Raw genomic sequence first — 121,896 nt, 5'->3', positions numbered from 1 at the left:
TATATAGTTTTGTAGGATCCTCGTGCTCTGTGCAATTGAGCCACAGTTCCCTCTCCATAGAGATGAGAGATCTGCTCCTGAATTGATTCAAAGAGCCATATCCTTCCAAGATGTGAATAATATGTGATTCGGAAAGAAAGGGTGTGCTAACGCATCTGATCTGAAATGTCTCTCTGGTAACAGCAATGAGTAAAATGAAGATTCTGCAGCAATGTGTTGCAAGGGCACCTCACGCCATATGCTTAATTGAATGAATGCTGAACTGATTCAAAGAGCCACATCCTTCTAAGATGTGAATGATACACGATTTGGGGAAAAAAGGCGTGGTAACGCATCTAATCTTAAATGTCTCTCTGGGAACATGGTTAAGAAAACTTTTCTTAAGCTAAAAAAAAAAAAAAAAATAAAGAAAGAAAGAAAGTCCCAGAGACCATGTGCACCTATGGAGTTTCATACCTTACTGATGCGTTCAGCTTTTCTCAGCCATGAAAAAAATAATAAGTGAAGAAAGATTAAGTCTTCAGATTGCTGTTTTAACACAGAAATCATTTTGCAGCAACATATTTCCAATCTTGATTTGAAAAGAAAATATCAAATTTTAGAAGCTCAATAAACATTTACATACTTTCGAGTGCGTTATTGCTTCTTAGCTTTTGATGTGGCATCACACTTGGAATGTGTTTTTAGCAATCATGTCAGTTGCATGAGCTGCTGTCTTCAGCCACTGCACTCACTGTGGATCACAAAGTGACCCAGGACTCACACCCTGCCCCATGGCTGGCGTAGACCTGATCACAAAGTGTCTCAGCAATCACTTTATAGCTTTGTACAGTTGTTTTTTGCAATATAATCTACCACAAACAGATGAAATACAACAGTTCCAAATAAATGTATTCACTTTTATTTTATGGGAGGAATTTTATTACATGCTACCACTTCTAATACCCAGCCTAAATGTAAGATATCTACAAAAATGCCTTTTTTTAAGTTGTTCATGACCACACCTCCCTGAGATCAAATGGTTTTGGTACACAATTAAGAGTGTGTATTAAAGGCACCAAGACTTATTCTGTAAACATTTCCCTTGAAACCAACGCACCATTAATTGATTCTCTGGTGTTAAATCTTCCAGATATTTTCCTGTGCTGACAGCTGCCTCGTCCTGAAGTAGAAGAAGACGTATTACATTAATGACCATGTATAGTTTTGTATCTTAATACATATAAAAAGCTTCTTTTACTGAAGGTGTACAGACATTCACGCAGTCTGAAAAGTAAATGTATTTAACATATAATAACACAAAATTAAAACAATATAACAAATAAATACAAAAAATTATTACAACTATATGCATCAGAAAACACAACAAACTTATTTTATAAACCCAATGTAAAATGCAAAAATTGAAGAGAAGGCCCACATCTCGTGGTCGTGTGGTAGCGTTCTCGCTTCCCACGGCCGGGTTCCCGGGTTCGATTCCCGGTGGGGTCAGGGATTTTCTCTGCCTCGTGATGGTTGGGTGTTGTGTGATGTCCTTAGGTTAGTTAGGTTTAAGTAGTTCTAAGTTCTAGGGGACTGATGACCATAGATGTTAAGTCCCATAGTGCTCAGAGCCATCTGAACCATTTTTGAAGAGAGGGAAAATATTTAATGACGAAATGTGGAGGCTGCATAGGCACACATGACAATCGAATAACTATTGTCCTTGGAACTTTTGATTTTTTCTTCCTTTATTGGGGCAAGGGGAGGTTAGAGAAATATTGGGAAACATGAGGAGCAAACACATCTTATAACTGGTAAGGAAACAGAGGTGACAAAGTGTGTAAGAGGAAAAAACCTGGGAACCTGGACACCAGAATTAGAGATGGTTGCGAGCACGGGTGAATAATGACAAGAACTGCAGATGGTGAAAGCATAAAATGAAGTAAAGACAATTGAAGATAAGAATTAATAGATAATTTAGGAAAGGCACATTGTAGGAATGGAAGATGTGATAGAGGGTGTAAGTTCCCTCTTTTGTAGTTCAAAATGGCTGGTACAGGAAGAAAGGATCCATATGGTAAAGGAATGGAGTTTGCAATTAGCCGCAGCTTGGTGATGGGCACTGACATGGGTAGGCAATTTGTTAGTCATCATACTCACATAGAATGCTGCACAATAACTGCAACAAAGCTAGCAGATGATGTTTCTGATTCCACACTTGACCCTACCTTTGATAGAGCTGTAGTTGGAGGAGGCATATGACACAGGTCTGGCATCTGTGTCAATAACAGAGTAGTATCCTGTGCAATGTGGAGTGTTGTAGAAGTGAAGTAGGATGTTGTTTACAGGCTTTATATGATATATGACAACAACATGTAATTGAAGCCTTGGAATTTCAAGGTCTGGGATGGCTTTGAATGGTTGATGAATGGAGGAATGTCTTTGGTTTTGACACGATTATGGGAAGAATAGTGAAGTTTGATATGTACAAAGTTTTTGTGGAGCCAATGAGTGGGTGAAGAAACTATAAAGGTAGATCATAACGCTCACTGTAGACAAATGAAGTAAATCTGGGAGTATGTATTGATGTTCTACAGGAAGGGACAGAAACTGTCCAACCATGGGTCCAGATCAATAGGACAAGGGGTTTAATGTGCAATATGAATAGCAAGTGGAAGGTTGGGGAAGGAGGGATCAAAGCAGTTCCACAGGTTTTTTGTGAATTTTTCCTTCAAATGAAAAGTAATTGTAAGTTACAATATGATTGGCCAAGCATGTTAGAAAAGAGATGGATACAATATGATTGGTTAAGCATGTTAGAAAAGAGATGAACTGTCACCAGTGTACCGGGAAAAGTTGTCCCCCATAGCAGCAAGGCTGTGTGCATAGATAGCAGTGGGAGGTGGAGGGGGGTGGGGGGAGGGGTAATGGGAGAACAGTAAAAGTGGTGTGGGATATGATTACCGTCTTGCATACAAGAAGGTAAAATGAGAACAATGGCTGGAATATTAGTGAATAAAGTTAGCAAAGACCCTGTTTAAGGGGGCTTCAGAACATCCACAATGAGACAACCAGTAGAGAGACCCAATGATTTATGTGCATATCAGTTTTGGAGCAAGTAAAACGTACGTGGATAGCTAGAGTGATGGTGAGGCTGCATTCAGATTGTGGGTTTCGGGATTGGTACAATGTATCAGACATTATGTTACACTTGTGTGTGGAGATCATTGTTGTGAGATATGCAAGAGAAGTTTATATATATCATTTCCAGCATAATATTTCAGTTATCTACTATTAACATTTGATTTCCGAATAACTGGTTGGTTACTAAATTACAGAAATCCACAGAGACGGATACAATTGAAAGCTCAGAAAATGTTGCTTTGAGGCACACATAGTAGCAAAATTGGTAATTAAATAAATTAATATATTTACCATAGATGGAGGAAACAGTCGGCGACAGTCTCTCCTGAAAACATGTTCTTTGTAAGCGCTCCGTAATACGTTAAGTGTCCAACCCGTCAGGCAAGGTCTGCATAAAAGACACTCATGGGAATCACAGCTGCTACATTTCTTGCAGATTTCAGGAAAAACAACAATATTTTTTAGAGATGCTTGCATCTCTTCAGTTGCAGCTTCCACATCACTATTTTTTCTGTAATTGTAAGACATATAGTAACTCAGTAAAACTACTACAGTGTTGGTAACTATCCTTCCTTTTGTCCATTTTTCACCATGAGTGGACGAAAATGTCAGCAATATAATAACACTTGCACAAAAAAAATAACATTTACAAGAATAACAGAAAGAACAACTTAACATTAAAGTTAATATTTCAACTATTGCCTCAATTGAGAGCACATAAGAAGAACAGACTCCTAAGAATATATTAAAATTTGTTACAAAGAAAGGACCAGATATGTACAATTTGAACGAATTCTTGTTCAGCTGAAGCCAGAATTTAGGAATAATATCTAAACTAAATTTTTTTTGTCAGAATTGCTGGAAAAGGGGATGAATATTTCTTAATATAATTACTCTGCCATAGTTGTAAGGATAATGTATCTGTCTTTTTCTTTCATAAAAAATCTTAATAATTAATCAACATACATAGGGCAGAAATGCTTCCACTACACTAAATTTTACAAAAATCCATTTTGAATTATAATTTACTCATCACAGCCCTGGAAAACAACTCTATTGACATTAATGACACATGTTTTCTTTATAAAACCACGGCTTAAACTGCACCATAATATTTATTACTAGGTAAATCAAAAGAAAGTTTTTTTTCTATAGGTTAATATTTCTAAACACAAAGCAAGCTGAGTTACTTTCTTGATCAGCCTATCAATAAACTTAAGCCATTTCATTTAGTGTTCCTATATTAATTGATTTCTATAGTTGGTGTTTCAGGAGGAATGGTCAATATTTTAGGACACTATAGTATAAACTAATTCAAATAAAAGATTCCATTTTATATGTCTCCAGTTTTTATTGGTTACGGAGGTATGGCTGTTACAACGTAAAACAATCAAATACTTACAGAAGGTTTTAAGGAAAGGCAAATGATTAAGTTCAAAGTTTATTTTCATAAATCCCACCTCCAATGTCAGTGCAGTTTCAAATTCTCTTCAAGACACTATGTGCACCCCTCCTGAGGTTGTCTTGGTGTTCTTTTATGGGGCAGTACTATTCATAAGCCAAGCAATAAATTCAGCTTGTGTTTTACTTTTTCTAAACAGACTTTGCCTTTCAATCATCCCAACAGGCAAAAGTCTAAAGAGGTAAGGTCTGGGGACCTAGATGGCCAAGAAAGTGGCTGTGTCTGGCAATCCATCTTATAGGAAAAATTTGGTTTAAACAATGTGTCACTTGACAACTAGAATGTGCAGGAGTCCATCATGCTGGAAGAATTTACCCACTCTTGTAGCCAAAGGAACCTCTTCCAATAATTTGGGAAGCTTGCTTCCAAGAAAGTCTAGTTAGGATTGTCCTGTAACACAACAGGCCCACTCAACTGACTCTTTATCATACCACACCTCATCACATATTTACAGAGTAACACACTCGAAAACTCTTTCCACAAAGGCATGTGGGTTTTTGTCAGACCATCAACATGGATTATTAGTGTTACTGATTCCATCACAAATGAAAGTGGCTTCAACAGAAACGGTGTTAGAAGATTACTTGGCAATTTGCAATTAGCCAAAGAGAAAATTCCAATTTCCTATCTTCATGTCCTTCTCAAAGGTGCTCATTCTGCTGTAATAGATAAGGATGGAAGCTGTGCATATGTAATGTCAGCCATATTCCTGTATACAGAACACTGATACATGTAGAAGTTCAGTGTCTGTTTATTGAATGACTATGTTCTACCAACTTCTTCTTTTTGCATCACATTCTGTTCATTTGCACATTCAGATGAAATATGATTCCATCAGTAAATCATGTCTGTAAGCAACAGCAGTGTTTCCATCACAAAACACATACGTAAATATGATATTGGTATTTGTAATTACTTGTAGCATGCATAAATGATACTGTAAAAATGGCCAACAAATCAATATCACAGTTGAAAAACTCAGTTGTGTTAACTAAAGCACAACTACACAACACGAACTTCAAAATATAAATGGCAATTGATATCTACAACTGTAGCAAGTGCAGTACCAACAAACAAAACATAAACTTCTGTAAACAATAAAATTAGACACATTTTGTGAGGAATGTTTAATTTGTATTAGTGTAAACTACTACTTCCTGGAATATTAACTACTCTCTCTGAGATATCTTTTACATAATATCTGCAAGCACTTTTTATTTGCTTAAAAATACATGATATTAGTTTTTGTAAGACTGAGGCTTAAACTGTATTCTGTGAAAGACTGTACACCTGATTGGGTACTGTCCAGTAATAATTTACTTCCTCCACCCATAGAGTTAATATAGTTTTGTCAATAGCAAACTTCCCAGTTTTTTATTATTTTAAGTTCCAATTTGTCCTCTTAAATTATCCAGTGGATTACTGTAGCTAAAATAAATAAATAATGCAAAATAAATAAATAAATAATGCAAAATAATTAATAAGACGCTGTATAAAGTGGCAACCATGTATCCTGCAGAAATTTCTTCAATCACTATCTCTTGCACAACTACTCATTCCAGTCAGGCTTTTGCATTACGAGCACATAGCTGCGTACTTGTGCTTGTATACCACATTTGTTTGCTCTGAGGAAGAGTGCAAGTTCGAAAGCTGAACAGCTCTTTGTTTACAAGCTAAATACTCTTTCCATACAGTGAGCAGTTATCTTTCATCACATTACTGCAGGAAAAGTATTGTTTGTTGTTGTGGTCTTCAGTCCTGAGACTGGTTTGATGCAGCTCTCCATGCTACTCTATCCTGTGCGAGCTTCTTCTCCCAGTACTTACTGCAACCTACATCCTTCTGAATCTGCTTACTGTATACATCTCTTGGTCTCCCTCTATGATTTTTACCCTCCACACTGCCCTCCAATGCTACATTTGTGATCCCTTGATGCCTCAGGACATGTCCTACCAACCGGTCCCTTCTTCTTGTCAAGTTGTGCCACAAACTCCTCTTCTCCCCAATTCTATTCAATACCTCCTCATTAGTTACGTGATCTACCCATCTAATCTTCAGCATTCTTCTGTAGCACCACATTTTGAAAGCTTCTATTCTCTTCTTGTCCAAACTATTTATCGTCCATCTTTCACTTCCATACATGGCTACACTCCGTACAAATACTTTCAGAAACGACTTCCTGACACTTAAATCTATACTCGATGTTAACAAATTTCTGTTCTTCAAAAACGCTTTCCTTGCCATTGCCAGTCTACATTTTATATCCTCTCTACTTCGACCATCATCAGTTATTTTGCTCCCCAAATAGCAAAACTCCTTTACTACTTTAAGTGTCTCATTTTCTAATCTAATTCCCTCAGCATCACCCGACTTAATTCGACTACATTCCATTCTCCTCGTTTTGCTTTTGTTGATGTTCATCTTATATCCTCCTTTCAAGACACTATCCATTCCGTTCAACTGCTCTTCCAAGTCCTTTGCTGTCTCTGACAGAATTACGTCATCGGCGAACCTCAAAGTTTTTATTTCTTCTCCGTGGATTTTAATACTTACTCTGAATTTTTCTTTTGTTTCCTTTACTGCTTGCTCAATATACAGATTGAATAACATTGGGGAGAGGTTACAACCCTGTCACACTCCCTTCCCAACCACTGCTTCCCTTTCATGCCCCTCAACTCTTATAACTGCCATCTGGTTTCTGTACAAATTGTAAATAGCCTTTCACTCCCTGTATTTTACCCTGCCACCTTTAGAATTTGAAAGAGAGTATTCCAGTCAACATTGTCAAAAGCTTTCTCTAAGTCTACAAATGCTAGAAACATAGGTTTGCCTTTCCTTAATCTTTCTTCTAGGATAAGTTGTAGGGTCAGTATTGCCTCACGTGTTCCAACATTTGTACAGAATCGAAACTGATCTTCCCCGAGGTTGGCTTCTACCAGTTTTTCCATTCGTCTGTAAAGAATTCGTTATAGTATTTTGCAGCTGTGACTTTTAAACTGATGGTTCGGTAATTTTTCCCATCTGTCAACACCTGCTTTCTTTGGGATTGGAATTATTATACACTCCTGGAAATTGAAATAAGAACACCGTGAATTCATTGTCCCAGGAAGGGGAAACTTTATTGACACATTCCTGGGGTCAGATACATCACATGATCACACTGACAGAACCACAGGCACATAGACACAGGCAACAGAGCATGCACAATGTCGGCACTAGTACAGTGTATATCCACCTTTCGCAGCAATGCAGGCTGCTATTCTCCCATGGAGACGATCGTAGAGATGCTGGATGTAGTCCTGTGGAACGGCTTGCCATGCCATTTCCACCTGGCGCCTCATTTGGACCAGCGTTCGTGCTGGACGTGCAGACCGCGTGAGACGACGCTTCATCCAGTCCCAAACATGCTCAATGGGGGACAGATCCGGAGATCTTGCTGGCCAGGGTAGTTGACTTACACCTTCTAGAGCACGTTGGGTGGCACGGGATACATGCGGACGTGCATTGTCCTGTTGGAACAGCAAGTTCCCTTGCCGGTCTAGGAATAGTAGAACGATGGGTTCGATGACGGTTTGGATGTACCGTGCACTATTCAGTGTCCCCTCGACGATCACCAGTGGTGTACGGCCAGTGTAGGAGATCGCTCCCCACACCATGATGCCGGGTGTTGGCCCTGTGTGCCTCGGTCGTATGCAGTCCTGATTGTGGCGCTCACCTGCACGGCGCCAAACACGCATACGACCATCATTGGCACCAAGGCAGAAGCGACTCTCATCGCTGAAGACGACACGTCTCCATTCGTCCCTCCATTCACGCCTGTCGCGACACCACTGGAGGCGGGCTGCACGATGTTGGGGTGTGAGCGGAAGACGGCCTAACGGTGTGCGGGACCGTAGCCCAGCTTCATGGAGACGGTTGCGAATGGTCCTCGCCGATACCCCAGGAGCAACAGTGTCCCTAATTTGCTGGGAAGTGGCGGTGCGGTCCCCTACGGCACTGCGTAGGATCCTACGGTCTTGGCGTGCATCCGTGCGTCGCTGCGGTCCGGTCCCTGGTCGACGGGCACGTGCACCTTCTGCCGACCACTGGCGACAACATCGATGTACTGTGGAGACCTCACGCCCCACGTGTTGAGCAATTCGGCGGTACGTCCACCCGGCCTCCCGCATGCCCACTATACGCCCTCGCTCAAAGTCCGTCAACTGCACATACGGTTCACATCCACGCTGTTGCGGCATGCTACCAGTGTTAAAGACTGCGATGGAGCTCCGTATGCCACGGCAAACTGGCTGACACTGACGGCGGCGGTGCACAAATGCTGCACAGCTAGCGCCATTCGATGGCCAACACCGCGGTTCCTGGTGTGTCCGCTGTGCCGTGCGTGTGATCATTGCTTGTACAGCCCTCTCGCAGTGTCCGGAGCAAGTATGGTGGGTCTGACACACGGTGTCAATGTGTTCTTTTTTCCATTTCCAGGAGTGTATTCTTCTTGAAGTCCGAGGGTATTTCACCTGTCTCATACATCTTCCTCACCAGATGGTAGAGTTTTGTCAGGACTGGCTCTCCCAAGGCCGTCAGTAGTTCTAATGGAATGCTGTCTACTCCCAGGGCCTTGTTTCGACTCAGGTGTTTCAGTATTGTATCTCCCATTTCATCTTCATCTACATCCTCTTCCATTTCCATAATATTGTCCTCAAGTACATTGCCCTTGTATGACCCTCTATATACTCCTTCCACCTTTCTGCTTTCCCTTCTTTGCTTAGAACTGGGTTTCCGTCTGAGCTCTTGATATTCATACAAGTAGCTCTCTTTTCTCCAAAGGTCTCTTTAATAGCTTAAAATACACTATTTGACATTTGTAATATTTAAACATATTTAGTGTTTAGTACATCATAGTCTCACCTGTTGGAGGAATATAAAATTCTCCCAACACCAACCAAGGAGAACACACTGTACAGTACTTGCTCATACAGTAACTGGTTTGGTGGAAAATGTGCAGATGACAAGTTAGGTGACATATTTGCCTACAAAAAAAGAAGTGTGTGTTAGAAAAATGATCAGAAAAAATCAAGAATTTCTTAATAGTGTTATTAATGTTTTCACACATTTGTATTACATCTTAAATCAACAAAATGAAATAAGAAGGACAGGTAAGATATAATATAGTTGAATTTTGTTGTGTGTGTGCGCCTAATAATTTTTATTTATTTCTTGTTGATGAACAAAATACTTGTAGGTGTGACAGTCAGACATACTAAATTTTTTTCTTTTATTGCCAATGTGAATCTGTGACCTGGAGAAGTATGAACAAATACTGCAGTTTAACATACCATTGACAGTGAGGTGATTACAGATGGAATACAAGCTAAGAATGGATTAGGATGGGGAGGGAACTGGCCATCATTAATTGAATCAAAGACACCAGAATAAGCCAAAAGTTGATTTTCTAGACTGAACTTCACAAACTGTGAGAGACTAATTTGTAGAAATAATTCAAAAGCCAAGATTGCTTAGATACTGTTTACTGGATAACTGGTTTCAACACATTAAAGTTCCATCATCGGATCTGAATGTAGATCAACATTTATAAACCATTTGGATGTAACAATACGTGAGCCAGACCAGCTGATATAAAATCATTGTCACAAAAAATAAAAAACAACTGCTCTCTTGGTCATTCTTTTCCATAAGATATGTAAAACCGCAGCCACATGATAAAACTATTTGGTACATGACCGCTGCTCGGGCAACAACACTCGGCTGACCATTGTTAACCTAACAGTGGTCGTGTACCAAATAGTTTTATCTTGTGGCTGCGGTTTTACATATCTAATGGAAAAGAATGACAATGAGAGCAGTTGTTTTTTATTTTTGTGACAATTATTTTATATCAGCTGGTCTGGCTCATGTATCGTTATATCCAAATGATTTATAAATGTTGATCTACATTCAGATCAGATGATGGCACCTTTAGTGTGTTGAAACTGGCTATCCAGTAAACAGTATTTAAGCGATCTCAGCTTTTGAATTATTTCTACAACAGTGTGATCACCCCACTATGCACTATGTGTTCACTACAAAAATTTAGGATTGTAGTATCTTTGTGCCTCTTTCAGTTCAGTGTATATGAACAATGACAGTTTCATTGTGACTCAGATTCCATGGTAAATTACAGATCTGGCTATAACTCACTGGATGAGATAGTTTTTCACAAGTGAAAAGCAACAGAACCATGCCAGTGAAGCAAAGCATTGTGCAAACGAATATATAGGTTGATGACCACTTACATGCCTCTGAAGGTACCAATGAAAAGAAAATGTTCAATTTCTAAGCTGTATTCATAACCAAAGGGAACAACAAAAATGAAAATAACTATGAGCTCATAACATCAATAAATTTCAATATTTTTGAAATTATGAACACTTTTCTTAGATATGCTTGGGTAGCTATAGGATACAGAAGTATATCTTACTGCAATATTACCTGTAAAGTTGTAGACGCTATTGTCTACAGAAAAGTATATATCCTGGCTCTAGTCTTGACCAGGTCACAGAAGATATGAAAGCATTAACTAGAAATTTGAAAGAGGAGGACCAGGTACTGACATTTCAGGGGACAGGAGTACAGGGGGGGGGGGGGGGGGGGGGGGGGGGTGCTGAGCAACAAGAAGGCTACAAATAAGGCAATAGTCTACACTTCACCAAATCTTCCATACTTGCCCTACCTGATTACCTGACCAGGGAAGAACTCTTTGACTTATAGAACACTGAAAAGAACACGGTCTTACATTTAAGTTACAAATTTCTTTTTCTATTTGGAATATTTGGAGGGGAAGTTGTACAGTTTTAACATGTGGAATGGCACACATGACTATGGCTAATGTGAGAAATTTACTAATTGTCAAAGAGACTGTCACTCAAAGTGATATGACGGTAGCTGGAGAACTTAGTTGTGTCAAGGGCAGATGATATTCTCCCGAATGAACACATATAATAATACTGAATAAAACACAGGATCAACCTATATGTAGTCTTCTGGTGTGAAGCATCTAGAGTGCAAAAAATTATTTATTCTACAGAAGTCCACAATAAAAATAATGAGTAATGATGATAACTAAACATCTCACAGAAGCCTCATCAGGATCCTCCAGCAATTCACAGTCACAATACTAGAAGTAAGACTAATTTTCAAATACACTGTGCATCGCTCTTTTGTGCTCAGAATGGAGATTTACACTATGGGAATTTTCAATTTCCTCCCTGATGCCTACTCGCAACCAATTACAGGCTTCTCCACCAGAGAATAAAACTCCATTCTGTACCCAACATAGGGATATGTAGTCTACACAAAAATTAATTTTACTTCTAGTATTGTGATTGTACACTGCAGCGCTCACCCTAAATTCACTCTTTTTGTTGACAATAAATACTGTTAGGGAGTATATGTATGTTGACGATCCCTAGGTTCCTAAGAGGCTTCTGCAAGATATTCATTTATCAGCTTATTTCATGCTCCTGTTGAAGATTATCGATAGGAAGGTACTGAGTGGACATATGCAACATATACTACAATCCCGTCTGCAGACCAACACAATGAGAGAGATACCTATGTCCACATCCACAGGCTGGTGTCACCTCAGTTTACTATTCATTAGATGCCTAGAGGCTTTGTGGAGTCTCATCCAGTGCATACCCATTGTTTTCTATTTTTGGAACCTGTAAGTCATTTTTATTTGTTCAGAATTGGGTAATATGAGTTTTTGTAAGACTGGAGGTCAAGATTTTTGCTGCAAACCAGTTTTAAACCTGTTTCATTATTCTTCTGTCTGTATCTGGCATGGTTGTTTTCAGGCCATTTACCAATATACATGTGTGATCAGCAAACATCATAGTTTTTTGAATTTCTCAAATGTTCCTAGAGCAGGACAAGCACAAAATCTTCCAGAACACCATGTTTAATGTTTCCCAACTCAGTTTTCTATTCTTAAGATATGACGCCATCCATGGAAAGTGAATGCTTAATCACCATACTATTTTAATTTCCCCAGTACAACATTGTCCCACACAATCAGTTACCTAGGCAAGATTGTACAAAATGCCAACAAGGTAATTTCTTTCATTTAGTTTTAAAAGAACTAAGTTTTCAAGATCGTACACTATCTGCTCAGTAGGAAAGTCTTTATGGAAGCCAAACTGAACAGTTGCTATAAGGTTATTCTTAATTAGATGATAAGTTACATTCTCAAAAACTTTTGAGAACAAATTTTGGAGGAAGATTGGTCAATAATTAGAGTTCAATTGCTTGTATCCACATTTATAAGCAGGTATTACTGCTGCATATTCTGGGAAGGGAAGATGCACTACCAGCTATCAAGATAATATGGCAAAATTGAAGCAGGAGCAGCAGCGGTGGCAGTAGTAGTAGTTGTTGTTGTTGTTACTGTTTTTGTAGTAGCAGAAGTAACAGTAGTAGTTTGTTCATCGAGAGACACTGTACATTGTGTGGATATTGGTGGAAAATACACAGAATAATAATAATGATGATAATTATTATTATTATGATTATTATTATTATTATCGAAATATCCATACCCACTACAACAAATATACAAAAGAAAACAGGAGAAAAAATTGAAAAATACATCCAACTGGCTGAGGAAGTCAAAGACATGTGGCATCAGGATAAAGTTGACATCATACCAATTATACTATCAACTACAGGAGTCATACCACACAATATCCACCAGTACATCAATGCAATACAGCTACATCCAAACATATATATACAACTACAGAAATCCGTAATTATTGATACATGTTCAATTACCCGAAAGTTCCTAAATGCAATATAACACATACCGTACAGTTAAAAGGAAGTGACGCTTGATCAAGGTCCGCGTCACTCCATTTTTAACCGGACTTAACGTCTGAGATAGTGAAGGAAATAATAATAATAACAAAAGGGTGGCTCTGAGCACTATGGGACTTAACATCTGGGGTCATCAGTCCCCTAGAACTTAGAACTACTTAAACCTAACTAACCTAAGGACATCACACACATCCATGCCCGAGGCAGGATTCGAACCTGCGAATAAAAGGGTGTACAGCATCCTACATAATACAAGTATGCATCATACCCTTCACAATATCACATTCAAAATTGCACATACAACTTTAATTATACAAATGCATGAAAAAGATGTCTTACATGGAGTCTATAGCTAACATTTACATACAAATACCTAACAGTTCCAACACCTTTGTTCAAAATGGCAAGCACTTAATTAAAAATTGCTATTGACACATAATACATGAATATAATTAGTTACTACATGGTTATTTCAGGTATTCTTCTACACTATAACTGCAGTTAGTTATCAAAAATGTGAATACTGTTTCCTTAAACGAAAACAATATTTTTATTTCTTTAGTCTGTGCCATAAATTTGTTGTACAATCTAGTGCCTTGAATGTTTATTTGTTTTGTGCTAAATCCTTATTTACTCTTTTTATATGGATATCACTGTACATTCTTGTAAGAATGAAACTCTGAGCTCATTTTGAAATTGTCACTGTACCTTTTTGTATTAATTACACGTTTTATATGTAGATGTGTGGTAAGGATAGAATATTTACATGTTGAAATAACTTCTTGGAGGGTGTTAGCCTTGAACTGTTGGTAATAATTCTATTAGCTTGTTTCTGTACAGCGAAGATGTTTTGCATATTTGTCTTACTATGGCCCCAGAAGGTCAGGCCAGAGGTAATAGCAGAACACATGTAAGCAAAGTAGATAATTCTGCTACACTTTCTACTACACATGCTACTAATTACACATAACACAAAGCAAGTAGAAATTAACTTGCTAGTGAGATAGAGGCTGTGGGCTTTTTACAGTCTAAATTTTTATCTATACGGACAACTATAATTTTTGTGACAGCTACTCTCTGAATTACTTTATTTTGTATTCTGAGATCCAGGTTGGGATGTGACTTTGTTTTCCTGTAATGAATATAATACTGTAATATTTCTTGAAATTATTAAGGTCAACTTATTCATTTCAAATCAATTTCATAAATATTCTAATACTGGTCACAGATGTTGATAATATCTGGTTTATATCATTTACAACAACATTTGTATCATCAGCAAATACAGTTATGTGAGTGCCTCTGGTTGGACTCTTGTTATTATTAAAGAAATAAGAAACAGGAAGGGTCCTATAACACTTTCCCGTGGCACCTCAAATGACGCAGTCTGAATATTAGATCTGTAAACAATACTTTGTTTTTTAAAGTTTGCTGAAGTAATTTCTACTACCTGTTTCCTATTATGGAGATATCACTGAAACCATTTTTTTTGCCACTCCTCATGCACCAATAGCTTATAACTTGTCTACAGCTGAACAGTATTAAATGACATCAATAACACAGGCAAATGAAAAATTTTTTTAAAACTTTTTTTACTTTGATAGCTGATCTTTATATATTTTTATGAGCTGAATCCAAATCTAGCCTTAGCTTTTTGGATCACCCATAGTTTTTGAGCAATATGCTTTTTACTATATAGTATAAAAGTCCTATACTATACGGTAAACAGGGAAATTAATGAAATGTTTTGTTACAACATGGTTTGTATTTACAGTAAGCTACTTAACAAAATGATGTGTGTTAACAGAGGTTTCACTTGTCAGCTGGAATTGGTTTGCATTTTCTCTCTCTTTTTTCTTTGAAGCTTCTTGTGTAGCTTTTTCTATGATGAGTCACTTGCTGAACTCCTTCATGAAGTGACCAACAATAGTCCCCCATCATGTTGGTGTTCCAGCAGCCTTTACAGTGTTTTTCCATCACTATTTTTGGATGAATCAATAAACAGCCTCCAGTCTTCCTTTTTGTATCCAATACCAAATTCATTCATTGGGCTGGGGATGTCTGAACAGTACACTAAATCACCTTCTTGTTGAAAAAACTTGGAGAGTTGCTGCACTCTCTTTCTATACATGTATATGCTGGTTCCAACTGCCAATAAGTTTTTTTCTTTTAATGTAGAGCCAAGCAATTCCGCTTTTTCTTTCATTAAGCCCAGATCCCTAACCAAATTGTTAAGCTCGGCCTGTGTACACAATTTTGGCTATAGACTTTCTGTATTACAATGGAATTCATCATCATCTGGTTCAACTAAATCAGATTATACATCAGAAAATACATATGTTGGAATAGAATTTAAATCATCTGGTGGTTCAGGAACTGGCAAATCTACACCATGCCCTACTGGTCAGATGACAGACATAAGGTTATGGTAGCTTATTATTTTCTTGTTTTTCGAATTATGACCAGTAATATCAACACTGCAAAAGTAGCAATCATTGGAATGATTTCTTGGCTCCCTCCACATCATAGAAACAGAAAAAACTAAAGGCTCTTTTCACCCTTTTGGACCATTTTCTCAGTTTAGATCCAAAGTATGATAGATAAACCTTTTTCACAAAGTCTGTAATGTTTTTTTGGTGTTTTTCAATCAAAAATTCACCACAAATATAAAAAAAAATTGTCAGCAGAGTCTTTACAACCATGATTAGACATTGTACTGACCACATGTACAGGAAATGGAAAAGTGAGCTTAGGTTGACAGTAGACAAAACACTATCTGTTAACACAAAAATAGAATCGACCTTTTTTAGCCAGCAAATTTTTTCAGCAGTGCTCCCAACGTCATCTACATTCATTACACCTCCTTTTTAAATTATTTTAACTACATAAAAGCTGTTAAATTCTTTAAAAAATTACTTACTTTAATAAATTTAACTGTAAAATGTGAAGAAATGGTGGATGATACAGCTTTTTAAATATCATATTTGGATTTCCCATCCTAAAAAACATAAGAATAAGGTATTTTCAGCAAAAAAGTTTTTCCATCATTGGCCTGTGTAATTCGAAGTTTATTCCTATTGTATTGGTTTACAGACAGGAAACTGAATATTTCAAGGTAACTTGTAATTCTGTGTTTCATGACTGTCTCTATTACTTTTGAAAATACAGATAACACAGATATTGGTCTATAGTTTCCTACTTCCTGTACATTGCTCTTTTTAAAGAATGGTTTTATTTTTGAAAATTTTAATCTTTGTGGAAACACTCCTTTTGACAATGATGTATTTATGATACATGATAGTGGTTCTGATATAATACAAGGATATTTAGTTATGACTGAACCAGGTACCTCACCAGTCCCTGACGACATTTTATTCTTCATTGTTTCTGGTATTTTAAGAAGTTTTAATTTGTTTGTGAAACATGCCACTATTGATTTTACACGTTTTTCTCTTGGAGCTGGGGTTCTGCTATTCCTAAAGCAATTTTTACTCAGGTTGACTGGATTATTTACAAAGTAGTCATTTATATAATTTGCAAGAGTAAGGTTTCTGAGTAACACTCTGTGTTCAACTTTTAAAAAGAATGTCATCTTGATTTTTTAACATTTTTGTTTATTTCTTTTTTCTGCTACATTCCTTTTTGCTCTCAATTTGATTGCTGTCCCTGTAATTACTTTGTCATTGTGCATTGTCTTAGTGTGGTGTTAGACTATTCACAATCCATCTCAGTAAATGTAACTGATCTGTCTCTGATGGACCATTTCTTGTTCCCGTGGTTTCAGCTAATGTTAAGAATAAGCCACTGCATTTAAGTATTTTAAACATAGCTGCGCAACAGCAACGGTTCCACGTAATAGGATTAAAAACAGCCGACCAGTTGCAAAGGATAAAGTAATCTTTACCTAGGTTTCGATAGATTTAAATCTATCTTCTTCAGAAGGCGGCCTGAGGACAATGAACATCGTAATTTATATTAAAAGGTATGAAACATAAGTCAAGAATAGAGTTTAATATATATTGGGAGAATCTTGTATTACAAAATATGAGAAGGATTCCTGGTACTTACAGTATTACATTACCATGGAGTGATATGTCATTGTCGTTTTTACAAACATCTGCATAGCTCCATTAGTCCAAATAAAATATAGCCCTGAGAATAGGGTTTGTCAGACAAATAAAAATAAGTACATGGAAGTTGGAGAGCGCATAAGCGACTGGGTAAAATCGGCCAGCGTAGTAGCACTGCAGCCAGGGCAGGTGGCGCTCAGGTCGCGAACTATGTGCCGATTGGCGTACTGAAGCAACATGTAAAATATCCATATTAATTGCGACCTTAGATAGAGTGACAATAAATAAAAGGAAAGCATTTAACACTCCCGTTATGACATTGTGGGAGCCTTAGGAACAATAACGTAGATACATACATCAAAAAGGCAGGTGGCGCTTACGCCATAAGTTACATGCAGTGGCATATACAGCCAGAATATAAAAGTTATATTATCATATTAGTGAAGCACGTAGATCGTATATAAATCAAAACTTTAAGAATAATCAGTAATGGCTCTTAAGACATAAATTACGAAACCTGGTCAACAATCCAGTTAATATACATTCTCAGGGAGCCAAGGTTTTAGAATAAGAGAAAATTATATGAGGGCCGATGTAGCGGCAGCCATACATCGTGAGAATACCACATTACATAAAAGGTAGTGAGCTTAAAGATTTGAAAGTGCATTATAGCTTCCTGAGGAAATGGACTACTGAGGTTACCAACATTAATGTTATATATTAAACAGTATGGGTTTAAAGCCTTCGAAGAATTGTCTACAAGCAAGGTTCAACTGATCGTTCAGTATATTACCGTCTTTGGCCTCTAGATGTTTAAAAATAAATAACTCTTCCCACAGATCTAGTCTCCGTCCTTTGACTTGTCTGTGTAGGATAATCGTGTCTTCTAACTGTTTGGGCGTATGGCCTGCTATCAAGAGGTGTTCAGCAAAAGTAGAGTTGTGGATATTCGCTCCTTTTTTACCTAATAGATGTTCTTTATATCATGTTTTCACAGTTCTGCCTGTTTGACCAATATAGTATGAGGGGCAGTTATTACAGGTTAGTTTGTAAATACCTGAATTAGAAAACCAATCACTGGCAATCTCTACTGACTGTATAAGATTTCTTTTTAAACTGTTATCTGTAGAGAAGGAGACGTTACAGTTATATTTTTTATTTAGAAGACGTTTAATCCTATATGATATGTTACCCAAGAATGGGATGGAAATAAATTTTTTAGTTTCTGTGGTATCTGTGGGGAGGTTATTGCTCAAAGTCGAACATTTTTGGGAAATTTTCTTATTGAGCACGTAATCGATCATATTCTGGTTGTACCCATTATTAACAGCGATTGCTTTGATGACATTCAATTCCTTCAGTTGATCCGCAGGCGATAAAGGAGTGGTTATCATTCGGTGAATGGCGGAATGAAAAAACGCCAGTTTATGAGATTTTGGATGAGTTGCGTCAGCAGGAATGACATTATCTGAATATGTTTCTTTGCGGAAGATATTGAAATGGAAGGTATTATCTTGTATGGAAATTGTTAAATCGAGAAAATTAAGTTCACATTTATCATTTTGAAGTTCTTTTGTGAAGGAAATTTTTTCATGTAAACCGTGAAAGTATTGAAGAGCTGCTCTAACTCATGATCAGTGCCATCAAAAGCAATGAAAATGTCGTCAACATAACGTGCATAATAGCAGATATTGTAGCGTAATTCTGAACTTGAATTGAAGAATGTTGTTTCCAGGGCGTTGATGAAAACCTCTGCTAGAATACCGGCGAGGGGGCTACCCATCGCTAGACCATCTGGCTGTACATACATTTTCCCGTTAAATGTGAAATAATTGTATTTTAAAATGACCTTAAGCAAACCAATGAGTTCCGCAATCTGAGTTTCACTTAGCTTTTTATGCTTAAGAAGATTCTCTTTTACAAGGTCTATGGTGTCCTTCGACATCGTCAGCCTTTATACAAATGTCCCGGTTGATGAAACCATAGACCTTGTAAAAGAGAATCTTCTTAAGCATAAAAAACTAAGTGAAACTCAGATTGCGGAACTCATTGGTTTGCTTAAGGTCATTTTAAAATACAATTATTTCACATTTAACGGGAAAATGTATGTACAGCCAGATGGTCTAGCGATGTGTAGCCCCCTCGCCGGTATTCTAGCAGAGGTTTTCATCAACATCCTGGAAACAACTTTCTTCAATTCAAGTTCAGAATTACGCTACAATATCTGCTATTATGCACGTTATGTTGACGACATTTTCATTGCTTTTGATGGCACTGATCATGAGTTAGAGCAGCTCTTCAATACTTTCAACGGTTTACATGAAAAAATTTCCTTCACAAAAGAACTTCAAAATGATAAACGTGAACTTAATTTTCTCGATTTAACAATTTCCATACAAGATAATACCTTCCATTTCAATATCTTCCGCAAAGAAACATATTCAGATAATGTCATTCCTGCTGACTCAACTCATCCAAAATCTCATAAACTGGCGTTTTTTCATTCCGCCATTCACCGAGTGGTAACCACTCCTTTATCGCCTGCGGATCAACTGAAGGAATTGAATGTCATCAAAGCAATCGCTGTTAATAATGGGTACAACCAGAATATGATCGATTACCTGCTCAATAAGAAAATTTCCCAAAAATGTTCGACTTTGAGCAATAACCTCCCCACAGATACCACAGAAACTAAAAAATTTATTTCCATCCCTTTCTTGGGTAACATATCATATAGGATTAAACGTCTTCTAAATAAAAAATATAACTGTAACGTCTCCTCCTCTACAGATAACAGTTTAAAAAGAAATCTTATACAGTCAGTAGAGATTGCCAGTGATTGGTTTTCTAATTCAGGTATTTACAAACTAACCTGTAATAACTGCCCCTCATACTATATTGGTCAAACAGGCAGAGCTGTGAAAACATGATATAAAGAACATCTATTAGGTAAAAAACGAGCGAATATCCACAACTCTACTTTTGCTGAACACCTCTTGATAGCAGGCCATACGCCCAAACAGTTAGAAGACACGATTGTCCTACACAGACAAGTCAAAGGACGGAGACTAGATCTGTGGGAAGAGTTATTTATTTTTAAACATCTAGAGCTCAAAGACGGTAATATACTGAACGATCAGTTGAACCTTGCCTGTAGACAATTCTTCGAAGGCTTTAAACCCATACTGTTTAATATATAACATTAATGTTGGTAACCTCAGTAGTCTATTTCCTCAGGAAGCTATAATGCACTTTCAAATCTTTAAGCTCACTACCTTTTATGTAATGTGGTATTCTCACGATGTATGGCTGCCACTACATCAGCCCTCATGTAATTTTCTCTTATTCTAAAACCTTGGCTCCCTGAGAATGTATATTAACTGGACTGTTGACCAGGTTTCGTAATTTATGTCTTAAGAGCCACTACTGATTATTCTTAAATGTAACTTATGGCGTAAGCGCCACCTGCCTTTTTGATGTATGTATCTACGTTATTGTTCCTAAGGCTCCCACAATGTCATAACGGGATGTTAAATGCTTTCCTTTTATTTATTGTCACTCTATCTAAGGACGCAATTAATATGGATATTTTACATGTTGCTTCAGTACGCCAATCGGCACATAGTTCGCGACCTGAGCGCCACCTGCCCTGGCTGCAGTGCTACTACGCTGGCCGATTTTACTCAGTCACTTATGCGCTCTCCAACTTCCATGTACTTATTTTTATTTGTCTGACAAACCCTATTCTCAGGGCTATATTTTATTTGGACTAATGGAGCTATGCAGATGTTTGTGAAAACGACAATGACATATCACTCCATGGTAATGTAATACTGTAAGTACCAGGAATCCTTCTCATATTTTGTAATACAAGATTCTCCTAATATATATTAAACTCTATTCTTGACTTATGTTTCATACCTTTTAATATAAATTACGATGTTCATTGTCCTCAGGCCGCCTTCTGAAGAAGATAGATTTAAATCTATCGAAACCTAGGTAAAGATTACTTTATCCTTTGCAACTGGTCGGCTGTTTTTAATCCTACCACTGCATTTAGTTGCCAATGATTTGAATTCAATATCATGTCTCACTGTTACTGTCATCTGGTAGCTAAATATCATTAGCCATAGCAAATTCATTCATTTCACATTTAATAATGCTCCAAATTGTCCTTGGTTTTGTTCTCAACTTTTTGATGACACAATAAACAATTATGCAACACTTTTGGTAGCTTATTGTTAAGTCTTAATTAGAGCTAGTCCTTTACAATATATAAAGTTCTCTGCCTTCCATGCAAAAGACACCTTGACCTCAGATGTCAGCTACTTTTTCTCTGGATTTCTACACTAATTGTTTCTGACTTCTTGTAAACAAAAACTGGATTCACAGTGCCTTATGAATCTTTTAGGAAAGAACTAAATTTCTCACCTACTGCGTATTCCTGGCAATATTCTTCCCATTTTTCAACCTGCAGATTATATCTGAATAGTGTAGCTCCTGAGCATTTACAATTCTGTGGAAGTTTACATTTCCCTTTTTAGTTCCATCTAATTGATACCATTTAACCATCACTATCAGATAAACCATTTATTATAGGGTTTGCATCTATTTCATGAAAGATTGTTGCATTTTGAAACAAATTTTGGAGCACTGGTGCACAATGTCCTTCTATCCTTCTTGGGAATGTTACTATGTGGACCAAACCAAGTATGGACATTTTTTAACACTATACGTCCTTCATAAGAAATAACTGAGATTAAATCACTATTGAAATCTCCATGTACACTCACTTCCCAGTTACTTCTACCAAGTCTTACTAGCAGCCTCTGTAACTGCTAAATGAAATTTTGTATATATCCTGTTGGAGTCTGTAGACAGACAGAACTGCTATCTTGTATGTACCTGCAATTCTATTACTGAAACACAGCACTCACTGTCTGTAACTTTATTCTGCTTCCTCTCTATTTCCTTATATTATGCCTACGCTGATATGCTGATTCATCTGTATGTTGCACATTGCAATGTGATGCAGTTTAGTACCAAAATTATTTTAACAAAACTGCCAAGGGCAGCATACATTTGTGCTAACACAAAATGCAATAATTTGAAACAGATTTTGTTGTTGTTGTGGTCTTCAGTCCAGAGACTGGTTCGATGCAGCTCTCCATGTTACTCTATCTCTGAGTAACTACTGCAACTTACATCCTTCTGAATCTGCTTAGTGTATTCACCTCTTGGTCTGCCTCTACTATTATTACCCTACACAATACCCTCAAATATTAAATTGGTGATCCCTTGATGCCTCAGGATGTGTCTTACCAACAAGTACCATCGTTTAGTCATGTTGTGCCACAATCCTCTTCTCCCCACTTCTGTTCAGTACCTTCTGATTACTTACATGATCTACCCATCTAATCTTCAGCATTCTTCTGTAGCACCACATTTCAAAAGCTTCTATTCTCTTCTTGTCTACTCTATCTCTCGTCCATGTTTCACTTCCATACATAGATTCACTACGTACAAGTACTTTCAGAAAAGACTTCCTGGCACTTAAATCTATACTCGATGTTAACAAATTTCTCTTCCTCAGAAACGCTTTCCTTGCCATTGCCAATCTATATTTTATATCCTCTCTACTTCAACTATCATCAGTTATTTTGCTCCCCAGATAGCAAAATCCATCTACTACTTTAAGTGTCTCATTTCCTAATCTAATCCCCTCAGTATCACCTGACTTCATTTGACTACTTTCTTCCATTATCCTCATTTTGCTTTTGTTGATCTTCATCTTATAATCTCCTTTCAAGACACTGTCCATTTTGTTCAACTGATCTTCCAGGTCCTTTGCTGTCTCTGACAGAATTACAATGTCATCAGCAAACCTCATAGTTTTTATTTCTTCTCCATGGATTTTAATTCTTGCTCCAAATTTTTCTTTTGTTTCATTTACTGCTTGCTCAATATACAGATTGAACAACATTGGGGATAAGCTACAACCCTGTCTCACTCCCTTCTCAACCACTGCTTCCCTTTCATACCCCTCTACTCTTATAACTGCCATGTAGTTTCTGTATAAATTGTAAATAGCCTTTTGCTCCCTGTATTTTACCCCTGCCACCTTCAGAATACCACCTTCAGAATTTTAAAGAGAGTATTCCAGTCAACATTGTCACAAGCTTTCTCCAAGTCTACAAATGCTAGAAACATAGGTTTGCCTTTCCTTAATCTATCTTCTAAGATAAGTCAGTTGTAGGGTCTGTATTGCCTCGTGTGTTCCAACATTTCTAAGGAATCCAAACTGATCTTCCCCGAGTTTAGCTTCTACCAGTTTTTCCATTTGTCTGTAAAAAATTCATGTTAGTATTTTGCAGCCATGACTTATTAAACTGATAGTTCAGTAATTATCACACCTGTTGACATCTGCTTTCTTTGGGATTGGAATTATTCCATTCTTTTGAAGTCTGAGAGTATTTGGCCTGTCTCATACATCTTGCTCGCCGGATGGTAGAGTTTTGTCATGGCTGGCTCTCCCGAAGCTATCAGTAGCTCTAATGGAATGTTGTCTATTCCCGGGGCCTTTTTTTGACTTAGGTCTTTCAGTGCTATTTTTGAAATTCAATAAGATGTCTAGCTGCATGTAGCCATCAAAGCTATAAATAAACCAAATAACAGAAGATCATGGAATTAACTAAATTCACAGTAATTGCATTTGAAACTGGACCTCATACAAGAGTCTTTTAATTTCTTGCCTTTCAAACAAAACAGATATACAAAAAACACATCATGCACTCATAAACACTACATTACTATTAATTTATACTCATGTGTGGGTCTTTAATTTATATTTTTCTAGTGAAATGTTATAACTTCTTTACCTCCATTAGATAAACATTTAAATCCTCATCCAGCACAAGATCAATCCGCACCATTTCAAAAAAATTTGACGTAGATTTGAATTTTGACGAAATCTGTATTATTAATGCTTCTTTCGCCAGATATATATTTCTAATTGCTTCATCAACTTGATTCCAAATTTTGTCTGTGTCTTTCCCTGAAAACAGTACACAGTAATGTAAATCAGATTATTTTCTCTTTGTTCCTTATTTGAAGTTAGATGGCTACATGTCAGAGATATTTATTCATTCAAGAAGTCTAGTTGCTAAATATTTCTCCTTTCTGAGAAATTCGTTTCCCACTTACCTTTAAATTTTTCTTATGAATGTATAGCAGTAATGAGATCATGTTAGTTGTTGTCATATAATTAAGACAGAGAAGGCTATTAATTGAAATATTTCCAGCTGATTAGTAAAGACAGCACCAGAAGAATTAACAAATAGGTGAATTATAAAATACTGTAATGTCTCAGATTTTTCAAGTAGTTTCAGTTTTCTCGAAACTGTTGTGTGAATTTTACATTTTCACATGATTCAAAAATATTTTATTTGAATTCAATGTAAACCAAGTGCACACCAAGTACACCTAATGCAATGGGGAAAAGGAAAGTGATATAACAGATCTTACACCATTGGCTTTATCTAGAAGACAAAAAATATCCGCCAATCAAAATTATAATACACTCTAAGGCAGATGGATAAATCATGTGGTGCACAAGTAAACACAAACATCAGCAGGCTGCTCTAATTTTTTAAAATTTTGCTCTTCTTCCAGTTCTACTTTTTTTCAGGAGGACGGGGGGGGGGGGGGGGGGGGGGGAGTTACCTAAAGAAGAAGGAAAACTCCATAGTTAGCGTCATTAACTAGCCTTTCAGTGTGTATATGCACCATGAACTATTCACCTGCAGAATTCCTGTAGTTGCATATTTTGATTTTTTTATGTAGTCTCTATCCTGCAATTCCATTGCCAAATACACAGTGATCCAAAATAATGGGAAATTCTGGAATGCATTGTGGCAATGCTGTGAGGTAGGTGGAGCTGAATGACATATAAAATGCTGCTCGCACTGTCTTGCTGTTTAGTAAACTAAACATGGAGCAATGGAATGATGTCTAGCATGCCTTTGTGGTACAAGCTTATTGCAAGAACATAATTGTGGAGGCTGTATATCAAGAATTTTGGCATCATTTCAACATTGGGTAGCATGGTCATGTTCTCTCGCTCAGGGCATGCAATCACCACCTGGGTCTGCAATTTTGAAGCAATGAGTTCTGCATTGAAGAAGCTAACTGCAGGGAGACCCCCCAAAGCACTCATATGGGAGACAATGTCAAGGCTGTGTGAATTGCTTTGATAAGAGCTCCACAGTGCTCTGTTTCGATGTCATGCAGAGTCTCTACAATTGCACCACTCAATTGTTCAATGAATACTGAATGTGGATTGAGAGTGCCACCGGTACAAGCTGCACATCATTCAGCAACTTCAACCTAACAATCCGCTAATGCACAGACAATACACTGAACACATGTTAGCAAAAGTGCACGACAATGACAATTTTGTTAACAACCTATGGATGTCGGTAGAAGCACTGTTTCACCTCAGTGGCTTTGTGAACAGACAGAATTTTTATTTTGATCTCATCAAAATTCACATCAGCTACACAAGCATCCACTGCACAGCAGCAAGGTTACTGTATTGTACACCATATCATCAAGTGCTGTTTCAGGCCCCTACTTTTTTGAAGATGATGATGGGTGCACAGTCCACTGTAACATTTGTTCAGCATATTTCCATGATGAAAAGTTCTGTTGTGAATGAATTGCCCCATTTTCCTGCCAACAGTTGGTTCCAACATGACTGAGTAATGACACATACAGCATGGATATCAATGCAATGATTGATTGGTAACTGTATCATTTCAAGGCACGGTTACATTGTGTGGCCTTCAAGATCGCTTGACCTGACAGTGTGTGACCTTATCTTCTGGGGTCACCTTAAGAAGACGGTTACCATACTCAACCAGCTACCACCAAACAACTTAAGGCAAGAATATGAGAGGAAATCAGAATTCCTATTGAAATGTTAGGTTGAACCATACATGACATTCCTATCAGGCTGCAGGAAGGTCTACCCCAAGGAGGACCACATCTATCAAATGCATTATTCAAGAAATAAAAATCACTGTGAAATACGATAATGGCATACTCTGTACTACACACTGACATAAACAAATATGTAAGTAACTGTGTTCGTCTATTAATCTCCATTCTAAAATTTCCCATTCTTTTGAGCCGCACTGCCCTGCACTACTACTACAATACTGTAAACATAGTACAATCAAAACCTTTTTGTATAAGTGACAAAATGATATTTTAACAATTATTAATTTAATCCTTTTTTATTTCCATAAATAATTAAAACAAACTTTCAAAAAATTATCAGTGTAATGTTAAAATGAGATCTTATTACAGTAAAATTAGCAGTGCAGATTAACTTAACGGTATTGAGTAAGACACAAAAAGAAATAAAGAGCATGCAAATAAGTGTAAGTGAATAGAAGCTGTGAAGATGACCTCCTCCTTTACCCCCATGTTATCTTATACAACGTCCTATTTCGTTTAGTAATTCTTTCATCTTACCAATGCTCTTCATATATGCATCAAAAGACTCTTTCATGGAAAAACCCAAGTCATTATAATAACTCTTGAGTGACGGTACCTCCCATATGGGAAGGTAATCATCTCCCACAACATATTTATCAAGTACAGTTGGATCAAAGGGATGATACTTGACAGGACAAAACCTGAAGCAAAATTTTTGGACACTTCAGAAAAAAACAATCCTTATAAGATAAATGGACTCAATTAGGACAAAGATGAAATAAATTACAATTACTGCATACTGCATTTCAAATATGAAAATATCGATAACTGATGCAGGTTAAAATGCACATTTTTTTAAAAAATACAGTTGAATACCCAGCTTCTAGAACTTCCATATAGTTTCTCTACATGGATATCAGGAAATATGTAAAACAAGAAACTAAAATGAGAAGTTATGCTAAGCCCATGAGTGGGAATACAAGTGAGAGAAAAGGGGGGAGGGAGAGGGGCAGAGTGGGAGGGAGGGAGGGAGGGAGGGAGGGAGGAAGGGAGGGAAGGAGAGTGAGGGGCAGGGGAGAGGGGAAAGGAGAGGGAAGGGGAGAGGGACAAAGCGAGGGAGGGAGGGGGAGAGGGAGAGAGGGGGGAGGGGGAGAGAACCAAGATTCAGAGCACAGAGTATCAATAATAAGTTGCTGGAAATCAATGGACCAATAGAGAAGCTAAATCTTTTTTTTAAAAAAAAAAAAAAAAAAAAAAAACCCTAAAGGATGCACTGGGAAAAAACTACACAAAGTCAGAAAAAAGCATCATGGAGAAATACACAAGAAAATATGCAAGCAATACATTGAAAATATAAAACGGGAGACAATAAACAACAGACATTTGGATAATATGCAGAATGTAAATAGACAATGGAGAAAGACAGGTTGTGGAAGACAATGAGAAAGCATATACAGTGTAAACTATGAATATTGCGACCAGATGGCTCTGAGCACTATGCGACTTAACTTCTCAGGTCATCAGTCGCCTAGAACTTAGAACTAATTAAACCTAACTAACCTAAGAACATTACACACATCCATGCCCGAGGCAGGATTCGAACCTGCGACCGTAGCGGTTGCTTGGTTCCAGACTGTAGCGCCTAGAACCGCATGGCCGCTCCGGCCGGCATATTACAGCCAGATGAATGATTATGGTGGTTCCATAGCAAGTTCAACAAAAAGTTATGGGCGGATGCTGATAAAAGTAAAAAGTTTATGAGAATTAGCTCTCACTGACAACTTGGTAGTAAAACGAAACTACAGGGTTCCTGTGACCTTTTCAAGTCTCAGTTGTCTATGATGTATATAAGCAGACTGAAGAGACGAATGAAAATTTGTACTAAAGCCAAAATTTTGACCTGGGTTTTTGGAATTACACAGTTTCATTTGATTAAAATAACTAGGTCTGGATTTCAGGCATTATCTCACATTTCATTCAATGCTGAGGTGCTATTCCAATACAGTTGGAGAACCTCTGCAATGCTGTTCAAGTTTATGGGGAATATGAAGTGGGCTGAGGCATGAATTGGAATTTGGATTGAAGAGGGAGGCACACTAAGATAGTTCGTGCAGTTGTGCAAAGCCACTGTTCCAGGGCAGGATAATGGTTTGCACATCTGCCTCATGAGCAGAAGACCCAGATTTGAATCCCAGCCTTGGTACAAATTTTGATTTGTTGCTTCAGGCTGCATGTATACAACTTGGTGGAGTTATATCAATATAAAGTGCCGGACCAAAAATTAGAAGTAACTTAATAAATCACAAGTGCTCCTTCAAAAGTCCTCCTGTAAAGTGAATGGTTATCTTTACTCATTCCATCCACAGTTTTCCATTAAAAGTATCTGACTGAACACTGTAATGTTACTGAAATCAAGTACAGGCATTCAAAACTGCAACACATCAGGGAAATAATTTCAGCACTTCCATTAGGAAAACCTCTGATCTCCATTAATGACAACAGATATTTCTGCTTTCAGCTTACTGATTTATATTATGAAAGGTCCATTTTTTCTTCAGGTTAACCAATGCTACAAGACTTAAATGTTCTAGTAAGAAAATCATGGTAAAAATAAGATCTCCAAGTGGAAACAAATTCAAATAAAAGTTTCTACTAACCAGACAGCAACACACTTGGAAAAGAACAAATGCATATGCAGATACTAGGTGTCTAACCAAACACTTCTTCCTCTGGCCAGAATTTAGAAAATAGTTGAATGAAGCAAAACTAGGTATTACCAGAAAGAAACAATATTATGAGAAAGGAGATGCTGAGTTGCAGATAGACACAATAAAAAGACACTCACAATTAAAGCTTTCGACCATTAAGGCCTTTGTCAACAATAGACACACACAGACAAACACGCAGACACAACTCACACACACGACTGCAGTCCCAGGCCAACTGAAACCACCCTGCGAGCAGCAACATCAGTGTATGATGGGAATGGCGACTGGGTGGGGGTAGAGGAGGCTGGGGGGAGGGGGAGGGATAGTATGGTGGGGGTGGTGGACAGTAAAGTGGGGTTGGTGAGCGGGAGAAGGGGGAGAAAGTACCAGAAAAGGAGAGAAATAAAAAGACTGGATGTGGTGGTGGAATGATGGCTGTGTAGTGCTGGAATGGGAACAGGGAAGGGGCTGGATGGGTGAGGACAGTGACTAATGAAGGTTGAGGCCAGGAGGGTTACAGGAATGTAGGATGTATTCCAAGGAAAGTTCCCACCTGCACAGTTCAGAAAAGCTTGTGTTGGTGGAAGGATGCATATGGCACAGGCACAGGCTGTGCAGCACTCACTGGAATGAAGGATGTCATGTTTGGCAGCATGTTCAGCAACAGGATGGTCTGCTTGTTTCTTGGTCGCAGTTTGTTGGTGGCCATTCAGGTGGACTGACAGCTTGTTGGTTGTCATGCCTACATAATGCAGCACAGTGGTTGCAGCTTAGCTTGTAGACCACGTGAATGGTTTTGCAGGTAGCCCTGCCTTTAAAAGGGATAAGCGATGTTGTGACCAGAGTGCAGTAGGTGGTGATGGAAGGATGTATTCTCCTTTGAAAGTATTACTTTAAAAAAAATCCAGGGTATGGCTATGGGCACCCGCATGGCACCATTCTATGCCAACCTATTCATTGGCCATCTACAGGAATTCTCCTAAAAACCCAGAATCCTAAACCCCTCACATAGTTCAGATTCACTGATGAAATCTCTGCTATCTGAATCGAAGGTGAGGGCATCCTATCTGCATTCTTCCAGAACCTCAACAACTTCTCCCCCATTTGCTTCACTTGATCCAACTCAACGCAACAAACCACCTTAAAGATGGCTACATCAGTACCTCCGTCCATAACTTTTGTATTCGCAGACCCAACCGAATAGCATGCGCGCCCTGCCGTTGCCTCGCTTGTCACAGTTTCCCATGGTGTTGCCGCCGACTAAAGCCGACTGAAGACATTGCGCCATTGCTAAACTGGGGCCTACAGTGCCTTCTGGCTACTTGATATAACAGGAGCACTGGCCCCGAGTCAGGGAGTCTGCAGACAGCTCGTTGCAGTCATCAGTGCCATCGTTTGTTGTCTGGTTAGCTAGCTCGCTGTGTGATTCAGTATTGTATAACGACGTAGGCCACGAATCAGGAATATTCTTGGACACTAATTGGAACTGTATCTACGGTACACTGTTCGCTGTCAATAAAGCTAAGTAACTGTTTTATACTAGCTGGTGCTTATTTGTCACTAATCGTTTTCCTGCCACCAGATTTTAGTCACAACCTGGTCACATCCTACTCCGTATCCAAATTATGGTTGCCACATCCAGGCAGCCCATAAAAGTGGCGACGTGGATTTTGGTTTTGCTGAGCAGCGGGCGGACTCTGCCTCCTGCCACCATTGTGAATCCTGCTTGCCTCAACGTTTGCTATTGCTTGTGCACCATTTGCTAATTGCTTCTTGCTTGCGCCTAACCAAAACTAACCGAATTTCTTGTGGACATTTTTGGATTTCAGTGTGGAGCACTTCGCATCTTTGCTTCGTTTATTGGTATCTTGCTCTCAACAGTTGCATTGTACTAACATGGCTACTCCCACGCCTCCACACCAGGCTCCTCCCAATCCTGCGCAAGCGTCTACTACCTCCACAGTCACTCTTGAACAGATTTTGCTTTTGCAGACACAGCAGATGACTCAACTTTTGTCCGGCATGCAGCAACTAATAACAGTGCAGCAGCAATCAATGACGCCTGCTGCAGTTGGCCCCACGGACTTACCAACCTGCACGTCACCGTTCAGGGCCTTCAATCAGGATGAAGAAACATGGAATGAATATCTAGCTCTATTCGAGGCACACATGGCGGCTCACCAGCACCCAGGTCAGCTAAGACTTGTTTTTCTATTGGCCTCCGCGGGTGTTGAAGTATACCGACTCTTAGAAAAGTTGTTTCCGGCCTCCCACCCAGAACTTTTGCAATACGAACAGTGCATTCAGGCTTTGTCACAATACTTTGACTCTCAAACCCTAGTTGCTGCGGCTAGGTTCAAGTTCTTTCGCTATCATAGACAGCCGGGTCAAACCTACAAACAGTGGATTACCGACCTCAAAGGATTAACTTGTGATTGTCGATTTACGTGCGACTGTGGTAAACTTTTTGCAGACACTATGATTTGTGACGCCATCACTCAGAATGTGCAGAACGTTCATGTTAGGAAGTAGATATTGCGGATCCCCGATCCCCTCCCTCGACCAAGTTGTCACTATCTTGGAAAGTAGAGATGCATGTGAAAACACTCAAAACAGTTTTGACTTGCCATCCGTTTGAGGTGTGTCGAATGACCCTAGTGTACGACAGACCAACCGTCATAGGGAAAAGTTGCCACGCACACTGCGGATACACAAACAGCATGGTGGCAGTAGCTTGCAGTCCCGCCAACAGGCTTTGCATCAAAACAAACAATTTGCTTCCTCGCAGGTGCCTTTGAAATCATGCCGGCAGTGTAATGTGCATCACAAACGCGAACATTGTCCATCGCGTAACTATTCTTGCTACATGTGTGGGAAGACTGGACATGTACAATCCGTGTGCCAACAGCGTAAACTGAATACATTTGCTCCTCGTGCTTCTGGACACGCACATTCAGTCCATGTTATTGGCTCTACCGTCGACAGTGTTGGAAACAGTGTTTTAGCCAGTGGCTTGTTCCGTAGTGTCAATGTAGTTAATAGTGGTAGTGCGTTGCCGTCCTCTGTACACCAACGGGCTCACAAATTGAACATTGACTTGCTCCTGGCTTCGCATCGTGTGAAATTTCAATCGGACACGGGCTCTGACGTTACACTGATTAATAGCCATGTGTATGAACTGCTAGGAAAGCCTAAACTTGCAAAGCCCTCTTCTCCACTTACAGCGTATACCGTATTTACTCGAATCTAAGCCGCACTCGAATCTAAGCCGCACCTGAAAAATGTGACTCAAAATAAAGAAAAAAAAAATTCCCGAATCTAAGCCGCACCCAAAATTTGAGACTCGAAATTCAAAGGGAGAGAAAAGTTTTAGGCCGCACCTCCAAATCGAATCAAAGTTGGTCCATTGTAATATGAGACACAATTTAGGTTGAATGAATGACGATACGGCTGTAGTAGTTTGGTTCGAGTCGTAAGCTTAGCAGTTAAGCTTTACCAGGTAGCCATTGCTATGCGTCAGGCGCTCCGTCCGTATTTATACGGGTACCCTTCCTTTTTCACGTGCTTCGTCTGGTTTGAATCTATTGCTTATTTTGCTTCGATCTGATAAGTGCCGTTTTCTTTGTTATAGATGTTTACGTCACTCTAAGCTGAAAATGCATTACTGTACTGTGTCATGCATTGTTTGTCGCATTCTGATAGTGCGTGTTTATGGTCTGTCGCCGCTCGCGACATGGCTTGCTTTTGTGCGCGTTACTGCCGCTAACAATAAAAAAATAGAGAGGAATCGTCTCATTAGCGAAACAATGGCATGAGACTGCTATTTGTTGTTACTTACACTGCTGCTTTCTTTGATAATGATCAACAAGAACCAAATAATAGACTGCGTATGATAGAACATGTTCTGAACGAGAGTTAGGCGAAAAATTTTCTCCGTTTGAAAATCTTTGCGGCCGCTTCTTTAGTACATCAAATTCTGCACATAAATTAGAGTCATCTTAGATTTGAAAATCTAGTCAGCTGCCGTGCTTCAGTTCTGACTGTATCACTTAATACGAATATAAACATGACACGATACGTATATTCTTCCGCGTTTGCTGTTGTCTCACTCTAGTTTCGTAGTTTATTAGGCAGGCAGGATTTAAATGAGATAGCAGCAGACACGAAAGAAAATATGGCAAAATGTTTATATTCGTCTTATTCTTATGGTGAAGAGAATACTGCATGTGATTCACAATTCATACAAGTTCCTATTAGCAACCATCTCTTGTCACAGGTAGGAAAAGTTTCAGAACGTAGAGTTGGCCATATTGACAAACATCCCAAACAGTCTTGCCAGTCGGATTTTCGTAGTACATTGAAATTCTGCTACATTCGAAGATGAACAATACGGAGTTGTATTTACTTCGTTGGATAATGTGTGAAAATGCAGTTGTCGAAACTCTGGGCGGAGAAAAAAAGCTCGTCTTCCACCTTTCTTTTTTTTTTAATTTATTTACTGATGCAGAGGTTTTGGCGCCAGTATTTATCTTTGTGTCCACAAACCATGCCTGTGTAGCGCTACATATATTCGAGGGCAGTTAGTTGTGGCGGCACCTACCAACATTTTTCAGAACTTCCACTTGTTTTGCACCCGATTCTAAGCCGCAGGCGGTTTTTTGGATTACAAAAAGCGGAAAAAAAGTGCGGCTTAGATTCAAGTAAATACGGTAGAGGCGAGCGTATTTCAGTTCTTGGCACATGTAGTTTACCAGCACAATACCATAATGTGACCAGGACAATTCTGTTGCATGTTATAGCTGCACACTCATGCGAAAACATTTTTGGACTGGACTGCTTCAATTTGATCGGACTCAGCACCCAAAACAATGTGTTAGCAATTAGTGATTGTCCTACTAGTGCTGCTGCTGCTGTTGCCCCTCAGTGACAAGTTCCCAGAATTGTTAAGCGATGGCTTGGGCTGCATCCGTGAGTATGTTGCGCACGTCACGCTGAAGGCAAGTGCCCGGCCACGTTTTTGCAAAGCACGATCAGTGCCTCCCGCATTGCGCGATCAAGTGGCAGCCGAACTCTGTTCCTTGCAAAATGAGGGGGTGATTGCGCCCGTTAGTGCTAGTCAGTGGGCCTCCCCATTAGTTGTGCTAATGAAGCCCAATGGTTCCTTGGGTCTGTGTGTGGACTTCAAGAGTACAGTGAATCCATAAACGATTGCAGATAGCTATCCTCTCCCTCGCCCAGAGGAACAGATGGACAAATTGGGGCATGGGCAGATACTATTCCAAGACTGACATACGGGATGCGTATTTGCAAATTCCTTTAGATGAACCACCCCAGGACATTTTTGTGATCAACACTCACTTGGGTCTTTTTAAGTATTTACACCTCCCCTTTGGCAGCTCATCAGCTCCTGCTATTTTTCATCATTACTTGTCGCAACTGACTGTCAAAGTCCCTTTTTGCTCCAATTATCTGGACAACATCATAGTTGCCGGTCGTACTCCAGATGAACACTTGCAGAATTTGCGTTGCCTATTTTCGGTGTTGTCAGAGACAGGCCTCAAAGTGAACAAAGACAAATGTGTGTTTTTCGTACAGAAATAGAATATTTGGGACATGTAATCAATGCACAAGGTGTCAATCCATTGCAGTCACACCTTTGTGCCATTGCCAACCTTCCCTCACCTAAAAACTTGTCCAAATTGCAATCTGTGTTGGGCGAGATTAACTATTATCATCGGTTCATCCCCAATGCTACACAAATAGCTGCACCGTTGCACCAATTACGCCAGCGCAACGTTCCGTTTGTGTGGTCTGCCGAATGCGAAGCGGCTTTTCAGAAACTGAAAAACGCCCTCTTGAGTGCTCGTTGCCTAGTCCATTTCGATCCCTCTCAACCAGTTGTGCTTGCTGTGGATGCATCATCCTATGGTTTACGTGCTGTGTTGTCGCATCATGTTGGATCTGCTGATCGACCGATAGCTTTTGCTTCTAAATTGCTTACCGCCGCACAACAAAACTATTCGCAAATTGAAAAAGAAGCCTTTGCAATCATATATGGGGTCATGAAGTTCCATGACTATTTGTATGGCTGAAAATTTTTTCTAGTGACGAACCATAAGTCTCCAAAGTCGTTGTCCATCCTGCCAAGCCGGTCCCCTCCCCCACCTCTCACCTGCCCTCCGTCTAACCTGCAGCACTTCACTGCCCGCCACCCCCCTCCCCACTCCAGCCTCCTCCTTACCCCCCACCCAGTCGCCACTCCGATCATGCACTGATGTTGCTGCTTGCAGGGTGGTTTCAGTTGCCTGGGACTGCAGTCGTGTGTGTGTGTGTGTGTGTGTGTGTGTGTGTCTATTGTTGACGAAGGCCTTAATGGTCAAAAGCTTTAAATGTGAGTGTCTTTTTGTTCTGCCTATCTGTGACTCAGCACTCAGCATCTCCACTCTATGGTGAGTAGCAACTTTCTTTCTCATAATATTGTTATTTCCATTTTGGGTTTTCCATTGTTTCATTATTACTGGAAAAAGACATACCAGACCTAAAACCAATGAAAATATAGCAGGATAGCTATTTTATTTATTTTTTTATCTTATTCAGGTTCCATGCTAGTCTAAGATACTTGGTCAGGGAATAAGTCAATACATGGTTTACAGAATGATAATTAGTAAATTTATAAGGAAAAGAACTGAAGAATTAATAAAACACAAAATTGTAAATGACACATTACAGAGAGTATTTCTCAACTACTGGGAGGACTCCTCTGCACAACAGAAGAAGTGTGTCACAAGAAAACCTATCACCTTAATATCGGTAGATTTGGGGTTTATCAGTCAACTTGTTCAGTTATGCTGGAAGCTTATTGAAAATGAAACCTGCTGAATGGTGGACGCTTAACTGTACAATGCTTAAGGAAGTGTTAGCCATGCTTAAGGATGGTTGGTTGGTTTGGGAAAGGATACCAGACAGCGTGGTCATCGGTCTCATTGCATTAAGGAAGGATTGGGAAGGAAGTCGGCCGTGCCCTTTCAGAGTAACCATCCCGGCATTTGCCTGGAGTGATTTAGGGAAATCACGGAAAACCTAAATCAGGATGGCTGGACGTGGGATTGAACCATCGTCCTCCCGAATGCGAGTCCAGTGTCTAACCACTGCGCCACCTCGCTCGGTCATGCTTAAGGAAGTGTTAACCAAGTGTAAATGGTTTTTTCATTTAATGTTCACTGAATTTATGTTGCAGTTTCCTCTGAATGAGTCAACATTGTCAACAACAAATCCCTTCAAGCAGCTCAGGAATGGCAGAGATAAATTTTGAGACATCTGAACAATGGCCAATGCAAAATTCACAAACTGGCATCATAGATCAGCCCGACTGCCCTTTTCTGGACTACAAATACTCCTGATGGGTGCACAGAGTTGCCTCAAAATATGATAGCATAAGAGATAATAAAGTAAAAGTAAGGAAAAGTAAAAAATCCTTTACATTTCAATGAAGATTAGTCTTATAGTGAAAATAGCACCATTCAGTTTCTGCACAAGATTTTTAATGCGATAATTCCAAGAAAGCTTTTTGTCTACCCTCAGACCCAAGAATTTAAAATGCTTCACTTTACTGAGAGCTCACCTAGGGCCAATAAAATTTCTTTATTACAAGAATTGTGTGTTAGAAACTGCATGCATTCATTGCATTTTGTTACACTAAAGCATTAATTTGTTCTCTGAAAACCACATTCTGATACTACCACATACCTTATTAACTAAATTACATTCATTCATTGAATGTCTTCCATGATAACAGTTGTGATTTTATAATATGCATATACCAAGAATAGCAATGGACCCAGAACAGAATCTTGTGGCACCCACCACCCTTCTCCTTCTCCTTCTCCTTCTCCTACTCCTCTTACTCTTCCTCTTCCTCCTCCTCCTCCTCCTCCTCCTCCGCCTCCTCCTCCCTCCCATTTCACATGACTGCAATCAGATTCAAATCTATTCTGTGTTTGTTGGCACTGGTGGAAACACTTCTCTTTCCTACTTTCCAGATATGAAATCATTGGCTTCCCTTTGCATTGTTGCATTTCCTTCTTTAATTAATAAACTGGAGTATTTCACAATTATTCATAGGTATTTGACTTCCTTCTTTTCTACATTTATTGTAGCCTTTCCAAATTTAATTATTTCCTGCTTTGATATGTTACGCCCCACACTTCCTCTACCGAAATTCCACCACCACTTTCGCCAAGTCCATTGGTCACTGAGAGAAACTCCTCTTAATCTGTCTCCCACAACTACATTTTCAACCAATTAGGTATCCAAACCTGACAACATCTTGCATTTTTAACCATGATAAGGTACAGGTAATTTCTTCTTGTGCTTCTTGCTCTTTTACAGGCATTCTTTCTTCTCATGTGATTTTGGGAAACGATCCCGAAAAAAAACTGACTGAAACTTATTACAGAAGTCTAGGAGAGTCTCAGTGAACCTTTCATTCTACAGTGGCTTGTCTTTTGTGTGTAAATGCTCTTACTGATTGAATCATTCAGTTAAATCTCAAGATCTGCTCCAAAGCTTCAACTGGCCAATAACTCTTGACTGCTTTCCCTACTTCACAAATGCTCTCCTGCATACCTTGGAAACAAGGGCCTATGATATGAAGTGCAGCAGATGGGAATGTGTCTGCTAATGTATAAGAATGGACAGATAGATGGCAGTAGTTAACCAAAAATCTGTATAAAAGACAATGGAGATGAGGTGTCCCTTAGCATGAAATAAGAAAATGAAAGAAAGAAGTTAAAGTTATAGGTTCCATCAGTTTTAAGGTTTTTAGAGATGTCATATATGCTCAGACTGAACAAAGATGAGAAAGGAATTTGGTGACAGCCCGTTTTGAGGAACAATCCCACCATTCACCTTCACTAAGAGAAATAATGGAAAACCTAAATCAGGACGGTAAGATAAGTCATCTGAGTCCCAGTGTTCCAAAATAGGTGGCTGTGCCAAATCAGTTGGTGAAATGATGAGAAGAAGAACAGATCTGTGCTGAAGAATCAGGCGATACTAGTAATTCATCATAACCCGAAAGATTTGAGCAGAAACACGTAAAAATAACTTCAGAATGACTGAAATCAGTGTGTAGTATAAGAAGTAGAATTTACTTTGAACTAGTGTCAAAATTTATTGAACAGGAGGACTGCCAGCAGATTTCCAGAAAAGAAATCTCAAGGTATTACTAATAAATGAATTAGCAAGAATTATTAGACACCGACTCTAGCTTCTGTATAGAATAATATTTTGGGGGAGGGGGGGGGGGAGACAAAGAGATACAGAAAGAGAGAGAGGGGGGGAGAAAGGGGGGAGGAGAGAGGGAGTAAGGAGGAAGGGAGGGAGAGAGGGAGGGAGAGGGAGAGGGAGAGGGAGAGGGAGAGAGAAACTAATCAAGAAAAAGATATGTTTCAGAAAAGCACAAATGGTCCGGCACAACAATTTTAATCTTGTAATTAGTAAAAGTGGAAAGAAGTATAAAAGAAAACCAGAATACAGTCATCCCACTTATGGACTCACAGAATGCATTCAACACAGGAAAGCAGAAGAAATGTTTGAAATTTAAAGATGAATTGAATAAAGTGTAAGAAATTAAAAGGATCAAAAATCAAAGTTCATATTAAGAAAGGTGTAGCTTATCACAACAGCATACATCAAGAACCAATGAGAGAAACTAAGAACAAAAACAAAAATAAAGTATCAGAACAGGATTAGAAGTGCATTTGCTACACAATAAACGATAAGGTTCACAAATAATTTAGTACTTCTCACTGAAAGTAAGGAAGACTTAGAAGAATTGTGCACTGTAATGGATAGGCTGTTTAGCACACACTTTACACTATACACTAAAATAAAGGCAAAACTGATTAAGAGTAAGAATTCGATGAACACTGCAATTAGGGATAACACAGAAGCATAAATGAAATAATCCTGCTCTAGAGAGCAGATTACGCAAGTTAGTGGAAGCAATGGCGATATCAGAAGCAGATCAGCATTGGTATAAAAACATTTCGTCGCTATAACTATTCATGTATTGGCATATAAATATTAAGTATATATGTATATACTATATATGTAACAAAGATGATCTGAATGGCAAAGATGAGGACAGAATCCAATGGAAAACTCTCGCCAAAGGGATGGTAATGTTACTAAAACCAAATTGCCTAAGTTGTTGGGTGCAGTAAAAATACAGAGGCAAAAACACTAATACAAGATATGAAAAGTTGGAGGACATTCTAAAACCAATCAGGATTTCATGACTCACGGCAGTTAAATTATAAAAGGGAATGAGATTGAAATGGCTAATTTATTGTTAGTCAGTCTTGATCATCTTCACACCCATGCACTTTTGTCTCTCTTTAACACCGTATGCCTGACTTCACTAGTATACATCTCCTGTTAGCAATGAATATATTCGATATTTCTATAATACAAAAGATTACAAATGTACCAACCTGAAGAGAATGTCTCCACCATATACATACAATCGAAGTGGATCAACAGAAGTGAGTACTGTATATACACCAATATCAAACTTGTAACCATCAATAAGAAGTGGATTGCTTACATACTCTTGTACAAAAGTACCATCATCATTAAGATTCATCTCATCAAGTGAGAGAATTTTAATTCCTCGGTGTTGATTATGCTTCTGCACAAACACAGCAGCAGGCTTGGATGCAGCCTGTAACAGAAAGGTATTACTAGGTTGTCACTAACAACACTTCAATTTTACAAATTCACAACTGCAAAGGTTTCTGAATGACATCCCTATTAAAAAATAGTAATTTAAGAGAAGCTTCTAGATGGAGAGTCTCAGTTTGTAGACAGTAGGTGACAAAATCTAGTAAACACTTAACAGCTTTAGATGCTAAATCAATCAGCCTAGTAAAATTACATCCAACTGTTCATTTGAGAGACAAAATCTATATCTCAGATTATTCATATTCATTATAAGTGGGATTGAGGGAGGGAGGGAGACAGAACCACCATTTTAGGAACCCCATTTCTGCAATAGATTTTGCCTTGGCCTTACTTCAGCACTGAAGCTTACTGAGTCGATCAGTTAAAATATAACCTGAAAAATATTTCCTGGCAAGAGTTTAGTATATCATTGTGAACATAGCTATGCAGAAGGCATTCTAAGGTAATATAGGTTTGAAGTGAATAAAAGCTACACATAATGTGTGATTAACTATTTGTGTGGAGCAATTACATATTCTCATCACTGACTTATTTGGGATAGAAAAATGATTGTAATCTGAGAAAGTGATTAACTTAAAGTATTAAGCGCAAGTTTTTGTAATCCTATCTGGGAGGCTAGAATTTCAGAATTGATATTCAGACTATTTTATTTTGCTGTTAGATGAACCCGCTGCAGGTGTCAATATTAAAGATCCAGATTATTCAGTTAAAAGCTTACAATAAATAGAAAGTTTATCCAGTGCCCTCAGTCTCCAGATAAGATGAGTGTTATTATTGTACTGAATATCAGCACCTGAAACTAAAGTACCATTACATATACATTATACTCATATATTTGTTGAAGTGCTTTGCACGCACTACTACAACCACTTCCAGAGCAGGGCTGTTCTACGGGATGCAGAACAAGAAATTGAGCTAGCCAGTCAGTGGGCTTAATTTATTTACTGCAGAAGATAGTCAATCAAGAGAAGAACCTTGTGTAGTGGAGCACTGAAACCTTCTAGGATAAAAGAAATCCCTATTATACTCACATAAAACCATAGATAAGCATCAATGGTGCTATTTCTATAAATGAATACACTACAATGCACACGCGAAAGACATGGCTGTCATGTGTTTTCACCTACAAGAATACCACCTTCATTATGCCTCACCCAAAGTTATCTCTTTGCTGACATGTGATAATATGTCCTAACTTCTTGTTAAATTAAAACATATCTTACACAGACCAGGCATACTGACTTATGGAAAAACAGTGACTGTCTTGTAATTCTCTTCATTTTATGTTTCAGCCTTAGGTGACACAAGTGGTATCATTACTAGTTCTGACTTATTATCCAGTTATCATTACGATTCATTTAAAAAGAAAGAAAACAGGGAGTAGTAAAATGCAAGGAAACTAAACCACAAATCAAACTAACTTTTATGCATGATTCCATGTTCTTGAATCCTCTCCATGGACTACTACCTTAACGTTGGTGGGGAGGTCTGCATGTCTCAGTGACCCACTGAGCTAAGGTGGTGGGAGCTATGCTCCTGTAGGGTCACCCATGTCAGACAGGTCAGTTGGTGAGATTCCAGGCAAAGTGTAGTCCCACCAGGGGGCTCCTGTATTGGGAATATGTGGGTGCAACCACATGGGCCCTTAGCTAAGTCTGACATTACTTCCACTTACTTGTGTCAGGCTTCTTCTGTTTTCTTTCCTATCAGCCTCCCTTGGCCAACTCTTGGTTTCTTTCAATGCCAACAGTATTAGGTTTCAAGGCCCAAGGGTGTCTTTCACTTTCCTCTCTACTATCCTAACCTCGACCCAATGGTGAAACAAGCGGAAGAAGACTTTTATCTCTCAGGTACTCAACGATCTTGGAGGCAGAAGAGGTCATGGCAGACGGACCAACTGTAAAGGCGCCGCTCAGCCATCATTAAGCTCACAGCAGTCCGTTGCAATTCTGGTACCTCTAGTCATATGTTTTATACATATGTGCCGTGATGAACTGTTCCAGAATCATAGCGTGTGGGTTGGGCCTACTCCTTGCAAGCTGTAATCCACTGTAAACAAAATCATGCAAATGGCAGTTTCTCCTGTCATTTTCTTTAAAGCCCAATGGCGATGGTGTGAGGACAGAGGTATCAGGCTTTGAGTGACGCTGGAAGCTACTAGTCTGGACCTGAACATTGGCAGCAGGTGTGCGATGGTCACCTCCCTGAGAACCCGTGTGACTACTCGGGGATCTGGTCCTGCATCTGTGACTGGGTAGGCCTATTTGGGATGACTGCTGCCCACCCTGAATGGGGAAGGCCCTAGAAAATGTGGGCTAAACATCAGAAGTCACACCTGAACCAGGCTGGGAATCCACACCCAGGTGGTCACTCCTTATACTGCAGATGAAAACCAAAGAAGAATGAAATGATAATGACTATAGGAACATGGAATGTCAGGACCCTCCTGGACATGAACAGTAAGAGACCAGAGAGAAGAACTGCTCTTATCAGCCATGAACTAGCTAGGCTAGATATAGATATAGCTGCCTTGAATGAAACTAGACTATCAGGTGAAGGACACATCACTGAGGCAAGTTCAGGGTACACCATCTACTGGAAAGGAAAGGATGCAGGAAAGCCACGCATCCATGGGTAGGACTTGCTGTAAAAACAAAAATAGTGAATGCACATCAACTCTCACCCATTTCAATTAATGAAAGGCTCATAACTCTTAGAATACCCCTAGGTTCAAACAGCTTCATCACCTTTGTCTCTGCATATGCTCCTACTTTAGATAATGATGAAGATTCAAAGAATCAGTTCTACCACTAGCTGAACAGTACCCTCTCTAAGATACCTGTTAAAGATAAATTAATCCTACTGGGTGACTTCAGTGCCAGAGTGGGAAGGGACAAATGTTTTTGGAGAGACATCACGAATACACAAGGGGCCGGAAACTGCAATGCAAATTGGCTATTACTTCTTGGTTTATATGCTGAGTACAAGCTCTTCATCATCAATATGCAATTCCGCTTGCCTAACTGCTATAAGACCACATGGATGCACCCACGCTCCAACACTAGCATCTTATAGACTATGTCATCATTTGACCATGTGACAAGAAAGACATTCTCATCACAAAAACAGCTCGAAACATCGATGATTGCTGGACTGATCATATACTTTTAGTTAGCTGTCTGAGGTTACAAAAGTACTGTAAGCTACGATTCCACTTCTCAAACCCACCACACAGAAAACTCAACATCAACAACCTGCAGAACAAATACGTTCACTCACACTTCCAAGACAAGCTGTCAGAACAATTCCACAAATCTCCAGCAATCACAGATTATGTCGAACAACAATGGACCACATTAAAGATCATCATCAAAGGGGCTGCAGAGAATGTGCCATCATCACTGCAAAGTGGGACGCTTGCTCCAGATCTGTCCTGCACAGAAAAGAAAACACTTTAAGAGCTCAAGCAGAAATGTCAGAGTGAAATACAAGCAATCAAGAACAAATGGTGGCAACAAAAAGCCTCTGAACTCCAAAATTTTGCCGTCTGCTTCACATCTGCTGTGCAGCGAGCTACGTTAATTTAAGTATTAACTGTATTTTTCTTACTTGTCACTTCTTCTTCCGTGTGTTTTTGCTTTTAGGAAGCTTTAATTGTTGAGTGCTAGTAATAGTGTTCCATAGATTTTGTGTTTGTTTTGAATACAGTCAGAGAGAGTCCCTTTAGTCAACCATAGTGCCAGTAGTGCTAGTGCTTGTTTTCAATACAGTCCAGAGACAGGTAGTGCTATTTTCATTGTTTTCTACAAGAAGTGTCTAGCAACCACAGTTTAGTCAACTATCAGCCACCTTTAGTGAATTAGCAATCTAGTTAAAAGTTGATTAGCTCTCTACAGTAAATTGATTTCTTAGGATGGATAGGATGTGTGACTGCTGTGTACGGATGCAGGAGGAGCTGGCCACTGTTCACGAACAGCTGAACATGTTGATGGCCGCGGTCAGACATCTTCAGGCTGCTGCCTCGCAGTGTAGCGGCAGTGGGGAGTCTGATGCATTGCAGGGTACACCCCAGGTGTTACATGCTTCACCCACTGTCCCCGCTGTCGAGACATCTTTGCGGGTACCGGGCTCGGTTGGGCCACCCTCTCCCCAAGGGGAGTGGCGGGTTCAACGGCATTTGCGGCGCACGAGGCGGAGGGTCAATGTGGAAGCTGGCCGTGTGGCATCGCCCGCTCTGCCTGTCAGGGGACATGTGGCCGCTCCTTCAGCAAGGTTCGAGCAGGCACACAGGGAGAGGGGTTTATTAGTTATTGGGAGCTCCAACATTAGGCGGGTGATGGAGCCCCTTCAGGAAATAGCAGAAAGGACGGGGAAGAAGGCCAGTGTTCACTCTGTCTGCTTGCCAGGGGGTCTCATCTGAGATGTGGAGGAGGCCTTGCCGGCAGCGATAGAGAGCACTGGGTGCACCCGACTGCAAATTGTTGCTCATGTCGGCACCAATGACTCCTGCCATCTGGGTTCAAAGGTCATCCTCAGTTCGTACAGGCAGTTGGCGAAATTGGTGAAGGCGGAAAGCCTCACTCGCGGGGTGGAATCTGAGCTAACTATCTGAAGTATCGTTCCCAGAACCGATCACGGTCCTCTGGTTTGGAGCCGAGTAGAAGGCTTAAACCAGAGGCTCAGACGATTCTGCGGAGATCTGGGGTGCAAATTTCTCGACCTCCGCTATCGGATGGAGAAATGTAGGGTCCGCCCGAATAGGTCAGGCGTGCACTACATGCAGGAAGCGGCTACAAGGGTAACAGAGTACGTGTGGAGTGCACATGTGGGTTTTTTAGGTTAGAGAATTCCCTCCCTAGGCCCGACAAGATGCCTCCTGAGATGTGGCAAGGTAGTAGAGTAGGCAAAATGCAACAGGGAACAACAATATTAATGTGCTAATAGTAAACTGCAGGAGCGTCTATAGAAAGGTCCCAGAACTGCTCTCATTAATAAACAGTCACAATGCCCATATAGTACTAGGGACAGAAAGTTGGCTGAAACCAGACGTAAACAGTAATGAAATCCTAAACTCAGATTGGAATGTATACCGCAGAGACAGGCTGGACAGTGGAGGGGGAGGCATGTTTATAGCGATAAGAAGTGCAATAGTATCGAAGGAAATTGACAGAGATCCGAAATGTGAAATAATTTGGGTGAAGGTCATGGTTAAAGCAGGCTCAGACATGGTAATTGGATGTCTCTATAGGCCACATGGCTCAGCAGCTGTTGTGGCTGAGCACCTGAAGGATAATTTGGAAAATATTTCGAGTAGATTTCCCCACGATGTTATAGATTTTAATTTGCCGGATATAGACTGGGAGACTCAAACGTTCATAACGGGTGGCAGGGACAAAGAATCCAGTGAAATTTTTTTAAGTGCTTTATCTGAAAACTACCTTGAGCAGTTAAACAGAGAACCGACTTGTGGCGATAACATATTAGACCTTCTGGTGACAAACAAACTTGAACTATTTGAAACAGTTAACGCAGAACAGGGAATCAGCGATCATAAAGCGGTTACTGCATCAATGATTTCAGCCGTAAATAGAAATATTAAAAAAGGTAGGAAGATTTTTCTTTTTAGCTAAAGTGACAAAAAGCAGATTTCAGAGTACCTGACGGCTCAACACAAAAGTTTTGTCTCAAGTACAGATAGTGTTGAGGATCAGTGGACAAAGTTCAAAACCATCATACAATATGCGTTAGATGAGTATGTGCCAACCAAGATCGTAAGAGATGGAAAAGAGCCACCGTGGTACAACAACCGAGTTAGAAAACTGCTGCGGAAGCATAGGGAACTTCACAGCAAGCATAAACATAGCCAAAGCCTTGTAGACAAACAAAAATTACGCGAAGCGAAATGTAGTGTGAGGAGGGCTATGCGAGAGGCGTTCAATGAATTCGAAAGTAAAGTTCTATGTACTGACCTGGCAGAAAATCCTAAGAAATTTTAGTCTTATGTCAAAGCGGTAGGTGGATCAAAACAAAATGTCCAGACACTCTCTGACCAAAATGGTACTGAAACAGAGGATGACAGACTAGAGGCCGAAATACTAAATGTCTTTTTCCAAAGCTGTTTCACAGAGGAAGACTGCACTTCTCTAGATTGTCGCACTGATGACAAAATGGTAGATATCGAAATAGATGACAGAGGGATAGAGAAACAATTAAAGTCGCTCAAAAGAGGAAAGGCCGCTGGACCCGATGGGATACCAGTTCGATTTTACACAGAGTACGCGAAGGAACTTGCCCCCAGTCTTGCAGCGGTGTACCGTAGGTCTCTAGAAGAGTGTAGCGTTCCAAAGGATTGGAAAAGGGCACAGGTCATCGCCGTTTTCAAGAAGGGATGTCGAACAGATGTGCAGAACTATAGACCTATACCTCTAACGTCGATCAGTTGTAGAATTTTGGAACACGTATTATGTTCGAGTATAATGACTTTTCTGGAGACTAAAAATCTACTCTGTAGGAATCAGCATTGGGTTTCGAAAAAGACGGTCGTGTGAAACCCAGCTCGCGCTATTCATCCACGAGACTCAGAGGGCCATAGACACGGGTTCCCAGGTAGATGCCGTGTTTCTTGACTTCCAGAAGGCGTTCGACACAGTTCCCCACAGTCGTTTAATGAACAAAGTAAGAGCATATGGACTATCAGACCGATTGTGTGATTGGGTTGAAGAGTTCCTAGGTAACAGAATGCAGCATGTCATTCTCAATGGAGAGAAGTCTTCCGAAGTAAAAGTGATTTCACGTGTGCCGCAGGGGAGTGTCGTAGGACCGTTGCTATTCACAATATACATAAATGACCTTGTGGATGACATCAGAAGTTCACTGAGGCTTTTTGCGGATGATGCTGTGGTATATCGAGGGGTTGTAACAGTATTCAGTTAAAAGCATACAATAAATAGAAAGCTTATCCAGTGCCCTCAGTCTCCCGATAAGATGAGTGTTATTATTGTACTGAATATCAGCACCTGAAACTAAAGTATCATTACATATACATTATAGTCATATATTTGTTCAAGTGCTTGGCATGCACTATTACAACCACTTCCTGAGCAGGGTTGTTCTAAGGTATTCAGATCAAGAAATTGAGCTAGCCAGTCAGTGGGCTGTCCCATAGATACTCCTACCACCACCTACTCCAGTCTGGTCACTAATATCACCTATTCCATCAAAGCCAGGGCTACCTGTGAAACCAGTCAGGTAATCTACAAGCTAAGCTGGACCCACTGTGCTGCATGCTATGTAGGCATGACAATCAACAAGCTGTCTGTCTGCATGAACGGCCATCAACAAACGGTGGCCAAGAAACAAGTGGATCACCCTGTTGCTTAACATGCATCCAAACATGATACCCTCCATTTCAGTGACTGCTTCATAGCCTGTACCATATGGATCCTTCCCACCAATGCCAGCTTTTCTGAATTGCGCAAGTGGGAACTTTCTCTGCAATGCATCCTACGTTCCTGTAACCCTTCTGTCTTTTTGTTGTGCCTATCTGATACTCAGCATCCCTGCTACTTGTTGAGCAGCAACCTTCTATTTCATAATATTGTTTCATACCATCCTGGAGTTTCCATTGTTTGAACAGAAGAATATTTATTTATGCAAATCTAAAATTTAGAACATTTTACGCCAACAATGGATGACACAGCCAGTGAGCAACACATGTGAACATACACTGGGAAATTAAGCCTAAAAAGCAGTCCAACTAGTTTACTGTTTGGTTTAGTCTACTTGATGAAAATATTGTGATTAAGCAGCTGCAACAAATTGTAGTAACAAGTGAACGGAAATGTTTTGGCTAGTAAAGATTCCTCAGAGATTGTCTGTGTGAAAACTGCAGTTGGTGACATAATTACAGCATTGCTATAAGCAAACCAGAGCTGCATGCTGTTTGGTTAGAGATGTGTCAGACTGTTGCTCACAAGTGGTATCCAGATGCCCCATATTGGTTGGGCAACCTTAGCAAGCAGAAAGAGAAAACATGGTGATATACTGCAAGCTAAGGCAGTGGGGACTGTGGATGTCCCTCAGTTGGCTGTTACAGGAAATGTGATCTTTTAGACACAGCAGTGAAATATGTGTGCATACTGGTTAGCAGATAACACAAAATAGAGCAGCAGATCAACAGAGAGTAGAATTTAAAGACTCTGACCAGCAGTCATTGCTTCAGCTTGGTTTTAATGTTGCTCTTACTATCTTCTGCAAGCTCAAAGCGCCAGCAGCACTTTAGTATTGGCCTCCATCACTACCTGACTGTTCATATCACTGTTCTTGAGCAATATCATAAACAATTATGTTTCTATTTCTAAATTAAATCTAAATTATCAATACTTTATTAAACCTTTTTCCTAACAAGGGAACCACACAGCATTTTTTTATATTTTTGGCATGTGACTAAAAAAATTCTCAGATTTGCTGGATGACATGCTCTATAGATAGTGCTCAAGACTATAAATTCTTGGATTATTTCTTCGAGCCCGGTTTGCTACTTTTCTTTTAATTTGTTTAATTCAGTTTGAATATCTGTGTTATTTAAATATAAAATGCATCAAATACATGATAATTAACTCATATTTAATTATCATTTTGTACGAAAATTGCATGTGAGTTGAGGGGAAGAGAGGGCCTTATACAGAGAAAGCAGTACTCATTATCTCCTGGGCTTATAAAAATGCTGATAATGGTTACCAAAACCAAGATCTCATGCCACTGGCCCAATGCTTACACCAGTAAAATTACCTGTGAAGTGAGCTACAGCTGTTTGGGGCTTAAGCTTTTGATAAATTCAACAACAGTTAGTAGGGATTAGACTTCTTTTGAAAGGGGCAGCTGTGGCTGTAGTAGCATTTCTACATTCACTGTTGAAGCTGCAGATAGTGTTCTGTCGCACTGTGCATGAAAATCTTCAATTGTATGTCAGACATGCACTTTTCATAAAATATGTTAATTATATACACATTAATTAGTACAGATTTGATTAATTTTAAATTTAAATTTTATGGTATTTGAACTGAACAAAAACAACACAAAAATTATCCAAACACCACTTGAACCAGCAATTCGGCTATGACCTGTCTAGAGTGGTATCGATAGAGCTACATGGCAAATCAAAAATTGTCCTACCTTTAGTGAGTTATAGTTTCTCAGACAACATCAAAGTTGATTATCCTGAGAATTTCTGAGAATCATATTAAATGGCATAGGCAGGCTGATATTCAAGTTCTGAACTTCATGTATCATAAACATAAAAATTTACAAAAATCTGATAGCCATGTGCCTGCTTATAAAAATTAAAAATATGCATATTAAATATGTGTCTATCTATGCTGTACAACACACCTTACAGTGTGTGGTAGGGGGTAATTCATGCACCACTATTTTTCTTTCTTTCCTGTTACATTTGCAATTGGTGAATGAAAAGAACAACTGTCTGTAGGCCTCCCTACAATCCCAGATTCCTTCAGTGGTCCTTTGTGAGATATTTGTGGATGGAATTAGTATGACTCTTCTTGGAATGTGCTTTCTAAGAATTTTAATAGTACACCTCTCTTTGATGGACAACTACTTCTCTGCAATACTCTTGTACGTACTAAACAAACCAGCGATAAAACATGCTGTTCTGCTTTGGATATTCTCTGAACCTCCAGTAATCTTACCTGGAATGTTTCAATATGATAAGCAATATTCAAGAACCATGCAATTGAAAATCCATTATACTAACAACAATTAGACTTTAGTGCCCGAAGACAACAGTAGCCATGTCCGTGAGGGATGTGCTTGTGTGATTGTGTGCTCAATTTTCTATGTCTGATGAAGGATTTGATCCATTGATCCACTACCTAAATATACATAGCAATTTTTTCATAGTGCCTGACTGTGACTCAACACCTTCTCTATTGATTGAGTAGCAATCTTCTCCTTCCAATGTTCAAGGACCAGTTGTACAATGGTTTTGTAGGCTACTACCTTTGTACATGAACAAGGACTTTATAAGCTACATCCTTTGTGCTAAAATAATATTTTATTAGGATTTGTTCTATGAAGCTCAGCCTGCTATGAATCTTTTATACAATGTGTTTTATGTGGACATTCCATTTTGAATTGCCACAGATGGTACTGCTAGATACTTTTTGCTTGTGATTCTATCTAATGACTGATCACTAATATTGTAATGAAAAAGTAATGGGTTCTTCTGTCTATTCATGCATTACCTTGATGGTCCCAGGGGCCACATGGTAAAGAAGAAAGTATCAGAAACTAGTTGTCAAAGCCAGGTTCTCGTTCATACATGATGTTTAAAATTGTTTTAAAAGCTGTGAAAAAAAGTTATAACACCAGATGTTATGATTTAGAAGTTATTACAATGACCATATGGATACTCACATACTGAAGAAACTTTTCCTTATCCCTAGGCAATCTGAATGCTGCAGGTATGTATGGCAGATTTGATGTAGAAAGGTCTACTTTATTCGTGATATATCCAGAACCTGGAAAATGGTTCACCTGCAATATACACATATTTACAAGTCATTGCATTGTAGATGACAGTTATCACAATACTTTTAATAGTGGCTAACATATAGTTTGAAGTTAACAGATGAAAGAAAGAAAGAAAAACAATGTTACAACTGCAGTTTATATATCCAAAACAGATTGTTGATCATTACACAAAATTAATTTCACAGCTGATTAATAAAACAGAGTTATGCAAATGTCAATCACAGAAGAAGATCCTGTGCAAATGAAATCAATGAAAGGACTAAACAAATATTGAGGTGCATTCATATATCTTCAAAAGGCTTATGAGTATGTAGCTATGCTAAATCTATAGAAAACTCCATAAGACTTTGGAGCAGATAAGAGAACACAAAATCTAAAGTAAAATTCATTGGAGAAACATCAGACTCATTAGAGAGTAAACAAGGAGGGAATTTGCCAATATGATGGACTTTCTCTAGTCGTAATTACCCGCATATTTGAACAAGTGAGCAAAGAATGGAGGAAGAAATTGGCAGAAACTATTTCCATTTATTCATTATTTACCCATCATGTTTCATAAATCCCATCAAGAAGGAGAACCTTTAGTTAAGTGGAAAAGGTCAAGGTACACATTAACATAAAACAAGTAAACTATAGAAACTTAATCTGTATATTACATTAACAAAAAAATACCACTAAGTTGCTTGATGCTATTCACACTTATGTCAATTAAATTTAATCAAGTAAATCAGAAAGAAAACAGCTACTTTGAAAGCAGCTGCTGCCACCTCTGTTATACTAAAAAGCTGTGTTTATCTCCTTATGGTAGCTTTAAGTTTGCTTGATAAAAACTGCTATTTTTCAAAGAAAATAGTTACCTACATCAATAAGTAGTGAGTGCTGCATACAGTACATCATTACTTGTCGTGCAGCTTTAACCTGAACACTACTACTTGCCATGCAGCTAACAAAAGTTTCAATCCTTGAATCTAAATAATCATATAATTTGTAGAAAGAGTAGGCAATGAAGTATGTTTGTAACTGGTTGGGGTCTCCAATTTTTTGTTTTGTTCAGGATGGCAGCTAGTTAAATAGTTTGCACCTGAGTACATATCTCCATTTTGAACACTACACAAGGAAGCCAACTCTACTTGAAAATTATTTTTGTGTCATACATTGTAATTGTGTACACTACAGTTCAACTGAAACTGATTTTTATTGTAATGCTGAACCATGAATAAGTATAGGCATTGACCTGGGGAATTCTCGAAAATTTTGTGCAGTAATGGCTGGAAGGTAGAAGTTAAGCGACTGATTGACAAATTGGGTAGTGTGCACTGCTATGTTGTTATTAAGCAAACGTTTCTATGAGACAGGTTTACAACACCACTTATAGGCAAGGAAGCACAGCCTGGTGGACACTATAAGTGGGTGTGGAGTAATCATTCGCAACACAGGGCACTCATGTGCTATGAAAAATCCATACGTTACAGTTACAACAGCGCCTAATAACCTACATTTGGGGACTGAAACAGGCCAGAAAAAGCTAACATTATAATTATTAAGCAACACTTCATTCATCCCCTCTAGAGGGACTGCATCACAGGTTTAGGAAAAGGAGTACAAACAAAGGAGTCCAAAGCCTCAAGGCAAGCAGTCATGTTGTCATTCTGTTCATATCTGGAAACAGAGGATGACAACTGTTTAAACAGCAGGCCAACCACGACAACCATCTGGTGATGGATTTCAATTGGCAACCAGCCCACTGAATCAACACCATGGTATGAACACACCACAGTCACGGTGAGGTGGATCCAAAACTTGGTGTTGCATGGGTGTGGACAAATCTCAGGATGACATCATCTGACGGACCTCAAACTGCCATATGCAAAGGTGGAGCCGGGACATGATCTCACAGCCTCCCGGGTCCAGTGCTGTCCTCTATCACGAACTGAGTCACCCTGAGTGAGCAACTAGAGCTGCTGAGGCTCTACTACAATGGCGGCTGGCGGCTGCTGGCTGTTACCCTTTTGTACTCTACATGGTGACAATGAGTAGCACTTGAGGGACTAGCTAGCAGTACTGTAGAGGGCAGATGCAGGACTTCTGGCTCAGCCAACACACACTGCCAGCCATGCCGTCCAGATGAGGACAGGAACTGTTACATCTTGAGTACAGAGTAGCTGGATGCTGTAGCAACAGATTCCGGCACCGGCTTTGCAGTTACACATGTACACAAGCCAAGCTGCCATTGTTTGGATCAGCAAAGACAACATGTGTTCTCCAGTGGAATAAAAGTCAATGCAACATTTGTCTGTGTATCTCTGCACACCCTGGTGTTATTCAGCCTTCTCTCCCAAACCAACCACATCTCTCAGTCATCCTGCCAAGTATTACACCCCCTGAGGTGGGGTGTCATAATAGTAAGAAACAAAAACCAGGATAAAGCTGTCCCCCACCATCTGGCAGCCAGCAGAAACATAATAAAAATTCAGATAAAATTATGCACTCTGAGGGAGTCAGTCAGCCAATTGTGAAGTTCGCCATGTAGCAGCAAAAGTGGGGCACTCTAAAGGAATATGGGTGATGTTCAAGGGGACCCCACAACTACCAACTGGGTGGGGCGACATGTCACAGGATGTACTCACATGTCAGACTGGTTGACCAATGTAGAGGTGGCAACGGATTATGGATTCATGGTGAGATAGTGAAAGAGAAGGCCATCACGAAATCGTAAATTCTTTTACAGGCTGTTATCTTACTGTTTGTGGCCATGGCACTCCACTTACTGTGCCATGCCACTAAGAACCTGTGATATAATGTTGTTTCTGGGGTGTGTTTCCAATTAGTATCCTTGGTGAGTCAATCAACAATTTCCCTCCTGTTGTCTTAGATGAGATCTTGAATGTGCATAACCAATGGATGCAACGACTAACCGTGGGTTAGAGTCTGTAGGCTCATGGAGTCACCGCATGTCAGGAGAGGCTTGTGTGACTGAATACCGATACAATGAAGAGCACATGTCATGGCCACCAATCCCATAGCAAACACACCGCAGTCAACAGGCAGGGAGTATTGCTTGCTACTCCTAGTGCAAATAAAGGGAGTGTGTCTGGTCTTCAAAACTTGAACCATGTGTACAAATGTTATCTGAGTTGAGCTACCAAGAGTAACAACTGAGTGAAAACAGAGGGGTCTATACATCCTTTAGGCCAAGAGAAAAATCCATGGAAATTTGTGGATTGTGCATGTGCCATGGGAGTTCTCACAAGTGTGACAAAGTAAAAGGAATGAGAGGAGTTAAGTAAAAATCAGGTCAATATCAGAATTCCAGACTAAGGCAGTTTTCTGGAGGTCATACATCCATATTAGGAAAGAGGTGTTGATTTGGACGTTCTGGATGGTTAAAGACATGTATGGTACTGTTGAGAAGTAATGGGGGCACCTAACCCATGGGAGGAGAGTTGAAGGGGGGAGGGGGGCAATCCCCACCTCTGTCAGGAGGCTGTCTACAAAGCTCGTCTGGAAAGCGACAGACACAAGTCTGATCTCGCAATGGTGGATCAGATTTATCAGTCACAATGCCAAGAGTACCGCTGATCCATTGGCCAGGCTTCTATAACCTAAAAATTAATAAATGAGAGCTCTGTAGAGTCGTACAGTTTTTGAATGGTTTTCATCTCAAGAAGTATTACTGAGATTGCATAGGACATTAAGTTTTAACTGGCAAATCTGAGCTGTCACATTGGGATAATGATACAATTCTGGATTTGGATGAATGCTTCTATGTTGACAAAAATGCATTATACACATCTTGGTAGCGGTAAATTGGGAGCCATGTTCACATGCCCAATATTCTGCTTTCCTTACAGGCCACTGTACTTGATGCTTGATGATCCTTACCTTAGAAGAACTGCAGTAGAGGCAGAAGTCATCAGTGTATAAGGTTGGTGAGACTATAGTTTCAGTTGACTGTGCATGTCTCCTTCTTCCTTTTGGACTTATCCCATGTCTCCAAGGGATTGGTATGTTACATCAATGCGGAATTTTTAGTGGTAATGGGTGGCAGGGTGCCCTTCCCGATGCTGCTACTTCTCCTCCCTCCCCCTTAACTGGCATATCCTACTTGTCTGTACCTAGAGTTACCTCACATGCAAGTAAGGAAAGGTTTGCAAATTGTGCAACTTAGACAGGATGCAGGTAGCTGCATAGTATCAACCTAGTCAGATGTGGGGAAACTGTGTAAAAAGCACATCCACGGTGTCTGGCCCACTGGTCCATATCTTTAATCCACTGGGCAGTTTCGGTCAGAGGACACTGCACCTCCCTGTGTCCCAGAAGTGGACACAGGCCCTCTGTCTCAAGAGTCCTTGACAGTCATTGGCTCACCATGCACTTAAATCACTTGCAAATGACATTAGTATGACAGATTTGCTTGTACTTAATGGCTCTCATTTGTGTGTGTGTTTTTTTGTTATTTCAATTGGGGGGAGGGGGGGGGGCTTGGCTCACCCTCAAGCCAGATTCAATTAAAAATAGTGAGATGTGGCTCTTGCATTTTATATGAGGATTTCATTACACATTTCATCATGGTCTAGAGCTGTATTTGGGTATCTTTTTAGTGAGGACAAGAGATCCCACTCAGAAAAAAAATATGTTGCAGGTCTGCAAACATTGTGTACTGAAAGACAGTGACATTCTCTGACCATTTGAGGTGGAGACAGAAGGCAAGAAGATAGTTGTCAGACACTGATTCTGATCTGACTTCACTATGCCCCCCTGATATATGCCTGGAATATCAGTCACTTTTTGTTGACCACAAATACACCATAATTTTGTCCATGTTTGTGAGAGAGGTGCGAGTTACAACGGTGGATAAAGATCTATACCAAAATTCCTGAGTGTAAGATGTTAGTGGTTGTATGCCAGAGTGTGTCTTCAATAAATGCATGGGGAGGTAAATTGGATGTTACAGAAGTGCTGAAAATGTGCTAGTCAGGGGTTATCCATTTGAATATCAGTCTGAGGGATAAAATAAACAGGTAAACCACTATCACAGATACCATCATATCTCTTCCACTGAATATAATGTTAACTTAGGGCTACAGACCATAAGAGCAGTGACTGAGTAACATCCATGTGCTGTATTGCACTGAATGGCGGAGCCATTGCTCACTATATAAAGAACGGATTACAGACATTAAAGTCACTGATTTAAAAAAAGAATTGGAGTAGCTGGGAGATAAAATCAGTGATCTCATATTATGTGATCTCTCCCTTGTGAGGGTGAGAGACAATGAAAAGGATGAATTCTGTATCTATTCATACGCACATTGCCACTGCTTCCATTGTGCTATTCAGTGGTATTTGATCACTGGAGGTGGTCTCAACTGCTGGTGTCATACGGCCACCAGTGTGGTTTAGCTTGATTCTCTTTATTGCAATTGGTCTGCATTGACGTCATCAACTCCAAACAGGGGCTCTCTCTATGGGATTTGCAACAATACTGGTCAGGTCCCAAGTACATCCAAGTTGCTGGGTCCTCCTACAAGCAACTGACAAGTATTAAATGTTCCGTGTAATTGCTAGAATTCCTTATCATTTTCTAGACTTTAGTTCTCAATCAATTTTATCGTCCAAAAGTTAGCTGTGAAATTTGGAAATTGATATTTGTAAAAATATAAACACATCCAATATTTCTTTTTTGTGAGGATGTCATGTTGGCCTCCCACACCCCCATTCTCTCAGTTACTTGTGGGCACTCACCACAAGAACAGGTGCAGATTTGGAAATGAGTCCAGCACTACCACCAAATTGTTCAACTTGAACACAGAGGAAGTGCTTTAAATGTCAGATAACTATTAGACATAGGTGTAGTACTACGTGGAAAAGAATAGATGCGGTGATAGTGTAACTATTTTAGCTGCAAGTGGAGAGAACCTTGAACCTAAGTTAAGTTGAATGGATGATTTTGTGTGAAAAGAATATAATTTGAAAGTAAATGAGCCTGAAACAAAGATGATGCTTCATGACAAACGTGGTGTAGCAACTGAAAGCAGAACTACAAGTCACACATGTAATATCACTGTCAGTCTCTGAATCTGTCTCAGTATTGCCTGAGGGTAGGATATCAGATAATATATATAATGCAACCCTGCCCAGGATTTCCATATGAAACTCATGTATTGTCTCAACATTCACTGATAAATATGGAATCGCCTCTGACACTATACGCTTTCAGTTAGTGTATTCAATAATTAAGCCAAAGATCCTGAGTTTGATCCCAAGCATCACTAAAATTTTGAATAAAAGTTACAAGCTCTGGTAACAACAGAATTCCTATAAACACATTTTGTTAATTTTTGTGCAGCAAGAATCAGTTGTTATAATACTATAACATCTGCAGCTTCATTAATTACCTACCTCCCTGCATATATATTCTAACAGCTAGGTAAAGGCAAAGAAGAAATCAATATTTACTTTTTGATGTGGCTTCAAATTTCTCAATTCTGGCATTGTTCTAAACGGATAATCATGGGCCCAAAGCAAATCCCATTCAGAAGAGTTAATAGCCACAGTACGGCTGTACCCTAATCGACGAAGTACTGCCTCCACATGCCGAAGATAGCCTGTTTCAAGCTGTAAAGTAAAGAACACAATAAACAATTAACAAAATACACTGACTGAAAATTTCTATCATATGGACTTACTCTCAGACTTACATCACTGACCGAAATATCCAGTAAAGTATAAGATCCTCCTGTGTTTAGCTGGGCTGAGTTATTTAGACAAGGATGTTTCACTTCCAAATGTAAATCACTCAAATCAGAGACAGAACTTTATTGTACGGTTACATACTAATTTAAATCATTGATGTAATGTACAGGAGACTCATTAAGTGCAAGCAATACTCAGTTAGTTTGAGATAACTTACAATATTTTTAATGCAAATAATCAAACTGAGACATATCAATATCCATAACATATGACTAACTTAAATTAACATTTAATTAACAGCTGCCAGCATTAGCATATCCACATTATTCACTGAAAATAGTACTACTATCATTTAAAAAATATTTGTACACACAGATCACACAGAAAATGGACACAAATAGTTCCTCAACAAACACTGTACGCTTACCCCACAATGTGCTGAAGAGTTTGTATTGAGTAAAAATAAGAAAATCTTATCTCAGTAACAGGAAACAAATTGTAAGCTACAATGGTCAAAAGTCACAGTTTCTGAATGTTACTTAGGCCACCGCTGTTTATAATATTTGTAAATGACATGTCCAGCAATATGACATGCAAATCAGTTCTTTACACAGATGATAAAACTTACATCAGTGTTCGAAACAACATAAATAAACTGAAGGAGCAAAATAAAGATTTCCTCAGATTAGCAAATATGTGGTTTGAAGACAATGAGTTGTCTGTTAACAATGAGAAGACTGTAAATATATCTTTCAGCTCTTATCCAGTTTTGATATTGAACCCACTTCTACCAAACTCCTTCGCATATACCTACATACAAAATTAATTTGGGAGAATCACATGGACTATGAATCTCAAAAGCTTTCAAGAGTTATCCATCCACTGAAACAATTATGCACATCTGTTTCTGAGAAACTTCTGATTAACTCCTATCATTCCTTCTTTCATTGCCTTCTAAGCCATGGCATCTTCAATGGGGTAACTCTCCAAGGCCCAGGAAAATTTTCATTTGGCGGAAGAAAATCATCAGAAGCATCTCTGGCATTATCAAAAATAACACATAATGCAGGCAAGAATGAAGTCTTTCACAATGGCACTGTTGTATAAAATATCCTCAGACTTCTTGCCATGTCAATTCAGGGTAAACATCAAGCTTTCAACAATTACCTCCATCATCTTTATCAGGAGCAGCAACTGTCAAAACTGCTGCTGTGCTGGCCTTATATAGCCCATAGATGGCTTCTGATTAGTCAGTAATTAAGTAATGCTGGCACAGATCGTGTCAGTGTCTGCACTGGTGGCGCCACTGCTTCCATCATAGTGTAAACATTGCAAAGAATATCTCTGACTCTTCTTGGCATTGAGAGCTCACTTCAATGCACTGGTAAGATTATATCCTCTGTCACGGTTGAAGATCTTCTTGCACATTCTTACTTCTGCAGCCCCTTTAATTATAGACTCTCGGTATGCAGTAGCCTGGGAAAAAATTTCTGTTACATCAAATAGTATTTTGTGCTCAACAACTGCAGATTTCTCCTGTTCTTGCTTTTTAATATGCCGTTGATGTTCTGCACATCAGTTGCAAATGCAGCAGACAGACTGATCAGTGTAATTGCTTCTGCACTCACAAGCGATGGTATAAATCACAGGGATCTTGAGCCAAGACTACCATTAACAGGATGTAGCACCTCCTTTATCTTCCCAGGAGGTTGGAAAATAGATCTTATACCTTGCCTTCCTATGAGTCTGCCTATTGCTGGGTGTAGTGCCGCAGAAAGGAAGGAATGCAATTGGTGGCTCATCACCTTCCTTTTCATGAAGAGCACTGACTACGAATCAGGTGACCCACAGCCATTCTTTCAGATCAATATACTTCAAATAATTAATTTCAGAATCCAAGCGGCCATCATCAAAAATAGTTTTTGCTCTGTGTACCAGTATTTCTAAAACTGCTCTTTTCTGGACTGGGTGGTGAAAACTCCATGCAGTAAGATACAAATCAGGGTGTGTCAGGTTGTGATACACTGAGTGGCTGAGACATCCATCTGACTTTTGTTGTATCAAAACATCTAAAAATTACACCCTTCCTTTTTCTTTGTCTTGACAGTGAACTGGACCTTTCTGTGTGCACTGTTCATATGTTCATGGAAATACTTAAAGAGTTTCTACACCTTGTAGCCAGACCATAAACATGTCATCAACTAATAATAAAAAGAAGATGGATGAAGGAGAGACAAATTTAATACACATTCCTCAAAATGTTCCATAAAAAAGTTGTCAGCGGAGAACCTATAGCCATTCCGTCTGTCATTTCATAAAATTTACCACCATGCAAGAAGTAAGTGGTCATCGAAAAATGTCGGAACAACTCAATCGTTTCAGGAGGGAAATACTCTGGCAACAGTTTAAGTACGTCCTCCACAGGAGCCTTTGTAAACAGTGAGACCACTTATAGGTTTACTAAAATATTGTTTGTGCCAATTCTTGTCTGTTTAACTTTCCCGATGAACATCTAACAGTTTTTGGTGTGATGTTCCCAGTGGCCAACTACTGGAGTAATCAACTTGGTTAAATACTTGGCCAGCCTGTAGATAGAAGAACCAATAGTGTTAACAACTGGTCTCAATGGAATACCTTCCTTGTGGGCTTTAAGTAATCTGTACAGCCCATGGAGGGCTAGGAGCTTGTGCTCTTAATATTTTTGATGACATCCTCTGAGCTCAGATGGATAGAGCGTCTGCCATGTAAGCAGATCCCGGGTTCAAGTCCCAGTTGTGGCACACCTTTTCAACGGTCCCCATTGAAGTATATCAATGCCTGCCAACAGCTTAAGGTCTTGATTTAATTATCATTTCATTCTAAGAGAGCTGCATGGTCACCAATGGTATCTGTTCAAAATAACAGATATCATCTTCATATAGTTAAGGCTAACCGGCCATTGACCTTCTTCTCCTGTGCTGGATGCACACACATTGCCCAAACTCTTACGGGACTCGGTAAGATTGTCTGCCACGAGTAATGAGTGTAATGGGCAGGAGCACTGTGAATGTAGTGTGTGGACATTAAGTTGGAATGTGGGTCTCTCAGGGAGCATGCAAGGAATAAATCACTGCAGTCACACTATCCTCTGTGCCCTCAGTGCTCAGATGGATAGAGTGTCTGCCATGTAAGTAGAAGATCCCAGGTTCAAGTTCCCATCAGGGCACACATTTTCAACTGTCCCCGTTAATGTATATCAACACCTGTCGACCGCTTAGGGTCTTGATTTAATTATCATTTCAGAGAGAGAGAGGTGTGCTTGCTTGTTTGTGTGAATAATGTGTGTCTCTCTTTACTGATGAAGGCTGTGGCCGAAAGCTCTATGTAAGTTTCTTTTAATTGTGCCTGTCTACAACTTAATATATCTTCTTTACAATCTCGTCTTTTTTCCTGTTGTTGAATGATGTTGCTATATTTTCAGTTTCCTCTTCTGTCACAGCATCTCTCCTTGAGTAGTCATCACACACCTTTCTGTCATGATACACAGCCTTTCAAGTCTTTTAATGTCACAACACAAAAAGCTAATATCACAACTGTAAATATAAAGTGACTACAAGGTGCAGTGGTTCCCATGTTTGGCTAATATTACTCAGGTGAAGGGTTCAAATCATGACAACCATTTCAAATTTTTTTCTAGCAGGAATGTCTTTATTTATTAACAACAAAAACATTAGCTGTTATTTAAGTGGGTTAGAGAGTGATATAATACAATTATGGATCTTATTCTTTGTGAGAATCCAGGCCAATTTTATAGGATTTAGATCTAGATAGTACAGTGGCAGTAGATTGGGAATCATTGCATTGCATAGTTTTGTCATTACAATAAAGAGCAGAAGGTTGGTGCTCCTCAGTCAATGCCAAAAGTTTTACTTTTCTTATCTCTACATATTTTAAATTTTTTTCTGTCCATTTCTGCATGATAGTCTGAAGATACCTGTTATAATCACAGGGGCAAAATAGCCATGAAACAAACTCTACATTCACAACACTTAAATACTGCCTGGCACAGATGTTTGTAATACTCTTCGGACACTGTCACTGTTCAAACATCATTCACAGTGGTATTGTGTATGAAAAATAAATAATGATTTGTTTATTCATGCGTGTTTTAGAATCAAATCCCATTGCTGGAACAGTTTATTTTTGTCTCAGAGTTTTGTTGCTAGGCTGGAAGAAGACTTTTGTGTGACAAAAGTTGTAAAGTTTTTGCAGACACAGTTTTACATGTATTGTTCATAATATTGCAGAAATTGCTGTCTACAAATAGGCCTATATTTATCTGTCTCATCAGTGAAGTATTTACTGCATGCATTTTTCTTGTTTTGCTTAGTGACAGACACTTGAATCCAGCTCAACTTGGCCTCCTGTCTCTCTTTTTATAATTCATACACCACTGACTTACATAACTATTCCTTATCAACAGTTGTTTGCTCCTCCCATTACCTTCTCTGTTGGCACTGTCACATCTTTCTCTTTCTCTTTGTCAGCAAAGTTCATGACATTGACAGCAAGTTGTCACGGCTTTCCATAGCTCCTACTGTTTGATAACTGTGGTTATATAAATATTGAGCAAACAGTAGAGATAAACACGAGGTGCTTAAAATAACTCTGTAAGAAGCAGGTTCTTTTCATGGTAGTGACATTCTTGTTGATATTTTGTTTTCATCTAATTGCTGTGTAATCATAGATAACAACACATGAGGTAGTATATTTGTTAAGACACCAGCCTTGGAATCAAGAGGATGAAGCTTCATGCTCTGTCCACTATCATATGATTTAGGTTTTCCTAACTCATTTCAGGAAAATGCCTGAATGGTTGCTTCTACAAGGCCATTACTAACCACCTGTCTTTCATTAAAGACATCTGCGTATGTTTACATGTCTGTACATATGACCTGCTTTTTCCTTGTATTAAACTCACAAATACCATATTATTGTAAAATGATCTCTGGATTACTACACTACCAGACTATACTATTGAATACAGCTATTTAGTGGAAGAAAAATGTTAATATAACCTACACATGCAGTTTATGATAATTGTTAGTTAACTAATGCATTCGTTAACTCATTTCACACTACTGATTGTGCTTCTTCATGCTGGGATCTGTGTAATACAGTGAGAGAATGAATTATCAACAGTAATGAAAACCCATTCACAAATTTATGATCCTTTTGAGGCTCACCAGTGATTCACAGTTGCAATCCCATTTTATTATAACTTTTTAGCAAGTAACACATGCATCAAAACAATATTGTCTTGACATTAAATGAATCAACACCCCTCCACATACACCAAACCTGTCAGTTTCTTGATCATCATTCATCTGTACTGACTGGACAGACTTTCAGCCGAAAATAAGCAATTTAACAACAGTATTGTATGAAGAAAAGATTGCTACTCACCATATAGAGTAGATGTTGAATCGCAGACAGGCACAACAAAAAGACTGCCATGCATATTGAGCTTTCAGCCAAAAGGCCTTTTTCTTAAAGCTGACAACACAAATACATTGATGCAAACATAACTCACATACACATGACCACTGTCTCTGGCAATGAGGCTGAACGGCAAGCAATTGTGCCTGATCAATGTAGGTGACGGGAGCATGGAAGGGTATAGGTGGGTGAAGGACAGGGATTTATGAAGGTTTTTGTTGTGGCTGTCTGGGACTCAATACTTCCTCCATGTGCTGAATAGCAAACTTACATTGTCATAATATTGTCGTTCTTACATACTGGATTTTCCACTGTTTAGTAACTGACTTTTCATAGGAAGTTTTGTAATAGATCGCAGTACCTTTGTTGAAACTGGGATTGATCAGAGTAGCATGTACTGTGAGCTCTTCCACAGACATTACAATGTGAGCTACCTCCATGTAGCCTGGGAAATCACCAAGAAGAGTACATAATCATTGCTGCACTTCATGATTCAGCAACACACATCTCTCACAATATTCATGACAGGAAAACATGATAAATTTTGGCTTACGTACAGGGACAGAAACATGTGAAGCATCGTCATTTCAATTTACATCACTTCTACATTAATTAAATGCTTTTTCTTTCATTTTTGCAATGTACTTGATGATTAAAAGTACCTTGCAAATATCAAAATCATTTCACAGGGTATGTTTCCCAAATAATTTATGCTTAGGTTATTACTATAGAATAGTTCATTTTGCTGATGAAATTATATTTTGCAGAAGAACTTGACATTTAAAAAGTTAATATTACCATGGGCTGTAAAAATTTCAACTTCGCTAATCATTTTTTGCTGATTATTAACTAATACTGATTTCAAAAATCAAACTTCCAGATTACAGAAATGTGTTGCATTTTGCATAAAATGTAATAGTTTTGAAATTACTTTAAATTAATGATTTCACTGTTTATACAATATGAAAACTTGGTAACGAATAATGATTTAATTTAACTTCAGTAGAGTAGGAACTGATTAATATATATTTAAAATGCATATGATTTACTGAGAGAGATGAAGAAATGAGTGTTACTAATATGTTGTTATCTAAAATAATATCACCATGAATTGTATGAAATAAATCTATTAAATAATCTGTCTAGCATTCATATAAATGCACTCCAACTCAGACAATATATAGAACCATGAAAGAAGGCAAGAATGGAGCTGTAGTGGTGGCAGCTGTTGAGTGAAAGAGGACTTGTTAGATACGGTATTTAATTGATGCTTGGTGTTTCAGACTGTTAACATAACTTGCCACTCAGTGAACTGCAAATTTTAAGGCTTCATAACAGTACTTGTGATTTTTCTGGCTGTATATCTATACAACAATCATGTGAAGCAAAGTAATGATTCTGTACAGACTACAACTCTTTCTGCATGTTACATGTTTGGGCAATCATTGACGAATATGCCTATCATTATGAATAAGTGCCAGTGTGCTAAACATTTACTTCAATATTAAAAAAAAAAAAAGCTTAACCATGAACAGAATAGAATAATATAAAAAGGCTGGAACATAACAAGAGACCAACAACTTATTTTCCAAACCATTCATGAGCTGAATAGCAAAGATGAAGGGGGGGGGGGGATGATGATTCTTGTATACTGCATATTCTCTGTCACATACTGTGTGGTGGTTTGCAGAGGGCAAATATGCATATAGATTTATCTGTGAAATACATATCACATTAGTAGCAAATTTAATTAACCAAAATACATCCACCTTTTTTCGGTGTGGCTCCTTTTTCATAAAATTGTTACATCCATTACAAGTCTGTGTAGAATTTCACATCTGCAATTTGCATAATTCTTATTTATTTGTAATATAGTATCAGGAAAAGTTTATCTGAAATTTTAAAGTGTGATTATGTATCTCAAAATATTGTACAAGCTCACCCTCTGTCCATACAGTGCATATGATGGTCCAAAGCTAATAGAGGTATTGGCTTTGTCATCTGTGCTGACACATTTTAGCTGTTTGTCATGGTGTGGTGTTAACAACAATGGAACAATATAAGCAGCAGTAGCTACCAAGACATACGAAGCATACAGCTTGTACTGGTGCCATCCTGTGGGCTCATCAGGTGGAAGTTGCTTCTGTAACTGCTGCCAAAAATATGAATTACTGTTAAACTTACCGTAAAGAAAACATAGTGGATACAGTCTTATGAAAAGGTTTTTTTTTTTTTTTTTTACTTTTCAGAGGTGCTATGAGATTATATGAACCAAAGCTATTTGCTCATGATACAAATCATTATGTAACTCACACTACGCTTAAAAAAAACATAAAGAGTGACAAAATACAAAAACAAACTTTGCCTGCAGTAGTTATTGAAAGGTTTAAGTTGCTCAGTGGCTGCTGTTACCAGCCACAAGCCCGAAAAAAGAAGGATGATTCGTGTACCATAAAAAAGTAGTCAGCCAGAGGATACTAGGAGCCTTCCCTCAATCTCAAAAACCATGTTGTAATTTTGGCAGCACACCAATTGATCATTCCTTGCATTTACTTTCAATGTGCAATAGTAGCTTGATGGAATATACACCATTACAGCAGTTACCCCTCGCCCCCAACTCAAGCCATTTGTTTCTCTTAGTTATCAGATTCTGGCAGATCAGAAATATCATGCAGAGAAGGACTGGAGCTTCTCAAAATCTCTTTGTTCCTTTCTAAGTCAGTCAATGGCAACACACTACTGAAAACTAGTGTTATTAAATGACTAACAAACAATTTGAATAAATTCCAAATTCAAATCATAGCTCTGCAGGATGAGAAGCTGTTTAATTCTGAAAACTACAGGATATGTATGGGTACATCAGGCGCAAGGATCAAAGACATAGCCCTAACAGTAAGAAAAATGGTTATTAATCCATTACTGGACTTTCACATCTACATAGATACTCCACATGCCACTGTACGGTGCATGGCAGAGGGATCCTGTACCACTACTTGTCATTTCCTCTCCTGTTCCACTTGCAAATAGAGCAAGGGGAAAACAACTGTCCGTATGCCTCCATATGAGACCTAATTTCTCATATCTTATATTTGTAGTCCTTGCACACAATGTATATTGGCAGCAATAGAATTGTTCAGCAGTCAGCTTCAAATGCCAGTTCTCTAAATGTTCTCAATAGTGTTTCTCAAAAAGTTCGTCATCTTCCCTCCAGGATTCCCATTTGAGTTGCTGAAGCATCTCCATAACACTTACATGTTGTTTGGACCTACCGGTAACAGATCTGGCAGCCCACCTCTGAATTGCTGAGATGTCTTCCTTCAGTCCAACCTAGTGCAGATCCCAAACACTCAAGCAGTACTCAAGAATAGGTCACATCAGCATCCTATCTGCAGTCTCCTTTACATGTGTACCACTTTTTCCTAAAATTCACCCAATAAACTGAAGCTGACCATTCACCTTCCTACCACAGTTCTCAAATGCTCATTCCACCTCATATCGCTTTGCAATGTTATGCCCAAATATTTAAATAACTTGACTGTGTCAAGAAGGACACTAGTAATACTGTATCCGAACATTACAGGTTTGGTCTTCTTACCCATCTGCATTAACTTACATTTTTCCACATCATGAAACCAACTGGAAAACTTGCCACATTCGCCTTGTATCTTCCTGCAGTCTCTCAACTTGGACACCTTACCGTACAACACAGCATCATCAGCAAACAACCACAGATTGCTGCCGATCCTGTCAGCCAAATCATTTGTGTATAAAGAGAACAACAGTGGTCCCATCACACTTCCCTGGGGCACTCCTGACGATACCATTCTCTCTGATAAACACTCATCACCAAGGACAACATACCAGGTTCTATTATTTAAGAAGTCTTCAAGCCACTCACATATCAGTAAACTTATTCTCTAAGATTGTACCTTCATTAACAGCCTGCAATGGGGCACTGTGTCAAGTGCTTTCTGGAAATCTAGAAATATGGAATCTGCCTGTTGCCCTTCATCCATACTTCTTAGTATATCATGTGAGACAAGGGCCAGCTGTTTCACAAGGGCAACATTTTCTAAAACCATGCTGATTTGTGCACATAAGCTTCTCAGTCTCAGGAAAGTATATTATATTTGAGCTGAAAATACGTTCAAGGATTCTGCAGCAAACAGAAGTTAGGAATATTGGTCTGTAATTTTGTGGGTCCATTCTTTTATGTTTCTTATATACTGGAGTCACCTACGCTTGTTTCCAGTCAGTAGGTGCTATGTGCTGGGCAAGAGATTCATGATAAATACAAGGTAGGTAAGGGGCAAATGCCATAGAGTGCTGTTTGTAAAATCAAACTGACATTCCATCCGGACGTAATCATTTATTTTCTTTCAAATCTTTCAATTGTTTTTCTGTGTGAGTTATGCTTATTACTATGTCGCCCTTAAGGGAGTCTGTCCAATGGTCAAATGATGGTATGTTTGTACGACTCTCCTGAGTGAACAATTTCTTCAATGTGACATTTAAATTTTCAGCTTTCGTTTTGCTATCTCCAGCTGCCACACCAGACTGGTCAACAAGGGACTAATGGAACCCTTAGACCTGGTTAGTGATTTTACATATGACCAGAATTTTCTCGGGTTCTCTCCCAGATCTTTTGCTAAGGTGTGACAGTGGTAGTTGTTGTATGCTTCGTGCATAGCACTTTTCACAGATGCGTGAATCTCTACTAACTTTTGCTTGACGCCATTTATGCATTCCTTTTCAGATCAAGAGTGCAACAGCCTCTGCTTCCTCAGCATCTTCTGAATTTCGTTATTAAACCATGATGCGTCTTTTCCATCCTTTATCCATTTACTGGGCACATAACTCTCCAGACCATGATTCACAATCTGCTTAAACTTTGCCCATAATTCATCTACATCCATCTTACTGGAACTAAGTGATGGCAATTCACTGTCTAAGTGAGATGTTAATAGACATCCCAGTCTATATTCGGCAGGTTAAAGTCACCTCCAACCAGTATTACATGACCTGGGTATTTACGTGCTATTGACCGTAGACGTTCTTTCAAATGGGTCAAATGGCTCTGAGCACTATGGGACTTAACATCTGTCGTGCGGTTCTAAGCGCTTCAGTTTGGAACCGCGTGACCGCTACGGTCGCAGGTTCAAATTCTGCCTCGGGCATGGATGTGTGTGATGTCCTTAGGTTAGTTCTAAGTTCTAGGGGACTGATGACCTCAAAAGTTAAGTCCCACAGTGCTCAGAGCCATTTTTTAACTTAACATCTGTGGTCATCAGTCCCCTACAACTTAGAACTACTTAAACCTAACTAACCTAAGGACATCACACACATCCATGCCCGAGGCAGGATTCGAACCTGCGACCGTAGCGGTCATGCGGTACCAGGCTGAAGCGCCTAGACTTTCTTTGAATGACTCTACAACTGTCACAGCAGAATCAGGTGGCCAGTAGAAACACCCAATAATTACCTAGATTTCACAAGCACCTGTTATACATAACCATATGACTTCACTGTCACACTCAACTTCGACCTCAATAGACAGAATATTTTTGTCACTTGCAATGAACACTTCCCTTCCTGTGACCTCTAATCTGTGTTTCCCACATACACTCCACGACTCACTAAGTATCTCAGAGCTTTCCACTTTAGATGCCAGCCAGCTCTCAGTCCCAAGAATAATTTGATTGTGAGAGATTCCCTGGAGGGCAGCAAATTCGGGAACATTATTACGAGTACTCCAACAGTTCACTGATAAAATGGCAACAGTTGATGTGTCTTTATTCTAAATGTCATTTGACTTCCCCTGCTGCATATCGACTGCCACGTGTTCATCAGAGCCCACTACACTACTGCCTAGCTTAAATAACCCTCATGTGCACTCCGCAAGTACTCTCCGGCTGAGTAGCTACTTCCTTTGCATAGCGCACCCCTAACCTATCAGCCCTATCAAGGGGAGTCCTACAAATCCACACATGATAATGCAGGTTTAGAAACCTGCAGCCAAGACGATCACAGAGTCAACGAAGCCTTTGGTTGAGAGCCTCCACTTGGCTCCAAACCAAAGGACCTCAATCAACTCTGGGAACGATGCTGCAAATTTCGGGCTCTGCATGCATCCCACATCCATCACAATTCCCTGGAATTGACACTATTTTGCAGGGAGAATGTTATAAGATTCCCTTGAAAGCCATATAGGACCTGAATTTATTCACTGTGAAATGATTGAAAACTGTTTTTAATAACAACAGTTTTCATAAACGATATGAAGCATGGTAATGTGTTATGTTTGTAGTGTTTCCATATTTTTGTCAACCCCCTGTATGTAATAATAAAAATGTAATACCTTCTTACACTACTAAACACACCATTCACTGCCAGAACAAGACCTATTCTTCAGGCCTCTGAATATGTTTGCTTGTGCCTTGACAATGAGAAATTAGTCAGTTTTGTGAGGTATCCTATACTGAACTATAAAATGTTGAAACTGACAATCATAGTAAACATCCAGCATAATAATTAACTTCATTGTACAACAACTGATAATGAGTAAGATGCCAGCCATGGAATATCACTTAGAACTGTCCTATCATTTGACTGAAAGGATATAGGAAAATCAAAGAAATACAAATCAGGTAAAAATGTCTGAGTGCTCCTTACATGATCCATTATTTCAGCTTCTCAATTTGGTAACAACTACCACAATACAATCAAATGACCTAATCTCTAATGAAGAGTATTTCACTATACTGAAATACTTCAGTCAGTCAAACTAATAACAATTGCCTACATCTTCATCATGCATGCGTAAACAGGGCATTTTAATTTCCATTTTTGTCAGTGAATTAAATTGGTGGAATACGTTTAAGGATTTAAGGTATACTACTCATGGGTAATAATGCAGTTCAAACTTAGCTGTTTTTCAACCTAACTTCCTTCGAGCCTATTTTTTTCTTTTTTTCATTTATTTCACATCCTTGAGAGCCATTTGACTTGGGATCTATAGAAGGTACATTAGCATATTTGTTTTTCCTTGTAAATATTTATTGTATATTCTTGTTTTTTTTCTGATATGTTTTACATCCTACAGCATTCCTGTCTATGGACATATCGGAATTACCATTATAAATTTCTGAGCACTACATAAGAATGTGTCCATAGCACAACAGTTTTTTTCTCTTAGTAGCAGCTGTTTGTTCTTTGTAAACAAGTTCATGTTGTCACTATAACAAAAGCGACTAAATATTTGTCATATCAGTCTAAGAAGTCCCAGCTTTTTAAATACAGGAGGCCTACATGACGTACAGGATTTAATAGACTGTGTGACCTTGGTGATTCACAAATTTTTCATTTGTAGGCAAAATATAAATTTTCTACCTGGACTGAGCTACCACAAAATGTTATTCCATTACATCATCAAAGCACAAAATCATGCAATGTTAGCATGTTAAATTTTCTTTTCATGAAATGTTCAGAATATGCACTCAGATTTTTCAAGTATTGAATATGTGCCTCCATAGTCAATCTGCAGTGCGACTACAATGTGATCGGCCGTGACAAATTAGCCATGTATACTATTATATAAGTACTGGCCCAATAATTGTCTAAAATGCATGTATACCAAAGTATAATAATTGTATACAGATATTTATGCGAAACACATTGTGGCAATATTTTACAGTACAATAACAAACTTTGGTTGAGGTACTGAGAACACATCTCTTCTATTGAACAAGTGCTCATAGCTCAATAGGCACACATTTTAAAGCTCACATTTATTAGACATTTTTTTCCTGGTTTGGTTCGCACTAACTCCTCCCAAAATATGGTAAACAAAGAGTTTGGATTCAAAAATGGTAAATGGATGCAATTTGTTTTTCTCATTTAGAAAAAAAAGAAGCATTTATTTTCTATACAGGAACTTAAAGATATTGGACATTATCATTCCCATCGGGTCAACCCAAAGATACCACAATTTATAGTTTTCCTAAAAGCTCACTGCCACTGTAACAGAACTAAGTCTATGGGGAAAGCCAAGACACACGAATAACTGTGGTGAAGCCTCAGTTTTTCATGATCTTTCTGAAACTAGAGCTGTTCATGTCAAAATCAAATGTAAGACCAGTTATTCTGGGTGATAAAGCATTAGTCTTTTGTTGTTTGTCAGATGATGCCAATGAATTTTGCATTTGAAGGGAAGTATGTAATGCAAACCTGGCTCAACAGCAATATGCCTACACAGACTACAATGTCAGCAAATGAACGAAGCAGATAAAGACCACGCTATTTTTAAACTGGTTCAAAGATATCTCTTTAATGGATATTGGCTCACAGAGGCGAGCATTGTTAATTTATGATGGACATGCAACCTACATTTCAAGTAAATTGATCCAGATAGCTCCAAATACAATGTTACTGTCAAGAAGCTGCCACCTCACACCATCAATTTTTTACAACCCCCAGCTGCCTGTGTTTCATTGTTGCAAATTGCACGTCCTCTGAATCGACAGGAAAAACTGATTTAAGTGTGTTTTAATGACCATAGAAAGGAAATGATGAGTCAAATCGGACTAATAAATCTTATATGTAGTATACACTGGCTTGGTCCACTTTCCCCAAAATCTTTACATAACTGGGTATATACGATGGGATTTTTTTCGTTTCAATTTTCCTTTAACTCACACACTCGGATAACTTCTTAGATTATTTCAATGAAAATGTTTCATTCCATAATAAAACACTATTTTATAGATAATCTTCAATCAAACACATCTAACTATAGGATTTAACGCAAATCCAATAAGTTACTGTTGTACAATCGTTAACAGTTACTCCGTTCTTCCTTACCAAGATTACTACGAATGTTCCTAGACCGCAGTGTTTTATATTGGTTTATAAATTGGTGTATACTGGTGTTTCACGGGAATGGTTTGTGGATTCATGAACCTCTGTACTGTCGTCTTTCACCTCAACACACAATGCTGCCTTGGTCTCTTTAAAGTACAGGTCATCCCTTAACAATTTAATACCAGTGAACAATTGCCTCCGATCACTACCAAATCATGCTCTGTAAATTGCTACATCTAGGTTCCAAAGGTAGAAGCAAAAATTGCTGTCGGAATAGTTTTGTTAGTCGATGAAAACATTAAAATTGTTAGATGATTAACCTTTCCAACAGCAACCTGTTCTGCTCCTGTAGCAGACGATTCCTTGTCGCCTTTTGAGGGCATACCGGATACCTATATAGTTGCTAATGTGGATACGACGGTGCTATGATTTGTAAAAGTACAAAAAACTGTTCGCGGCGCTCTGGGGTGAACAACAGCACATTCTTTCAAGAACAGTTTTGCCTGCGTGCCACAAATTCTGTCCCCATTCCCCACTTCCAACAACATAAAAAAAGCGTAAGTTTGGCATTCGAGAGACACAGGTGTTTTAAGCAATCGATCATATGGGATGTAGTTACCGATATCGATAAAATAATCGACTCGGTTATTGAGAAAGCACATTTAAAATAATGAAGTCAATCCATACTGGTTTTAACTGAATGGCAGCTTTCATCACCTCAATTCGCTATATTTGAACATGAAAAATGTTCTACATTTTTATAACAGATAGATAATCAGTGACATTCCACGTTCGTGACTGAAACGCTGGACATCAACCGAACGGAAAGAAAGACAACGTAACCGTTAAAAGGAGGCATGTCTGCTCTAGAAGGAAAATCAGCACAACGTCACATCATCTAGCCCAGAACCGACAGGGCAGAGTGAGGTTACAAGATACTATGCTTGAGATTAAAAGTCGGAATGTAATGTTAGAATTAAGACCGATTCACATATGATGGAATGTAATGGGAAGGAACGCCCAAATATTCCAAAACAATACACATTGTACACATGTCGGTGTCTTCAATATGACAGCATCGCGTTGCTGTGAAGTACTAGGCAGCCAACTCGCACAATTGCTGCTGCACATTAAAAGCAACGCTCTTTTATTGTATGATACCTGAAATTATGTGTTTAATATCGGTACACAATAACGAATCAGTGAAATATCCCCCTTTAAATACCCACAAATGTAGCTTTGACAAGACATATTACCCCATTTACATGGGGCTCACAAAACCGGGTTTCGTAAACTGATTTTCGAATAGCGCTTCTGAGTTGTCATGTAAGCATTTCAAAATCGCTTCTGGAAATCCGCTTCTAGTTGCCGGTTTTCCAATTCCCATGTAAACGCAACCGGTTTGGAAACATGCTTGGGCTGTCAGGTTTTGTCTTGTGTTTAAATTTTTGGCTAACATGGACGGGGTGGCTTTTGGTATTGTGACGGATAAATAGAAATATTAGACTGAATTTGTTTACACCTCGTGTAACTGAAGAGAAATAGCGATTGTGATGACTAAAACACAAACTGTTTTCCAGGTGCGATATTTAACTGGGCTAGCAAATCCGCTTCAGACCTTAACATGCAAAAGCGACAGCGAAAAACGGTTTTCGAAATTCGGTTTTCGTCTTTCGGAAAGACGTGTGGCATGTAAACGTAGTGTAGAAATCAAGTTCCATATACGACAGAGCGTACTCATACATAAACACAATGCCAGGATCAACACAAATGCGCAAGAACATGTCAGTAATATTATTCCCGTTCACGAAAGTGTACCGTAAGTCTCTAGAAGAGCGTAGCGTTCCAAGGGATTCGAAAAGGGCACAGGTCATCCCGGTTTTCAAGAAGGGACGTCGAACAGATGTGCAGAACTATAGACCTATATCTCTAACGTCGATCAGTTGTAGAATTTTGGAACACGTATTATGTTCGAGTATAATGACTTTTCTGGAAACTAGAAATCTACTCTGTAGGAATCAGCATGGGTTTCGAAAAAGACGGTCGTGTGAAACCCAGCTCGCGCTATTCGTCCACGAGACTCAGAGGGCCATAGACACGGGTTCCCAGGTAGATGCCGTGTTTCTTGACTTCTGCAAGGCGTTCGAGACAGTTCCCACAGTCGTTTAATGGACAAAGTAAGAGCATATGGACTATCAGACCAAATGTGTGCTTGGATTGAAGAGTTCCTAGATAACAGAACGCAGCATGTCATTCTCAATGGAGAGAAATCTTCCGAAGTAAGAGTGATTTCAGGTGTGCCGCAGGGGAGTGTCGCAGGATCGTTGCTATTCACAATATACATAAATGACCTTGTGGATGACATTGGGCGTTCACTGAGGCTTTTTGCGGATGATGCGAGAGGTTGTAACAATCGAAAATTGTACTGAAATGCAGGAGGATCTGCAGCGAATTGACGCATGGTGCAGAGAATGGCAAGTGAATCTCAATGTAGACAAGTGTAATGTGCTGCGAATACATAGAAAGGAAGATCCCATATCATTTAGCTACAATATAGCAGGTCAGCAACTGGAAGCAGTTAATTCCATAAATTATCTGGGAGTTCGCATTAGGAGTGATTTAAAATGGAATAATCATATAAAGTTGATCGTCGGTAAAACAGATGCCAAACTGAGATTCATTGGAAGAATCCTAAGGAAATGCAATCTGAAAACAAAGGAAGTAGGTTACAGTACGCTTGTTCGCCCATTGCTTGAATACTGCTCAGCAGTGTGGGATCCGTACCAGATAGGGTTGATAGACGAGATAGAGAAGATCCAACGGAGAGCAGCGCGCTTCGTTACAGGATCATTTAGTAATCGCGAAAGCGTTACGGAGATGATAGATAAACTCCAGTGGAAGACCCTGCAGGAGGGACGCTCAGTAGCTCGGTATGGGCTTTTGTTGAAGTTTCGAGAACATACCTTCACCGAGGAGTCAAGCAGTATATTGCTCCCTCCTAAATATATCTCGCGAAGAGACCATGAGGATAAATTCAGAGAGATTAGAGCCCACACAGAGCCATACCGACAACCCTTCTTTCCACGAACAATACGAAACTGGAATAGAAGGGAGAACCAATAGAGGTACTCAAGGTACCCTCCGCCACACACCGTCAGGTGGCTTGCGGAGTATGGATGTAGATGTAGATGTAAATGTAGATGTAAATGGGCAAGGAATTGCGATTCATTACACTTGTTTTGAAACGCTTTTCTTGGGAACAGTAGGTTGCTTTACTGAATACATTAAATTTTAACTAATGTCAAGTATATTCTGTACTTTACATCTTGCTCATATATTAAGGGGACATTGTACTTCAAATTCGTTGAAATTTGACATTTTCTGTTTTCTACTCCATAATGTACTTTGGACTTTCCTGAACATTTTGGTATATAATACATTAAAACCAGACAATTGCGAGACCTTCAAACAATATTTTGATTGTTGACGTGTGACTCAAATTTCGCGGCTACGCATGTACTGCCACAGTTGAGCAGTCATATCTTGGGAACTACACAGTCTAGAAGGCTGTGAATGCTTTGTTTTGTGCTTACTGCTATGTCTGAGAAGTTGGCCCTACGAACCAACAAATCGGTCCTTTTTTTATACTAGTTCTCGTTGAAAGTAGTGTGATTATCGGCTATTTTTGTAGTAAGATAACTTTTATTGCTTTTTATACGTTACTAAAATGATTAAGCATAAAAGTAACCCCAAGAAACGCAAACTAGCGGGTAACGGATATGTGAGACCCGCATTTTCTTCTGAAGTACTTGAAAACACATTTGCTAGCAGTGAAGGAAACCACGATGATGTTTCTAAAGTGACCACCGCCCCTGGTGCACCGAAAAGGAAAGCAACTTTAGAAACGGGTGACAGTGGTAAAAGTAATGATATTATGGACAGCGTCATTATTGATCTGCAAATCCTTGCATAAGTTCTTTCTGAAACTGTCTGTTGATGTCTTTGTGGTGGTGAAGTTAAACTTTATGAGGATATTGGAGAGAGAAGAGGTGTTGTGTCTAAATTAATTATTAAATGTCAGAAGTGCAAAAACGAAAAAGCATTTAATACTTCATCAAAGTGTTCAGGTAATGAATTATATGAAGCTAATGTCAGACTGTCCTATGGCCTTAGATTCATTGGTAAAGGTGCAAGAGATGTTCTGTGCACTGTGCTGAATTTGTCAAAACCACCTTCTAGGTATACGAAATATGTAGCAGCAATTTGAGGACTCTGTATCTGCTGTGGCTGGAGATTCAATGCTTGCTGCTACATCAGAAACCGTTGAACAAAACGAGGGTGACACAGACATCAGCATTGCTGTGGACTGATTTTAGCAAAAGCGTCGGTTTAGTTCTCAAAATGGTTTTACATCTGCAATAAGTATTGACACTGGAAAAGTTTTGGATTTTGAATTTCTCAGTAAGTACTGTCAATGTTGTACAGTGAACCAGAAGAACAGATTACTTCATAAGCAGCCATAAAAAAATTTTGATGGCACAAGTGGAGGAATGGAGGTAAAAGTTGCAGTTAACACTTTCCGGCATTCACAGAAGGAGAGAGGTGTCAGATATCAGAATAATTTAGGTGATGGAGACAGCAAGGCTTTCATTGCAGTACAAAACAGTAAGCCATATGATGTTCCTATACAAAAACTAGAGTGTGTAGGACATGTAAGATTTGGACAGAACACAGCCAAAGGATTGTGGGACCTGGATGAGCTTTGTGTACATGAAGCAGAGTTAGTTACTCAGCAAATGACAAAAAGAAGCAAGAAAGAAAAGCAGGATGCAAGCACTGGGCTGTTGTGATACTGAAGAGGGCACAGACTATGGGCCAGGGCAATTCTAGTGCATAAAAGACGCAGAAATGTAAATCTGTATAAGAATTTGTAATAAAAAAAGGTTTAAACCTCAATATCTCTGAACTACATTTTATGCAATACATGACCTGTTTTCTAAAAAAGTACTTATGATAGAGACATGAAATTTTCACAGCATGCCAAGTGTGAGATTTACCACATATGGAACTAGAATAATTAAAATGTCCTGAGTTGTTTCGTTTTTATGTTCATTTATTTACTAAATTCTGTCAAAAAATTGAGTGTTTGAAAAAAAGATAACATGCCCCACAATACAATTTTAGTAATAGTAATACTTCAGTGTACCTAGAAAGGTGCATTCAATAATTATGGAAAATTGTAAGTTGGTGTCTTAAAAAGTTTCCAAGATAATGAGTCCCAAATTCGATAATTTAACATTGGCGGCATAGAACATACAATGTCCCCTTAATACAATTCGTTTTTCGTTTATCAGTCCACAACTCCTTTTTCATTCATTTGTCTTTAACTGCAAGTATTTACACAATTTAGTTACATCTCGGTGTGTCTATAGGAAGTTTGTCAATAGCAGCATTACTGATTACCATAACTCTTGTTACAAATTGCACGAGGGAGAGTTAGATTATATGAAATGACAGGGAACTTGGGTACAGCAGTGTAATAGTTCTCCCCTGAATATTTAAATTAAAGTATCCATTTAATGTTAAGATACTGGTACATTATCCTGTTTGGAAGTTAAAAACTTTAATCATGCATATAGTTGTTTCAGAAATACAGTAACTCAAATGCATCAGCTGGAGCCCAATGTATCATTATTATTATGAACTTCCCATTAGGCCTATTTCTACAGTACAAGCTTCAAAATGCTAATCACTGCAAAATCGGAATGTATATTTTGCACTACTTTTTAACCCTTGAGCAGATGCGCTGGGATATGGTATACCTTACGTTTAGCTTTTCCCTAGTAGCAATACTGCTGTTTGTCAGAGATTACTGTGCGCTAACTATTCCTCTGTTGTTGTCTCAGCTACAGGTTGTTGTAGTTAGTTTTCCAGTGTCACTTTCTGTGTGCCTGTGTTTCCGAGAATGTTGGCAGAATGCTACTGGTTTATAGCGTACCCTGCATGTATGGTCCTGTGAGTAAACACACATTTGATAGATACATGAAAATGTGCATAGTTATTTATACCAGATCAGTGGTCTGAAAAAAATGGTAAGTTTCTTACTTGTTCATGGAAATGACATCAGAAGAAATAGCCAGAATCCCGTATGAGCTGTCGGTTATGTTGGATGGGTCAGTGGAAGTGGTGAATCAGATGAGAAGTTGGAAGTAATTCAAGAAAGTTAGCGTGGCAGTGATTCTGAGCAAGACATCCTGTCTGTTAATGAAGGTGAGATACTGATTCAGTGAAAATGGATGTAAGGAGTTTTATATTGTCAGATACAATGTTGCGAAGTGGAGAATAACTGAATACTTCATCCAGAGTAATGTTAGGAACAAGAATATAGCGAAAGAGTTTCCTGGTCCTACAAGCAGTAATGATGACAGCAGTAGTGAAATTTCTGCTTTTCATAAAATTATCGCCATCAGTATGTTTCAGAACCATGAGAAAGTATCAAGAGATTTTTTGTTTTTATTCTAATGTATGCAATTCGATAACAAGGACACATGAGCTCAAAGAACCAACATGGACAAACTAGCTGTCACTCTTCTTTATCTGTAGCCATTTTCTCTCAATTGCAGAAATTCATACAACCTGGGGACCTATGTGACTACTGATCAGAAACTGGAGGCTTTCTGTGATCGCTGCAGTTTTATGCAGTATATTCGCGATATGCCTGAAAAATATGGAATGAAGATCTTTCATTTGCATGAATCAAAAATGTTTTTGCAAGTAACTTGGAAGTACGCTGTAGAAACCAAGAGGATAGCTCACAGCAGATCTCAAGCAAGCCAAGCGACTTAGTGATGTGCCTGATACCTGACAATGAAGGTAGCAATAGAAACATCACATTTTATGATTTTTACATAGTTATCCTTTGGTGACATCTCTCCTAAAGAAGCAGCTCACTTCTATCACCAAGCTGAAGAAAGATAAAAGAGAAATGTGTGTTCAAATTCAGGCAAGCAAAAACCGAGAAGTTGGGTCTCCAAGTTCTGTATTTGAAAAAGACATCGCTCTCACATCATATATTTCAAAGAAAATCAAATGCATGTACAATATCTTGCATATAATGAGGCAATGGCCAATGTGAGCCTTTTACTCTCTCATGAATGAAGGAGGAATCAATGCACAGATTTTGTATTGCAATGGCATTGATGAAGCCCCACCTAACCAAATGATGTGAAATAATGTCTGACTGGTGACATCTCAGCATTCTTTATTAAATATTGAGAATGCTTGGAAAAGAAAGATGTATGTCTGTCTACTTCTCAAGGATTAGGAAACAAGAAATGTAGGAGGCATGTAACATGTGGCTGAACAAAAGGTGTATTGCCAATCATTATATTAATATATATAAAAAGTCTGTTTGTGAGAAATACGTGACAGTTGCTTACACTTGCAATAACTATAATTACCAAGTCCTCTGTTCAACTGTGGGTTATGTTTTCTGAGGCCTACAATGTGAGGGATACGTACTAAACTGAAAAATAAAGTAAGTAAACCTCAAGTGAAACACCTTGTATTAACTGCGCAGTAACAGTATTCACAAAACAAACACCATTTTTCCTAAGTCTGAGGTTGAGTTATGTTGTGGGGTATAAAATACCCTGTTTGCTTGCTCAATTTTAATATAAATGGCATGTACACCCTCAACCTCACTTTTCAGAATGGCTTGTGGCCCTTGAATAACAATACACTCTAGGCAAATGAGTCACAGTTAAAAATGGTGCAAATGGCTCTAAGCACTGCAGGGCTTAACATCTGAGGTCATGAGTCCACTAGACTTAGAACTACTTAAACCTAACTAATTTAAGGACATCACACAGATCCATGCCAGAGGCAGGATTCGAACCTGCGACCGTAGCAGCGGCGTGGTTTTGGACTGAAGCGCCTAGAAACGCTCGGCCACAGCGGTCGGTCGACTCACAGTCACAATGCCATGAATCACTGCTAACCAGCCAGGCAACCATATTGCATGCAGGAATAACATGTGTGGTCCACCAGAATTCCCGGAATTTTCATGTGATCAGCGACCAATTGCTGTGATTTGCCCACAAACATGTGCTCTATGAAGTTATCGATCGTCCATGCGACGGCTCGCTGGGAACTGTCGCTCTTGTGTGTGGCCACTTTGACCTGTGATTCTCAAACTTCTTTTCTTTGGGCAAAAAAATTTGCATTTCAAACTTTTGTGACATCCTACATGTGTATTTTTTTGTTTGATGTAAAGAAGCAAACACATACTGGTACTATAAGCCAGTACAAATTTTATAAATTTATTACTCATGAAATGCTTTGATGACATTTTTATTATTTTTGGATACTTTGTATGGGGAAGATTAGGAAACATTACAAATCTCATGACACACCTGATATGTATTCGCGATGCTCTCTTGAAATATTAGTTTAGACTGTGTTAGCTTATGACAAACGAAAGCTAAACATTGTGCAACTGCCAAGTATAGTCAGAATGTGTGGTATTCACATACGTACTACAATAAAAAACAATTTTTCCGCGCCAACATGTAAAAGATGGTCACAAATTGCTATCATCTATCAAATGAAAGAAGCACAAACTGGTTTGTATTGTTATTGCACAATCATTTATTTCAAAGGAATTTGATTATCTTTTTTCTCACCGTAAGCCATGTCTGGCAAAGTGTGACTCACGATACATTCCCTTCCAGAGAGTGCTTCACCCCCCCAGCTTGACTCATGCAGTGACATCACAGTGCTGAGAAAGCCACACTGGATGACTGTTATTCATCGTGGATCATAAGCCCTGTAATACCAACTCCCTAACTGCAAACGGCAAAGACATACAGTCCTAAAACTTTGATCTTTATTTAATTATTTGTCTCAAACTTCTATACTTACATTAATAAGGTATTTAAATATTTCAGTTGGATATTTTTGGTCTTGAAAAATTCTGAAATTTGATTGTAATTTGCGTTTTAGCAAAATGGCGTTAATGTTCCAACGACTTATTCAACACTCGCTTACGCTGCACAGATTTCATTTACTTCAATTAAGGAAATATACTTTCATAAATGTATATTGAACCGAAAAAAGATTTTATTTTGATTTTTGGGTACCGATCTTGTGGCATAATTTAAAAATTTCGGCATCTATTTCTGTTCTGAATAGCCTGAATGGGTCATTTTGTAACCTCCAAACATCTTCTTTGACTAGATTAATTTTCATTCGATTATGAAACAAAATGATATCCAGCTCAATACATTCAAAATTTTTAAAACAACTATGAAACTTGTTGGAGATTTCACCGATAATGGAAGTAAATCTCGCAGATTTTTCTTTCATGTGTTATTGTTTCAGTTCACAGCAACTCAGGAGATAACATGAATTCCCCTCGGTTAGTTGTAATTTAAATAACATTAGTTTACACTGTAATCCACTAATATCTGTAAACATGTCATAAATAGTGTATTACTTTCCTTGCAAACGTAAAGTCAGCTTTGTAAATGATTTGTAATATCCGTTTCCGTATTGCTGTTTCTGATAGAAATACGTGAATGATTCAGCTCATCTTCAAATTTCAAATTATCCCATTTTACTTCTTTATTCAAAAACTTGAAAACTCATAGTATAAGTGGAAAAAACCTAGTTAAACATTTTCCTGCTCTCAACCAACGAATTTTGGAATGAAGAAGTATGTCTCCTTATCCCAAATTAACTTCATCCAAAAATTGTTTAAGTTTTTGATGAGATAGAAACTGATTTCCTCAGTGTATTACATTCGTAACTTTCGTTACGTCTTCCACTGTGGACAGCAATCTCACTTTTCCCACATGGTATTTCCTGATGAAAACGCAATGAAAAATTAAACTATTTCATATTTTCTTAATTGACCAACGAAACCATTTTTGTTACCGAGTTTAGCTTCTGCACCATGGGTAAAAATTGCAGAGAATATTTTAAAATCGCCAATTTTGTCAACACACTTTTTAATTGTTTTAAAATGTCCAAACCTGTAGTTCTAACCATTGAGGCTAAAATGAGTAGCTCTACATATATATAGAAAAGTAGTCCTTCATTACACGAAAAAAATTAGTAGTTGACTAAGATCTGTTTGATCTGTACTCTCATCCACAAATGAAAAATATTACCAGCAGATCGTTGTCAGATTGATGTTTCTTTTCTCTGTTATGTACCATATCATGAAGTCACAGGGCTGTTTGAAAAATCAGCTGTTTTAAAATGAATGGTGGCATCACAGAAAGTAAATTCTTTTGCCATTTCTATTGTAACAATGCAGTTCTGAGCTTTAGTTAATTTGAAGCTTACGACATATGTTATAGTGAAACTCTTTTTGTTTAAGATTCATTGGCCCAGGCAGCTCTTGTACCCCTTTTTTCAGTTATCGCCACAAACTGCTTCGGTTGCCAATATCGATTCGATTTTATGTTGCGAGCTAAGGTCTTTGATCGAGGTGTGCCCATTTTTGGTTTGGCGGAGCTGGGAGAAGTGGGTTGGCTGAGGGGCACGAGGCTGGCATGTTGTAGCTTCTGGGGGACTCTGGCTATCCACTACAGTTCTCAAGAAACAGCATAAGGCTAAATCGGTCGACGGTAAGCCTGGCCAGCTCGCTTAAGAATTGATAGAGCTGGGTGGTGCGAAGACAGATGGACGTCATGTGCAACCTGGTCGACAAGTTCCCTGCTTACTCTGCAAACTTAAGGCCTATGGTGCCTCGACGATAGCCTGTGTGGGTTGGAAGCAATAACGATCTGGCTGCAGTCCTGCGAGTCATGGCTCCATCACACCAGAGCCGAGTTAAATGTTGTTCTCTTACTTTTAGCACTTGATATTCTAAGCCCATGCCTGTGTTATATGGAGTTGGACATGTTATATTAAACCACCTACCAGTGTTTGAACGCAAGACCATCGGTCAGTGTAACTTATTGCAAATTGTGTTCTGGGCCATATGTCATGCAAGTGTAACAGTACTTCCTGTGATGAGTTCTGTGAAGGGAGTAAATTATGACATAACCTGTGTGGAAAGCGACGTGGTACGTGCGTTTGTTTGTGTTATTGCATCAGCAGGCGCTGACATGATGGCTGGTGAATATTGGTAATTTTACGGAGTGTACAATTTAACCTATTGGTAATTAGTTGCCATAAATTTACATTTTTTTAAATTCTCTGGTCATTCTTGCATGAAATTTTATTAACACAGACTACTGTTCCCTTTTCATGAGTGTTGGCAGGGTAGCCTTGGAGGCAAATGATGCATTCCTATTTGCTGGGCTCACAGCAGAGGCATGTTGGTTTCTTGGCGCAGTGGCACTCTGGTCGTCGCATGGCATCTGGTCTGATCGGCAGTCTGCCGCCCCTACCAGCCGCATCGTAGTGGTTCAAGTTAAGTAAAATTGATCGTTTCAATGTGTGCCTCAGTGGAGTGTCGCCATGTATGCAGGGACCAGTTGTTACGTCTTTTTAATTTAAAGCGTTCAGGAGGTTAAGACATGTTTGCCAAGCCTAAGGTTTCTTCCTCATTGTACTTCTGTAACTGTTCTTTTAAAGCTAGCACCCTTATTACCACTTCTCAGCGCGTTAAGGTTAAGACCTGTTACTTATCAACATAAGCTGCTGAATTTTACGTTGGTGCACAGTCATTAGCTACTGCATTTGCTGGAAATTTGGCTGCTTGTTCCTTGTTGGCTGTGATAGCCGTCTGCTGTAGCTGTCAGCTTACTTCGAATTTTGGGCAATTGTATACCTATTAAGGATTGTGCCAAAGTTTGTGCTGGGCTGTACCAGTTGAAGTACATTTCAGTTGCTTGTACTTCAACTTATCTTGAATTTTGGGCAATTGTTTATTTATTAAGCACTGTTATTAATGTTTGGTTGCAATATATGTGTGGGAATTTATGTTTAAATTTTATACTTTTCCAATTGGTGTATTTGAGAGACTGTGTATTTTATTGTTTAAGGTTTCTTTTTATTAAGGGTTATGCATTGTTAGGCGACTTTCCAGCAGCTACAATCAGTGGCGTGTCTTGTGATCATCCTGTTATTTGGATGAATGTTGTCAAATTGTGTGATGGTTCCCTAGGCTTGCAGTTTATTGGTACATCTAACCTCTGTTATTGTGATTCATTTGGTTGATAAAACGGTTTGTTATACCTGCTTGCTGCCATTCTCAGTTGATGTAATTTTCCTGGGAAGTTTGTGCTTCTGATGCTCATGTCCTGCTCTTAGTGGTAGAGTTGTTATAGCTGTTTTTTAATGAGTTGAGCAATTGTTAGTACATTCAACAGCTGTTGTTGTAATCCATTTCGTTGATAAAATTGTGTATTGAACCTGCCTTCACCCACACTCAGTTGATGTAACTTTTCTTGTTTTTGGGAAGTCTGTGTGCTTCCAGTTCTCAAGTCCTGCTTCTCATGGTACAATTGTTAATTTTTTTAAATAATTTGAGCCTGTTCAACTTTCGAACAGATTTTTAATTCCTTTAATAAGTTTTTAAATTGTAATGTTAATATTGTCATTAAGCGATAAAGTGTATTACATGAAACAACAAATTAGAAATTTGTGGGTCCATCTTCCATGTTCTTCCCTCAAGCTATGCCAAACCTAGTTATGAAGTGGCACTCCCTATTCGACATTCTTAAGAACTGTAATAGAAAAATAGTCACAGAAATAACCATAATCAGAACTAGGTTGATAGCTATAGTAATAAACACAATGACAATTGGCATGATAGCGCAATATTAATAAGAGTAAATCTGAACAAAACACTAGACCACGAAGATAAACAAAACAGTGATGCCTCTTCAAAATTGAAGAGACACTGTCCCACTCGACTGCTGATAAACAAATGAACCCAGAGCTGTGGCTAAACCCTGATGACACCACCAGAGCAGAGATGGTGAGACAAGTGCTCGCCAGAGTGGAATATCTTGCAATCCACGCTTTGCCAGCCCTCCTGCAAACAGAACATCAACTTGTGTCTAGGAACAGCAAATCTTGGTGCCGATAGGGTGTGTTCAGCTGGCCTTGGGTCTGCAGCTCGTAGTGCGTCCTGGTGACTGACAGCAAAAGCTTATAGCGCCTTTAAGGTAGTCTGCAAAAGACGTTCTGTATTGCACACATTCAATAATGAATGGCAAAAGTAGTAGTGCCAAACCTTCCATGTACTGAAGGGATTCTCAAACCATCAACGATACTGTCAGTTGACAATGTGATCTTACAAGGTAAAGGTGTTCAATTTCCAAAAGAAAGCGAGTACCGCAATTATATTAACTGTAACTGGTAAACAACAACAAGAAAAACGAAGAAGAGAAAATGGGCTCGAGAGTGTCTGAAAAATAGAGTGACTTGTATGACAATTTTCTGAATAAAATTATAACCAAGGACGCAAAAGGTTTCAAAAACTATTTTTGGACGAGTTCTACATCTTACAACATGACTCGAATGCTTTAAGTTCATTGCTTTAATATCAGCAATACTATTGAAAGCTGTGAGCTAATCATCTACATCTACATTTACATACACACTCGCAGGTTGAGCAAGGGAAAAACAAACGTATCTTTGCGGCAGTAAGATTGCTCTGCAGTCAGTTTCAGATGCCAGTTCTCTAAACGTTCTCAGTAGTGTTCTTCGAAATAAATGTCTTCTTCCCTCAAGGAATTCCCTCCTGAGCTCCCGAAGCATATCTATAACACTTGCATGTTGATCGAACCTGTCAGTAACAAACCTAGCAGCTCGCCTCTGAATTGCTTCCGTGTCCTCTTTCAATCTGACCTGGCGCAGATCCCCAACACTTGAGCAGTACTCAAGAACAGGTGGCACTAGCATCCTATATGCGATCTCCTTTACAGATGAACTACACTTTCCTAAAATTCTTCCAATAAACCTAAGTTGACCATTCGTCTTCCTACTACAATCCTCACATGCTCGTTTCCTTTCATGTCTCATTGCAATGTTGTGCACAGATATTTAAACAATGTGACTGTGTCTTGTGATGATGTATTCAGGTAATTAATGTAATTCTTTTATTTTTTGTGTTTTATGACGATGTGGTTCTACTGACATCTATTTCACAAACTTCTCACTTGTCATTTCATTATATGATGTATTTCCAAAATAAAAGACCTTTTTTCACACTGTCGTGTAATTCAAGAAGCTAAGAGGCCTGCTATGTTTTCAGATTAATAATAAAGCAGTGCCAGAGTGAATCCTGTATTAATGGCACTAAAGCAGTAAATAAAAGTAGCCCTTTATAGCCCTGTTAAAACTGGTTTGTGTTCTGTTACTTAAAAAACTGAATCTGAAATATGATATGCAGAAAGACTGAATGAAAACATAAAAGAGCTCCCACCAGCCGTGTGACTGGTCCACGAGACTCTGTAAACATCCTCAACCTCACACTCTCAGTGTGTGTTGACAGTATCGAGTTTATATTGAGTTTATTTTTGGCAATATCAACACGCATCGTCAATTTTTCAAGTAGTGTCAGTACCTCAATTCACGCTCTCAGGCGCTCACTATTTGATGTATTACTGAATGTCTGAGCTATATGTTTCATTCTCTGCATCCACGACTAGTTACAGTTTGAAATGAATAGTGAACGGCATTGTAAGGTATGAAATAAGTTCAAAGTTTTGAAATTCAAAATTGTACGTTAATTAATTTAATCTGATCTACATTGTCAATCTCCACAATGAGTCGAAGTCACTAGGCTGCTTATGCACTTTATAGGAACTATAGATAGGCTAATAAAAGACTTAACAAAAAACGTCCTTCAAAATATACCCCACAGCTAAAAACATTGGAATCTTTATAGTCCCCACAACTATGAGTATGAGTAATTTTCCATTTGAAATGTCTTCAGTTCTTATTATCTTCTATGACTAACGTTACACATTTCTAACTGCCACCAACTAAACCATAACTAACCATGTGTGTGCAGAATGAATTAAAAAGCTCCTTGTCCTAAGGACGATGTTAAAGTTTCATTGTCTGCCACCAGGAAGCGCTTCGAATTGCAGACCCCATCAGCAACAAAATTTGCTGTCCCTAGACCAGCGTTGCCAACCATATGATCAGTATTGTACATGTACAATAATTAAAGATGGTGGACAAACATAAAATCCACCCTTTGGATAGCACATCTATTGTACAATATTTTGAAATCCTTACTATTGGCAAGATGTCATCTTTTTTGTTATTTTAATTTTATGAGTTATTTAATGTTTGACAATTTATTTCACAAATATGATTTTGAGCAGCCGATATGCTAGTGTGTCCAACTATTGGATTCCCCAATTTCACTGTGCTGCAGCCGCATAAGTCAACTTAAGTTATTTCTCAAGATGAATCCTCAGGGGAATACACCATACTGACTGCTTTGCAACCTGTGCCGTGCTCACATAATGAAAATCATGAAAATTAACGTGTTGGCTCAGGTGATGACAGCAAGCGATTTACAAGGTGTTAGATAGTGCAAAATTGTGTCAGTTTAAGCAGAAGACAGTGGTAGCTGTCCGACTACTCCCAAGAAATCTACAGCGGTATTTTTTAAATATAATAGTCGAAAACAAAAATATAGAAAAGTCTAGGAAACTAATCCTAAATTTAAAGGTTGGTAGTGTGCTGAGGAATCGAACTCTGAAAGTACTAAATGTAGAATCTGTAATGTGTCCGAATTGGGATGTGTTAAAAAAAATTCTAAAAGTGAAAATCGTGTCAGAAAAATAAGGTGGTGTCATGTGAAACCCAGACAATTTTGAGTACATTCGTGAAATCAGCTACAGCTGATGCACCTTCAAATAATGAGGTTCACATTGCTGAAATTAAATTCTGCATGTATGTTTATACTCTGCAAACCACCGTGAGCTGTATGGCAAGGTATATGCCCCATTGTACCAGTTATTGTGGTTTGTTCCTATTCCATTCACATATTGAGCGAATGTAGAATAATTGTTTGAATGTCTCTGTGCATTAAGTTATTATTCTAATCTTGTCCTCATGATCCCTATGTAAGTGATACTTAGGGTTTGTAATATATTCCTAGAAACATCATTTAAAGTTGGTTATTGAATCTTTGTTAATAGACTTTCTGTGGTAGTTTATGTCTATCTTCAAGAGTCTGCCACTTCAGTTTCTTCAGTATCTCTGTGACACCCTCCCACTGTAGTGTTTCGAGAATTTCCACATATATTCTAGAATCACTTGGCCTTCCACCATCTCGAACACACGACATTTTAGATATGACTGGGAGAAAGGAACCCTATCTACTGCACCTCACATGTCTGTGTGTGGAGGTGTGACATCAGTCACGAGCTAAAGCTCAACATGGCTTTTGAACGGCACTGACAAATACTTGTCGGGCAATCCATGGAAGTCATAGTGAAAGCACAGGAAAGAATTAAGGAACTTCTGTGTTATTCTGTGCTGTTTGTAATTGTGACTATTGTTAGTGACAAAAGAACAACTGAGATTCGGAATTGTGAAAAAATTTTAACTTGAACTTGCTAAAGGCAAGACATGTGTATGATTCCTGTATAATAGAGTTGTGGTTATCTAGCCAACTCTGTTGTAAATGTAACTTAATTGTTTCTAATGTGAGATGACTCAGGTGACTTACAAGAAGTTAATTGTTTATGTGAGAAGTGTGAATTTTGTTCTTTATGGAAATGCAAATATAACGACAGTTGTTGGAAACTATTCTTCGAGTACCTCATTATTTCACAAAGAGAGAGAGAGAGAGTCTTAAAGGTTCCTTTGACTAGCATCATTCTTCAGAGAAGAAGTTTGTAGAGATTCCAGTTGCTGGCTATCCAGAAAAAAAGATTGTCTGCACATTCCCAAGTAAGTCAACTCATGTAAGAGGAATGGGGAGTTTGCACATACACTTCACACACTCTTAGTCTTCAAATACCTTAGAACGTGCCAACCAATGAAAAAGGATGTGAAAAACAGGAATTCTAAGACCAAAAACGAGAAAACTGGATGTTGTATGTTGCCATAGCAACCAAACCAAACGCGTTAAGGAATGTGCTCCAAGACTTCGGAACATGACCGAGTATTCAAAAGAGAAAAAATTTGAACTGAGAGATAGTGAAGAAGATTCCAGTGTGTTTCTCTAAGAAGAAATACACCGAGATCACTCTGACTAAGAAGATCTGGTGTAGGGAGTATACAGCTCTCACACACATCGTGAGGATGCAGACACTGAAACCAACATCCGACGCTGCCGGCACCAGTTGCTGTTTACCGGTGCTGACTACACATCCACTCATCGACACAGCCCAGATTCTACGCCAGGTGAGCGCAAAACAGAACTCTAGTACCTTAGCAAGAAGTTATACAAAATATTTAATGAACTTTATTAATGTAGCCATTATACATAAAGTTAATTTTTAAATGCTCACAAGGTCTAAAGCTTGTAGAATCATGGATCACATTTGACAAATTGGAGAGACGTCGTAACCAGCCATGGCTATGAGAATCGTTAAAGGAGGGGCCTCACTGGTCTGAGTTAGTAAATCTAATCAAATCTCAGAGTATACAATTTGGCTTAATGAATTCTTGATTAGATGACCAGAGGCAGCTTCAGATGCTCAAAATGCTGCTCTAAGTAAGGAACTAAATGCAACTCTAAGTAAAGAACGAAGCTTAGTACATTCTAGTTTAAATGCTCAGAATGATGCTTTAGGATTGTTAAATGCCAAAGTCGACTCACAGAACAAAGAATTTGATAATCTACGCCAAGGCATTGATGCTTTAAAGACTGAATTTGACACCTTGAATAGTAAAGTAGAGGATTTGAAATTAGACTTAAAGAAAGAATTAACCAATTCCTTGCACATTCATGAAAATCATATGTTCACTGACCTTAGTAGTAAACAGAGTGATAATTTCCAGCAGTTATCAAAAAAGTTAGAATTTGAGATTAAGGATAGATGAAATAATGTAGAATCAGAAATCAATGAAAAATTTGGATCTTTCCAAATGTGTGTAAGGTTAAATTTAATGCTGTAAAGCAGGAACTGAGTACTTTAAAAGAAAGTGTAAATAAGCAGAGTGAGTTCATGCCTGTCATTCAATCGCAAATTACAGGTGTAAGTACACAAGTGCACTATGTAGAAAGAAGCTTTAAAGATAAAATAGCAAACTCTGATATCGTAAATGTAAGTAGTTTGGAAGAACAAGTCGAAGAAATTATAGAAAGAAAAGTTACTGAGAGAATAACATCCGGGAACATGTCGTCTGTGGCTTCTTTCGAACTTACTGATACCAGGAATGGCATAGATGACCTGTGGAGAGAAGTCAAGCTTATCCAGGACAAAGTAGAAAAACGTGTAACGTCGCCTAATGTTGTGTTAACTAGTGAAGTGGTGACTGATTTGCAGTGGGAGACTTTCAAAAGGAGTTAAAAGAGAAATAGTGGTCTGTCAGTGCACAAGAAAAGTTAATACCAGATCCATGGGACCCGGGCGGAGTCATCTATCTCCCAGGGATGTTAACATTTTGAGTTAATGGGTGTTTTCGGTGTTTCTTCCAAAATAGTTTTCCTGCACCGAATTCCTTTAAAATCTTAAACTATTCTGTCATTTATTCCTAAAATCTCAAACTATTTGGTAATCTTATATCTTAGGAAACCGGACATGACAACAAAATAAAAAAACAATCCAAGCGAACCCGAGAATAAGAAAGAAAGTGATATTGGCATAAAGTATAATGAATAGAGTATTTTATGTGTGTATAAAATAGAATATAAAGGGACTAACTAGGTAATTATTATACCATAGTGTGTAGATTTTCTATTTTGTGTAGGATATTTTATACCTTTTAGGAGATGTGATGTAGATGGGAGGGTCTATATCAGTTTTGAAAGGGGTGGGTATTGTGGATAAAAGGGTGGTTTACGAGAACACATAAAACATGGCTAACACTACCACATGACACCTTTCAAACAACACTCGGAAACAAGTGTGCCTGATTCTTCATCATTTGCCGTTTCCATAAGGTTACTATGATTTCCTTCAGGGACCTCATGGGTGAAAGTGGGAATGTCCATTCTGTTGGAGAAAATTTAACACCAAACCTCCTCCAGCGTCTCACTCAAGTACCTGCAAGGTAAGAATTCTGGGGAAGGAGGGTGAGAAGGGTTTACTGTCTTTGGGGCTATCTTCTTCCTCTTCTTCGATCTTAGCAACCATTTCCATTTATTTCCTTTCTTACATCTCACTTGAGGACATATCTATTTTTTTCCCTCTATCGATATTCACCTACGTCTATCGCAGAAGTCCTTTCTAGTTTCTGTGGTTTCCAATAACCTACATCTTACCTTTCAGTAAGAAGGCCAAAGACACAGACTACACGAATACACCTCTACATACACACAAGAAGACATCTAAACACAAACATTGAGATTACAGACTAGAACCCTGTTGCGATGTGAGAACTGCAAATATGTACACATGCACACACACACACATATATATGAAAACTATGACTGTTCTACATCGCCTATATGTATATACACACACACAAGTATCTAAAAGCTAGAGTTAGATGACATTGGTGACTTACAAGAAATCAATTGTTTATGTGAGAAGTGTGAATTTTATTTTTTGTGGAAGTGCAAATATACCAACAGTTGTTGAAAAGTATTCTTCGAGTACCTCATTATTTCACAAAGAGAGAGAGAGTCTTAAAGGTTCCTGTGACTAGCATCATTCTTCAGAGAAGAAATTTATAGAGATTCCAGAAGCCGGCTATCCAGAGAAGATCGGCTGCGCATTCCCAAGTAAGCCAACTCGTGTAAGAGAAGTGGGGAGTTTGCACATACACTTCACACACTCTTAGTCGTCAAAAACGTTAGACCACGGATTTAACAAAACTGTGACTATTTGTGCTGCAATTCTCTGCATACTTTCTGTTGTGGTAGTCACTGAAGGCATTGTACATTGCTCTCTTGACAGCCAAACGCGTTTCATTCAGCATCTCTCTGTCTTTAGAAGTTTCTTTACAGTGGCTGTAATTTTCCCAGTTAATTGTTGGTTGATTGACGTCTCCACCGTAGATTATACTGTGATTGGAGAACTTATGTATAAGGGAACTGAGTCTTTCTCTAAAGTTTTTGGTTACATTATGAGTCTTTTGAGTGGTAGAAGGATCTAGTTATCATTTTGTGCCCAACTCTGATACTGAGTCTTGCCCAAACAATCTCACATGCCTCTTCAATTTCTATCTTGATGGATTTCAGTTTCTTGTCTACTGTGACAAATACGCCACCTCCATTCCCCATTACCCTATTCTTTCGATATACAGATAAATGTGCCCCACAATCTCACTGCATTCAATTTCAGGTTTCAACCAGCTTTCTGTACAAAGTATTACATGACCTTCACTGCTTTTCATGAGCACTTCAAACTCTGGCACTTTGTTCCGAATGCTGTAGCAGTTTACCATTAGGATTTTAATACTCTCACTTGTGACATGCGTATCTTTCGATCTTACATTGATCCTTCTGAGCCCCTATGGCTAACGGGATTCGTGGCAGCATACAATCTCCCTTTCACTGTTGTAGATCACCTGGAAGACGTAGTAAAGAGCTGCATTCTTGATCTTAAAATTACCGACACTATACATTCGTATCGCACTAGATGTTCCCTGATCATAAAGAATGTGATGGGAGAGAGCTATAAAAACAAACTTGCAGAAAAACTGAGATACAAAATGCAATGTTCTTACTGAAGAGTCAACAGGCATAGGATCTGTCGAAACGTCGTGTGTCATGGTTCTACATTTTCAAAAAACACACAACTGAAATTAAATTTTGCAATTTGTGAAATTTTTAAGCAATGTGATAAAGCAAACGAAGGTGCAACAAGTAAAAACCTTTATTCTAATCTAAAGCGTTCATTTTCTGAGTACAATTTTTCTGAAGACAATATTATAGGACTTGCTTCTGACAGTTGTAATTCTAAGATGGGGCAAAAAACTCTGTTGCTACCATCACTTGGGGTGATTTGGAACTACTGTGATGAAATGGAACACGGTATCCATTTCAGCAAATCATCTTTGCTGTGGAGTGATACTTTGGTGTAACTAATGGAAGCCATCCTCTAGAGTCACCACAGATATTAGTTGTTCCAGTGATATAAAAATTGTATGTGTCAAAGAGGTATGTGATTTTTTAAAAAAAATAATGTATTGAAGTATAAACTTTACCTTTTTTCTAAAACTCTGGGAACAAACAGTGGCACAGCTACTCTGGTAATAGTAATACAGTTATCTGAGAGTGGAATGTGGAGGACAATTATCAGTGATGATGTTTGAAAAGTTAGGTTAGGTTTGGTTATGTTATTCATTAGCTGCAGGCATAAATGTAGAAAATCACATTTTTTCAGGGTGAATTGGAACATGCCACAGGTATACAAAAAGAAGATTGGGCTAGCTGGCTATCAAAAATAGAGCGAGGCAAGCCTGCAGAAAGCTGTCAGTGATGTCAAGGCATGTAAATTATCACTCAGGAATGCATCCAAAAAACTGTGGTATACCACCTAGTACACTTTCGATGAAATTAAATAACAAAAATCCTTTGAAAATAGGTGGACAAACTGTTTTGAGTTTAGAAGAAGAGAAGACATTAGTCAGTGGATTATTTAAATGTACAGAATGGGGTCAGTCATTAACGACAAGTGAGATAAGGGATATTGTAAATAGCTACTTGGACCGAAGGGGAAAAGTGAAAAGGGGTTTGATGACAATAGGCCTGGATATGAGTGGGTGAAAAATCTGCTTTCACGTCATCACAATCTTACTGTCCGTTTGAGCGAAAATGTAAAGAGAGCTAGAGCTCAAGTGAACAGAGATGTCATAGCAAGCTATTTCGAAAATTTGGAGGAGACTGTGAGAGGTGTTCCACCTAGCCACATAGTCAACTACGGTGAGACCAACTTCTCTGATGATCCTGGTTCATATGAGAGTGTTGGTCATGAGGGGATGTAAACATCCTCATAGAATCATAGACTCATCCAAAACAAGCACATCTGCATTGATAGCTGCTGCAGGAGATAGACATCTTCTGCCACCTTATGTAGTTTACAAGGCCACTCATCTGTATCCAACCTAGACTGAAGGAGGAGTGAATGGTACAGCCTACACCAGAAACCAAAGTGGATGGTTTGCCCTCAGTATATTTGAAGATTGATTTCAGACAATAGCTTGCCGTATCTTAGAAGGCTTGAGGGGGTCAAAGTTCTGATAGGAGACAATCTCTCAAGCCACATTTCCTTGTTTGTAGTCTCCCAATGTGAGAAGGAGAATATTAAGTTTGTGTTGCTCCCGCCAAATGCAACACACATCTGCCAGCCTCTAGCCGTGGCATTCTTTCGCCCAATGAGGATAGCTTGTCGAAAAGCTTTGACTGATTGGAAGAAAGGCAATAGGGGTGTTCTTCCAAAAAGCGACTTCCCTAAGACATTGAAGGTGACATTCCACTACATGGGTGAGAAAATTCCAGACACTGTTACTGCAGGATTTCGTGCTTCTGGTATCATACCTTTCAATTCAGGAAAAGTTCTCTCTCTCTTACCTGTTAGTAGTTTGGAAAATGAAACAGGTGACCAATGCAGGTGTGGTCTGAAGCCTTTGTGGAACACTTGAAAGATGTTCGTTATGGATTTGTTGATTCCCAGCCCAAAAAAGCTCGTGGTAGAAAACTGGAAGTTCTCCCTGGGAAAAGTGTCATTTCACAGACAGAAATTTCAGACGATATTGGAGAGGATGGCAAGCAGAAGGAAGCTGATGATCCCAAAGTTTTGGAGCAAGAAAGTATAATATCTGAGACAACAACTGAGGAGGAATATGGACCTGGACCTTCTGAGGCACCTCCAATGACACTGGCCAAAAACGATTTTGTCTTGTTTAAGTTTCCTGTTATAGAGACTAACCATTCAAAATTATATGTAGGAAGGATTGAGGCTAAGGAGCTGCATGACGACATTCTAGTTAATTTCATGAGGAAGAAAATTAGTGAGAAACAAGAACACTTTTTTTCCTGATTTTGTAGACATGTGTGTGGTGTCAAAAGCACAAGTTGTGATGAAGGTGCAAGGAACTGATTTCCGACGAGGTAGAATGACATTTAAAACTCTTGAAGGCATTGACATCACGTACTGTAAAGTGTTGTATTAAGTAATGAATGATATGGTTTGTTTTTTGTAACATCATTGTCTTAGAAAAGCATTTGCAAGCTCAGAGATTTAATGGTTAATAAAGCTGGTCACTAATATAAAAAATATTAATTGGCAATAATTAATACAAAGTTGAGGCAGTATAAATGCATTTTTCTTCGTAAAATGCTTGTTAGATGTGTTTCACATGTTCCAATTTACCTCAACACATGTTTTTTTAAGTCTTCTTCCAAGGTAAGCAAATAACAAATTCAGTTTTTTAGATAATATTATGAACCATATTTTTATAAATTATTTCATAGTAAAAAATAAAAAATCAAAGCACCAAAATTTGGTCGCTACAATTGGCCAAGTCACTGTAGAGTGCTTCCCTATATCGAATTATTTGTACCCGAGGGTCACTGGCCTGGACACTTCCTCTCCAAGGGTGGCTAAAGGGACACCTACCATGGCGAGGTTGAGAGACAGTTGTGAATGGACACTCCACTGGGTGGTTGTCGTAGGTCAAGCACATGTGTCTTGTATCCTAAAAGACGAATGTGTATATTTTCTTAGTGTGTGATTCTTGTCAATAATGAGTGCTTCTCTACATATGTTGTCATTCATTGCAATCCGAATGGATGCAAACCATTTACAGTCCTTTAAATTCCTGGTCCTCCAGTAAAATCGATGATTGAAATTTCCGTCTGCAGACACTAACATTTTGATCCTCTGGGCTGGATTGTGATGGGTTCAACGAAGTAGCATGCAGTGGCAGCCATCCATGGGTGAAACAGCAGAGACGAGCTTCAGTGGAGCAGCACAGGGACGCAGCCAACAGTACCGACATGGCGCATTTATAAGCTAAGTGCCAGGTCTGGTTATCTTGCTTCGACTCATCCTAACTGCTGCTTCTGCCCTTGCATGCAACCTGCTAATCTTTCATGATGAATGCAGTGATAAGAAAGAAACTTGTCACCAAACACATGGTGGCGAAAGTAAGCCTTGTAACAACTATTTTCGACCTATTTTGTATCTGTGTCGATATTTCTATATCATTTTGCAGTGTTGCTCATGAAGAGTGTTGTATCTGTCATGGAAAGTCTTCGACTATGTATACATATTTCAGTCATGTGAAGTTTTGAACGATGTTGTTTAAACGATGCTTGTGGATTTAGTTAATAAATATAGGGTTGAATGTAAAAGATGTGGGGAGGCCTCACAGCTACAGAAGAAGCCTGTCGGAGTAGAAAAGGTGTGGTTGGCGTGAAAGTGGGAACTCGTCCTTTGTGACGGGTAAGGAGTCTGGGCTGAGCAGTGCTGTGTTCAACATATCGCTAGCTGTAGCGGATCATTGTGGCTCATGTTGTTGGAGTTTTGAGGTCAGAAGAGCTTAAGAGCAGTATTTATGGGCCTTTGATGCTGCATTCGGTGATACTGTTATCATGGCATGGTTTTTGGCCCTATAAAAATATAATTCCGATGCCAAGAAGACCTGTAACAGGGCGAGGCCAACAGTACTGCCATGACTGCACCACCGCCATATTAACAGCCACTGAAAATTACACCACCAATGCCACCAGCCTTCCATTAAATTGTTTGTATTTAGCACTCTGTAAATGGACCAATTATTTGTGAAATTTGGTTGATTTTAAAAATAATCATGGTGGTGCTAAAAACTCTATCTTACACCCGTGATTATCCCTAATTACAAACCTGGACAGGAAACCTATCCTAGTGAATTTAACTCCAAGAGTCCTAATTCTTTATGGAAAGACTTATTCAGCAGCTGTAAGAATAGTTGTGAGTGCTTTCTAATGTATGGAGTTATTGCATTTAAAGTTCAGTTTTATAGTTTGAGAAATACTCTACTTCCAGTGCGTTTTTAAATCAATCTGCAGTCATTTTCATATACCATTTGCCTTACTTGAAAAGCTGCCTGAAAATAGCAAAGTTTATCTGAAGTGAAAAGGATTATTAATTGTTGCTTTTATGCACTTTTATCAGAATCACAAAGTATTATCAGTGTGCACGTCATGAGAAAGTGTTTGAACTTGAATTTAATGTTGTGTTGGCATTTGTACAGCTAACTATATTTTGAGTAGGTTAAAAGACTGCTTATTGAAGCACATTTGTTATTTAAAGGGTTAGTGTTCGTTGTGCTTTAATTAATTAATAATTAATCTCGAGAATACATAACATTTTTCATACATACTTGTGTGGTTTTGTTAATGAACATGGTTCTTCAAACTGTGAAAGTTTAAAGGCCCTCATGTACTAGGCTAGTTGGTTAATGAAGTGAAGCAAAGGCTCCTTCAAAGCCAGTGTAGTTACATTTGCATTCTGTTTAATAGCTTCAAACCGAATTTAAGAAAGAAATATTTAATGTGTTAGCTATTCTAATGCAAGTTGGTTAATGCACAGGCATAGAGACTCTGTACTAAGCAATGGTGTTCTAGAGTATGATCATTAATAGATTCCCTGATTTAAATCAGAATCATTTCATGCTCTTCCCTGTTTAGTATCGCTATTTTCATTTGTGATGGTAGTAGGTTCCATAAACTGCTGCATCTTGTTCATTTAAGGTACAAGTTGTAAAGAGGCATTTGTTACTGTTTGCTGTTTCACTGGCCATTTGTTTGTCTGACTTACAAGTCAGTAGCACATTTATCTACAAGGTTAGGTTACTGTGTTGTAGTGTGAACAGATATAAGGAAAGAATTTAGTGTGTGTGTCGAGGAAGGTTAGGTTAGCCTTAGCACTGCCTTCTGCTTTATTATTTTGCTTGACACAATAATGCCTAATTATGCTGGTGACCAGTATCAATACGTAATGTTACAACTTGCTTTTGTGCTGAGAGAACGTCTGTTCCTGACCCATCTGCTTACTGTTGTTTATACTCTGCTAGTGTGTTTCGGAAATTAAGCCCAGTTTGATCGTCCAGCTCCCATAATGTTATCTCATGGTCACAACTTTCAAAAATTCCTCGCAGAGGTTTAACGTTAGCATCATTTGCCATTTAAGGTGGCCGGTGCTACCATTACAGTCTCACCTGGTTGTTAAAATCTGCAAATGAATTTGATGTAACAGTGAAATTTTGGGTATAACTGTCAGACTAGAACCATTGCCAAGGATCGTCCAGAAGTATGAAGACGCGCAGTCACAACTCATACTGTTCGAGGATGTAGACATACATACAGGGAAACCTTCGAAAATATAATCTTGAAGGTTTCGAAAAAACTGAGAGCAATGCAGATGAATCATGCCAGTGCAGCTGACATGTTTTCGTCAGGTGCTGGATCTGCCTTGACTACGTCAAAACATAGCATCATGTTGCCCACCATAAAACTGCTATCATTCAATGGTGATGTAAGACAGTTCAGACACTTTTATGGCTCATTTGTGAGTCTCATGGTACATAATGAGGAATTAGAGGACATCGTTAAATATCACCATTTGCTTAGTTCATTAACAGGTAAAATTCACAACATAATTTCTCACCTTTTGGTAACTGGCACTAATTTTAAGATAGCCCTTAATATTGGTTTTCAACAGATACAATAACCCTCGAGTAATTGCTTCGGCACATCCGAGGAAAATGTTAACACTACCATCAATGACAACGAAATGTGCATACGAACTTTCTTGCACTGCTTAACAACGCTGCAAGCAATGACCATGCACTGATGGTACTACAACTCGATGTTTTCTTTCGATATAATCACGTCACAGCTCTGTACAGAAAAGATTGACCAGTCTATAAGAACAGAATTTGAAACATGTCTGAGTTCCAATAGCTTTCCGACATTCAAAGAGATGTGCGCTTTTCTCGAAAATAAATCAAATCATTGGAAGTCGTCAAGGCTACAGTACCACCACAGCATAACACATCTGGGATGGCTCCAATGCCAAACACTTTGGGCATTCGAGACAAACCTACATCACTACTAGTACTGTCTGTGTCGTGTGTAACCTGCGTCACGCATTGCACAGGTGCAGCAAAGTCAGGCAGGCTATTTGTAGCAAACGCCAAGCTATTGTGATGCGCAACAGTTTGTGTTACAGTTGTCTGAAAGGTGATCATAGGCTTCTAATTACAAATTTGTTTGTTGTCAGGCTTGTCGAAAACGACACCACACGCTGCCACATGCAGAAATACAACACCCACAAGACAGGGCAAGAAAGGATTGCCCAAGCAACATGCAAAACAAGCACAATAGCATACATTCGTCAAGTACATAGAGTTACTGATCATTGACAGTCAGTCCTGGCAAACGAGTGCTGCTTGTGACAGCGAGAAGAAGATTTGGTTGCAAGATAGCAGTGGCACATGGCAAACTTGTCATGATCTCTTAGATTCTGGGTCACAATCATGCTTTACACCAGAAACATGTGCCCAATGCCTCAGACTTCAAAGATGGCACAGCACAGTACCAATACAAGGAATAGGTGGAGCTCTCTCAGAAACAAAACACCATGTCTCTGTTTAAGTCGGCTTCTGTACAAACAATTCAGGTTATATACAAATAGTTAGTCTTGCCAAAGATAACTGATGTCCAGAACAAGCAACTGATCCCAGTATGTGAGACTTGCCAAGTGTACAACTCGTTAGTAGTGGGACAAATTGGGCATCACTGCACTATGCATTTCTGCCAAACTTATTCAAGATGGTGACCATTGATGTGGTAACATCACATTGATGTCATGGCAGGAAGTTCAAATTTTGGGGGGAAAATAAGTCAGTACAGCTACATCCACTAACCTAACTCCACCCCCTCCCTTCCTCTCTGCACACCCCATCTGGAAACTGGCGGGAAAAGGACTCAGTCTGCTCTGGGCTGCTGGATAGGATGGGCATAAGTCTTTATTTTCTATGCAGTGGCGTATATTGTTTATTTAAACAATTTGAGTTGCCATTGATCGAGCACCAGACTGTAGGTCGGTCCAATGTGTTCATCTTCAAGTCTGGAGTCCAACTGACCTAGTACACGACACTGTCACAAGAGGGCACTGTAGACCCTCCCCCTCCCTATCCCCTCCTATGACGTAATCCAAGATGGTGACTCGGGAAAAAAATGGAACGAAAATCTTTCAGTGTGTGCTGAGCTACCTGAGAGGACAGGCATAATTGTTTACAGTGTACTATGTGTTCAATGGATGAGATGTCTGTGGTGGAGAAGACGAGTTTAATGGGTATATTAACTGTAAACATGCAGCTAAGGACTGTGCCCATAGCCACCTGGGGCCAGCCTCTGTGACCGAGCGGTTCTAGGCACTTCAGTCTGGAACTGCGCTGCTGCTACGGTCGCAGGTTCGAATCCCACCTTGGGCATGGATGTGTGTGATGTCCTTAGGTTAGTTAGGTTTAGGTAGTTCTAAGTCTAGGGGACTGATGACCTCAGATGTTAAGTCCCATAGTGCTTGGAGCCTTTGAACCATAGCCACTTGCATGATGCTTGGAAAGCATAGATATTTGGTGAAAGTATGAAGGAGATGAATACGCTATGTCAAATAATTAGTATGTAGCGAGATGAAGATAAGTTACTCTTCACAATTCACGCTGATAAATGTGTGTGCTGTAACCGTAGATCATTCAATAAAAGTCCAACCACTCTTCCAAACCCACTCTGGCGCAAGCATCCATGTGTACAATTGAGGAAATGCTGGAGATTAGCAGGGGTGAATTTAATAAGTGTACTACATACAAGCACACAAATGAGGACTGTATCCATAGCCTCCTACACAATGAGTAGAGAGAAGAGATAATGGATGTGTATTTGATGAATACTTTTCGCCAATTTGTGATGTAATTACACGTTTTATTCCGAGGAATACCGCCACACTATAAGAGAGATTCCAAAAAGGTCGTGGCATACTTGTGAAAGATCAAAGCCTTCCTCCTGAGGCACTTCGCGCTCTTTTGTGAGAAATAGATCAGCTGCAAGATCCAATTTTACACGCCAAAACGACAGTATTTGGAAGTCGAAACAAATATCTCTACAACCCTTAACAGGACGCCCACAACCTTTCGAGTTGTAGTTGATCGTTTGAAGGAACTGCCGGAGAGAGAAAAAACATTTTGAGGCCTACAACTGCTGTGGTGTTCCTCATTTCTGAAACACTGAGTGGGCTTAGTTTATATATGCTGCTAGAGTCACAAACGTTAAGGCTGGTATTTCTAATGTTCCTCGCTTCTGGATGCACACTGGTGTCTAAGCACAGATGGGAAACTCAAAACTATTACATATCTAAAAGTTGATAAAATATTTCGTATCCCACCACAGATTGTTAAAAAAAATAGAAAGAAAAAAAAACAGAATCCGAAGCACTTCCCAACAGACGAGAAAAATGGCTGGAATTTTCGGTGAATTTTCGATGTTCTACAACTGCTGACCTGGAGATGCTGTAATGCCATAACAGCAGGTGGGGCAGCATCCCACCGGTTCAAACCAGAGGAGGCTGGTCTGCTTGCACTTGTTTCTGAACACTCGAACAAAGAAGAAATCACTTGACTCTCAGATATCACGCAACTTTCTGTATATGCCTCGCACCTGTCTTGTTCAAACCTGTCTGTATAGCCTCCTATGCCCCATACAAAGGAAGTCTTGTGAATCTCGCACATCATGGATTTTCCTGTGAATGGAGCATTCTGATTTGTTCTTATTGAATTTACCTGCCAAACTGCTACTGCAATGTGGGAGTACTGTCCACCACTTTCTGCAGACAAACTGCTACAATTTCAGCGCCAAACTATTTTGTACAGATCGAAAAAAAAAACAGTAGTCATATTGCACTGACAGTTAAACCCTGCAAAGGTCATATACAGATTATGAAATACAGAAACTACCTCAATTACAATTTTTGCTGCCTCGAGATGACTGGGTGTTGTTGTGTCGTCTTCATCATCATCATTCATTCCCATTACGGTCGGAGGAAGGCAATGGCAAACCACCTCCACTAGGACCTTGCCTAGTAAAGCAGTCTGGGTCTCCCGCATTGTTCCCCTACTCTCTCTAAAGAAGAATGGGACTTCATTTCCATTTCCAATACTATCGAGGAAAGCTTGAATTTTTCGATGTGAAAGCGATCTCCAGACACACCATATCATCACAAACGATTGTACCACAATACTATATCAATGTAGTAAATGCCATTCACTCCTTCAACATACAAAATCATCACTTCTGCGTCCCGCATATAACTACCGACACTTACACATACACTGCAAAGACAGACAGACCCCCCCCCCCCCCCAAAAAAAAGAACATGCATCATACATAGTCACAGCACTAGATATTTCCCTATTTCCCGTGAGATCGGTCGGTCATTCTGCACAAAGGCATCTGCTGTGGCACTGTTTCCTTTCTGGCCTGCTTGCTGCCATGGTTTTCTGCAACGAGCTGCGATCGTCTCCAGACTCTGGGATTACAAGACATATGTATTTTCACTTGTTATGCCAGAATATCATACCATTTACAAGACAGTCCTCGATATCAAGCACATAGCAGTATGCTACTTGCACAGTATAATTCTGAAGGTAATGAGGGAAATTATATCTCTAGAAACCTGAAACTTTAGTGAGGTCATTATGTGGGACATGCTGCAAACCACTGAGTAACTAGAAAATTATCTCGCCTGTGAAGATCTTCATTTAAAAACTCGAAAATAGAGGAAACTGGTAATTCTACTCGTATTTTTCAACAAATACCACGGGTAATGGTATAACAGATTCCAAATCATCATTCTAGTTTATGTGTTCACCTAAGGTATTGATACTTATAATCGTATGTGTGTGTCATGCCTACAGAATAGGCAAATCTCTCTTCCGCCTGTTTTTCACATCTAGATGCACACAACACACCTCACGATCGATGTTCTCTCAACCAAATAAAGATGGGAAATGTGTAGAATGGTAGACCAAGCCGTCAGCCAGTCAATTTACATGGGAGGGAATAATGGTAAAGCGCAAACACTCGCCCATATTGAATCTTCTCAAATTTCCGTGGAGAATACATGAACAACACACGTTCACAATTATTGCCCACTGCCCAGCACATACTGGGTATTAGTTCACTATTCACCCGCCTAGAGAGCGACACGGTGAAGTCAGCTGCATTCTTGTACCCCATCCTCTCCTGTTTCGTAGGCTCAAAGATGGCTTCCGATGCAATGTGGAAATTTCAGGTCTTTCTGGCCACAGGCTTCCTCCACAATACGCTCCCGCACGGCAGGCAGAATAGTCCTAGGAAACAAGCCACGTATTTAATAGTGCATTTACACTTAAATATTACGTTTTTTAGCGCCAATATAGCGACATTCGACAATGAACGAAGTACTGGAAATACCCCTTCCTGACGACTATGACTCTGGAAATGTAAATATCTATGTCCTCCTAGTGAATGGATATAATTTTTCAAGTAAAATCTTTCTTCCCTCTTCCACCTATCAATGCGCTGAAATCGCAGTTTTCATGTCAGATCCATATCTCCCCTTACGACAGGACATATGTCACTTTCTTAGCACATGGCGGAACACCAATCACAGTAACTTTATACCACAACACATACTTTATAAGCCTGTTGATCACAGCAAATCTATCACACATCTCCTACTAAGTATAATACTTCATCAATAAGTGAATGCTGGTGACACCAAACAATACTGAGCGGAAATCAGTAAATGACAAACATGTCTCATTTCGTTTTCTACCGAGTGGTACCAATATGTCTTAGGAAGAGAGACGTAATCGTCTTATAAGCGACCAGCTATTAAAAATAAGATCACAACAACTATGTTACTGTCATCCTGCATAAGAGAACGGTCATGTTTCTACAGGTGCATACAAGCACCACTAACGATATCCATGTTAAAAACTATACAAGCTTTATAAATCGAGATATGGTATTGCCCCCAAATGAAGTGGTGTATCCACACAAATTACGCGACGTAAATATAAACAGTGATCGCTGAAGTGTGTATTAAAAGAACGAAATCGTGTGTCCACGTCACCAGCGGTGCAAGCACGTAATAAAATGATCCTTCTTACCGAATTTAGAAAGAGATCCGGCGAAGGAAGGTGGTATTAAGCCGATATTTGCAAGTCCCTCATGTCGCTGCTAGATATTTCTCATGCTAACAAACAGTATTTGTAACACACCCTATCTCGCTGCTATGTAGAGCTTCTGTGATCTATCCACTGGGTTGTAGGCGAGGGAGGATGATGGTTGACTGAGAATGATCACATACAGTAGATGGTGTGCTACATGACGAATCACTTAACAAAACGCACAGCTAAATTGAGGTCATAATAAATATACAAACTCCTTTGATCAATACACTGGCTTTTCAGATTTATAGTGGTATGCTTTCTGGTAGAAATTCTGTCTATGATTTGGAATCAAGTCTTTCCATTCAACCACATACCAGCATTGGGGCCTATGGAAAAGTCTTTTAATGATTACATCCACTAGTGAATAATATTCATGGCACTCTCATATCTCGAAACGAGTCACCTTATTCGAATGTATCTCTTAAGGACACCATACAGTAAAACTCCAATGTGGTTTTAGACAGTCCCTCTGCACCTTGTAACTGTTCCTCAGTCTCTGCCCCACCATCCCTGTGGCATTGTCAATGTGAGCCGCGCGGGATTAGCCGAGCGGTCTCGGGCGCTGCTGTCATGGACTGTGCGGCTGGTCCCGGCGGAGGTTCGAATCCTCTCTCGGGCATGGGTGTGTGTTTGCCCTTAGAATAATTCAGGTCAAGTAGTGTGTAAGCTTAGGGACTGATGACCTTAGCAGTTAAGTCCCATAAGATTTCACATGCACATGTCGATGCGACCGTTCTAATTTATGTTGGAACTGATCAGAAGTTGGAGAGCGTTATATCTTCCACCTTCTGCAACCCATGTAGAAACCAGGTGACCTGCGTTTTATCCATTTGGTGGAAATAGGAACATGTTGGTCATAGCTCCACCAACTATGTACGATTTGTATGGTCAGCATCAAATGAAGCTTTCTCCTGCAGCATGAGTTAGTACAAAAGACAGTTCAAGCACTTACAGCAACTGGAAGAAGGATGAGGATTTTGCTATTGCATTGCGATGTGTCTCCAAACTACATATAGGTACACCAGTCCAAAGGAAATATGCATCCCTCAGGGTGCATTCATGTCCATCACCCAAACATTCTCTCTATCATCATTATTTTGTACCATCCAACAGAGAAAAATTGCAAACTATAAAAACTTCACTAACATCATCCAATAGAGAACTCAATAAGATTTTACTGCATCTCTCTTTTCTGATTTATAGAGAAACAAGTACCGTCTGTGTGCTGTCATCAATCATATGTGGCGATCCTATTCAGTGTACAGTGTAGCAGGTGGCTAGTGATCGAAGTCACTTGCACAGACCATCACCTGTACTGTAGGAGAACAATATACCACAGACTTTCAGTCGAGGGTCCCTGTGTTGTTGTTTGATGCATTGTTTTTTTTTTTTGCTGTAATACATCCAAACAGTTTATGACTACAGCTTTGCACACTGCAATACATTTTGTTTTTTCCACTACGACTTTGAGATCTGTGTCAGTTTCTAATGTGCCATTAATACATTTTGATGTATTGACTCTCACAGACAACCGTACATCATGCGTTGCAGATTACGCTGCTGCTCCCACAACACACAGAATTATCAAAATACAAGACAGAGGTGGTATTTCTTATTGGCAAAAATGTGGAAGACATCACAACATATGGAAACTGGAAGAGTTTTGCAGCCTTATGGGATGTTTCCAAACAGCTGTCCGAAGGTGACCTCTACATTTAAACTCATCTTTCTCAGTAACAGGGTAGCAGATGTCTTGGTGTTCCATTTAAATTGATTCCTGATACAGCATTTGTGTACGCAATCACTGTTTCAGTGTTGGCCATGCCTGGAAGGTGTTTCTCCGACCAAGGCCCTCCTTCTGTCTCAAACAAGTGATTTCAGTCAACCATATTGTGATAATCAACAGTGCACCAGTAGATGGATGGGATGGAAAAGATACCATTGATATGGAACAATGTACTGTAATAAGCATCACAATAGGGCGATCAATTTTAGCTATTTTACCAGTTCTTCCATAATTTCAACACTCACCAGTGACAGGGCAGCATGCTTCCTAAGTTCTGTATCATCGCAAAACCACCCCTCCACTACTTTGCGAGTACCATATAAGTAGACAGACGACTGTGCAGTACATCTGTCCATTGTTAATTACCAGAAGTAGGAGGCTACTATATATGCACTACATTCCACTCTTCGTGAAGGAACAGAGCGAGTCAAGACCATAACTGCTATTGAGCGAAGACTTTTCCACGCCACCCTTACTCCTGACACCCATCCAAATACAGATATCTTCAGATGCTCACATGTTGAGGAGGTTAGCACTCCTTATCGGTGTATATTAGATATGAGAGTATTGTGATGATATAACAAATGGTTACACATGATGGAGCTCTGGACAGACAGACTTTGAAGCATTTTATGCAAATCAGCTGCAATATCAATTCTTATGTATTGTACTAGTGTCTGGGGTCAGTAGTATGAAGGTAATGGTAAGTGAGAAGTGACCATAGAACATAAACACATGCACTACTAAGGCTACAAGGCTCTGCTCTCAAACACACTATAATATTAAAGCCAGGTGGTTTCCAAATTACTAGTCATGTGGAATGCGACGCTCTTAATACTCTAATGCGGGACTTGTATGTCCAACATCTCGCACTCATTCACACTACAAGGTCTCTTTTCCACTCACAACAGAGACAAACTGTAAGATGACAGAACTACTTCCTTCGACACCAACTTTGGATTCTGTTTGTGGGTTTTTTTTTAACGATCTGTTGTGGGATATGTAATATTTCATTAACTTTTAGATATGTAATTGTTTTGATTTTCCCATCTGTTCCATTCTAAGGAAGGCTCTATTTGATCGAGTGGTCAGAGACATGCACAAGCAGATCAGCCTCCTATGGTCTGGATGGGCAGAATGCTGTCCCTACCAGCCAATGCGGCTTTAGAGCATCTCCAGACCAGCAGTTGTATGACATCGAAAATTCACCGAAAATTCCAGCCATTGTTCGCGTCTGTAGGGTAGTGCTTCGACTTCTGTTTGTGTTTCTTTAATGATCTGTTGTCGGATTCGAAATATATCATGAGCTTTCCGATATGTAATTGTTCTGATTTTTCCATCTGTGCTTAGACAGCAGTGTGCTTCGAGAAGTCAGCAAAATAAGAAATAAGATCCTTAATGTCTCTGACTCCTGCAACAAATATAAACTCAGCTCACTAGGCGTTTCAGAAGAGTGATAAACATCGCAGCAAATGTAGAACCCAGAAAGTTTTTCTTTCTGCCTTCAGACTAACAGCTAAAACTCGAAAGGTGGTGGGCGTCCTGTTTAGTGTCATAGAGATATTTATTTCGACTTCCAAATATCGTATTGGCGTGAAAAATTGGATATTAGAGCTGATATCGGTTTTGGGATCTATGTCCCACAAAACCGTGCTAACTGTCTCAGACAGGAAGACTGGGAGGTTTCAAAAGTGTGCTGCAATCTTTTTAGAGTCAGCGTTCAAGTGTGGCGGCTTTCCTCGGAATAAAGCATGTAATTACATCGCAAATTGCCCAAAAGTATTCACCACATGCTCATTCATTATCTTTTCTTTCCACTCATTGTGTCGGAGGGTATGGATGCAGTCCTCAGGTGTGCTCTTGCGTGTAGTACACTTATTAAATTCATTCCTGCTCATCATCAGCATTTCCTCAATTGTACACATAGACGGTTGCACTGGAGTGGGTGAACGTCTTGCCTCTTGCGCTTCAGAAGACTTACTGGACTTCGTATGATCTACAGTTACAGCACACACTTTTATCAGCATGAGCTGCGAAGTGCAACTTAACCCTATCATGCTGCACCCTCATTATTTGATGAAGTGTGTTTGTTTTCTTCATACATGCACCAAATATCTTCACTTCCCAAGCATCATGCAGGTGGCTATGGGCACAGTCCTCAGCTGCATGATTACAGCTAATACACATGTTAAACTCCTCCTTCTCCAGCACAGCATCTCATCCATTGAAGACATAGCACACAGTAAACAATTACATCCATTCACTTGGGACGCTCAGCACAGACTGAGCGAATTTCCTGCCATTTTTCCTTGGACCGCCATCTTGGCTTACATCACGGGATTTTTTTTGGGGGGAGGGGGAAGGGGGGGTCAACAGTGCCCTCTGGTGGTGGTGTTGTGAACTAGGTTTGTTGGATACTGGACTTCAAGGTGACAACAATGGATGGAGCTACTGTCTAGTGCTTGATCGATAGCAACTCAAATTGTTTAAATAAACAACATATGCCACTGCATAGAAAATAAAGACTTATGTCTGTCCTATCCTACAGTGCTACAGTGCAGAACAGACTGAGTCCTTTTCCCACCAACTTCCAAGTGGAGGAAGAGGAGGAGTAGGGAAGGGAAGGGGCAGGAGAGAGGAGGGGAGGGAGAAGGGAAGGTGAGGTGAGGGGGTGGAGATAGGTTAGTTGAGGTAGCCCAATGGAGCTATTTTGCCACCAAAATTTGAACTTCCCACCATGATGTCAGTGCTACATTGCTACATCTATGGCCTTCGTCATGGATCCGCTATCTTGAATATATTTGGCAACAATGCACAATGGGGTGATGCCTGCTTTGGCCCTCTACTCTTGCTGATCCAGAAGTTTCGTCACCTGGTGAGATCGACTTGATGCTGAGAGCAGACGTTTGCCCACACATTCAGAAGGCAAGGACTATCTCCATAGGAACTGATCATCCATTGTTTCAAAAGAAAGAACTAGGCTGGAGTAGATCAAGGCAGTATCAGATGGTAGAGCACAACATTTCCTCAAGGTGGCCAGTCGTGTTGTGCTTTGCAAAAACTGGCACTGATGTTCAAACATTCTTGAAGAAATTCTGGGACGTATAAGAATTAAATTGTGTTGTACTGACAAAAAAAGGGAACTTTATGAAACACACACCTAAAGATTCCACATGTAGATTCGTTGTTGGTCCCCCATTTCATGATGGACCGATTCAATTAGGCAACTAGCGAGACAACTGAAGCTTATGGAAAGCTACACAGAGTTTATGAGGGAGTATTAAAACTTAGGACATATGGAACTGGTAGTTATAACAGCTTCCACTTCACATTACATGTCACATTATGTTGCCTGTAAGGAAGCCATCTCGACTACTGAAACAAGAGTAGTATTTGACTGCTCTGCCAAAAGGAACACGAATTTGTCAGTAAACAGTTTGCTAATGGTAGGTTCAACCATTCCACAGGATTTGTGCTCCACGATATAAAGCTTCTGCTTGCATCACATTCCCTTCACAGCAGATATAGAAAAGATGTATCAACAAGTTCTGATGGCAGATGAAGATCGTGCTTACCAACGAAAAAATTGGAGGAGAGATAGATCTGTACTATTGCAGGAATACCAACTAAATACAGTCACTTATGGAATAGCTTGTGCACCTTTTGTTGCAATATGGTGTCAGTCACTATTATCATGTGAAGAGGGTGAGCAGACCGAGCCAGCAAACATTCTTGATGATGACTTCTATGTGGACTATTGTATCTCAGACTGTGGTATGGGAAGTGCTGCAATCGAGGTCCAGCAGGATCTCATGAAGCTATTGAGGAAAGGTGGGTTCTCGTTAGGGAAACGGTGCAGTAACAGTGTGGAACTACTCGAACATATCCCCTCAGAGTTGCGAGAAACACAACTACCTTTACGGCTTGTAACAGCGAGAAAGTTAAAGCTTTAGGTTGACTCTAGCATCCACCTGCTGATCAGTTTCAAATCGTGAATAATGTCAAAACCAGCATGTAATGGCTACAGCTCCAAAAAACGCACTATACAGTCTGCCACGTCATCTATTTTTGATCCATTGGGATTAATTAGTGTCATTATGATCACATTCCAGATATTTTTGCAACGTTTATGGGAGCATAAGTTAACGTGGGACGAGCCCTTGCCTCCGCAGTTACACTGCTAGTGGCAGACATTATACAGAAAAATTCATATGACAGACAACAATTCTGTTGATCGTAGAGCCACTGCAGGGGAGACACCTGACAGCATACAACTGCATAGCTTCTTCGATGCTTCAGAGAAGGCATATGGCTGTTGGATCTATGTATGATCAACTAGCCAGCGTGGGAGTCACTGGTGTCAGTCTACAGGGCTCCAAAACACGAGTGGCTCCACTGAAAAGACTGTCGTTATCTCGCTTTGAAGTCTGAGGTGCTCTGTTGCTTTCACGACTACTGCAGCATGTTGTTCATGCTCTGAGTATAAACATCGAGCGAACTTATCTGTGGACTGATTCACCCACTGTGCTGGCATGGCTCGTGGCTCCACCCACATGGTGGAAGACATTCGTGGGCAACCGTGTTTCCTAGATACAGGACACTACAGCAGCTGCGGTATGGAGCCATGTATCTACAATGGAAATACCAGCTCATCTGAGTTAACGAGAAGCGTCTCCTGCAGACCTGAAAGAAAACAGCCTGTGGTGGGAAGAACCAACCTGGCTTAAAAAAGATGTCACTTTATGGTCTGTACTACATGCCTCTAGCGGTTATGTATCTCAGGAGTTGCCAGAAGAAAGAGCCAAAGTGCTCTGTCCCATCGGCAGAGTAATTCAAGATAATCTCATCTGTCGATTTTCGAAGTAGTCACGACTACAGCGGATGTTATACTGTACCCGATTTATTAATAACTGCAAAATTGCAAGGGAAACTAGAGTAACTGCTGACTTGTTTGGCAGTGAACTGCAGGATACTACGGTGCGTTAGCACAGCACATATGCAATACAAATCTACCATTTGGAGACTAACAAGCTAGGAGAAAAGAACAGCAAGCTCGAATCATCGCACCCTATCCTCGGTGACAGATTACTATGGGTTGGCAGCAGGCTACGAAATTCTGATCTGTCACATGACAAGAGGCATCAACTGATGCTGCCACCTCATCGTCATCTCACGAGACTAATAATGGAAAGTGAACATCGTCGTCCTTCCCACACTGGACGTTAACTGTTGCTTACTTCTCTCAGAAAACAAGATTAGATACCTAATGGACGAAATGCAAACTGTTGTGTTCTGCATCAGTGCTTGACTTGTCAGCTATTAAAGGCAAAGCCTGCACATCAGCTCATGGGACACTTAACACACCCATGTATAGAAGGTGTGAGACCTTTCTTCAACCACAAGGTTGATTACATACGACCGGTCTACGTGAAAACTGGTTCATGCTGATCAAAATTAAAGGAAAAGTGCTATGTTGCTCTGTTTGTATATCTGGCAATAAGAGCAGTACTTTTACAGGTAGTTGCCGACATGACTACTGAAGTATACCTGTCGGCCCTCTAAAGATTTGTGTCACGACGAGATAGATGCCAAAAATTGTACAGCCGACAATGGTACAAACTTTTTTTGGAGCCAGTCGGGAACTCTGTGAGTTACAAACTTCTGTCAGCAGTCATTATCAACAGACACAGATGAAAAGCTTCATGCATGAAGAAGGCATCGATAGGCACTTCATTTCTCCAGCATCACCATACTTTGGCGGAATATGGGAAGCAGGAGTGAATTCCTTCAAGTACCACTTGCGGCGAACAATGGGAACCTTACGTCCAATGTTTGAAGAGTTGACAACCCTGACTTGCTTGAACTCTCGTCCTCTAACACCACTATCTTCTACATCTGCATCTACGTGGATACTCTGCAAATCACATTTAAGTGCTTGGCAGAGGGTTCATCGAACCACCTTCACAATTCTCTATTATTCCAATCTCGTATAGCGCGCGGAAAGGATAAACACCTGTATCTTTCCGTACGAGCTCTGATTTCCCCTATTTTATCTTGGTGATCGTTCTTCCCTATGTAGGTCTGTGTCAACAAAATCGGAGGAGAAAGTTGGTGATTAGAATTTCGTGAGAAGATTCCGTCGCAACGAAAAACGCCTTTCTTTTAATGATGTCCAGCCCAAATCCTGTATCATTTCTGTGACACTCTCTCCCATATTTCGCGATAATATAAAACGTGATGCCTTTCTTTGAACTTTTTCGATGTACTCCATCATTCCTATCTGGTGAGGATCCCACAACGCGCAGCAACATTCTAAAAGAGGACGGACAAGCGTATTGTAGGCAGTCTCCTTAGTAGGTCTGTTACATTTTCTAAGAGTCCTGCCAATAAAACGCAGTCTTTGATTTACCTTCCCCACAACATTTTCAATGTGTTCCTTCCAATTTAAGTTGTTCATAATTGTAATACCTAGATATTTAGTTGAATTTACGGCTTTTAGATTAGACTTATTTATTGTGTAACCGAAGTTTAACGAGTTCCTTTCAGCACTCATGTAGATGACCTCACAATTTTCGTTATTTAAGGTCAACTGCCTCTTTTCGCACCGTTCCGATATTTCTTCTAAATCGTTTTGCAGTTTTTTTTTAATCTTCTGATGACTTTATTAGTCGATAAACGATAGCGTGATCTGCAAACAACCGAAGACGGCTGCTCAGATTGTCTCCCAAATCGTTTATATAGATAAGGAACAGCAAAGGGCCTATAACACTACCTTGGGGAACGCCAGAAATCACTTCTGTTTTACTCGATGACTTTCCGTCAATTACTACTAACTGTGACCTCTCTGACAGGAAATCACAGATCCAGTCACATAACTGAGACGATATTCCATAGGCACGCAATTTCACTATGAGCTCCTTGTGTGGTACAGTGTCAAAAGCCTTCCAGAAATCCAGAAATACGGAATCGATCTGAAATCCCTTGTCAATAGCACCCAGCACTTCATGTGAATAAAGAGCTAGTTGTGTTTCACAAGAACGATGTTTTCTAAACCCATGTTGACTGTATGTCAATAGACCATTTTCTTCGAGGTAATTCATTATGTTTGAACACAATATATGTTCTAAAATCCTGCTGCATATCGAAGTTAACGATATGTGCCTGTAATTTAGTGGATTACTCCTACTACCTTTCTTGAATATTGGTGTGACCTGTGCAACTTTCCAGTCTTTGGGTACGGATCTTCGGTTGAGTAAACGGTTGTATATGATTGTTAAGTATGGAGCTAATGCATCAGCATACTCCGAAAGGAACCTAATTGGTATACAGTCTGGACCAGAAGACTTGCTTTTATTAAGTGATTTAAGTTGCTCACTGTTGTTGCTGTGGTCTTCAGTCCTGAGACTGGTTTGATACAGCTCTCCAAGCTACTCTATCCTGTGCAAGTTTCTTCATCTCCCAGTACCTACCGCAACCTACATCCTACTGAATTTGCTTAGTCTATTCATCTCTTGATCTCCCTCTACGATTTTTACCCTCCACGCTGCCCTCCAATGCTAAATTTGTGATCCCTTGATGCCTCAGAACATATCCTACCAGGCGGTCCCTTCTTTTTGTCAAGTTGTGCCACAAACTCCTCTTCTCTCCAATTCTATTCAATACCTCCTCATTTGTTATGTGATCTACCCATCTAATCCTCAGCATTCTTCTGTAGCACCACATTTCGAAAGCTTCTATTCTCTTCTTGTCCAAACTATTTATCGTCGATGTTTCACTTCCATACATGGCTACACTCCATACAAATACTCTCAGAAACGACTTCCTGACACTAAACCCGATGTTAACAAATTTCTCTTCTTCAGAAACGCTTTCCTTGCCATTGCCAGTCTACATTTTATATCCTCTCTACTTCGACCATCATCAGTTATTTTGCTCCCCAAATAGCAAAACTCCTTTACTACTTCAAGTGTCTCACTTCCTAATCTAATTCCCTCAACATCACCCAACTTAATTCGACTACATTCGATTATCCTCGTTTTGCTTTTATTGATGTTCATCTTATACCCTCCTTTCAAAACACTGTCCATTCCGTTCAACTGCTCTTCCAAGTCCGTTGCTGTCTCTGATAGAATTACAATGTCATCGGCGAACCTCAAAGTTTTTATCTCTTCTCCATGGACTTTAATACCTACTCCGATTTTTCCTTTACTGCTTGCTCAATACAGAGATTGAATAACGTCGGGGAGAGACTACAACCCTGTCTCACTCCCTTCCCAACCACTGCTTCCCTTTCATGTCCCTCTACTCTTATAACTGCCATCTGGTTTCTGTACAAATTGTAAATAGCCTTTCGCTCCCTGTCTTTTACCCCTGCCACCTTCAGAATCTGAAAGAGAGTATTCCAGTAAAAATTGTCAAAAGCTTTATCTAAGTCTACAAATGCTAGAAATGTAGGTTTGCCTTTCTTTAATCTATTTTCTAAGTCGTAGAGTCAGTATTGCCTCACGTGTTCCATTATTTCTATGGAATCCAAACTGATCTTCCCCAAGGTCGGCTTCTACCAGCTTTTCCATCCGTCATTAAAGAATTCGCGTTAGTATTTTGCAGCTGTGACTTATTAAACTGATAGTTCGGTAATTTTCATATCTGTCAACACCAGCTTTCTTTGGGATTGGAATTATTATATTCTTCTTGAAGTCTCAGGGTATTTCGCCTGTCTTGCTTCACTGCTGTGAGGATATTTATTTCTACGTTACTCATGTTGGCAGCTGTTTTCGATTCGAATTCTGAAATATTTACCTCATCTACTTTTGTGAAGGCATTTCGGAAGGCTGTGTTTAGTAACTCTGCTTTGGCAGCACAGTCTTCGATAGTATCTCCATTGCTATCGTGCAGAGAAGGCGTTGATTGTTTCTTGCCGCTAACATACTTCACATACGACCAGAATCTCTTTGGATTTTCTGCCAGGTTTCGAGACAAAGTTTCGTTGTGATACTGTTATAGGCATCTCGCTAAATTTCGAACTTCTGTAAAAGATCGCCAATCTTGGGGATTTTGCGTCTGTTTAAATTTGGAATGTGTGTTTCGTTGTTTCTGCAACAGTGTTCTAACCCGTTTTGTGTACCAAGGAGGATCAGCTCCGTCGTTCGTTAATTTATTTGGTATAAATCTCTCAATTGCTGCCGATACTATTTCTTTGAATTTAAGCCACATCTGGTCTACACTTATATTATTAATTTGGAATGAGTGGAGATTGTCTCTCAGGAAGGTGTCAAGTGAATTTTTATCTGCTTTTTTGAATAGGTATATTTTTCGCTTATTTTTCGAGGATTTGGGGATTACAATATTCAATCTTGCTACGACAGCCCTGTGTTCACTAATCCCTGAATTGGTGTTAATGCTCGTTATTAACTCAGGATTATTTGTTGCTAAGAGGTCAAGTGTGTTTTCACAACCGTTTACTATTCGCGTGGGCTCATAAACTAATAGCTCAAAATAATTTTCAAGGAATGCGTTTAGCACAATTTCGGATGATATTTTATGCTTACCTCCAGAATTAAACACGTATTTTCGCCAACATATCGAGGGTAGATTGAAGTCACCACCAACTATTATCGTATGAGTCGGGTACGTGTCTGAAATCAAATTCAAGTTTTGTTTCAACCTTTCAGCAACTGTATCATCTGAATTGGGAGGTCGGTAAAAGGATCCAATTATTATTATATTCCGGTTGCCAACAGTTACCTCTGCCCATGCTAACTCACAGGAAGTATCTACTTCAATTTCGCGACAAGTTAAACTACTTCTGACAGCAACAAACACGCCACCACCGACCGTGTTTAGCTTATCCTTTCGGAACACCGTTAGGTTCCACGCAAAAATTTCGGCTGAGCTTATATCCAACTTTAGCCAGATTTCAGTGCCTATAACGATTTGAGCATCAGTGCTTTCTGTTAGTGCTTGGAGCTCTGGTACTTTCCCAACACAGCTACGACAATTTACAACTGTTATACCAATGGTTCCTGTGTCTGTGTTTTTCCTGTGTTCAGCCTGCACCATTTGTGACTGAAGCCCTTCTTGTGTTTTCCCGAGACCCTCTAACCTAAAAAAACGCCAAGTCCACGCCACACAGCCCCTGCTACCCGTGTAGCCGCCTCCTGCGTATAGTGGACACCTGACCTATTCAGTGGAGCCCGAAACCCAACCACCCTTTGGCGCAAGTCGAGGAACCTACAGCCTACACGGTCGCAGAACCGTCTGAGCCTCTGATTCAGACCCTCCACTCGGCTCTGTACCAGAGGTCCGCAATCGGTCCTGTCGACTATGCTACAAATGGTCAGCTCTGCTTTCATCTTGCAAGCAAGACTGGCAGCCTTTACCACTTATGCTAGCCTCTCGAAACCAGAGAGAATCTCTTCTGAGCCAAAGTGACACACATCGTTGGTACCAACGTTGGCCACTACCTGCAGTTTGCTGCACCGTGTGCTCTTCATGGCATCCGGGAGGACCCTTTCCACATCTGGAATGACACCACCCGATATGCACACGGAGTGCGCATTGGATTTCTTACCCTTCTTGTCAGCCAAGTCCCTAAGGAGCCACATAACACGCCTAACGTTGGAGCTCCCAACTACCAGTAATCCCACCCTCTGTGATTGCCCAGATCTTGCAGGCTGAGTGGTTTCCTCTGAAACAGGACAGGTGACAGCATCTGGTCAGTGACAGTGTCAGCCACAGACAGCACCTGGAACTTGTTTGTCAGACAAGCCGGGGAAGCCTTACGTGCGGCCGCCTGGGAAGTCTCTTGCTGCCTGCTTCGCCCCGGGGCGACTTCCCACTCGACCATAGGTGAGGGGTCAGCCTCAGTGCGAGCAGTAACTGCGTTGGACACCGATGAGGACCAATCGGAGGACTCTGACATGCTGGACGTCCGTTGGATACCCGTGGTCGGCCCACAACATTGGTGCCCATCCACTGCAGCCTCAAGCTGTGTAACCCAAGCCATCACAGCCTGAAGCTGAGAGCGAAGTGTCACCAACTTGGCTCGCATCCGCACACAACAGTCGCAGTCTGTGCCCATGCTAAAGACCGTGGAAAACTAAACGATGCAGATAAACGGACTATCGACTCGCGCTACGAAACTCTACTGTAGACCCTGACGAAAACGCATGAACTGTGTCTAGTAATACCCAGATATTCAAAAACCTAACTACCGAAGCACTCAAGTGAAACTAGATAGTTTGACCCTGATTTGGAACTTGTAATATGTCACAAAATCGGTTTACTTTCCGAAGCAAACGAAAAACGCGACAACTGTGGCTATTAGATATTAAATTTACACGCAGAAACTCAAGAAACTGAACTATTAAAGCACACAGATGATATAATAAAATTCGCTCCTGTTTAGGAATTCGTAAATGACAAATGCGGTTACTTGCCTGTTGCTGGGTCTGTCTCGGTCGGCTACTACTGCCTGAATCTACGTTGGGATCCTTCTAACCCTGAAGTCCTCACCCCAGGTCATTTCCTGATTGAAACTGCTATCACAAGCGTCCCTCAGCTAGATCAAGGTACAGCCAAACTGAGCTTGTTCACAAGATGAGAACTAATGCAACAGGGGTTCCAGATCTTTTGGCAGCACTGGTCATCTGACTAAGTACACCATCTGCAGCAGCGGGCTAAGAGGGCAGATCCCCAGTCAGAATGTGCAGCATGGCGCACTGGTCGCAGTAAGGGAAGATAAACCGCCACTCTCATGCTGGAAGCTTGTCATCATTGGAGGAGTGCAGCCCGGACGCTATGGAATGGTGCAAGTGGCCACTATTCATACATCATAAGGTGTTTTCAGGAGACCAGTCTGCAAGCTATGTCCTTTACTGAGTGAAGTGATACAGAAATGAACAGTGTATTCGTGATTTTTCTTTCCTTGTACGGTTTCTTTGTCTTGTTCTGTGATTACTTTGCAGCAGGCTCAGTGAATTTCATCATTTTTTATGTTTCAGTGTATTCTTTGTGTATGTGGTTGTGTTTCTCAGGCACCAATTACAAACTTTAGTAACAGAAACACGGGTTAAAAGACGCAACGATGCATGTATTTCAAAATGTTATCCTTTACGCTTTAGCAGGACTTGTATCGTTTTGGAAAGAATAAAAGGCCAATACGCATATTTTCTTTGTATGTTACTGTTGTCAATAGTAAGTGCTTCTCTGCATATGTTGTCATTCATTGCAATCTGAATGGCTCCAAACCATTATACAGTCCTTTAAATTCTTGGTTCTCTGGTAAAATTGACGATTCAAATTTCCGTCTTCTGACGCTAATAATGTGGTACAAGTATAAAGCCCCAGCTGAGGCTGGCCATGAGTTCTTCCCAATGCACTGCAACAGTAATAATGACGCCATAATCTCGTTATTATTGACGACAAGCACGTAAGTGAGAAAAAGTTTAGAAGAGAATAGAAATTATGCTTTAAGTTTGTTGGAAGTAGCTAAGCGCTTTCATCATGAATACTAGATGTTTATAGGATAAGTTCTCTGCGCTCCATTTCAAGCAGAAGTGCGTTTATGAAGCATCTCATTATTTCTCACGTCATATCTCGTGAATTATTTGCCATGCAGTGATGTTATGTTGCAGGTGCATTCGGTGATATATGTAGGTACGATATGAAAAATGTATTGCGAATGGCGTTAGTAGTAAAGAAATGATAAATTAAAAGATCATGCTTGGTGTTGAAATTTTACCACACACCTATGTAAGTATCCATCATGTCGTATCCCATGGACGTAACTAAAGGGGTGGTCTGGGGGGTGCAGACACCCTTCCCCCTCAAAAAAATCACATAAAAAACTACACCTGACTTAGTTGCCATGTAGTGAAGTTTAAAAACATTTTGCTTATCAACCATACGACGAAAGTAAGTTACGCACTATCGCCAGTTGACAAGGCCATCGATAGATTCAAACTATCGATGTACTGGTAGCATTATTTGCTTTCACCCATTCAGCTGTGACTAAGGCCAACTGCTGTACATTATTGGCCTTAACTGAGTTCTGTTGTTGTTTTGTTAATAAATTCAGTTCTTACTTGTGCTTGAATTAATTGTAAGTGCTGCCATTTATTGTTTTTGTGCTGTCTGCTGTTATGAAAGTTTCTAATTATAGACTAGTCTGGCGCAAGAAAGAAGAGGAAAACAGATTTTTATTCGTCCACTAGTATTATGGTAACTTAAAAATATGTGTGAACTACTATATAGCCTAATTATCTATCTATAGCTGTTTAATGTTGGTACTGAAATCGTTATTTGGAGATCGTGTAGATATTTCAGTATTTCACAAGGCAGCGGAGCGATAAACATCATTATAAACAACATTAAATTAAAATCAGTGCATAAAAATACATTTGTATTTGCCTCTGTCGCTAAAAAGTTGCGTTAATCAACAAAAATATCGTCCAAACGGCGATGGTTGCATTTCTTTCAAAATTGCGCTCAAAATTCTATCATTAGTGGCCCAAATGGCAAAATATCGTTCAACCTGGTCGCCCAGGTGGGTACTCAATTACGAAAACCACTTCCAGTACGGAATGATGGGGAGGGGTTTGTGGAGAGCGGAAGTGATATGTGGTAACAGCATATTATTCTATAGTTCGTTCGGTTCTAAACGATTTTTTTCAGTGAGCTGTTAGAATTACTCTGAGCTGACCTAGCCCTGTTGCCATTCATCCAAAAACTATTCACACTCTTGTAACATTATAATAACTGAGTGGGTAAATCGGCAATGTAAATACAAGATAGTAGTAGGAATAACACAACTGTTGTCAATAAAGACTTGAACTCATTTAACTTTATAAGTTATTCAGCCCAACGTTAAGATTCTTCTGCTCTGAGCTAGTGTACATTGTATTATTAGAAGACTGAACTGTATTTTGTTAGCAAAGAGCAATACATTATATTGTAACTGTAATTCATTTTGCAATATAGTGAAATTACAATATTACAAAATAAAGAAATATTTAATTGTGTGTTATGCTTATATATATATATATATATATATATATATATATATATATATATATATATAATTTTCTCCAGCTCATCAATTCATCAATCATCAGAAACACACACAAACAGAACAAAGCAGCATACCATATGTAACTCTTTCTCACAGAAGATGTTCAATGTGACCTTCATGGGCACTGATACATGCATCAATCAGAGCTAATCTCGGATGCGCTGAGGTATCCATGGAGTACTGCTCTGGTTTTTGCAGCCTTTCACGATATGGGCATGGAGAATCTGAACATCTTGTACTGGAGTTCCATACACAAGAGCTTTCATATGCTCCCACAAACGAAAGTCCAGTGGATTCAGGCCTGGAGAGCATGGAGGCCAGGCAGTTGGTCCATCTCTACTTATCTGTCTGTCAACGAATCTGTTATTTAGAAGCTGACTGACATTAACACTAATATGAGTAGGTGCTCCATCGTGCATGAAGTACGTTTTTTAGCACAGCTAAAGGCATATTTGCTAATATATCTGGTAGAAACTTCTTCACGAAATTATGATAACTTTGTCTGTTGAGCCTGAGTGGAAGAAAGTAAGGGCCTTCCAAACAGTCACCAGCGACGCCAGCCCAAATATTGACCGAAAATCTTTGTTGATGACTTGTCTCACCAGTTGTGTGAGAATCGAAGTTGTCCTTAAATGCTGATTGCGAAAATTTTCAATCAGATTTCGTGAAGCTACACCTCACCTGCGAACAGCACTGTTGCACTAGAGTTAGGGTTGACTCTTTGTGGAATAAACCATTTGCAGAAGAGTGTACATGCAGGAGAATCATCTGCTGAGAGTGTGTGCACACACTGTAAATTGAATGGATACAGCTGGTACTCCTGTAACACTCATGGGCCAGTCATGTTGCAGTGTTTCGAGAATTTCTGCATAAATTTTAGAAAAACTCAGCCTTCTACCGTCTCGAACACACGATATTTTTGAAGTGAGTGTGGGACGATAGAATCCTACCTCCTGTGCATCACATGTTTGTGTGTGCAGGTTTGAAATTCAGTCGCGAGAAGAAGGTAGACGTGGCTGTCGAACGGCAATGACAAGTAGTTGCCAGGCGATCCATGGAAGTTTTGCTGAAAGTGTACAGAAGAACCATGGAGCTTCTATGTTATTCTGTGCAAATTGTGTGAGTGACCACTGTTATGAAAACGAAAACAGTTGAGAAGGTACTCTTGAAAAAAACTTTTTCCTTAGCCTTGTTGAAGGGAAGACATGTTTCTGATTTATGTTTGAGAATGGACATGGTGTTTAAGCCAACTTTCTCTTGTATGTAAATTAGTTTGTTTCTGATGTTTGAAAACACGAGAGACTTACCAAGCAGTATATGTTTATGTAAAGAGTGACTTCTGTAATATGTCTGAAGTTTAATATACGTCATTAATTGAAGGAAATGAAACTTTGTACGTCTACTTACTTTTATAAGTAGACAGAGTCTTACCGAATTCCTGTACCTAGCAGCATACTTCGGAGAAGAAAGTGAAAGAAAGTTTGCAGCAGCAGGCTAACCAGCAAGGAAAGTCGGCCTAACACGTCAAGTAAGTCATCTCGTATAAGAAGTGGAAGTTAGTATATTTACTTCCCACTTAAATCGTCGTCCAAAGCCGTTAGAACGTGGCGACCAGTGAGAAAGGACTGAAAAAAAAGGAATTCTGAGAACAAAAAACGAGAAAATAAGCTGTTGTGTGTTGCCATAGCAACTAAACCAGATATGACAAAGAATCTACTACGATACAACGGAACATGCTCAAGTTTATAAAGGAGCAAAATTTTGAATTGAGAAATAAAGAAGAAGATTCCAGTGCATTTCTCTTAGAAGAAATACGCCTAGAACACTTCGATTAAGAAGATCCAGTACGAGGAATAGAGAGATATACATCGCGGGGACACAGATGTGGAAACCAACATCCGATGCCGCCAGCAACACTAACTGTTGACCGGTGCTGACCTGCCTCCACAACCGCTCACCAACGCAGGGCGAATTCTCCACTGGGTGAGCGTAAAATAGAACTTTATTGTTTTAGTACAAAGTGGTACAAACTGTTCAGTGAACTTTATTAGTGTAGTTACCATACTTAAAGTTAGTTAAATCCTTACAAGATCTAAAGCTTGCAAGTATATGGGTAACATACAAGAAGTCAAGGAAACTCAAGAACCAGCTATGGCCATGAGAGTTAG

The 121,896-nt window shown here is 39.4% G+C and overlaps 1 protein-coding gene across 3 annotated transcripts; it reads right to left on the bottom strand.

Moving 5' to 3' along the window:
* Positions 1–878: 878 nt before the first annotated feature.
* Positions 879–72,126, bottom strand: LOC126481435 (probable tubulin polyglutamylase ttll-15). Of its 3 annotated transcripts, none has more exons than XM_050105189.1 (10): positions 71,885–72,126; positions 64,648–64,857; positions 56,991–57,149; positions 50,415–50,534; positions 39,731–39,960; positions 27,064–27,227; positions 24,405–24,580; positions 9,491–9,612; positions 3,418–3,637; positions 879–1,162 (listed from the first exon to the last, which is right to left on the bottom strand). In XM_050105189.1, the coding sequence occupies exons 1-10, from the start codon at positions 71,945–71,947 to the stop codon at positions 1,049–1,051; spliced, it is 1,578 nt and encodes a 525-aa protein (XP_049961146.1). In that variant the 5' UTR covers positions 71,948–72,126; the 3' UTR covers positions 879–1,048. The 3 variants fall into 3 exon arrangements, with proteins under 3 accessions (XP_049961146.1, XP_049961147.1, XP_049961148.1); XM_050105190.1 differs by having other exon boundaries at positions 64,648–64,854; XM_050105191.1 differs by having other exon boundaries at positions 64,648–64,854; positions 71,900–72,126.
* Positions 72,127–121,896: the final 49,770 nt, after the last annotated feature.

This window comes from Schistocerca serialis, chromosome 5 (assembly GCF_023864345.2).
Source record: "Schistocerca serialis cubense isolate TAMUIC-IGC-003099 chromosome 5, iqSchSeri2.2, whole genome shotgun sequence".
Classification (NCBI taxonomy): Eukaryota; Metazoa; Arthropoda; class Insecta; order Orthoptera; family Acrididae; genus Schistocerca; species Schistocerca serialis.
This window is presented reverse-complemented; position numbering and strand designations above follow the sequence as displayed.

Bases quoted from the DNA above. Each gene is read 5' to 3' on its own strand.
- LOC126481435 (XM_050105189.1), bottom strand. From the start codon at position 71,947: ATGCCCTCAAAAGGCGACAAGGAATCGTCTGCTACAGGAGCAGAACAG. The intron at 39,961-50,414 runs GTGAGTATCCAT...TTTCTGTTACAG, and splicing joins AGGAAAAGTTTCTTCAGTAT to GCTGCATCCAAGCCTGCTGC. The intron at 24,581-27,063 runs GTAAGATGAAAG...TACTGTTTTCAG, and splicing joins TGCATATATGAAGAGCATTG to GGAAAGACACAGACAAAATT.